The 104,738-nt window shown below is 35.7% G+C and overlaps 11 protein-coding genes, 2 long non-coding RNA genes and 1 pseudogene across 23 annotated transcripts; 8 read left to right on the forward strand and 6 right to left on the reverse strand.

The window, feature by feature from the left end:
• The first annotated feature begins 805 nt into the window (after positions 1 to 805).
• LOC109166219 (exocyst complex component SEC10-like) lies at positions 806 to 12,262 on the forward strand. Of its 4 annotated transcripts, XM_019315124.1 has the most exons (27): positions 808 to 955; positions 1,154 to 1,164; positions 1,706 to 1,711; positions 2,073 to 2,163; positions 2,278 to 2,481; positions 2,565 to 2,639; positions 3,312 to 3,413; positions 3,558 to 3,608; positions 3,767 to 3,872; positions 4,614 to 4,733; positions 5,336 to 5,427; positions 6,011 to 6,176; positions 6,259 to 6,335; positions 6,652 to 6,750; positions 6,871 to 6,961; positions 7,332 to 7,417; positions 7,538 to 7,711; positions 7,967 to 8,020; positions 8,611 to 8,727; positions 8,852 to 8,944; positions 9,047 to 9,193; positions 9,423 to 9,520; positions 9,753 to 9,837; positions 11,309 to 11,367; positions 11,697 to 11,795; positions 11,881 to 11,964; positions 12,039 to 12,262. In XM_019315124.1, the coding sequence occupies exons 4-27, from the start codon at positions 2,077 to 2,079 to the stop codon at positions 12,106 to 12,108; spliced, it is 2,436 nt and encodes an 811-aa protein (XP_019170669.1). In that variant the 5' UTR covers positions 808 to 955; positions 1,154 to 1,164; positions 1,706 to 1,711; positions 2,073 to 2,076; the 3' UTR covers positions 12,109 to 12,262. The 4 variants fall into 4 exon arrangements, 3 of the variants coding, with proteins under 3 accessions (XP_019170670.1, XP_019170669.1, XP_019170668.1); XM_019315123.1 differs by lacking the exons at positions 1,154 to 1,164; positions 1,706 to 1,711 and having other exon boundaries at positions 2,077 to 2,163; XR_002051620.1 differs by lacking the exons at positions 1,154 to 1,164; positions 1,706 to 1,711; positions 9,753 to 9,837 and having other exon boundaries at positions 806 to 955; positions 2,077 to 2,163.
• A 34-nt stretch (positions 12,263 to 12,296) lies between these two features.
• Positions 12,297 to 14,753, reverse strand: LOC109166221 (transmembrane 9 superfamily member 11). Its single transcript, XM_019315126.1, has 2 exons — positions 14,669 to 14,753; positions 12,297 to 14,500 (listed from the first exon to the last, which is right to left on the reverse strand). The coding sequence occupies exon 2, from the start codon at positions 14,465 to 14,467 to the stop codon at positions 12,506 to 12,508; it is 1,962 nt and encodes a 653-aa protein (XP_019170671.1). The 5' UTR covers positions 14,468 to 14,500; positions 14,669 to 14,753; the 3' UTR covers positions 12,297 to 12,505.
• A 4,459-nt stretch (positions 14,754 to 19,212) lies between these two features.
• Positions 19,213 to 19,566, forward strand: LOC109166168. The gene has a single exon (XM_019315066.1). The coding sequence runs from the start codon at positions 19,213 to 19,215 to the stop codon at positions 19,564 to 19,566; it is 354 nt and encodes a 117-aa protein (XP_019170611.1).
• Positions 19,567 to 24,267: 4,701 nt separating this feature from the next.
• On the forward strand, positions 24,268 to 25,754 carry LOC109166224 (peptidyl-prolyl cis-trans isomerase CYP28, chloroplastic). 2 transcript variants are annotated; one of them, XM_019315129.1, is made up of 3 exons: positions 24,268 to 25,047; positions 25,147 to 25,372; positions 25,593 to 25,754. In XM_019315129.1, exons 1-2 carry the CDS (start codon positions 24,357 to 24,359, stop codon positions 25,353 to 25,355), a joined length of 900 nt encoding a protein of 299 aa, XP_019170674.1. In that variant the 5' UTR covers positions 24,268 to 24,356; the 3' UTR covers positions 25,356 to 25,372; positions 25,593 to 25,754. The 2 variants fall into 2 exon arrangements, with proteins under 2 accessions (XP_019170674.1, XP_019170673.1); XM_019315128.1 differs by having other exon boundaries at positions 25,147 to 25,754.
• Positions 25,755 to 27,697: 1,943 nt separating this feature from the next.
• Positions 27,698 to 31,983, reverse strand: LOC109166169 (annotated as a pseudogene).
• Positions 31,984 to 38,217: 6,234 nt separating this feature from the next.
• LOC109166222 (homeobox protein knotted-1-like LET12) lies at positions 38,218 to 40,657 on the forward strand. Its single transcript, XM_019315127.1, has 4 exons — positions 38,218 to 38,846; positions 39,463 to 39,583; positions 39,667 to 40,135; positions 40,217 to 40,657. Exons 1-4 carry the CDS (start codon positions 38,235 to 38,237, stop codon positions 40,251 to 40,253), a joined length of 1,239 nt encoding a protein of 412 aa, XP_019170672.1. The 5' UTR covers positions 38,218 to 38,234; the 3' UTR covers positions 40,254 to 40,657.
• A 391-nt stretch (positions 40,658 to 41,048) lies between these two features.
• LOC109166170 lies at positions 41,049 to 47,232 on the reverse strand. The gene is made up of 10 exons (XM_019315067.1): positions 46,968 to 47,232; positions 43,663 to 46,763; positions 43,376 to 43,569; positions 43,197 to 43,268; positions 42,937 to 43,089; positions 42,686 to 42,849; positions 42,033 to 42,180; positions 41,514 to 41,636; positions 41,347 to 41,434; positions 41,049 to 41,263 (listed from the first exon to the last, which is right to left on the reverse strand). Exons 2-10 carry the CDS (start codon positions 46,607 to 46,609, stop codon positions 41,049 to 41,051), a joined length of 4,104 nt encoding a protein of 1,367 aa, XP_019170612.1. The 5' UTR covers positions 46,610 to 46,763; positions 46,968 to 47,232.
• Positions 47,233 to 48,819: 1,587 nt separating this feature from the next.
• LOC109166398 (probable flavin-containing monooxygenase 1) lies at positions 48,820 to 52,511 on the reverse strand. Its single transcript, XM_019315384.1, has 5 exons — positions 51,828 to 52,511; positions 51,505 to 51,742; positions 49,956 to 50,131; positions 49,515 to 49,876; positions 48,820 to 49,307 (listed from the first exon to the last, which is right to left on the reverse strand). The coding sequence occupies exons 1-5, from the start codon at positions 52,305 to 52,307 to the stop codon at positions 48,950 to 48,952; spliced, it is 1,614 nt and encodes a 537-aa protein (XP_019170929.1). The 5' UTR covers positions 52,308 to 52,511; the 3' UTR covers positions 48,820 to 48,949.
• Positions 52,512 to 55,829: 3,318 nt separating this feature from the next.
• On the forward strand, positions 55,830 to 57,787 carry LOC109166078. Its single transcript, XR_002051610.1, has 3 exons — positions 55,830 to 55,945; positions 57,165 to 57,327; positions 57,417 to 57,787. It is a non-coding gene; the product is annotated as an uncharacterized LOC109166078 (long non-coding RNA).
• Positions 57,788 to 58,477: 690 nt separating this feature from the next.
• LOC109166063 (short-chain dehydrogenase/reductase family 42E member 1) lies at positions 58,478 to 61,870 on the forward strand. The gene is made up of 5 exons (XM_019314952.1): positions 58,478 to 58,797; positions 59,137 to 59,479; positions 60,173 to 60,444; positions 60,640 to 60,836; positions 61,237 to 61,870. The coding sequence occupies exons 1-5, from the start codon at positions 58,608 to 58,610 to the stop codon at positions 61,669 to 61,671; spliced, it is 1,437 nt and encodes a 478-aa protein (XP_019170497.1). The 5' UTR covers positions 58,478 to 58,607; the 3' UTR covers positions 61,672 to 61,870.
• Positions 61,871 to 62,418: 548 nt separating this feature from the next.
• LOC109166378 (psbP domain-containing protein 3, chloroplastic) lies at positions 62,419 to 66,025 on the forward strand. 6 transcript variants are annotated; one of them, XM_019315356.1, is made up of 12 exons: positions 62,419 to 62,643; positions 62,741 to 62,807; positions 62,917 to 63,014; positions 63,110 to 63,178; positions 63,492 to 63,572; positions 63,664 to 63,746; positions 63,897 to 63,972; positions 64,329 to 64,447; positions 64,612 to 64,656; positions 65,196 to 65,336; positions 65,533 to 65,572; positions 65,958 to 66,025. In XM_019315356.1, the coding sequence occupies exons 1-10, from the start codon at positions 62,544 to 62,546 to the stop codon at positions 65,220 to 65,222; spliced, it is 765 nt and encodes a 254-aa protein (XP_019170901.1). In that variant the 5' UTR covers positions 62,419 to 62,543; the 3' UTR covers positions 65,223 to 65,336; positions 65,533 to 65,572; positions 65,958 to 66,025. The 6 variants fall into 6 exon arrangements, with proteins under 6 accessions (XP_019170901.1, XP_019170902.1, XP_019170903.1 ...); XM_019315357.1 differs by lacking the exon at positions 65,958 to 66,025 and having other exon boundaries at positions 65,196 to 65,345; positions 65,533 to 65,738; XM_019315358.1 differs by lacking the exon at positions 65,958 to 66,025 and having other exon boundaries at positions 63,116 to 63,178; positions 65,533 to 65,738.
• Positions 65,830 to 68,627, reverse strand: LOC109166377 (SWI/SNF complex subunit SWI3B). The gene is made up of 6 exons (XM_019315352.1): positions 68,342 to 68,627; positions 67,862 to 68,274; positions 67,358 to 67,711; positions 66,727 to 66,865; positions 66,253 to 66,350; positions 65,830 to 66,154 (listed from the first exon to the last, which is right to left on the reverse strand). The coding sequence occupies exons 1-6, from the start codon at positions 68,523 to 68,525 to the stop codon at positions 65,972 to 65,974; spliced, it is 1,371 nt and encodes a 456-aa protein (XP_019170897.1). The 5' UTR covers positions 68,526 to 68,627; the 3' UTR covers positions 65,830 to 65,971.
• Positions 68,628 to 75,510: 6,883 nt separating this feature from the next.
• Positions 75,511 to 88,414, forward strand: LOC109166379. 2 transcript variants are annotated; one of them, XR_002051646.1, is made up of 3 exons: positions 75,511 to 75,523; positions 82,065 to 82,071; positions 88,338 to 88,414. It is a non-coding gene; the product is annotated as an uncharacterized LOC109166379 (long non-coding RNA). The 2 variants fall into 2 exon arrangements; XR_002051647.1 differs by lacking the exon at positions 75,511 to 75,523 and adding an exon at positions 79,794 to 79,803.
• Positions 88,415 to 95,220: 6,806 nt separating this feature from the next.
• On the reverse strand, positions 95,221 to 97,252 carry LOC109166303 (cinnamoyl-CoA reductase 1-like). Its single transcript, XM_019315253.1, has 6 exons — positions 97,063 to 97,252; positions 96,793 to 96,962; positions 96,449 to 96,634; positions 96,200 to 96,362; positions 95,661 to 95,850; positions 95,221 to 95,541 (listed from the first exon to the last, which is right to left on the reverse strand). Exons 1-6 carry the CDS (start codon positions 97,175 to 97,177, stop codon positions 95,406 to 95,408), a joined length of 960 nt encoding a protein of 319 aa, XP_019170798.1. The 5' UTR covers positions 97,178 to 97,252; the 3' UTR covers positions 95,221 to 95,405.
• Positions 97,253 to 104,738: the final 7,486 nt, after the last annotated feature.

Consider the following 104,738-nt stretch of genomic DNA (forward strand, 5'->3'; position numbering starts at 1 on the left):
GCTTTTTGATAAGCTGATAAATGTAAAAAAATTAAAAAGGACATTTTCATAAAATTTAAATTAGTTTGTTTACATATTAAAATTTAATATTTTATTTTTTTTAAAAAAAAATTAACATTTTGAAATAAAATTATTATCATAATCATGATCTAGCATATCATAATGAAGTATCAATATTATTGCAAATCTCTTAATAATAATAATAATAATAATAATAATAATAATATTTGCCGTAAAAGTTGCGGATAAAGGGGAAGAGAAAATAGTTTTAATTGGAAAGGGTAAATTATGTCATTCTTTAAAATAATAAGGATAAAGATGGGAAAAAAAAAGTTAGGAAGCTATGAACTTATTTTGAAACGATACCTTTAAGGTAGGAGCTTATTTTAGGAACATTACCAAACAGAGCTTATAGCTTATAAGTAGCTTAAAATAAACTATAAGCTCCTAAATAAGTTCTGCCAAACAGAGCCAAAATAACGTCAATCTAAACACGTAAATCAAAATTTATATATCTACATATGTAAAACTTCTCTTAAGTCAATTTTAAGTTACAAAGTATTCTTATTTGAAAAAATATATTTAAAAATATCATTATTTGGGAATAAAGTTATAGGACAAGAACTCTTCTTACGATTGAATGGCGAGGGACAGTTATTATAATCATATGTTCTCAAAGTTGTTACCATTTTATAAAAATCATGAGTTTAAAAAAAAAATGAAAAAGTTGTACTTTTTTTATAGTTTACTATCCTGCCATTACAACTTAAAATGGTCATGGTAGACCAAGTCTTTGTGAATGCCCGCTTTCATATATTTTTGGGCAAACCAGCCATAACTCAGTCCTGCATTTCAGTTGTTATTCTTCCTGAGATTTCATTCCCCTTCCTGATTTGCAGTTGGTTGGATCTTCATCTTCTTCCTTCGTCTCCTGAATCCCTAATAATCATTTCAGGTGCCACCTTCTTTCCCTTTTCACATCGTTCCCAACCACACTCAGTCAACTCGCCTCTTTGTATTCAAATGTTGATTTTCTTGTAAAGATTGAATTCTTTTCTTTCAATTATTGTATAGACAATACGTATAAAATATCAGTAACTCCGGCTGAGTAGTGAGAATTTGATTTCAATTTATTCTTATTTGTTTTCTTGAGTGTCTCTGCATGGCCTAATTTTGGGGGTTAAATAATACTTATCATCAAACCAAATTGAAATTTTATGTTATGATTGTTTTATGAGATTCAACACAGTGGAGGTTTCTTTAATTACCAAGAATTCCGAATGAGTGAATGTGCTCGGTGTTTTGATGATATGCATGTCTTACTCGGAAAATGAGACATGGTTCTAATACTGGATGATTGGTTTATGGTTTTGTTATCAAAATTTAGCAACACAAATTCAAATATTGAACCTGTTTGTCATAAAGATGGTTTTGCTTTGCCTTTAAAATAGATGTCTGCTTATTAAAGAATTGAAAGATTTCTCCTATTATGTGAATTATTGAGTTGGATGGTTATATGTCATCACTTGGAATTGGATGAACTGTAGGTAATTTCTGTTAATTCTACTTAATTTAACTTGAAACTTGAAAGAAAATTGTTGGGCAGAGCCTTGCACATCACCTGAACTTCTACCCACTATTATAGTAAAGAGCTGAAGTTCTTTCATGATTATAAATGAAATCAATCATAACACTTAATTTCCTATTCTCTCTGTTCTGAAATTTTATGTGCCTTTCTGATCAGTAAAATATTGACTCTTGTTGCTAATCTTGGTTGCTTAATATTGACAACATTAATTCCAATGAAACCATCTTGAGGTAAAAAAAAAAATTTTTCTCATTGACCGGCATTTTATATATTTAAAAAAAATTAATGACCCTTATAAATATGATATTGATCATGGTGCTATTTGAATACTCCTAATGGATGATACAAACACCCAATAGAGGGCACTCTCTTATTAGCAGATATGTACTATATTTGCACTACTACCTTCACTTTGATCTTTAAGCAATTCTTTCATGATTTAATATAGATGTAACCTTGAAAATTCTCATGTATTACACATCGATTAGATGAAAGAGACTAGAGATGGAATGAAGGCTGACAGGTTGTCAAAGTCTGACTCTTATCCACTTGTTCTGAACATTGATAACTTTAAGGTAATGCCTTGAACATCTAAGATGAATATGGATTTAAGTTATTTGATTTGCACAGTTAAGTGGCTAGTACATGCCTAATAATTACCAGTAACATGCTTTATTTTCATCATTCAGGGGGAGTTTTCATTTGATGCATTATTTGGAAACTTAGTGAATGGGCTATTGCCTGATGAAGAAAAAGATTCATCTGAAGGGCATGGCATTGTTTCTGGAAGAAAGGCAGTTCAAGGGCAGTTAAATCCCCTGTTCCCGGAAGTTGATGCTTTACTAGATTTATTTAAGAATTCTTGTACGCAATTGATTGATCTCAGAAAGAAGGTAAATGAGGAAACATATTGTTGATTGTCTGACTTCATGTTCTGTCTTACTGTTCTGATGATGCTGCTATGTTTGGTTGAAAGATTGATGGGAAGCTTAACAATCTCAAGAAAGAAGTTTCTGTTCAAGACTCAAAGCACAAGAAAACGCTTTCAGAGGTTATGCCTTGTTATGTTTTTCTCTGGTTGCATACCAGCAAGATGTTTTAACTGTGAGATTCAAGTTTTCTTTGAAGTGTTTTGAATTTACTTGGCTGAAACTTACACTTAGTTCCCTATTACATTTAATTTTTGTATATGTGCAGTCTGCTGTTGAATTAATTATGTTATGGGGAAAAATTGATAGGCCATAAGAGTTAGAAGTTGTTATAAACTAAGATTGCGCTAGGGTCACTCAACTTGGCTAAGGGCTAAGAAGTAGTAATATGGAGTAATTTTAGAGCTAAGAGTTTATAAAGGAAGAGAGAAGGAAAATAATTTCTGCCTTAATCAAAAGGAAGATAGAGCATACAACTTAAATAAGAAAAGATAAGAAAGTCAAGGATTGATTAATCATTTCCTTTATTTCTAGGATATGACTTTCCTAAATTTATTCAAATCTATGGCAATCAAATCCCTCATTTACTGACAATACACAACAACAATACAGAGTGGCAATAATAATAAATTAATAATAACATGTTTGTCTTACTAGATGAAGAATGATTCAGTTGGTGTTCCATTCATATCTTTTATCTGTCTATTAGTTTTTTTTTTTTTTTTTTTTAATCCTTAATTGCTTGGCTTTAGTATGGTGCTGAATATTGGACATTACAATTTGTTATTATTAAGCTAGAGAAAGGTGTAGATGTCTTGTTTGATAGCTTTGCACGTTTGGATTCTCGTATATCTAGTGTGGGTCAAACTGCAGCCAAAATTGGAGATCATCTACAGGTAAACATCAGTCAAACTCAATAATTTTGTTCTTGTTGCCATCTATTAGACTATTACATAACTACTGTCTTTCTTGCTTAAGTATGTTTCTCTTGTAATGTGGGATTCTTATATGTATTTCTTGCATTTTTATTTATGGTTCAGAGTGCAGATACACAGCGAGAAAATGCTAGTCAAACTATAGACCTTGTAAAGGTAACTTTGATTCTTTACAGTAGTTTGTTTCATGGTGCATGTTCTTAAGCTAATCCCTTGCTTATGGACATTCTTCTTCTTCTTCTTCTTCTTCTTTTCTACTTATACATAATGCACTATTGATGATAGATTGATAGATGGTTAATCTTTTGTTATAGTACTTGATGGAGTTTAATGGTAGTCCTGGAGATTTGATGGAACTCTCTCCTTTATTCTCTGATGATAGTCGTGTTGCTGAGGCTGCTTCAATTGCACAGAAATTGAGTAAGATCGCTGTACTTTGTTGATAAACTCATAAACCTTTTTTTTTTTTTTTTTTTTTTTGTTCTTGTTGCATTTATACCACTCTTGATTTGGACAAAAGTTTGAAATTAAGCTTATCTGTAATATTCAACTATTCTGTTTTGTATTAGCATATATGTTTGACACTATTTTGAACTCTTTTTTAACAAGTTGAACTGTTGTCAAACTTGGTCATTATAATTCCTGAGAAAACTAGATTTAGTATACTAACATGAAACAAGACAGATTTTCTGAATACTGGCTGAATATTATAATTATTTTGTTCGGCTATAACTCTTAGGAGTTTGAAATCCTGTTAAAGTGCATAATGTTGTATTGCTATTTTATTGAGAGTGAGCTTAGGAGCAACTTTCTAGTTGCTTTATTGTATATTGTTGGTTATGGCTTCAAGTTGACACAACAGCCACCCCTCTGCAGTTTGTGGGTATGGTTGATTATTCTAGAATGAAATAAAGATATGAGATTATGCTATGTCCTTGACTTTTTTTTTTTTTTTTTTTGACACTTAGCTCTTTTTTTCTCAGTTTTCTTTTGCCCAATCCATTATTTACATTTTTGTTTGTTCCCCTTTATTTGTTTCTTACGCATTTATTCTCTTGTGCTATGTAAGAAGGTATTATTCCTTTATCCTCCACCCCCAGGTTTTCTGTACAGAAAATAACTGTTTCATGAATTGATTGTGCGTATTATAAAAAATATTAGGATCATTTGCTGAGGAAGATATTGGTGGACAAGGTATGGCTGCCTCATCAGTGGCTGGGAATGCAACAGCAAGTAGAGGATTGGAAGTTGCTGTTGCTAACCTCCAAGAATACTGCAATGGTACATCAATGTCTAACCTATTGCTTTAACTATTCTGCTACTAGTAGCAACTTCTTCTAATGTTCCAAAAGATCACATATTGGCATTTAGCCCTGATACCAATTAAAGTGATCCTTTTTCACTCATGTTATACCTGATACTGAGAAAAATCATCCATTGCTAAGGAAAAATCTCAAAATCATCGAAAAAGGCATTGATTTTGTATAGAAATTGTCATCAATACTTGTCCCACTGTAGAATCTAGAATGGTGGAATTGTTCCTAGGTTGAGAAGGCTTGCAAGTGTAAGACATGATGATCTTTGAGAGTAGGTTAGTATGACATAGTTTTGTAGTGGTATGAAATGAATGGATTACTCCTATTCATGTTGGATCTGGGGAAAGAAAATGCATGGAAATTTACCGATATTTTTAGAGAAGAGAGCATATTTCCTGGCCTTGAACCTAACAGGTGTGTGAGAAATGACAATATTTTATGATTATAATGAGCTCTTTTTTTTTTTTTTTTTTTTTTTTTTTTGCAATTTTTTCCCAATTATAGCTCCTATGTTTTATTTATTTTGAAGGAAATTCTAAGTAAATTTTCTATATTATCCCTATGCAGAGTTGGAAAACAGATTGTTATCCCGTTTTGATGCAGCATCTCAACGACGGGAGTTGTCTACAATGGCAGAATGTGCTAAAATTTTGTCAAAGGTAAGTTCTGCACATTTGTATACTACTTCTGCTGTTATAAATTGTTAAGAGTCCCACATTGATAAAATAAGAGAAAGTATATGGGTTTATAAGGTCATGGGTTAGACTAGCTAATTGAGTAATTGGTTGGATTCAATCTTTTAGTGTGGTTTGGCACACCCTAGCCCAATCTTAAATTATTATAACATAATAATAAATAATCTGAGATATCGAATATTAGGTAAAAAAGAGCGTCATACTGCCATAATAACGTGACAAAGGTTGCTTAAAGCAAGTAGGCATTGGTAGGAATAGGATACTGAATACAGGAAAAAAATATATTTTATCCTGAAATTGTCTTCAACAGCAGTTCATTTTACTCTCTTCACTTGTTTTGAACCTTGGGGGATAAGAGTTGTGTTGAACCTGATTGATACAATAAGAGACTTTGAATAAAATTTTAGAGTTCATTGACCTTATTATTTTTCCTGCATAGGTTCCTTTTACATTTTTAAATATTTTATTTTTGCTATCATGTTTTTCAATGAAAGTGATCAGATGATAAAAAGAGAATGATTCATATAACTATTCGTTGGAAATGCAGTTTAACAGGGGTACTAGTGCCATGCAACACTATGTTGGATTGCGTCCAATGTTTGATTTGGCAGTCATGAATGCAGATGCCAAACAAGTTTTTGGTGATCAGGAATCCCAACCTAACCCTACCAATGTTGCCCAGGGTCTTTCTTCAGTGTACAAGCAAATTACAGGTGTCAAATAGAATAATGGATGTAGTGAATGTATTTCTTTTCTTGATTTCTGATCTGTTTACACAGTATGATTTACATTCAGACACTGTGAGAAGAGAAGCAGCCACTATAACGGCAGTATTTCCTTCACCAAATGATGTCATGTCAATATTGGTCCAGGTACATTCTGATGAATGTTCTTTTCTTAGAACTTAGATTAGCCCTGAACATATCTTCTTTTCTTATGATTGTCTCCATTTTCTTTCAAGGCACTAAGTTTCACAAGAAAAGAAACAATCTCCTTTCTTAAAGCTGTTTATGTACATACATAAATACATGCATGCATGCATACATGCACATGCACACGCACACACATACATATATATGTATACAATCTTTTTGAAATGCATTATTTATCACTTAAAGGTTAAATCTTGTACTGTTATGAGTACATACTATTATGGGCATGCATTCAGTGATGAATTTTTATATGCAGCGGGTTTTAGAAGATCGAGTTCCAAATCTTCTAGAGAAACTCTTAATGAAGCCATCCCTTGTTAATCCACCTTCCATAGAGGAAGGTGGACTTGTACTGGTGATTGATTTATTTTATTTTATTTTAAATCTTATATTTATTCATTACATTTTAAATCCCTTTTTACTGATCAAGTAATGGGATCGCTTGTTGACCTTACTGTTCTTATTAATCTTTCAGTATCTCATGTTATTGGCTGTGGCATATGAGAAGACACAGGAGCTTGCTAGAGATTTGCATGGGGTTGGGTGTGGCGACCTGGATGTTGAAGGTACCTACTTAAGGATCAATTATTATGTAAGATATATAGATATCTTTTTTTATCACCCAAATGCTAGTAAACATGAAGGGCATGCAATATATTTCAGTTCACGTAGGGATTTCATTGCAGAGTCAAGAGTTAAGATAAAAGGAAAGGTAAAGGGAAGTCTGAATTTTGATATTTGGTCGGCTAGAAAAGTGGATAGAAAGAGAGAGGAATAGAGTTCATGAATCTCCTTTATAGAAGAGAAACTTGTTTGACCATAGTGAAAGCACAACCTTCTTAGACTGAATGCAAGCATCATTTTTAGAATGTAAACATTTTGCTTTAATACCTTTTGGTATTGATGTTTGTTTACTTTTATACCTTGCTATCATAGGCCTAACAGAATCTCTGTTCCTCCCACACAAGGATGTTTATATCGAGTATGAACAGGCATCTCTCAGACAACTTTACAAAGCTAAGGTTTGAAACATACTTCTTCATTGTTTCTCTAAAAGTTCCTATGCTTTCATTTTCATTCCCCCTCCAGAAACCATGTCAAATCATTAAAATCATTTCTTTGACATTACTTATATCTTGCAGATGGAGGAGCGGCACGCTGAAGGCCAGCAATCTTCTGAGTCATCTGGGACAATTGGACGCTCTAAGGGTGCTTCAATGACATCCTCCCACCAGCAAATATCCGTTACTGTGGTGACAGAGTTTGTGCGATGGAATGAAGAAGCAATATCTAGGTGCACTGTGTTTTCATCACAGGTATATATGCCATGAGGCTGTCTGTTGCATGCTAATCTCATGTGTGAAGAGAGCTGGTGTTAAACTTTGGTGCATTGGTTGTTAGTTTAAAAACACCCCTCGTTTCAGTCTTGCTAGTGCTAGATATAAAATTAGTGTCAAAGCATAGCTCTTTTTTTTCATGTTGGTTATCAAATTGCTCTATACTTCTGATACCTTGGTCTAGCTTTTTGAGTTTCGTTTATGCTCCTACTTATTGATTGACTCTTCTCTCAGCCTTTAGCACTTGCTGCCTATGTTAGAGCTGTTTTCACCTGCCTTTTGGACCAAGTAAGTTTGCTCACCAGCCTTGTCATGCTTCAAGTGTGTTTCTGCTCATAGACTTGAATATTTTCCTAATTTATTCTTCAGATTTTGAAGTTTGTGAACGCATTATGTTAAGAGTCCCACATTGGTAAAATAAGAGAGAGCATATAGGTTTATATGGCTATGGGTTAGATTAGTTAATTGATTGGATTCAATCTACCCGTGGTATTGGTGGCGTCCAAGCTGCTTGTTCAGTCCACTTTGGTGGCGTCCAGGAGTTTGCACAACATTTATTGGCGTCCAAGCTCTTTTATAATACCCGTGGTCTAACATTTATTTTCAGTGTACCTGAGTTTGCACAAGGAGCCATATTTGGTGATTCCACCCTGTAGATCTTTTAAAATCCAAAAAATCTGGCCTTCACTATTTTTTGTAACACCTTAGACCATTGATATCACTGACTGATTGCTCTCCTCTAAGAATTGCTGTCTGATTTAGTTCTGTGTTGGTTTCTCTTATTTCAGAATTATTTCATATTTCCTTTTGTTAGTCTTTATTATCCTTTTGACCCTTCGGTTCTATCTGCTATGCCTTGTTTATTTGTTGTTTTCCAGGTTAGTATATACATTACTGAAGGCCTTGAGAGAGCCAGGAACAGCCTAACTGAAGCTGCAGCTTTAAGGGAAAGATATGTTATAGCAAGTAGCGTTAGTAGAAGAGGTACTTCTAATGTAAGTACTTGTACCTTCTTATTCAGTTTGAAATTTACTCAAGATTGCTTCTAAGAATCTGTCCTATTTAGAGAATATTTTATGCCTAAGCTGGCTGAGTAATGATTTGGTTGGTAATGTGCAGGCAGAATCTGCTGCTGCTGCTGGTGAAAGCAGTTTCAGAACTTTCATGGTGGCTGTTCAATGTTGTGGAAGCAGTGTGGCTATTGTGCAACAAGTATTTTCTTTTTTTATTTCTTCTATTGCTGTTTACTCTTCCCTTGAAGCTGTAAGAAAATACTTGATATTTGTTTCAATTGCAATGGACACTTTTCTGCAGTACTTTGCCAACTCAATATCTCGTCTTTTATTACCCATTGATGGTGCCCATGCTGCTGCCTGTGAAGAAATGGCATCGGCTTTGTCTAGAGCAGAGAGTTGTGCTTATAAGGGGCTTCAACAATGCATTGAAACTGTTATGGCTGAGGTATGTGGTTAAACTTGTACGCAGGGGTTCTCTGTATTATCTCATTCCTAATGTTCTGTTAATATACCCAAAAAATTGTTCATCCTAACTTGAACTCCTGTGTGCTAATATCTGGGTGCTTTCCTCCCTTGGTGGCACATTTTTTTTTTAAATCGTTTTTTTTTTTTTTTTTTTTTTGGGGGGGGCTGTTGAAAAAAGGTGTTAACTATATATTTGAAACACTGCATAGGTGGAACGTTTGCTATCAACGGAACAGAAGGCTACAGATTATAGGTCAGCTGATGATTGCATTATCCCAGATCATCGGCCAACCATTGCCTGTGCAAGGTGCATAACATAATGAAATGAAAATATCATCTTGAGTTTAATGTATTTATTTATTGTAAAAGGATATTTATATACTAAGTTGCACAATGAATCCTCTAATATCTTATAACATAGTATTGGAATATCTGATACATGTCTCTTTTCTTCATCATATTGTATGTTCTTATTTCTACCCAGTATATGCTTCTCTATTTTTATATTATCAAATATTAACAAGGTTTTCCTTTGTCAGAGTTGTTGCTTACTCATCCCGAGTACTTGAATCTGCATTTACTGCACTAGATGGGCTAAATAAACAAGCATTTCTTACTGAAGTGGTATATCCTTTATCTTATTTGCTTTAAAATGTGTTTATATCTTCATTATTTGTTAATATAAGATATTATGTATCTGTAAAATTCATTCCGTTTCCTTGTTTTCTCCATATTTTGATCATGAACCCTTGAACTGTTTCTTCTGTTGTTTTGAGCTGACTTTTAAGTGATTGGGGCTACTGTCATTTTGAAAGGTTTTGTGTTTTTCATATTATGAATGCACGTCATAATTTATAAGTTTGAGGATTAGCCACTCTAATTTTTTATGTATTATAAATTTATTAGAAACATCAAAGCAATTGAGCAGCATGTGTGTGTGTGTGTATTTTAGAGTAAGCTTAGCCTGGCTGAAGCTTTTCAAATGGAATAAATGAGTAGAGAAGTAACAAATAGCACACCTTAAATGCTTTATTCATCAAAGTCTCTTTAGTTCATTAGGTAGTGTCTCTTCAATTTATTGGTCAGTCACTTTAGTTTTCCTTGCCTATTAATATGGGCCTTTCATAATATTGATAGCTTTTAATGATTATTGAAAAAAGATTATGAATTCGCTCCCCTTTTCTCTTCTCTATCCTCTTTGTTTCTCTTTTCTCTTTATTTCCATCGTTTCTATCTCCTCTCAACACTTCCTATCTGCCATCAGAAGTTATTTTTTAAAGTAACAAGTGGAATAAGGTTTTATTATGTTTGCCCAAATGCACATTAAAAGCTCTTTCTTTTCTTTTTATTTTTTATTTTTATTTTTACAATAGACAAAGTGACAAACTCTGGATGATTTAATAGTCAAACTTGTTTCCAAAGGTAGCCAAGGTTACAATAAAGAACATCTATTGGTTTAGTGATGCTTTAGTCTAATTCTGATTAATTGGTATACCATATACATTTGGACAAAAAGGAAATTTTAATAGCTTCATTAAACATGCACCACTTGTCCACCTTGTTGAAGAAAAGGGCTTGAGACTTGTAGATAGGAGTAAAAGCAGCCAGCTTATTTACTTCAGAAAAACCATTTTAGTGTTGTCCAACTTGTAGTTTTTTTTTTAGTATATAAGCCCAAAAGTAGTTTGGGGCAAACCAGCACTTAACATGCATCTTTTTGACATAGCACCTTATGTTGTTATTGCTATAGTGTTATTAATGGCTAGGTGATCAAGTTTATATGATTTTCTTTATGTGTTGTTTAATAATTTGAATTATATTGTTTGTCGAACTGAAGAAGGTAATCTGCTTATGGTGGTTCTTTATGCTGTGAGGCTATGCAATAGTTATGATTGTGTTTTCATCACTTAATAAAAAAGAAGAGATTATTATAGTAGTTACTAATGGCTAGTTTATCAATTTCGTATTGATTATATAGTAATGTGGATATGTAACACAATGGCAGTTGTATTCTCCAAAAGCAGTTTGAAATATATGGAGTTTGTGAGCAATGGTTTGTTCTATATTTGGAATAACATTGTAAAATTGTGTTCAGGGGAATCGTCTCCATAAAGGGTTGCTTAATCACTGGCAGAAGTTTACTTTTAATCCTAGGTAATCACTTTTACCTTTTTAGCTGTGTGTGTGTGTTAAGATTGAAGAACCATCCATCCTCCACAGGCTGTATATTAATATAATAATATTTGAACAGTTGTGCATAAGATTTAGAAGATCTATCTATCTATGCCTTTGAAGCCTTATGCTTCATGTAGAAGTGCATTACACATGTGAAAATCCAATTTTCTCCCTGGAGAGAGATTTTTGAAAATTAGTAATTAAAAATTAGAGAATAAATGAAGATGTTTATCTATATAATATATAAATCCAAATTTGTTGATGAATTAAGTATAAATGTTGTCCCTATATATGGTTGAGTTTTGCAGTGGAGGGTTGCGCATGAAACGTGATATAACAGAGTATGGGGAGTATGTGCGTGGGTTCAATACTCCTCCAGTGGATGAGAAATTTGAAATGCTGGGCATGTGAGTTTGTTATTATAAATAAAGAAAGAAAGAAAGAAAGAAAGAAATGAATTCCCCTCCTAACTTAATGGTGTTTTTATTGTAGCATGGCAAATGTGTTTATTGTTGCTCCTGAAAGCCTGTCCTCTCTAGTTGAGGGAACCCCAAGTATCAGGAAGGACGCACAGAAGTAAGTTTTGTTTCTATTCTTTTCTTTTTGATGATACACATACATCCATTCTCATGTGTTTTTTGATATGATAGGTTTATTCAGCTTCGAGATGACTACAAGAGTGAAAAGCTTGCCTCCAAACTCGCCTCCTTGTTTGCCTAAGACTACTCACAACTCAAACTGTCGCCATTATGTCATAGCTGACTATATTATTATCTCCATAACTGTCACTGTGTAGTTAAGTTAGGCAACACAATTCTGATATCATCCCACACAAGTGGTGGTTTGTTGGAAAGTAATTATTTTTTTTACCTCTATAAAAGAAAGCAGTTTAAGTAATATCCTCCTACTTGCATCTAAGAAACAAATAATAATTTAACAAAGAACAGGTGGGTGATGTTTATTGTTCATCTTCACATCTTCTTACTCCCTATGAAACAAGAATAATAATAATAATAATACAAGAAATATAATATAGTATACTCTCAATGATATTCTGTCCCGTATTCCTCCTAGCTTTAGACTTTAGAGAGAGAGAGCCTGGAAATGTTGTTGTGTTTCAATCCAGTTTCACAGAAGAGAACAAGTAATGCACAAACCAGAAGGAGGATACGAAGCCAACTGTACCGGTTGCAAGCATGATTGCCAGAACCATGAAAAGAGAATACCCTAAGTAAAGGGTAGCAGAAACAGGTCCGCTCAAGCTCTTCAGGTCAAACACCAGATAGTTCACAGAGTATAGGAAAATGTATATGGCAACAGATCCAGAAGCAAAGAAGGACTTCCACCACCACTGCCAGTCCTCCACACAAAGGTGCATGTATGTCAAAACAAGCGACACCTCAGCACACACCACCACCAGTAGGATCATAACAATCAGCAGAAATCCAAACACATAGTATACACGCCCCATCCACAGACTCGACATGATAAAGAATAGCTCAATGAAAAGTGTGCCGAAAGGTAGGGTACCAGCACCAAGGACTAATAGCCAAGATGGATATTTTTGAGCAGGAATTTCACGGGGGATTTGGTTCGTTCTCACTGGATACTCAATGTGAGGTGCCTTTGCCCCAAGGTATCCTCCAACCAGGGTAAGGGGAACGGAGATGCAGAACCATAGCAGAATGAGAACAACAAACAGGGAGAATGGAATGGCTCCTGTACTTTGACTACCCCACAATAAGAAATTTAAAGTAGTGAGTATAAGGAATGAAATACCAGGGAAGAAACAGGCAGCTTTCCATGAAACCGAAACCCAGCCCTTGTGATCACCGCAAAAGATTGTCCTCCAAAGACGAACAGCAACATAGCCAGCTGCAACACCAAGAATCATGTAGATAAACAGCATACCCGTAATCAATGTTCCACGCGAAGCTGGGGACATGAATCCAAGAGCAGCAAACAGAATAGTCACCACTGCCATTCCTAGGATCTGAACTCCATCTCCAACCATCACACACAACAATGCTGGATTACTTGGTGCTCGAAACACATCAGCAACAACAAGTTTCCACCCTGATAACTCCTCATTCATCTGGGCTTGGGCCTCTTTGTCAAGCTCCTCATACCTTGTGAGATCTCGTCTAACAGTCCTCAAGAAGATCACAAGCACAATTCCAGCTAAGAAAGTAATAACCATGAGAGAGTTGAGAATAGAGAACCAGTGCACCTTTGCCCCCTCCATCTTCAAATATGCATCCCACCTCGATGGCCACTTGATATCACTCTCAACAAAGTTGACCTCATACGAAAAGGCCACAGGTTCACTTTCTTTAATAGCCATTCCAACTGTAGTAGGATCACACTTAATTGGAGATGGGTATTTACCATACATCTTCAAGTTCTTCAATGACTCGGCATTGTGCTGGAAACTACAAGGGACAACCTCAAACCCAACAACCATATACCCTGGTGCCTCAGATCCAGTTTTGCCAACTGTAGGGATGACCTCAGCCGCATCCCCAGTACCCATCACCCGAGCCACATTGGTCTCCTCGTACTTATGAACAAGAACAGTAAACCTCAAGTGGTTAAACACATAATATGAATCTTGAACCTTAATCCCAATAGGGTAACCAGTCCACCTCAAGAAAAACCCATCATTAGGAGTATACCTAATTGCAGGCAAATTATCAAGGATCAAGTTCACCTGATACATCTCATCAATCCTCTTCTTCAAGAGCTTAAACTCCTCCCCAGACAATGGCTTTGACTGACACAGGAAAGTCTGAGTTTCGTTTGTGTACATCTTAAACTTATAGGGTGAGTTCTCAATCCTGTCCCCCATAAGGAGCTCACCAAGATTTTCAGCACTGTCCTTAATGCCCTCTTGTGGCTGACAGAAGGGCAAACTATAGTAACTAAAAGGCATCTCAGTGTCAATTGAAGTGAGTGAATTGACCTTCACATTCAACGAATCCCCAACCCCATATATGTGAGGGTAACTGCCCGGCAGATAAAACCCATGACCCAATCCCCACACCAAGCACATAAATAAAACCCAGATCTTAAACCCCATTTTGTATTGGTTGGTTGATCAGATCTGGCTGACCTAGATCAAGAAAACCAAAGTACAATGTCAAGAATTATGCGGTTTCAAAGCACATCAAGATCCAATCAATACAAGGAAGATGTTACGAATGTATTCAGTTGAAAATGGCATTGAATTGAAGGAAAGAAAAATAGAAACATTAAACGGAAAGTTATAGATCTAACTCACCTCCAGGCTCTAGCAGAAGGAAAAAAACGCGGCACTGCTACAGAAGATTTAGAGAGAGAATGAGAAAAACAGAGCAGAGGACTAGAAAGTCATGACGGATACATTATATACCAATTCTTGCCGTGACCGTCGGTGTGAGATCTTCACACTCTCTGAAACATTAAACTCAATGACTATTATGCCCCTGACAAAATCTCTTGCACACTTGAATCCATTTTTGTTTTTTGCTTTGTTTTTTTATAAAGAAAAATCTCTGTAACAGTACAACTGAAGTCAATTTCAATTCCTTTGCGTGAGTCATGAAAAGTGCACTATGAGAGATCTGATTATGAAATCATACTAAGCCTAATATTCATGCGAATTGGGCGAGAGATGCTATAAGCCCAATACTCGGAGGTATTGGATACAACGTGTTTGGAAACTCGAAAAATGATTTCTGAAAATCATTTTTGGGTTTCCAGTGTTTGGCAATGTGGAAAATACTAAAGTCAATGTAAAATGAAGTTTAGTCAATTTTTTTTTTTTTTTTTTTTAGGGGAAGTCATTTTCTGCTTCTACGCACGACCATAGAGAGGCTTCCTTCTTTTTTTGCACGACCACAGAGGCCTTCTTCGCGTCGCTTCGTTCCTCTTCTTTGCACGAGCAAGGAGACCTTCTTCGCGCCACTTCCATCTCGACCACCGGAAATGTATTGATTTCCGGTGATTGGTTTCCTTGTCGAAAACCAAACAAGTGCTCTGGTCTGGTTTCCGGCAACAGAAACCAGTCCACTTTTTTTAAAAAAAATTTTTTAAAATAAATTTATTGTTTGGGGTTTATACATGGGGTTAAAATAAATTTATTGTTAAACTTTTGAAGATTACACAATCCTAGACAAACTAAATCTCTCTTTGCATTATAACAATCAAAATGGTGTAGTATACAATTTTGCTCATTTCTGAAAAACGAACCAAACATACAAAGACAGTTTTCTGTTGTGCAACTAAACACTAAAAAGGAAAATATTTTACGAAAAATGAGTCATTTTCCAGAAAATATTTTTAAGAAGTCATTTTCCTGCTTTTCTAACGGACCCTAAGTCCAATATCATTCATTATTCCATGGACTATGACCCACACATCTGTATGAACTACAAATAAAAAATAAATTAGTTGAGTACTGAAAGTCTGAAATTACATTATTTTGTATACCATCAAATAATGTACATTTGCTAATGACTTTATGGTTTTAGCGGCACGAAATGACTCTCCTAAATAGAAGTCCAATATATTAAAAATGTACATTGTACTCATGGTCCACACAAAAATGTATCGTCTAATATTCAATGTGAATTGGGCCGAAAGAGGTTGTTCTAAGCCCAATACTCACAAGTGTTTGATTCAATAGTTATGCCATGAACCCGTGTTCACCTTGCAAGGTGTACTCATGGTCAAAACGACGTCGTTTTGCTTTAAAACGACGCCGTCTAAATTTAAAAGAAAAATTTACTTCCTTCATTACCGTTTGTCTTCAGAATTTGTTCTTCTATATTCATAATTTTTGAACTCTATATTCATAATTTTAGAACTCTATATTCACAATTTTAGATCTCAATATAGAAAATTACAAAACTCAATACTCACAATTGCAGAACTCTATATTCATAAATTTTTGAACTCTATATTCACAAATACATAACTCTATTTACACAATTACAGAACTCTATATTTATAATTTCATAACTCTATATTCACAATTAAAGAACTCTATATTCATAATTACAGAACTTTATATTCAACAATATAACACAATTTTTGAATCTATATCCACAATTTGTGAACTCTACATTCCTAATATTTGAACTCTATTTTCACACAAAAAATATCATTGGCTGAGGAAACGGCGCCACTAACGACACTGTTATTCCAAACGCGCGTTTTAGACATGGGTCCACCTTGCAAGGTGGACCCGGGTCCATAGCATAATTTTCATGTTTGATTCTAAGTCTAATATTCAATGAAAATTGGGCCAAAAGAGGTGTTCTAAGCCCAACACTCACAAGTGTTTGATTCTAAGTCCAATATTCAATGCTAATTGGGCCGACACATGTCATACTCACAAGTGTTTGATTCTAAGTCCAATATCCAATACGAATTGGGCTGAAAGAGGTATTCTAACCCAAATACTCACGAGTGTTTGATTCTAATTCTAAGTCCAATATGCAATGCGAATTGGGCTGAAAGAGGCACTCTTAGCCCAATACTCACAAGTGTTTGATTCTAAGTCCAATGCCAATTGGGCTGAAAGAGGCACTATAAGCCCAATGCTCACAAGTGTTTGATTCTAAGTCCAATCTCAAATACGAATTGGGCTGAAAGAGGTATTCTAATTTCTAAGCCCAATAGTTACAAGTGTTTGATTCTAATTTCTAAGCCTACATTCAATGCTAATTGGGCTGAAAGATGTATTATAAACCCAATACTTACAAGGGTTTGATTATAAGTCCCTAACTAGCTACAGTTATTATTGTGTGGACCATATTATCAAATAATGTGGATCAGTACACAAATAATGTATTTTTAGTATATTAAAAATGTACATTGTATTAAAAAAAAGTACATTATTTTGTGTAATGTACATTCAGTACACGAATAATATACTTTTAGTATATTCAAAATGTACTTTTTGTTATGGTCAACACAACGATGTGTAGATCATGGTTCACACAATAATTTGCCAACTAGCTAGCTAGCATTTTAACTTGAAGTATTGTTTACAAACTATTACAAGGGATATAAAATTTGTAAATGAGAGAAAAAAAAAATTAAAATTAAAGAGGCTTAGGTACAGTAGGTCAGAAATTGGTGTGATTTGCAAAAATTTGGGATAAAAAGCTCAATCAACAATTTCAACACGTCTGGAAAAAACATCATTCATTATATTCATTATTAACCTCTGCACTCTTTCGTGTAATACAATAATACTTGTAAGTATTGAATTGTTTTTTTTTTTAAAAAAAAAAATTAGGTACAGTTAGCTAATGTTTTTATTTCTTAGATCCCATATGTGAAAACTGAAATTAAAATTATCCTTTTTTTTTTTTTTTTTAACAATTAGAAGGACTCTCTCCCTTATATTTATTATAAGCATATTTTAAACAAGATATACTCTTTATCATTTATAAGTAGCATTATGATACGTTAAGTAAAATTTGACAAATCACCTAACAATAGATCATCATACTTGACAACCAACTAATTAAAAAAAAAAAAAAGAAAGAGTAAATAGAGCTTTACTCACCTTCCGTGAGAATTTGCAAACTTGTATATAAATATCACAATCTCATATTCTAGTGCACAATACACATAATCTTGATTGGAATAATTTGTGTGTTGATTCGCATATTAGTGAATATGAAATATGATTTTGTTTTTAGTATAATGTATGTATGATTTAATACAGGCGTGTGATGTAGAGCGTTTATGATGGTTTTGAGCATTTCCAGCGCAGCGAAAGGCAAAGGGTGTTGAACTGTTGACGGAATATAATTGAATAGTCAAAGTAGTAGCTCAGCTTAAGAATATAAATGGGGACACTCCCAACAAATAACACCTGTCTTTCCATTTCCAAAAAAAATGACTCAATTCTTTTTTAATTATTAAAAATTCATAATCCCTACTTAAAAATATGTTTTAAAACAACTTAGTTAAGAAATTATAAGAAAAAAATAAATTAATATAGTTTGTCAATAACTAATTAGTTCAAACAAATAATACTAATAGATAATTTAGAGGATTCAATACTTATTTTGAATGAATTGAAGGTATTTGTTTTAGAAGATGGGGGAAACCTGTTATCAATATTTGAGGGTATATATTAAGCAATTTTCGTCTTTGTGTGTAATAGTACACAAACTATATGTAAGAGATAAATTACATTAGGGAAATCTTGTACGATGGACTCGATATAGAAGGAATTAATTGACAAATCAAATTTGTGAAGATGTTTTGAACATTATGAATTACGGTGTAATATAAAATGCTAGTTGAAGTTAAATGACAAAAAATTGAAATTTTTTATAAAGTTGATCGAATATTTAAAATGAAAAGAAGGAATCAAAGTCATCCATCATCGTGACTAGCAATATTAGTATAAATTAAGAAATAAAATGCAAAATAAACTAAATTAAGTTATGTATGTATTGGCAATAAATCTGCAGTCAAGATCGAGTAATATATAAACTAGGTAGCGGTAAAAACAGCGGGAATGCCGCGTATGGCGGCGACATATGAGTTAAGAAGCCAATATAAATAGAAGAATACTAGTAGGAGGAGAGGAGTTAGATCAGAGTAGAAAATAACAACCCAACCTTTTTTATTTCTTAGCTTTCTTCCCTAGCTTCAATTCCAGTTTTTATTTATTTCTCCATTTTCTTCTCTCCCATCTCATCTCTCCTCTGCCCTTTTGTTTTTTTTTTTTTTTTCTCCGTTTAACAAAATTCATAATATTCATATAAATCGTGTTGAAGAGCAAGCAAGCGCACGCTCGGCCGGCGCTATACAGAAATGAACGCCGGAGCGGCCGGCGATGGGTTTCTTCGGGGTATGTTCGAGGGGAGCATTTCCGGGCACGACACCGGCATCCAACGCCGCCCCTACCACAAAAACTGCGGCTGCGCGTTGCACAAATCGCGCGGGAATTGCCACCATTCCCTCAAGTACGCGCACGTGTCGTACCCCATCCGCCGATCCTGGAGCGACGGTTGTCTAGCTTTGGCCGCCGCCGCCGTCGATCCCGCCGCATCCCAGTCGCCTTCCCCCTGTTGCTCCCCCACCGCCGCCGTGGCCTCCGCCAATGACAGTATCGCGCGTAAGAGAAATAGCTCCATGATATTCTCGATTGATGAAGAAGACGAGTAGGATCCGGCAAGGTTTGAGCTGATCGAGGCATATATATGTGTAACTTTTTAATTTTCTTGAATTAATTTGTTTCTTTTCCTTTAATTCCAGAATTATTATTTGATTTGGATAATAGCGCAGCGTTCGTTGAATTTAACAAATTAAACAGCTAGCGTTGATTATAATTAATTCTGTTCCATGTTAATTAATCCTAAATCATTATACATCCATATATTTAATTTCCTTAAATTATACTGTATTTTCCCTTGTGAATTGTGAGTCCTGTAGGGACCTGACCTCCAAAATGGGAAGAGAGATCGAATTGAATTAATGAAAAAAAAAAATCATTTGGATTAATCATGTATTTTTATGTAGGAGTAGTATGTATGTATGTATAATTAATTAATTAATTAATTATTAATAATAGAAAACTTTGTAGCTGGATCTTACATTTTTACAGCTAGATGAGAGTGGATGGAATAAAACATGCACATATACATCTGAATTTAGTGGTGGCACATGGGTGGCACTATGTTACCTTAACGTTTTCCTTAATTGGCACACCCACCTACAGCTAGTCCGCCTATCACGTGCATGGTCGGTTCGTTTAATTAACAATTTCGTCATTTTCGCCCAACCAATTTCTACACTCTTACTAATCAAACAGATCCAGCTTTTAACTGTCTGATTAGTTAGTTGAGTATATCTGAATGTAATTAATGTTTTTCCTTGATATCAAACTTTTTGTTGGTACGTTCAGATTACACCTCAACAGGCCATTTATAATAATATAATTTTTAAAAAACATTTTATTTAAAAACATAAAATTGGAGTCCAGTAGAATTTTAACTATGAATATATATATATATATATATATATATATATATATATATATATATAGCAATATAGGTGTCGATCGTGGATTGTAATACAAGGCGGCTAGTATATATGGTAGCTAGCTAGCTAGCAAATTGCAGAAGGAATACATATGCGTTAGATAGTTGGATGGTTTTGTACATTAATTCAGTGAATGCATAACACGTACAACACTAGAAGAAGCTAAGTCGGACCACAATGCACGGAGATCGAAAAGACTATACAATTGTACGTATAATACGTGTACACTTCTTTCCCAATCGTTATGCCTTGGACCCGTGTCCAGCATGCTTGCTGGACACGGGTAACAGTGCCGTTAGGCACTGTTATCTCTTTTTTTTTTTTTTTTTTTTTTTTTAAATTTCAGATCACTTTGTTATAGAAGTATATGTTCATAATTTTATTACTATATGTTAATAACTATACATTCATAACTCTATAACTGTACATTCATAACGTCATAACTGCACATTCATAACTCCATAATTGTACATTCATAATTTTCGACGCTCTATGTTCACAATTTTAGAGCTCTATGTTCATAATTTTATCACTATATGTTCATAATTGTAAGTTCATAATGTTAGAGCTCTTTGTTCATAATTCGATCAATAATTGTACATTCATAATTCCATAACTGTAGATTCATAATCTCATAACTGTAGATTCATAACTCCATAACTGTAGATTCATAACTCTATAACTGTACATTCATAATCTTCGAAGCTCTATATTCACAATTTTAAAGCTCCATGGTCATAATTTTATCACTATATATGTTCATAATTGTAAGTTCATAATGTTAGAGCTCTGTGTTCATAATTTCATAACGGCATAACTGTACATTCATAACGGCATAACTGTACATTCATAATCAAAAAAAAATATAACGCCGTTAACGGCAAAACACGCGCGAAATTTTTTTTTTTTAACTAAATGACGCGTTTTTTAAAAAAACGACGTCGTTTTGGGCCCGTGTCCACAATTCAATGTGGACACGGGTCCAGAGCATAATTTGCCCTTCTTTCCGTAGGGCCGTTGAATTACATTTTTGTTGGGGGGCCGGGCCGGGTTCAGACGTCAGAGATATTTCTAGGCTCCCACATGCATTTTCTCCATTATTCAACTTTGATATTTCTAGAAAACATGCATCCAACCGCGCGCATTACAATTTTTTAAATTAGACCAATTCATATATATATATATATATATATATATATATATATATATATATATAGGGTAGGATTTTAGTGAGAACATGTGCTTAAGTGAGAACGTGAGAACACATTATGTGCATTCATTTAATATTTTTTAATAGTCAAGATTAGATTAAGTGTGTGCGAACGCACATTAAATGTGTGCAAACATACCAAATCGTGTTCGCACACACTTAATCTATTTTAGACCATTAAAAAATATTAAATGAATGCACATAATGTGTTCTCACGTTCTCACCTAAGCACATGTTCTCATATGATCTTAAATATATATATATATATATATATATATATATATATATATATCATTAATTCCAATAAAAAATAATAATCTGTAGAGGTTGGGATTAAAAATTGTCTCTCTATTTGATCACTAAATAACACCATACATTATATATTTATTTAATATCAAAACCACACACAGATTTTTTGAGTAATGAAGAAACCATAAAGCCACTATATAAATGTGCATATTGAATAAACTTTATATTGTGATTTTATCTAAGTGTTTGCTCAAAAATCGTATTGTGTAACTTTAACTAATAAAATATCACAATGAGATAAAACAGTCTAGATTACGTACCTAGCTGACGGGCTCAAACCAAGACAGTCAGAGATCACTCCATTAATGTAAGTTAAATTTGTAACTTTATGATTATTACCAAGTCAACATGTTATATACTTTGTGCTATACCTACATACATATTACATAGGCGGACTAAGGCTTGAAATTTAGATCACTACGTACATACGAAGCTTTTATATTGTACTATTAAAGTATTAATATGTTAATATGTAAATTGTTCATGTAAAGGTACACCATGCATTTTGCGTCGTGATATGTTAATTATATTATGCTAATTGAACCGATATCAATATTGGATTCAACCAACAAAGGCACTAAGGCAATAACTCCAGTTGATAGGAGTTGAGGCTAATTTCTTTTACATGTCTTTTTGGATGATTTATTCTATAAAATGTGTGAATTTTATTAGGACTCTATATTCTATTCTTTTTGATCGAACTATTACTAAAAACTTATTTGATTTTTATTTTGTTTGTGAACAAACGATATCCCATTAGATCAATGAATGAATCCTTTAATTTTAAACCTACGGACCGGCCATTTACATGAGCATAGAGAATCTATATTCGAGCGCTCGATTAGGCCACTAATAGGATAGGTAAGAAAAAACTCTGGATGCATGGAATCTGATTTCTTGGAGGTACAATTTCACCAAGCCGACTAGCATCCATTTCCACACGTACAATACTAGAAGAAGCTAAGTTGGACCATTATGCAAAGACTAGGTTCTGTTTGGTAAAAATAGTAAGTCTATAAGCTAATTCTGACTTATTTGACCATTAATAGCTGTTTAATTTGATTAAATAATTAATATGAGCTTCATCAAAAAAAATAAAAATAATTAATATGAGTTCTTGATTAATTAGTTTTTTGTAACAACTTATTACTTCAAAATGTTAAAATTAAAAAAGTTGCTCAAAGTAGTTTTTTTGATCAACTTTTTGAGAAAGTCATTTTGTATGTAATCAGCTAACAGCTAACAACTAATAATTAATTTACTAAATATTTTTCTACAATCAACTAATACTATCAACTAGTAAAACCCACTAATCCAATCAGCTAACAACTATCAACTAACGGTCATTTACCAAACACCCCTAAATAAAATTATATTGTATAATACGTGTACATTTTTTCCATAGGGTTGAATCAAAATTTTCAAATTTACTATTTATATCCATAACTATTAACTACATGCATGCAATTTTAGTTGGGGGCCAGGATCAGATAGATATTTCTAGGCCCCCACATGCATTTTCTGGATTATTCAACATTCTTCTACTTTGATAATTCTAGAACATGTATGCAACCGAACTACAATTTTAAATATTATTTTAATTACCACGAAAACCTAAATATACCTTAACTGATTCACTTCATATATCATTAATTTCAACTAAAAAAAATTGTCTGGTGTTGAAATTAAAATTTTTCTCTCTATACCTATTCCGTCACTTAGCGACATCATGTACTATATATTTATTTAACACGTATCCATACTTATACTTTGTCCCATACCTACATAATATTACATAGGTGGACTAATGATTAAAATTTATACATATAAAATTTTAGAAAATAGTACAAATAGGTCATTGAATTATTTAGTAATAGCAACTAAGTCATCGAATTTGAATAAGTTCCAAATTGATCTATCAACTAATAAGTTATTAGCTATCTGTTAATTCCAAACACCCCAAATAACTATACTCCAGTTGATAGCTAAGGAGGCAGATTTTTACAGGAAATTATTTTTTGGACTCGAATTCACATTGCGAGGAGAATACGAGTTCAAATGTACACAATTTACATACTAAATGTTCACAGTTTATCAAATAAAAATTTACAAATTCTCAAAATTTAAAAATACAATCTATATTATAGAAGTTCACAATTTTAATACTAAAAATATATAATTTAAGATTAAATTCCACCTTAAAAGGTGGAACTTGGTCCATGATATAAGGACTGGATTTTTACATGCCTTTTTGGATTATTTATTAAAATGTGTGTGGATTTATCCTCGTTAGCTTGTGTGGCGTTGATTCGTTGAAGCAATACGCAATCAAACTCTATCCTCTTTCGATGCTACACGGCGACAGATCCAACCTAAGCATGTCACTCTCAGCTCGATGGTCATGGGAATCTCCGCCACCCTCCTCCCCTCTTCTCTCCTCCTTCCCCACCACCCAAAACAACGCGCCACCCACCTCCACCTCTCCCGCCGTTCCCTCCTCTTCCTCTCCACCACCCTGGGCGGCTTCTCCCTCCCAGCGCCACTCTCCTACTCCTCCCCCTCGCCGTCGCCGGACACCACCATCACCGACAGAGTCTTCCTAGACTTCAGCATCTGCCCGACCTACTTCGTGAACCGAACCCTGGGCGACGACCTGGCCCTCTGCGCCGACGCAGAGGCTGTCGGGCGGGTAGTCCTGGGCCTATACGGCAACCTCGTACCCATCACCGTCTCCAACTTCAAGGCCATGTGTACAGGCTCCTCCGGGTCGAGCTACAAGGGCAGTTTGGTAAATAAAATATTCCCGGGGCAATTCTTCCTGGCGGGAAGGCAAGGGCGGCGGGACAAAGGGGAAGTGAAGGCGCCTACGTCGCTGGTTAGGAACACGGAGACGGTGGAATCAAAGGCGTTCTTGTTGGAACATTCTCGACCGGGGACATTGTCGTTGTGCTTGTCGGAGAATGACGACGACAATGACGTAAAGATGAATCCGGATTATCACAACGTGGAGTTCTTGATCACCACTGGACCTGGACCCTGCCCTCAGCTTGATAGCAAAAACATCGTGTTTGGAACCGTGGTTGAAGGTACCTACCTGATCAATTATATATAATTATTAAAAATATTAATTATGTGTTAAATTAAATAGGGTTGAAATGAAATGAAATGAAATAATGTGCATGCAGGAATGGATGTGGTTGGAAGGATTGCAGGAATTCCGACATATAAGCCGTCAGAAAGAATACAGCAATATAATGGAATAGCAGAATTTCTGGGAGATGGGAGAGCCAAAAACGCGAGGGCAATATGGAACAAACCTCTCAACACTCTGTATATCAGTGATTGCGGACAACTTAAGCTTCCCACTCCTCCCCTTTCTCCCACACTGCCTTAATTAATTACACATTAATATATATATATACATATAATGGTTGATGAGATCGATAATGAGACATAGTATATATACCCATCCATTTCTACTGTACTGTATATCATTCATTTCATTTTAATTTGTTTAGTTTGCATGTGAGCTAGATATATGGATCCAATTGAATTGAAGTCGATCGGTCTTAGGTTGTACGCTACATACGACCTCGCTTTGCGCTACATATATACATGTAGTACGTATTGAATTGGTGGGTATATAGTACGTACAGGTAGTGAACCCAATGCAAGCTAGCTAGCTAAGAATGAATCCACTCCATTTCATTTGAGCGCCGAGTTGCATGCATATATATATGTTAGTCATTGTAATAACATTACAATACCATCTATATAAATAACATTATCGTCACCTGCCTGCCTGTATGCATTATGTATTTCTTCTGATCTCATCTCCGGCCTAGCTTCATTATTTACTTTATATTTTTGTAATTAAATTTAAAGAGTAAAGCATGACTGCACCAACTAATTAATTAATATAATATAATTGTATGCATTCACTCCGATGGATATATATGATAGACCTCACAACGTAACATCAAATGGACCAAGGCCCATATATGATACTTTTTTTAATTTGGGTGTATGTGACCCAGAGTTTCTACTGTTGAGTACTATAATGATTTAATAACACTTCTAAGAGCAACCCACCCCATTTGGGAGATTTTATTACTAGATTTTTGCAGGTGAAGTGTATAGGTGGAGGAAAGAGAAGGAGTGAGTATGTTGCGGGAAGAACTTGGGTTTTTCAGAAACGGTGGGTCCCACAAATTTGCTATGTTTCTCCGCCTAGCCGCGTGCACACGCTCGCTAGAGCGTTTAGAGCCTTGGTTTTAACAGGCAACTGGCCTGAGCCCTGAAACTTGTGGTCCCCTTAATTGTAGGAGACACTTTTAAGCCCATACCATATTCAAACTAATCCTTTTAAACCCATACCATATATATATATATATATATGTCCAAATGTAGTCAATGAAGGTGCCAACTTCAAAGACGTACAAGTAAGATGTAATCAAATCCAACAAGCTATCTACCTAATATATATATATATATATATATATATATATATATATATATATATATATATATATTTTAACAATCAACTATCAGAAGAGACCAAAAGTAAAAAAGTGGATGCAGATAGGGAAACATAAATCAATAAGCTAATTAGCTAGAGAGTCCCTAAGTATTTGAACATATGGAGGGATAGATGGAGGCCAGAGAGACTTTATACGATCTCATCTCATCTGGAAATAAAATTACTTGACATTCATAGAATAGGTATTTTTAATTTTAATCTTAATCAGGATTTATTCATTTAATTAACTCTATCACTTCAAAAATAAAAAATAAAAAATAAAAAATAAAAAGAAATTTAAGTACCTTTTTATATTTTTTTATTTTAGGCCGGGTTTAGTAGTTGAAATATAATGGCCGGTCATATATATATATATATATATATACACTACAAGAAAAATGCACATAGACAACGGTTAATAACCGTTGTCGTAGGGGTATAATTTCTGTTGTTGAAGCCGGTGTTGTTGTAAGTCTCGCGCATAGACAACGGTTTTTTAACCGTTGTCTTTTCTAGAAACAACAACGGTTTTTTAACTGTTGTCTATTAAGTGTTGTTGAAGCCGGTGTTGTTGTAAGTCACGCACATAGACAACGGTTAATAACCGTTGTCTTTTCTAGAAACAACAACGGTTTTTTAACCGTTGTCTATTAAGTGTTGTTGAAGCCGGTGTTGTTGTATGTCACGCACATAGACAACGGTTAATAACCGTTGTCTTTTCTAGAAACAACAACGGTTTTTCAACCGTTGTCTATTAAGTGTTGTTGAAACTGGTGTTGTTGTAAGTCACGCACATAGACAACGGTTAATAACTGTTGTCTTTTCTAGAAACAATAACGGTTTTTTAACCGTTGTCTATTAAGTGTTGTTGAAGCCGGTGTTGTTGTATGTCACGCACATAGACAACGGTTAATAACCGTTGTCTTTTCTAGAAACTACAACGGTTTTTAAACCGTTGTCTATTAAGTGTTGTTAAAACCGGTGTTGTTAAAAGTCACGAACATAGACAACGGTTTTAAACCGTTGTTGTTTCTTCCAAAGACAACGGATTTTGACCCGTTGTCAATTCAATGTTGTTGAAACCGATGTTGTTAAATGGGAAAATACAAAAACTATAATTAACCATTTCCAAAGTAGGGGGCGACGTGGAGAGCCTTAGTCCAAACAATAAAAAGTTAGGTAAAATAAAATACGGCAATGAAATATTAACAAGGCACTTCAAGAATAAAATTGGACAGTTTCATACTTTCATATTAAAGGGGAAAAAGCCACAGAATTAACATTTCGGAGTTTAGTGCAGCAGGCAGAAATGTAAAGGCAAAAATGAATTTGAGCACCAGTGGCACCCTATCATACCATTCTGATGTAGTCTAAAACCTTGAGCTTTTACACTATTAAAGCTATTGTATGCAGTCTTACAAATCACTCAAAACAGAGAAGAGCAGCACATGGCCTTGTATGCGTAGTTAGAAACCAAAACCCGGTTTGTTTGTGCTTACCAAAACAGTCATTGTTCATTTTGCTCTTACCTAATTTCAGAGTACTAAGGGAGGAAAGAATTGACGGCAGTAACCGACTACCTGTTGACTTCAGCTCCGGCAGCAAAAGTGAGCAGTGTTGTTCATAGTTGGAATAGGAGGTGAAGAATGATGGTAAGGTAACATTCCACTAGAGAAATGAGGTAGCCGAGGAGCAGCCGGGGAAGAAGTAAAGGTTGCGTTAGCGAATCCTAATGATGCTGCAGTAGAGAAGAGTGTTGCTGGAGGAGTCCCACCATAAGCTTGAGCCCAGTTTGGTGAGGAATTAATTTCCATGCCCTTCCCTATTGCTGTTCCCTGCATTAAGTGGCAAATTGACCAATGGTGACTAAAAGACCAAATTTTCTTTCAAGTGACTTAATATCCGTAAATCACAAGTAACAATAGCTGCCATAGATAAGATATTTGCCCATAAGAGAGAGTTCATTGGGACCAGTATGATTTTCGCACAGAGGTGAAAGGAAATAACTCACTAAACAATTGGTTCAATATGTATACATTCAAATGATTTTTGCACAGAGTTCAGGTGTTACTAACTCCTTTAAAGATTTCAAAGTAGTGTAGGCCTAGAACATTAGCAGGAGGAGCAAGAAAAGAATGAATTGTCTAGAGAGTAAAAAATAATGACAGACAAATGTATGGAAATCTTGTAGTATGCTTCAAACCATGCTAGACAAGAGGATAGTGGGATACCTTGTAAATGGGAAAGAATTGAGTATTTACTCCATTGCAGATAGGAGGATGCTCAGAAAGCAATTCAAAGCCACGTGGTAGTAGTTCAGATTCCACTGTATTTGAAGCAGAGGTCTGCATACGAAGGAGGACAATTTAAACCGGTTACAACACAGAGAAGAATTTAGTGTTTCAATGCACTATCTAATACAAACCAATTAAAAAATTAAGATGGAAAGGAAAAGAGCAGAAATATGAAAAGAGTTGCATAGAATGAGATAAAGTTTTAAATCAAAGCCCTTCAACTTACCCCCACTCCCCAATGCTTTGGACTGGCTAAACCACTTTGCAACTGGAGGGTTCCCATGCCATCTACAAAACTAGTAGGAGCAATGCCCAAATGCAAATCCAAATCTTGGCTGCCACCTGCATGAAATGCCAGGGTCCTATTAATGGACATGTTCAACAAGGATTACCAATGAGGGATGTTGTAAAGAACCTTTACCTCCAGTATCAACTTCAGAAGTCAACTCTTGTTCATATGCGCTTAGTTCAAAATTCGTCACAGCTTCCCTCCCACTTAATTTTATGGCGGCCTTATCCTATGCCCTGATCAAAATCAAAACCAAATTCCAAGTCAACTAAGTTTAAGAAATGTTATGTTGAGGCTGGATTATATTACATATAGGAGAAAACAGTGAACTTATGATAATAGGACCTTGCAGCTTCTATCTCACTGTCAAACAGTCCAAGGTAGATATACCTGCATCCAAATCTTATATGCTAACCAATATGAACATGTACTCCTCAGTTTATTAACAATGCTATATAATGTAAATGGATATCCATTTTAACCAACAATGAAGCTAATAGAATCTTACTTCTTGCCAAGAAATTGCCCCATTCGAGCTTCCCATCGTCCACATTTGTGTAGGGTAACTCCCCTATACTTTGAACTCCCTCTAGAAAACCCAGTGCTCTGACGACGGAGAATGTGCACAAACTCTTCCTTTGTTAAGTTCTTCATTTGCATAGTATTCACAAAATTTACAATGATAATGTGATGGGATATCAGAACCACCATGAATACTAATAATACTACCCAACCTGCTGGAGATCTTCTTCATAATCGGTGACATTAAAATTAATATTAGCATCTAGTCCACGAAACTTAATTGCAGCACGATCATATGCCCTGATATTAGTAGAGGTTCTTCAAGTTAATTCCATCCTTCCATTACTATAAACTCAGCAAATTTGAACCAGAAGACCAGTATAAAGCAGAACCCAGCTTAAGATATTCATTACCTAGCAGCAGCATGGGCAGTATCAAATCCTCCTATGAACAAATTTAGATTCCAAAGTAAGAATAGATCATCAAAAATATATCAGTAATGTTTCAATATATCAATATAACATGTACTAAAAACATTCGCTTACCCAAGTAAACTTGTTTCCCACAGTCCCTGTAAACAAAAACAAAGCCATCAGAATTGACATTAGTATCGAACAATTTGTGATGGGTAATGAGATAAATCATCTACTATGTTTCTTACTGCATATAGCTATGACCAAAATTACGCAGTGATATTACCTGATCATCAATACTTAAACAAATGTGTTATGGACATCGGTGATGAATTATGTTAATCAGAGATTGTTCAGTATTGCAAACAACTGTTTGAGATTCCTCTAAACTCTCAATACAGTATTATTCCCATTGAGGGATAAATATGAACCCAAGTATAGCAAGTATCGATTTCCAACAGCGATTAGTTGGTGTTAGCTAAGCATTCCCCATGCATTATCCACAGATTATGTCTAATTATATTGTGCAAATTTGACAAAAGCATCGAAGAACATATCCGAAACATAGATATCGTCTATCGTCTATCATATAATAGTGTGAACTTACCAAATGTGAGATTCCCATCTCCCCGTTCTTCGGTAGAATGTGACTCCACGGTACTGAGAGCTGCGGGACCTCGGTCCTCTTCTACTCTTCTTCACCTGCGGCCTCTGAGGCGGCAAAATCATAATCCTCGGATCCGCCACAATGCCATAATTGGCCAAGAGATCCAACCATTGTTGCTGCTGCTGGTTGAACAACGCCGCCTCTCCCCCGCTCAACGGAAACAGCTCCTTTGTCTCAAAGCCACCTCGATTCTCACTCTCCCCGTACTCCTTCTGTGTTGTCGACGGCGACTGCGGAGAGCTTCTGTGTTGTCGACGGCGACTGCGTAGAGCACTCTGACTGCGGTCGGCGGAACCTCTCACTGCCGAGAGTGGCGGTCGGCGGAGTAAGGGGTTCTCTGATCGAGTTGCGTTCTGGACGAGTTACGTTGTCTGATTTGATCGAGGGACAAAAATTTAATTCCCAATTTTGTTTTAGAGGGAAATTTTGTCTTAGAGGGAAATTTTATTTTCACTTAGAGGGAAATTTCATAATAAAATATTCCGTATTAGTTTAATTACCCTGGTCGTTATATCCGGTTAATTAAAATAATATTGGAAATATAGGTACAGAACACGAGATTCATAGATTTCTATAATGTAGATTCATAATTTCTATATAGTATATTTCTAATTTAAATACAGTTGTATAGATTAATAATTTCTATACAGTAAATTTATAATTTCTATACTGCAGATTCATAATTTCTGAATTGATTCATAGCTATAGAATCCAATACCATTCAGTTGTTTGTTATATTACCGAACCAATTGGTTCAGTACGGTTCGATTCGAGAAAACTAAACTGAATTGCCTTCCCCTAAAGTTAATTATTAAAATGGTCCCTTGACTATAGCAAAATTACTAATTTAGTCCCAAGTTAACGGTTGACTAACGGTCAAACAAATGGAAGACCAAATTGGTTAAAATTTTTAAAGTTGAGGGACTTAATTGGTTTTAAAAAATAGTCAAGGACCAAATTGGTTATTTCGCTATAGTCAAAGGACCATTTTGGTAATTAACTCAGTTTGGTAATTATGAACATAGAGCTAATTAAGATCGCGGCAAAAGAAATAGGATATAGCTAACTGTACGGCATCGATCAACTACTCTTTCATATCCATTCTCAACGTGTCCCAGGCATGCCGGAAGGGTCGATTACCAACATATAGCTAACTTTGTTAGTCATGCGCTAGCCGGAAGGGTCGATTACCAACATAGCTAACCATGTTAGTCATGCGCTAATCGGAAGGGTCGATTACCAACATATAGCTAACCTTGTCAGTCATGCTCTAGCCGAAAGGGTCGATTACCAACATATAGCTAACCTTGTCAGTCATTCTCTAGCCGGAAGGGTCGATTACCAACATATAACTAACCTTGTTAGTCATGCGCTAGCCGGAAGAGTCGATTACCAACCCCGGCCCCTATCCTACCACCCTTAACCCCTACACATCATACCGCACCATTATGAACACCACCCCATATTGTTTTTTTTTTTTTATACTTGATAATTATTATTATTTTTTTGAATTCATAGATTGGTCTTAATTGTAATATAATTGAAAATAAAACTTTAATGAATTTACTTTGAAATTTTGTTGAATAATTTTATATTTAAATATGAACGAAAATAGAACTATTAAATTATCTTTTAAATTGTATTCTTTCTTTGTTAAATTATAGGTAAAAGATAATGTGTAACACATTAATACATAAGAGTTGGTGTGGCTTGGTGGATTTAGCTTTATTTGTTATGTTAAAGATCTTGGGTTCTATCCTTCATGGTGGCATTCTTAACTTATTTTATACAATCATTGTCTTGGTTCTCAAAGACAACACATAAGCAAACTATTTTATACAATCATTGTCTTGGTTCTCAAAGACAACACATAAGCAAACTGGTAATATACTAGATGTTGAGTACACAAGTGTTGGTGTAGCTTTGTGGGGGGAATTCTTCAACTATTTTCTAAAATTGTTGTCTTGGTTTTCACAAACAACACAGAAACAACACAGTTATATACCAGATGTTGCACCTTTAAACATAAGAGTTTGTGTTGTTAAGTTGGTTAGATCACTTACTTGTTAAGTTTAAGGTCATAGGTTTGACTCTTATTGATAACATCTTTGATTTTATTTTATATACCTGTTAAATAATGATGCGCAAAGACAACGGTTTTTTAAAACCGTTGTCTTTGTAGTGTTGTGTATTCAAATACGCTTAAAGACAACATACCAAAGACAACGGTTAAATAAAACCGTTGTCTTAAACAAATAAAGAACGTGCAACGACAACGGTTATATAAAACCGTTGTCGTTTTAGTGTTGTGTATTCGAGTGCGCTTAACGACAACACACCAACGACAACGGTTAAATAAAACCGTTGTCTTTAAAATAATAATAAAAAAAAAGAGCGCACAAAGACAACGGTTTTAAACAACCGTTGTCTTTCTAGTGTTGTGTATTCTAGTGCGCTTAAAGACAACACACCAACGACAACAGTTAAAAAAACCGTTGTCTTATTTTTTAAAAAAATGCACATAGACAACGGTTTTAAAAAACCGTTGTCGTTGTGGTGTTGTCTTTCCACAAAATGCACAAAGACAACACACTTATAACAACGGTTAAGTAAAAACCGTTGTCTTTGACAAAAGTGTTGCATCAAAGACAACGGTTTTGGACCAAACTGTTGTCTTTTATATAAAAGACAACACTTTTCTTAAAAACTGTTGTCTTTCTAGTGTTGTCTATGTGCATTTTTCTTGTAGTGATATATATATATATATATATATATATATATATATATAGATATAGATAGATGTGTGTGTGTGTTTGTGTGTTTGTTTTAATATAATGGTTTAGGTAGGTTGATGGAATGGAAAATGCAGTGGGGCAAAAAATAGACTAATGATATGATGGTGTAGTGATAAAAGGATAGGATTTCATAAGTACAAAAAATGGGGACCGCTGTCTAGCTAACACTTGCCCATCATATCCGATTCATGCCAACACATCGTAACTCACTCACTCACTCCTTAATTAATTGGGCGCGAAAATTGTAATTTATGCACCTTCAACAATTATTAATGTTACTTTTGAATTATTTGTGATATAAATATTATTTCTTAATTTTTAAAACGATACATATATTATCCTTCTCGTACCATGAGAAAAATTGAGAGACAATATTTACATTACGAGAAAGGCAATAAATATACCATTTTAAAAATTAAGAAACAATATTTACATCATTAATAATTCAAGAATAACATTAATAATGAAAAATGACATAAATTACAATTTTCTCTTAATTGAGCTGATTGTGGGTCCACCGATCCGCGCGCTAGCTAGCTAGCTGCGCTCCTTAAAAAGACAACCATTTTGAATCTGTCTGGCATTACCACTTAGCATCTTTTGTAATTCGTTCATTCCATATTGATCTATTCATTTGAAGGAAGGACCACCAATAATACTCCAACCAAGCGTGCTTCATCCCAGCTTCCTTCTACATCATACCCGCCCAGGCCACCACTTTCTTCTTTTTCATTCTTTCCTCTTTTATTTTCTATTTTATTTAATTCGATCAATTCACTGTATGTATGTATGTTACTTACACTTCATTTAGCTAGCTAGCTAGCGTGCCAAACACGCATGCCGCACACATTTTCAAATTTTGTACCTATTCGATTCATCTTAACTTGTCCACTTTGACATGTATACTATATATTCATTATATTGAATGTTATTATGTATGTAGTGTCTACTTTTCTAGTCGTCGAAACGTCAATGGTAATAATAATAGTTGGTGTATGCATGTCTCAATCGCCTCAGAACTTATCCACAAACGCGTGCAGTACGTGTATCCACAGATATAAAATCAAAATTTGATTGATGCATGAGAGTTAGGGCATAGCCTATATATGTAGCTAGATTAAAGAGGAGAAGTAAAGAGCTGAGTAATTAATATACATATAATGGGGATGGACCACTTACATATATCTATCTATCTTGTATATTGTATATATATAGATGAGATGTGAATAAGACATATATATGGGTAGAAATCAATATCAATATCAATCAATAATGAATATATGTGTGCTTAATTAAATTAGCAGAGCTTTATTTGAATTGTCATAAAATGTGTGCTGTGACAAGAAATGGGTCACGAAGATTCTTGTCAAGAGATGAGATTAGATGAGGTCGGGTGCAGCTTTTAAAGCTAATAAGTTAGATCAGAGCAATTGAATTGAAGCTATACGTAATACTTATGACTATTAATACACCTATGGTTTGTGATAAGGTGGAATAATGGAATTGCTACCATTTCATCCCATCATCCAAGCAATGAATAACTTAACCACATCAATTTTTGTCCATCTAACTCACTATATATATTCCGATAAGATCACATAATCTCTTTACTTAAAAAAAAAAAAAAAAAAAAAAAAAAAAAGAAAACAATCAATTAGTTCATAATATCACAGCCACAAACTTTAATTTATTATTGTTTTGCTAATAGTTACCATCATCAACTACTCATTATATGAGGTACATTAAAATTGAATTGAACTAGGTTTATTTGTATGGGGTTGCATTGTATTATTATACTATATATTCACAGTATTATTATATATAATAATTAAAAAATTGGTAAATAATTTGTATTAATTAATAATAATTAGTGAGAGTGATAACAGGATTCGATGTTGATGTGATTTCAAAGAAATAACTTTCGGTGAGGGAGGCTGCGTGTCAATCTAAACTACTATACATTTTCTAATATAATAGCAGAAAATATATTTTTTAAAAAATAAATAAATAAAATCGCCAGAAAGGGATTACATACGCACACATATGACATAACGTAACGGGTTTGGAAATCCAAACTAGATTTTTGTCGTGAGAAACATAGGACAGACGACATTATATTATATTGTTGCTAAATGATGCCATCCACGCCTCAACTCATCAACTTTATGCCTATATATGTTCAAATATTTTTTAATTCAAAGTAAGAGTAGGTCTAGAAGATCGATCGATAATGCGCTCATCATCAACTTATTATATATTAAACATTGTTCGACACTCTCCTTTTCTTCCACTAATTTCAATCAAACACTTTTTTTTTTTTTTTTTTTTTTTTGAATACAAGCCCAAGGGAATAAGCTAGATAATACCAAAACAAAACAAAAATTAAATAAATTAATCAAATCAAGTTATATCCACAATGTCTATAAAATGCGTACATAAACTTGTCATTCAAGACGATAAGGGGCAATTAACTAATCATTGAATACATTTGTTTTCCTATGGATATGTCTCATAGAGTATATCTAATCCTTATTTACGAGCTCACATATAATTTTTAAATATGAAAATTGAGATTCCTAACATTTTTATTATTGTACATCTTTTATAGATTAACTCGGGAACGGATAACTTTTCACTTTCACCTTCACCTATATATGATTCTGCCTTGATGTGTTATTTTGTTGAAGGGGTAGTATGTACAATAAGGGACATATATGCTATATTAAATATCTTAATTACAACGTCTGAATAAGTTTAATTGTTTTTAAATGAGTAGGATGGAAGGGAATTGAAATAATTGACTTTTTATTTTCTTTCATTGAATTGGCCTGGTTTATGTATTTTACTATTAGCAATAAGTGATACCAAAGTAAACACGTATAGTACATGCAATAATACATTGGAGTCATCATCTACATGCATCCCTTTATCCCTGCTGGCTAGCTTTATTTATTTTGGCTTTTACTTTTTCCATTAAAAGAAATGAGAGAGTTTGGCACAACAAGTATATATGCATGCACTTTGTTACTATACTATACTTAGCTGCTTGTGTGTGTGTGTGTATCATTATGATGATGGTTTTTGTCCTAGATTATCACAAATTTTTGGTTAATAATACAAAATAAATAGAGAAGATAAGTAGGAATAAGGAGTGAAAATGAGATTACAATAACATACCACTTTGACCTCAAAATTCTTCTTTTAAATGATAAGTGTATATTTTTATGATTATTACAATAATATATTTAAGATATCATGGGCTAACTCTTTTTTTTTTTTTTTTTAAACCCCTCCGATCCATCTTTTTACAAACATGCAACTTATGTAAACAAACATGAGATGCTCTACACTAGCTACCATATGCATGCAATGCCAAGAAAAATGTCATCCTATCTACAATTTTGTGGAAATTGTATGTGTAATTCCCAACTATTCGTACGAAATTAAAATTTGACACAATACTATAGTGAACGTATGATCCCACGACTATGCTACACCACGTGCAATCATGTTATGTTGCATCCTTGCACTTATACCTAAGCACCGGCCTTGACCTCATCATGCAAATACTTACATCTGACATGATCATTCCTCCACCTGCACCTCTAAATTTTGACCCTTAACTTTGAGATATGTCTAACTAATTACTCATTGGATCCTCAAATCTAATGCTTAGTCACATTAAATGTAAATATGAATGCATGCATTATATTATTCTAAATGAATAATATGTAAACCCTAATGAATTATTAATAGGAAATATATAATATAAATATTTAATGTAATAAAATGAAGAAAAAGAAAAAAAGAAGAGAAGAAATGAATTGGAGCATTATGAAGCTAGGTAGAGCTAGCTAGCTAGCGGTCCAAATAATTATTGGAAAGAAGAAAGTATATAGCTTAGCACGCTAGGCTGCCTCCTTGTACACATGTGTGTAACACTGCAATTAAATAATGATACAAAAAAATATATTATAAAATAAAAAAGAAGAAGAAAAGTATATATATATTGACCTAACATACAATGAGCAGTTGATTGACAGGGAGATTGCCGTCCATTTAACGGCAGGGAGACTGTAAGGAGGGACCATTACATAGTTGGTATAGAAGACACGTGACCACCACAAATAAATATGACTTACTTTGTATTTTATATTAGTATACAGTCCTCCTCTAATTACCTTACTTTACACACTGCACTTAGCTTTGATGAATTTTAATTTGTATTTTCATTTGATCCATTTTTATAATTATTGTTGTGTAATGGACCTAATGGTAGTAGCTTAGAATAAGCCAGATAATAAATTAAATAAATGTGGTCCTATTTATTTGATAAATGATTTTTATCTGATAGTTGTTAGTTGACATTAGTTGATTGTAGAAAAGTGTTTGGTAAATTAGTTGTTAGCTAATAGCTGTTTGGTATAATTTCTTTTTTCAAAAAGTTAATTGAAAAATTACTTTGAACAACTTTTTGAATTTTTACATTTTAAAATTATAAAAAACTAATTAATCAAACACTTAATTGATTTTTAATCAAGTCAAACAATTAATAGTGATCAAATAAATTAAAATTAGTTAATAAGCTAACTATATTATCAAACAGTAATATATAAATTAAATAGTCGGATCCCATGATATGAAATGAATCTGCTATAATATATATATATATATATATATATATATATATATATATATATATATATGTATCGTCCTATCCTATAAAGCTAGCATATAGGTATGTATGTATGTATAAATAGTGGGATGAGATGGCATGTGTTTTAAAAAACAAAAACAACTAACTAACGTAGTGTATGGTGGAGTAGAGAGTAGAAGGTGGTGGTGGTGTATTATGTTTGAGGATCAGTTTTCTGAAGAAATGGGCGTCGAGCAGCAGCAAAACGCGGGCGTTTTGCGGTCTATGCTACCGGACCAGCCTTCTCCTTCTCCAAAATCTCCTCCGCCTTCCACCTCCGTCTTCCTCCGCCTGCAGCGCCACCACCACTTCTCCGACTCCCCCAATAATAATTCCAACTTCCTCCACCTCCAAACCTCCAACAACAACAACTCCGACTCCTCCACCAACTGGCTGTCTCCCACCGCCGACGTTAAGAAGCACGGTGAAGGCGAATTCGAAGGCGCAGGAGGGAGCAGTAGTAGTAGTAGTTGGGTGAGGGAGAAGTGCAAGGCCGACCTTCTGAACCACCCTCTCTACGATCAATTGCTGTCGGCTCACGTGTCCTGCCTCAGAATCGCCACGCCCGTTGACCAGCTCCCCAGAATCGACGCCCAGCTTGCTCAGTCCCAAAACGTCGTCGCTAACTACTCCTCCCTTCTCGCCCACCCCCAACCTCCCCTAGACGATAAAGACCTTGATCAATTTATGGTAATTATATATATTCCGCTACCTTATCTGTTTTTTTTTTTTTTTTTTTTTTTTTCTTCAAATTCATTATCGATCGAGCGAGCTTGTCATTTTTACAGACAATCATATCCAATCCTTGGACTTGGGGCTGTTTAATTTCTACGTACTTTCACTGTACTAGTCTTATTATTACAGTTATGATATATAGATGCTGTTTGAATATAATATAATGAAGAAATGAGAGTGGGCGGGCGGGGTGAGAGTTGAGAAGAGTTTTGGGAAATTAATTAAGAACATACATACATGCATGCTTTGCTTTTTGTTTACAAGATATAAAATGTGTGAGTAATATCTGGAATGTCGCATCAAAGAGGAACATTGTAGGCCGGCGTTGATCCGATCCATTAATTATTGGAGTGCTATAGATACAGAATCTCTTTCTTTCTTTCTTGATATTCTTCAATTCATTTTGCTTCTAATCATAAACCATTAATAGTACGTACATACATTTTGTAATCCCTGCAGATTGCTACATGATTATTTATGGATGTTCATCAATTCTTCTGGTTTATTAATTTGCAGCGCAGCTAATAATTTTAAAATTGATTTAATTTGTTGGTTGTGAATTGTGATATAGACACATTATGTTATGTTGCTGTCTTCCTTTAAAGAACAACTACAACAACATGTCCGAGTCCACGCTATGGAAGCTGTGATGGCCTGCTGGGAACTTGAGCAGTCCCTGCAGAGCTTAACAGGTGATCTGATCGACTGCCTTAATTTCTCTATCTGTCTTTAATTTATATTAACAATGAGGGAGGCATTATTATTATATTAACAGGGGTAGCGCCAGGTGAAGGAACGGGTGCAACAATGTCTGATGATGAGGATGATCTGCAGGCGGATAGTGACACCAACAACTTGTTTTTTGATGGAGGAGCAGACACCATGGGCTTTGGACCTCTGGTGCCTACTGAAACTGAGAGGTCACTTATGGAGAGGGTGAGACAAGAACTTAAGCATGACCTCAAACAGGGGTACAAGGAAAAGATAGCAGACATCAGAGAGGAAATTATGCGGAAAAGAAGAGCAGGGAAGCTGCCTGGTGATACTACATCTCTCTTAAAAGCATGGTGGCAATCGCATTCTAAATGGCCTTATCCAACCGAGGAAGACAAAGCAAGATTAGTACAAGAAACTGGCTTGCAACTCAAACAGATTAACAATTGGTTCATCAACCAAAGGAAAAGAAATTGGCATACCAATCCTTCTTCTTCATCTTCTTCTTCTCACAAGACCAAACGCAAGAGGTATGCTACCCAATCACTCAATGCATCATTATATTTCTTATCATCATATATATACTAACCAATCAATTCTTGGAAAAGCAGTGCAGCTGAAAAATCCAGCACCGAGCATTTCATGTGACAACGAGATAGATCCAACAAAACAAAACATATTCCGTCTGTTTTTCTATCCAAAACTACTTAAAGCAGAGCAAAGCAGAGCATACAAGATTCAAGAACCAAGCATTACGCCACTGCTCACTTGTTTTCAGTTCACCAAAGGTTTGGCAAAAGTAAAATTAAACCACAGGTTCATCAATTCTAGTTGACTAGATTATGCTCGTGTCGTGTCCAGAATATATATATAGATTTATGGGGGATTTCACTGGGGTACCATGTTTTTTTGTTAGCACAAGTAGGAGGTGTAGATTATGGTTAGGGGCTCCAGCTAGTTTATATAATAATAATACTACTAATGTACTGCATCAACAATATAAACCTTGCTACTTTATTAAGTTGAGATGAGATGGCACATAAACTGTTTTATATGTGTTCTTTTAATGCTCTGATATATATATATATATATATATAATTCATCCATATCCACCCCAGGCACCATGTATTTTAAGTTTTAACATTCAAACTTACTCCACCAATTTTTGTTTAATATATGTGAAAAAAGAAATTGTATGCCTATCCCATGCATAAACAATTAAGTGAATTGCCAAGTATTAAGTGTGTTTACTGATACTGTGATACACTAAAGCTGTACAGTTTAGGCTATTTATATATACAGAGAAATGAAGGATGCTAACCACACATTCAAACTCAAGAAGTCCTAGGCTAGGCTAGGCTAGGAGTTAATCTCTCAACCACCCATGTATCTCTCTAACACTGAACGAACAAGCGGAAAACAAGAGAACACAATAACTGTGTATTAACATTTACTCCTAACTTGGGTTTGTTTTGAGGGGAATGGCAGCTGTTCTTTTCCAGGAAGCTTAGATAATATTGAGCGCAGCTCATTTGCAATCTCAGTGAAGTTTGGCCTTTCTGATGGTTCTGCTGCCCAGCATCTCTCCATAAGTGATTTCCAATCAGCATCACATGATTCTGGCACAGGAGGCCGCAATGTGTTGCTCACTATACCACCTGTCACCACCACCCAAAAACTAATTCAACTCAAACCCAAAATCACGATTTTTACCATATCTAAAACCCAACCTTTAACTTACCAATTATGGCCCCATAGTGCAAGTCCGCATATGGTTCTTCTCCAGTTAGAAGTTCCCACATTACGATTCCAAATGAGAATACATCAACCTAAAACCAAAACCATTCATGTGCTCAGCCTCACCCCAAAACTAAAAATATCATTTCAGAGGGTAACATCACAAATTACCTTCTCACAGACAAGGCTACTGCTCCCATTAAGAAGCTCTGGTGCCATCCAAGGGAGAGTTCCTCGCACACCCCCTGAGATTAATGTCTGGCATTTCACTTTCGACAGCCCTAAATCACCAACCTAAACAGACCAACAAAATGTAATCCAACAACAAAAAAGAGGGGAAGAGTCAGTGCCAAAATTTCAACATACACAAACTCTTTCTTCCTTCTTCTTTTATATAATTAATTATAAATTTTAATTCTTCCTTTTTCTGCATCACTCCCTTTGTATCATTTATTCTCACTTTTTTTTTTGCCTCCCAAAGCTCAAGTCAACATTCACTAATTTTACAATAAATTCTTTTTTTGTTTCTTTTATATGTCATTTTAATTTTCAAATTTTGAATTATCAATGTAGTCACCTAATTCAAAATTTTGGCAGAAGAAAGGATAAACTACACCATAATGTGCAGTATACACCCATACATTTTTTTTCCTGCAGATATGGAACATAAAGATTAAGATAGTCACTGACCTTGCATATTGGTCTGTGTGGATCACGGAGATTAACCAATAAATTATCACTTTTCAAGTCAAAGTGTACTATATTCTTCCCATGCAAGTACTCCATTCCAAAGGCTACATCCAATGATATCAGGAGACACTTCCACTTAAAAAGGTTCCTGATCACATTTAACAATGCATCAAATTCCATCATGGTTTTAAGAAAGGTATAAGATGTGATCCATGACAGGGAATAAATAGTAAATTTTTATTAAAATTTAATGCAATTAAAAAAGTATAAATGAAAGAGCAAGACTTGGGAAACTCCTTTTTATGAGTCTCAATATCTTTAAAATCACGTGCTCTATGTATCTTTACTTTTTGTTTTCTGCCTCAGTAAGTACATCAACCAAATCATTTTAGAAATAAAACATCTATCATTTTGTTTTCACTCCAAAGGGTTTAGGGACAGACGAGTTAAATGTTTATATTATATAAATCAAGGAGAATTATGAGTATAAAATTTAAGGAACTGTGTAAAGAATCAGAATTAGTTGTGAAGGTGTGCCTAAAAAGCATCGCAGATGCAAGTTGTCTCTTTAAATTGCAGGTGTGATGCACAAAGAGTCTACAGATGACATGAATAGGATCTGATGAAGAAGGCATTATTGTAAACACTGTTACCTCTCACTCTTCTGCAGAGCAATCCTCAAAGAACCATTTACCATGTACTCTGTAACAGTTGCCACAGAACCACCAGGTCCATCAAGCACAACACCATAGAACGCAACAACATTTGGATGATGCAAGTCTGCAAGTTTGATTGCTTCATTCCAGAAGTCACTCCTCTAATTGAAGACACAACAGCAACGTCATTAGTTATGTAGGCAAAATGGAAGGAAAAAAATCATAACTTGCAAATTGAAGATACGAACCATGCGCTCTTGTTCTGAATGTTTTCCAGCAAAACACCTGGCATTGATTCGTTTGATTGCAACATCAGTTCCCCTCCACTTTCCATGATACACAGTGCCAAAAGTACCAGAACCCAACTCTCGAATCTCTTCAAGGTCACTATTCTTTATAATCTAGCAATGAAGAAAAGGAAGCACAGATGGTACAAGTTGGATTAGTAAGTTATTAAGGACCATAAATACAACAATCATTTATTAGAGCAAAACAGAATATCTCAAACCTGTAAGCGCCCAATGTCATCTGAAACTGGAAAGCCGAAATTTTCCCTCACTGGAAATTTTGTTCTTATTTCCTGAATAATATAAATTACAGATATGTTAAACAACCAATATAAGAATATACACAAAATAAATTAACAGGCATGCATATGTATGCAGCTGCTATGGACAGAGAAAAGACCTCAAATTTCTCTCTATATTGCCTTTCTCCTTGAACAATCTGATCTTCGCCACTCCTCTCACCTGTGGATGCAGACTCACTCCTCCCACTTCTAGGTAAATTTTGGTCAGAAGACATAGATGAATGAAGAACAGAAGTAGCTAAACCTTCAGCAACAGCCTGAATTTCCTGCTTGAAAATTTCCTCTGCTGAACCTTCAATAGAAGAGAAGATAGCAAACAAGTAGAAAGTTTAAGAAAATAAGAATGCAAGATCTCAAAGTGTATGCCAAGCACAAATCTGCTTGCCTTTGTTGGAGAGTGTGTGTTCAATTGCAAAGTCCAAATTGCCAGGAAGCTGGGAAATTCCTAGAAAACTCACACCAGAATTATCCTTGAGGACCTTGGCATCCACTGGTTCCTTTCTCACTTGAAGTTTGTTGGGTTGAGGAGGGAAATGAGCATCATGCTGCGTACTCCAAGGATCCTGATTGCTAAATAGTGAATTTGAACTTTCCTGTGCATCTCGAAACTTAAAAGATGGAGATACAGATGTTGTATTTCCATCTGGTGAGATAAGCTCAACACCTCGGGGCTCTGACAAATGTTCATTGAAGAATGGGACTCTCTCTTTTGGATGAGTGGGTTCAAGACCAGAGAAAGGACAGCTGCCAAGAGGAATCTCATCAGGGGCCAAATGATAAACTCCCTGCTTCGAATGCACAAATACATTGGAGTCCCCTAAACGAGAAGGCTGTGGGGCTTCATATGGTTCTTGAGCCCGAATAGTTTGAAAGTGAAAAGGTTCATTTCGGGGACTATGTGGCATTTCATACGGTTTTAGGTGATTTGTATCAAGAACAGTATTTTTGCTAAAAGGGGAATCATTAGATGCCTCCCTACCACCAACCTGTTGACTTCTACTTTCCAAGAATCCATTCTTTCTAAAATTATCAGCTAGTGACTTATTCTGCTCACTGTTGGCTAGTATTTCAGCCCGTTGTATCCTAAGGTTTTCCATCCTACCCTCAATTTGCTTCAGGTGCTCATAAGCATTTGTAGACTCTACATTATCTTCTTTAGGACACATCATAGGAATGTGCCCAGTGTAGCAATTTGGTGATTCAAGGATAAGGTTTTCTGTAGTGGGTAAACGCATCCCAGCAGAAAGGAGGTCATCAGGAACTGCTTTGTTAACCACCACCTCCTGTTTAACCGGGTACTGCATTGGAACAAAAGGTTGCTCAGGAGCATTAACCGAGCTTGACTGAGCAACAGTACCCATAAATGGCCCACACAGATTAGGAACACCAGTAGGTAATCCCATCACACCCAAAGGGACTGCTACTTTAGGATGCTCTGGATTCTCAACACTCTCTAAGACCCCAGTTCCCTCTGCAAGAGTTTGTCCAATTTCACGATCCATATGGCCAATGAATCTTTGTGGAACAGCAGCTCCTTGTTCACTGGTGCACTCCAATATAGGTCCACATGTGACAGCCGTAGGCAGTTCAAGGTTGTGTCCTGAACTCGAATCAGATATGCTGTTCACAGGGCTACCACTTTTGTTTTGTGATGCTGCATCCGAATGGGCATGAGGCAATGATTTTTGACACATGTGACAATCATCAAATCTAGTGGCTACCTCTGGTGCAGTTGTTACTGGATGAGCCGCCCAACCATCAGAAACTGCTACCTGTTGGGGATGAGGAATCTGATGCCAGCCATATGCACCACTAAACATTGTAGCAGGGAGCTGAGGCTGACAGGTGTTGCACCCTTGATCCCGACTAAACTGGACAAACGGCTGCCCCACTGGGCTATCTGAAGGATGTTGTTCTAATCTAGTTTGTTGGGGTTGAAACCTCGGAACCAAATTAGGATTCATACTGACATGAGAAGTCATTGTTGTGTGAACTGCAGGAACAAACTGCGGAGGTGTAGGACCAGCAGTTATATGCTGCTGCGTAAACACTGGCCCAATAGTGCCCATCAGCTGTGTAGGAAAGCTCATCTGAGAAGTGGAGTGTACATAATCTGCATGGCTTAATGCTTCCCTTTGAGGAAAAGTCACGCCTGGTTGTTGTTGCTGCTGCTGTTGCTGCTGTTGCTGCTGCTGCTGCTGCTGCTGTAGTAGAGTAACAGGCACAGATTTCTTGGATGCATGCTCGGGGGCAGCAAATCCAGTCCCCGGAGGACCAGACATGACCATCGGAATGCCAACAGGAGCAGCAGTTGTGTTGGCATAAATTGCAGGAGTAGTATCTGTGTAAACCATTCTAGAAGAAGAGTCAGGAGAAATAGCAGATGCTGATACTGCAGTAGGTGATATTGCATCAGTAGATGGTGATCTTGTGATCTCTGAATGAGCATGGCATGAGAAATCAAGAACCTCACAGCTGCTGCTCAAATCTGAGTTCTGGGTTGAAACAGCACTAGCAGTACTACCAAACCTCGCAATGCCGCCATCAGTAATTCCATTTACTGCATCGACATAACGCTGCCCAGTATCCTGTAGATCACCAAATTGCATCACACAAGGGGAATCCATTTCCGAAGCTGGAAACAGAAACATCCTGAGTTTAGCTGAACCATCAGATGATCTTTCAGCCAACTTTTGATACTCATCCATCATATTATCAAGATCATCAGGACAAGAAATAGACACAAGGGCATCAAGATCCTCATCAGGCAACTGGTACTTGATTGCCACATCTTGGCCATAAGTATCTGTCACCTTCTTTACCAAATCAGGAAAACTCACATCCCTCCTAATGCTGAGGATCCTAGTTTGCCCTCCAACATATCTCAACGCCCCATCACTCGGCCTTGGCAATATTTTGCCACCAAAACTACACAAAAACTTCACTTTCCTACCGGGTGCGGAATCTTCGCCACCTTCCTCACTGGTATGATCACTCCCACAATGTGCCCCAAAATTTGAATTGGGATTGGGATTGAATCCAGGAGTGCCGGGGACTACCCCTGAGGGTGCTGCCGGCACAACCTGTTGGACCCACGTGGCCACACCAGGATGGCCGTGGTTATATCCTAGCCCCACAAATCTGGGATCATTTGCAGGATTCCCAGGAATATAAAGCATGGGTATGGACCCGGGACTGCCATCCCGATGCTGAGTTGCAGTAAAGAACCCCTCCATTGGCCTTGCTGAAGAAATGCGCGGGTCTTCTGGAATCGTCCTACAAATGTTCAATGGCCGCAAATCATTGTGCATTGGATTATGATCAAAAGCCATACCTAATAAATTCTCTTGCCTCCGCTTATACCTATTTATTATTATTATTATTATATATAACAATAACACTAACAATAACAAAACTTTTTTTTATCAATAGAGAGAGAGCAACAAGGGTTTCCCTGTGAACTTAGCCATCATCATAATCAATCAGCTGAAAAACAAAGTAACAAAACAATATGAGGTTCGGAACGTCTAATAGCCCTAGCTATCTTTTACATAACAAACAAATGCGGAGGCTTCTATGCCCTAGGCAACCATGCATTATTCAGAAAATTAAGGATAACAAGCTTATGACGACCCATTTCGCAGGCCACAAAAGAGAAACCGGAGAAAATGAAGAAGAAGAAGAAAGTACCAATCTTAGGTGGCGAGTCTTCAAACAATCTCTCTCTCGTTTCTGTTATATGATCAAATAAAAGATTATTTCTTTCCCGTTTGGGTTTTTGTGAATTTTCTGGTGTTAGAGATTTCCTAAGAATTTTGGTGCAGAGAGATTATATAAAGAAAAAAGATGTCACTTTCGAAAGAAAGAGGATTAAGACATTGTGAATTTCTTGGTGCATGAGATATCCTCTTTCTTCTGGTGATAGATAGATTGAGTACTAAGCTAGGAATGAAAGATCTGTTGGTTTGTAAATTGTGAGTGAAAGGATAGGGTCGAGGATTATACATTTGTATTGGATGGTAGGCACATGAGCCATAAATTTCATTTAGTGGAGACGAAAGATTAATACAAATTGACCTCTATTATAATATACATACATACTTAACCATCTATCTAAGTTACTTTATTTTTAATTAAATCATATTTATATTATTTACTTATTTTTATATATATATAAAAGATGTGAGATTGGGGAGGGGTAGTTGTCCCCACTATCTTCATACTGAAACCGTCGAAGTTGGTAGGTCATGTGTAGTACTTTATGAATATTTAACATTTTAACTAAATTATTTTAATGTATAATATAACCACAAATACTGATTCATTTGAATAATATTTACTTATAGATATATTCATATTAGCTTTTATTGCTTTGGACCAACTCATCACAAGTTTAAAACGGACATTAAAAAAATAAAGAAAAATGATTAAATAAACCCCAATTAAACTCATAAACTTTAAAAAGTGTAATTAAACACTCGAACCTATCAAAACTAATCAAATAAGTTCGATTTAGGTTATTAATAAAATTTTCTCAATTATCATCGCTAACCACTGCTAAATCGGCTTCAATTCGTCAGATAAAGTAACTAGACGATGATCTTCTCCAAAGTGGATAAGGAAACCATCCGATCACTTTCTTCTTCAATAACATTAGCAATCATTCGATGAAATTATTTAATTACACTTTTGATAGAGTTCAATCAATAGCCTATTTTACCATTTTTCTTAAAAATAATAACAAAAGGTACATGTGTGAAAAGTTGAAAACTCTATTATTTAATGCAGTACGTTTTGTTAGTTAGTTGGGTGCCTTTTGTCTACTCTAATACTAGACAGTGCATATGCATGCATGCTGCCAACCCCTCGTTAAAATAGAATATAAAGTTTCCCATAAACGTGCACTGTTGCAAATTTTGGTTTAGGTGGTCACCTAGGCACCTAACTCAACTGATTCAATTGAATTGGTGACGAACTCAACCAAATTCGGATGAGTTAATTTATCCAATTCGGCTGAATTAGCTAAGTTAAATCAATTGACTCAGTCTTGCAAATATATATATATATATATATATATATATATATATATATAGAGAGAGAGAGAGAGTCAGGTTCCTGTGAGAATATATATAGCTTCCCGTGTGGTCGATGTGGTTTACACTATTATGTATGCATAAATGCACCACATAATGTTCGAAAATACACCATTATGATTTATATGTGGTGCATTTTTATTGTGTTTTATGCATTTTGCGGCATTTCATTCTGGTAGATTTTTTAACACTGCGTGATGTATTTATGCATACCTAATGGTGTAAACTGTAAAACTGCACCAACCGCACGGGAAGCACGGTTCTCATTTGAACCAATATATATATATATATATATATATATATATATATATATATATATATATATATATATATAGTTGTGTGTGTGTGTGTGACATACACTCACCCACATGGATTGTTTTTTTTAGTTAGTCGCCTAAGTTGTCTAAATCCTACTCTACCGTCTGACTAGGACCTACTGCAACCACGAATACTAGAATGACAAGTAAATAAATTATTCTTAAGGGTCAACAACAACATGCATGCTTGTAGGCATGACATGGCAATTAATCCCCCTTATTACAGATCCAACAAATTAAATTAAATTAAATTAAACTAAAATTATTTTGGAGTAGTAGCAAATGCAACATAGTCTGGTGGAGCATAGGGGTGTACCAAGTCCAATAGCCACCCCTTGTTTCTTCTTGGGTTGCACCCAACATCTCTGCACAGCTGATCATTATACCATATATGCAGACCCCCAATGCATGGCCCTCTGTAAACCTCCCCTGAGTATTTTCTCATGTATTTTTCCCACTCCTCAACATCCTTCTCCATCTCCTTTATGCTTGGCATCTTCAATTTCTCATCAAGAAAATGTGCCAGCCATTGGCATCTCACATCAAAGGTATAAAGGTTTGCAAAACTCTCTGAATGCCCTATTATTGCTATCCCAGGAATCCGCGGAGGAATCATTTGCCTACAATATCATATGATCGACGAATCCATAATTATAAGATGTGTATGTTCTGTCTCAACTAATAGTACGTATATAATGTGAGAGTATGAACAATAGTACCGTAAAAGCAAATAATAAATAGATTACAGAACATGAAAGCAGGAAATTAAACTAGTTACACCTAAACCACAATAACAAATAATAGACATAAGTCTTAACATATAGTACCTGTATAGAGCAAGTAGTGAGGAAGTGGGGCTGATGATGTAGTTCTGAAAGGTTTTAGAGGTGAAAAGATTTCTGAGCTTTTCTTGGCTTTTATATCCGGTGGCAAGAATGACAAGGTCAGCCTTTATAGGCTCAGATTGATCTGAATCAAGAAGTAGGCCTTGTTTGCAGAAACTGAGGTTGTTGGATTGCTTAAGAATGAGGCTCCCTTCTTCTACTTTTTCATAAAAATTATCAGGAAGCCAGAAGAGCTTACAAGCATATGCTTGCTCCAGCAAGCTGTGTTTTGGTATCATTTTGTACTTGTTTAAGGGATATGTCCATCTAAGATACATCTCCACAAATTTGTTAAGCCCCCATAGCTGCTCATCACCAAAAACATGCATTAATATATGACTATATATGTATGTATAGATGATAAGATGAGATATGTTAATTTACCAGTGGTGTAAGCAGGGTGGCCAAGATGCTTTGTATGAAGCTTTCTCCAGGCTTGTGGACTAACAGCTCTGTAAACCGATTTCCAAACAAGGCAAAGAGACTAACTCCCATGATGTAGGCACCAGGAAGTATCCAGTTAACTGTCCTCTGAATCAAGGTGCATGCCTTTTTTGGACCTAATTAATTAACCAAAAACTAAATTATATATATTATAACCCTGCATCATTACATGCATATATATTATTTAAAAAGCATTATGGTATGATCCAGGTACGGTATTAATTATAGTCATCAACTATAGTGATTTTTTTTCAAAATTTATACTTAATTTAGTATTCGACTATAGTGGTTTTTCTTGTTTTAGCCCTTAATTACTTGTTGTGCTTAATTAGGTTCTCGATTGTTAGAACAAATGACTAAATCAAGAAAAATTATTATAGTCGATGACTAAATTAGGTAAAATCACTATAGTCGAAGATTAATTTGGGTAAAACTACTATAATCGATGACTAAATTAAATATTAATAGAGACAAAATTACTAAACTATCTTAACAGGTGACTCAATTGGGTAAAAACATCAAAGTTGAGGACCTAATTAAACACAAAAGTCATGTATGTACGACTAAATTGAGAAAAATTACTATAGTTGAGGCTAAATTGGGTATTAACTCGTTTTTCTCAATTTAGTCCTAAACGACTTTTTTGTGCATAATTAGGTCATCGACTTTGATGTTTTACCCAATTGAGTCATTGACTATTAGAATCAACGACTAAATCGAGAAAAATCACTATAGTTGATGACGAACTAAATTGAGTAAAACCACTATAATCTAAGACTAACTTGAGTCAAATTACTATAATCGAGAACTAAATTGAATATCAATAGAGGTGAAATTACCAAATTATTTTCATGTGACTCAATTGAGTAAAATAATCAATGAAGCACAAGAAACCATTTAAGACTAAATCCAAAAAAAAACAGTATAGTGGATTATTAAATTCTGTATTGAGTAAAAGACATTTTTGGTCCTAAATTTATAGTGGCTTGGACAATTTTAGTCCTTTATAAAAAAATTTGCCATTTTATGGACAGAGTTATTGACGCGAGGACATTTTTGGTCCTCCGTCTATATTTCTGTTAGATAACCGTCTGTGAGAGGGGTAATTACGTCAATTTAGACTATCTCCTTCTATCTATTATATCTATGTGTGTTTTTTTTCTTCTCGGTCATAATTCGAAGGAGTCGGAGAGTCCAAGTTGCAGTTGTACAAAGAAATTGCCGGAGAATCGAAGCCGCCAAACAGGTTACTAATTGAATATATAGAAGGAGAATCATATAATAGATAGAAGGAGATAGCCTAAATTGACGTAAATGCCCCTCTCTCATACGGTTATCTAACAGAAATATAGACGGAAGACCAAAAATGTCCACGCCACAATAACTCTGTCCATAAAATGGCAAATTTTTTTATAAAGGACTAAAATTGTCCAAGCCACTATAAGTCTAGGATCAAAAATGTCTTTTACTCTTCTTTATTAAGTCATACCATTTGCATTGGCACATTCAGCTGCTATGTCCACTGCAGATTTCTGGGAGCCCACCACTGCAACCTTTTTCCCTTTGATCAATTGTGCAGCACTTTCATTGTCCATTGCACCATACTCCACGGAATGAATCACTTTCCCTTCAAAAACCTCCGGCCCTTTCCCCGGAGGGAACTCTGGGATGTTGCCCAGACCGCTGAATTTCCCCGTACAAATAACAACAAACTCCGCCACATACTCCTGCAGAAGAAAAAAAAAAACATAAACCTTAATCCTTAATCCTTAATCAATTAGCGAGATAACCATGCATATAAAATATATATACCTTTATGTTTGTGTGAGTGGAATCAGTGGATGAAGGATGATGAGGATCAGCTACTGTGTGTTCTACTAAAAGGTTCCATTTCCCTTTTGAACCGAATGCTAGACCGGTGCCGCCCCACAGCTCCCAAGACTGCATCTCTTCCTCAGAAACTCCGACATAGTCCAAGGAAATGACTTTGGACCTCAACTTAATGTACGGCAACAACCCAAAATGTTGAGCATAGGATTCAATGTAGTTGAGTACCTTTGTGTTGTGAGGATAGGTTTCTTGGACAGAGGATGGCCAAGGGAAATCCGGGAATTCATAATACCATCTGGGTGTCTGAAGCTTGGTAGACTCGATTGTTTGAGCCCATAATCCCCCTATCCTTCCTTCACCTTCAAAAACCACTGGATTCAGACCCCTTGCTAATGCGTGTCTGCAGGCCGCCAGCCCGGCTACTCCCGCACCGATGATCGCTATTCGTCTCTCCGTATCCATCTCTATTCTCTACTGCACTGATGATGATATGATATGATTGATGCAAAAGAGCTCCTTTAATTTCTTATATATGCCTGTAGGCTGTAGCTAGCTTTGAACAATTCTATTGGGCAGAGGCAATAAACGACAAGTCTAGCAGGTGTTTATGTTGGGCAGAGGAGCGTAAATGATTGGAAGGACAAGTTCAGTAAGTATAGCTTTTGGCATAATGTATAATAACTTTCATCTCTAATTTGTACATCAATTATTAAAATCGAAAACGTGGGATATTTATTATGTTACTCAATTGAGAGACGATAGAGATATTTTGTGCGCACGGACCCGTGACTCCTCTCATACTATATCGGTATATCAGGTTTCGTGTGATGGAGGTACTATCTGATCTATCCAAAAGGCCGAGGGCGGGTCACCAATCATTAAGAAAAAACAAAAATTAAAACTTAGAATAAAGTCTAAATTGATCACCGAACGTAACTTGAAAATACAATTAGATATTGAACAAAAAAAAGTGTAATTAAACTATTCCAAATGTATGTAATTTCACCTAATAGTAGGTTACCACCTATTTCATCAGGTTGTCTGCTTATGTCGATGAATGTCGGTATAAGATGTTTGTAGAAAAGTGTTTGGTAAATTGATTGTTAATTGTTAACTGATTACATACGAAAAACTAATTGGAAAAGTTACTTTGAGTAACTTTTTGAAGTGTAGCATTTTAAAGCAAAGATTTGTTACAAAAAAAAAAAAGAAAAATTAATTAATCAAATATTTATATTAATTGTTTAACCAAATCAAACAGCTAATAGTGGTCAAATAAGTCAAAATTAGTTAATAAACTAATTATTTTACCAAAGAACACCAATATGATTTGAGCCCCCAATTACTAGTTAGCTGCAACTGCACCCTAAACCACCAAAATAAATCAACTCATTGGTGTTTTTCATGCTATTGTTTAAAATCGTAGCATATTTTTTCATTTAATAATAAATTTTTGTGTGTGTGAAAATTGTAATATTATTATTAATTAACAACTGACTGTTATGTCAACGCCAAACTGCACATAATAATATAGTTGTCAGTTGAATGTTGTTATTAGAGTTCAATTAGACATGGACAGAAGGGCTGAATTCATTAGTTCAATAGATAATATTTGGTTGCAGTATATTTTGACAAATAAATAATTACTCGAAGTATCGAGTTATCGATCATCAGGGAAGCGGGACGTATCAAGACATTCAAACACTAGTTACTAATTTATTCGTGTGAAGTTAATCATAACGAAAATCATGGATGGTTGATTATTAGTTTTTCAAACACTAGTTACTAATTTATTCGTGTGAAGTTAATCATAACGAAAATCATGGATGGTTGATTATTTATAAAACTAATTTAAAGAGTAAAGTAGCAGGTTTATGAAAACAATTAAAGAGAGAGATTCTTGAGATTCAAAACAAGTGCTCATCTAAAATGCAATATTAAATTTGAGTTTAAATAAGTGTGATGTAACACCCTAAATTCTAAATACAGAAAAGTCAAAAAAATACAGAAGCGAATTCAAAACTTTAAACCAATGGTTCCAAAACACTAACAAACACCGTAAAACATTTCAAAACAAGTGTACAACCATATCTTAATGAGGAAACAAGGGAATATGGATTTAAAGTAATAGTTTAATGAACTTAAACCCAACAAATAGATTCAAACTACCAAGAGAAACATGTACGATTAAGCTCACATAAGTATTTGAGAGAAAATATCAAGATTCAAAATTTAACAACGACAGTGAAAGAATTATGCCCAAAGTGAACCTTGTGCGCGCCAGTATTTGGCTCTGTCTACTGAGCCACTGAATTACAGTGATTTATATCAAACATTATTACATGGACCATGATTCATACAACTCTGTGGACCATAAATAAAAGTACATTTTTAATATACTAAAAGTAGTTATTTGTGTACATAAAATACATTATTTGAGTACTAAAAATACATTATTCTATATACTATTAAATAATGTACATTCAGTATAAAAATATTGTATTTTTAATTATTAAAAATGTATTTTATATTCATGGTCCACACAATAATTTGAGGATTTACACGACAAATTATGCCGTGAATTCGGGTCCACTTTGCAAGGTGGATATAAGTCCAAAACGACGCAGTTTGCGGGTGTGAAAATATAGTTATAAAATTGTGAATATAGAGTTAGTTCAAAAATTGTGAATATAAAGTTATGAAATTATGAATATTGAGTTTTGTAATTTTGTATATTGAGATCTAAAATTGTGAATATAAAGTTAAAAAATTGTGAATATAGAGTTTTGCAATTGTGAATATTGAGATCTAAAATTGTAATAGAATTCTAAAATTGTGAATATAGAGTTTTAAAATTATAAATATAAAATTCAAAATTTATGAATATAGAGGAACGAATTCTGAAGACAAATGACAAATTAACGGAAATAAAAAAACAATTTTTTTTTTTTTTTAAATTCAGACAACGTCATTTTGAAGTAAAAGAACGTCGTTTTGAACCTACGAGGTGGACCTGGATCCACCATATAACAATCCGATTTACACCCTCTCACATGGCAATCGTTATGCTGTGCATCCGTATGCACCATGCATGGTGCATACGGATGCCAAAACGACATCGTTTTATTAAAAAACGCGCGTCTCCCCTTTAAAAAATTTTCAGGTTCGATTCCCAGCAACAACATTATATTGTTCATTCATTATGGAATTTTAGTTCATAGATTATGGAATTATAGTTCATTGATTATGGAATTATAGTTCATCGATTCTGAAATTTTAGTTTATAGATTATGGAATTTTAGTTCATTCATTCTGGAATTTTTAGTTCATAGATTAGATTATGGAATTATAGTTCATCAATTATGGAATTATAGTTCATCGATTATGAAAATATAGTTCATCGATTATGATATTTTAGTTCATATTTTGTTGCTGAAAATCGAACCTGATTTTTTTTTTAAGGGGAGACGCGCGTTTTATTAAAACGACGTCGTTTTTGCATCCGTATGCACCATGCATGGTGCATACGGATGCACAACATAATTTGCCCCCACATGGACATCAATCATTATTGTATGGACCATGGTCCACACAAGTTGTGTGGACCATATTGTCTACAGTAAAATAATGTACATTTAGTACAAAAATAATGTACATTCAGTACAAAAATAATGTACATTATATTCAAAGAATGTACATTATTTTTGTTCTGAGTGTACATTATATTGTATAATGTACATTCAGTACAAAAATAATGTACATTTAGTATATTAAAAATATACATTTTATTATGGTCCACATAACATTGTGTGGACCATGGTCCATACAATAATTTGCCCATGGACATGGGCAGAGATATAGAGTAACCCATTAAAAAAATGCAATAGCGATTTGGGCCAACCTAACAAATCATGATGTGATTGTAAAGCTAAAGCCCAAAAGGCCAAAACAGGCTTGAAGTCCATAGAATATTTGTTCGGGGATAGCAGTCGTCAATTTGCATTTGAGGCCCTGACTGATCCGATTCCGATCTCTTCCCGTTGATCGAGTCTACTCTGTTACTACCCCACCGTCTCTCTTCTCCTCTCCTCTGTGTAAATGTAAGCATCAGGTTTATTATATCCATCGTTTTTCAATCAACATGTTACATGCGTGATTGAATCTTGTTGTATGTGGTTTGATCGAATTGCCTTAATAGGGTTTACAATTAGCTTTTTGTGAATTTTAGATTTTTAGTTGATTATCTCTCCTATTAGAGTTTTCTGTATGTTTTGCTCTGAATTGATTCCCTGTTTTCACGTATTTGTGAAGTAATCAGCTTATGCTGTGTAGGAGGCTCAATTGGTTCAGTGTTAGACACTTGAGACTTTTCAGCTTGTTTCAACTCTGTATCATTAATTGAAACTACAAGTCTTTAATGAGTTTAGTTTACAGATTAACTATATAATTGTAGTGCACTTTGTATTGTTTACAAGTCCTCCAAGAATCTGAAAGTATAGAGGACAGTGTCTCAATGGTATGGGGTCAGATAAAGTTTATGAATTATAATTTGATGCATTTGTCTACATATTTCACTTCCATGCTTGTACATTATAGAAAAGCAGCCAGATTTTTTTTTTATTTTTTATTTTCCTTTGTTTCAAGTCTGAAAGGTAGAATTCTCCTTCTCCTTTGATTTTGGATTAAGCAATGAGCTATGTGCTAATATAGTTAAAAACTGTACTCACTTGTTTGGTCTTCCCATCATTGCACCTGATTCTCAGATCAGTACTCTTTGGGGAAGTATTTACTTTTAATTTGAAGGATGTCTAATAATAGACTTACGTTTAATCTTCATCGTACTTTTACTGTATATATTTGATAATAAGGGCATCAGCAATTAAGTGCGACATGTTAGGTAGAGAAAATTTGTATTTTAACAAATATCTGTTGGAAACTTTGGTTTATTCTTAAGAATCCTGGAATTTCTTTCTGGAAATGTAGAGCCATTGAACTGTAATTGGTTTACACCCTGTCGGCCTGTTGGGTGTTATGTCCCTTATATAACTGGTTTGTACTTGAATATTAGCTTCTCTACATGGAAGAAAAATACTTGCAGATATTGCCTTTCCCTCACTATTAATATATCAGCAGTCCATAAAATTTTTAATGGAATTTTTTTTTTTTTTTTTTTTTTTGCTATTTGCTCACATTAAATTTACCTGTAGTTTTTTGTACATTCGTGGATGTGCACATAGTACATATTTGTGGTCAAATTTTGCTAGCTGGTAAGTAAGGTGAGGCTCAAAGTGCAGAATGCATTAAATGTAATTTTTGTAGGATGTCAGAGTCAGAAACCCCCTTCAGGCCCAGAGAGAAGCTTATTGAGAAGCAAAGGTATTACCAGAGCATTCACAAACACACTTATCTGAAGGGTCCTTTTGATAAGGTTACCTCAGTCGCCATTCCACTCGCATTGGCAGTTTCTTCACTTTACATGATTGTGAGTTCCAACCTAGTTGTTGTATTTCATCAAACTCATGCTTAGAAGAATCATTTTTTAATAGATAACTCTGCAAAATGGTGTTTCAGGGACGAGGGATCTACAACATGTCTAATGGTATCGGAAAGAAGGAATGAAGGATGTGGGATTAAAATGATCTCATCAACTGTGGAACTCTTTTCCTAGAAAGAAATGATGAAGACATTGTTTCTTATTTGGAATAATATACTGTTCCTTGCTTATAAGTTGTAGACATATGACTGAATGTGGGTTTTGTGATTCCAGCTTGATACATTTGCTTTTGGATGCATTGTGTTCATGCTCATTTGTTAATGTGATTTCTGTTGTGTTCAAATGTTGAGTTCAATTATAAGTGTAAGCACTGTTAAACTAAATATTTGGAACTCTAATAAGTTGGTTTGAGCTTGATCAATTGATTAATTTTTATTTGTTGTTCTGTCAACTTATGAATAATTTATAATTTTGTTTTAAATTAAGGGTGCGTTTGGAAACTCCGGTTTTCAGTGTTTGGCTAGAGGGAGAAAATAGAAGTCAATGAAAAATAGAGGTGTGGTTAATGAAAAATAGATGGGATTTTTTGAAAAATGACTTAAAAAAGAAGTCATTTTTCATTTATAGTGAAGTAGCCAATCACCCGTTGCCACCACCCCCCACCCCCACTACCCACCACAATTATTGTATATTTTAAATACTTAAAATTAAAAATAATTATGTTCATTTTTCAGAAAATGAACTAAACACATCAAGACTGTTTTCTGTAATGCAAATTAAACATTGAAAAAGAAAATATTTTCTAAAAAATAACTCATTTTCCATACTTTTCAAACATATCCTAAACCAAATCGATTTAACAATATTATGGAATATCTTGCTAAGATTGATTTATCTTCTTCCTAGTAAACACCCCAAAAAAATGCTTTATTTATAAACAAAATAAAATAAATAAATAAATAAGCGCAGTAGTTTTTCCAAATTTTATTATTTATGTGCTATGCAATTATGCACCGGAGATGTCGCAATTTATTTGACTGAATTGATCATAACCAATAATAATTTAAAAATTACTCTGTATTTAATAGTTAAGAATTAAAAAAAAAAAAAAAAAAAAAAAAAAGTAAGTGAAGAGTCAAGCAAGTGAGAGTTGGTCTTCCGTCTTCCATCGAATTGAAAAGCTTGCCTCTGCAAGACCGTCCGTCTTCTGTAAAGCGATTTGCAGAAACACAGCGACTCAGCAAGAGATAGATAGAGAGAGAGAGAGAATGCATATTAGCGAGAACGAGGGGATAGAGAACAAAAGCTTCGTGGTGACGGGTGGGCTGGGCTTCGTCGGCGCCGCCCTCTGCCTGGAGCTGGTTAGAAGAGGTGCTCGTCTTGTCAAGGCCTTTGATCTTCGAACCCAATCCCCCTGGTCAGATCAGCTTCGCCAAAAAGGGGTTCATTGCATCCAAGGTGATCATGCTTCTCCTCCTCACATTTCACCCCTCCCCTCTTTGTTGCTATTCACATTAATTTAGTGAAAGCATGTAAACTGCAGTATAGATACTCAAAACTGAATCAGATTTTCTTTTCCTGAGATGGCCATTTCTTTCTTCTGCTACTCTTTCCAGTTTTTCCTGCAAAAACTGCTTTTACTTGGTAACAGATTATGGAGTTGACTTAGTAAGAGCTATTTAGCTTAAATAAATAAATAATTTTATTGATATGACTAAGAATAGGGGCAGAAAATGATCCAGCTGACGCCCATTGATTGATGTATCTCATTTCTCCAAGTTTCATTTACATTTTTAGGAGATGTTACAAGCAAACAAAGTGTTGAGAGGGCATTACGTGGGGCTGATTGCGTTTTCCATCTTGCTTCATATGGTATGTCTGGAAAAGAAATGCTCCAGTATGGTCGTGTAGATGAGGTTAATATCAATGGAACTTGTCAAATTCTCGATGCTTGTGTTGAACATCATATCAACAGGCTTGTCTATGTGAGTACATATAATGTCATTTTTGGTGGAAAGGAGATTGTTAATGGCAACGAAAGACTACCTTATTTTCCCTTGGATGATCATGTTGATCCATATGGCCGCAGTAAAGCAATTGCTGAACAATTAGTTCTGAAGAACAATGGCCGTTGCTTCGAGTAAGTAATTTGACACTAGAACACCAACACCGAGTTATTTGTTTTTCCAATAAATGTCATATACTGCATTCTTGAATGTAGAAATTTGGCAAAATAATATTCATGTCTACTTATTTTGCTAAACTGTTCTCTATTTCCTTCTCTGACGTCCAAGATTTTGTAACTCAAAATTGACTGCACTAAGCTCTCAGTATGCCTGTAGATGAACGCCTCTTTAAAATGATTTGATACAAATGCATACTATTTTTCTTGTGTATATAGTTAAATGCAGAAGCATAATATCCTGTAGAGGAAAAATTTCCACCTCTGTAAATTAAAGACTGTCTTGGTCCATATTTCCAAATTAAGTAACTAGATTAGAGACAAAAACTAAACCCTTCATGAACTATGTGACTTAATGAAATATGGCAATCTTTAAATTTACATATTATTCAGTGTGAAGTTTCATATTTTTCTGCTCTCTAGCTATATGTTTCTTTTTGTAGATGAGTCTTGCTCTGTACTCTCACTCATTTTTTGGTAATATTTTCTGTTTCTATCATCAAGAAAGTTTAGTTTTTTGGCCTATAATATTTTTTGCCTAGAACTTAACACTCCCCTGTGAACTGTTCTTTACGTAAAAAAGTCTAAAAAGAATTTTTGAATCTTGGCAATGCTTTGCTCAGAATTAATTTTTATTCTTCATTATTACAGTAAAGAGACTAGGAAATCCCTGTATACCTGTGCCATTCGTCCCGCTGCTATCTATGGACCTGGTGAAGAAAGGCACTTCCCAAGGATCATCAAGTTTGCAAAATTAGGCCTGATCCCTTTTAAGATAGGTTCAACAAATGTGAAAACCGATTGGGTTTATGTGGATAATCTTGTATTGGCCCTTCTATTGGCTAGTATTGGACTTCTGGATGACATCCCTGGCCAAGAAGGGCCACCAGTTGCTGCCGGTCAAGCTTACTTCATATCAGATGGTAACTGATCCTTGGCATATTATATATACTTTGTATACACTCTTAAATATCAGGTCGATTGTTTCCATTTTTTATTGCTTTTACTAAAGAGACTTGTTTGAAACATCCAATCTACAAAATGCTCGTCAACACACACTAAATTCAAGCAATTCTTACTTGCGTTATCTTACTCTTTTCTTTATTTATTATTTGCAGGGTCTCCCATCAACAGTTTTGAGTTTCTTCGCCCTTTACTCAAAAGCCTGGATTATGAACTACCAACCATATCACTAGCTGTCCCTCAAGCTCTGCTACTAGGAAACTTCTTTTGGGCTTTATACTCTATCATGTATCCTTGGCTAAGTCGGAGGTGGCTTCCTCAACCCTTCATACTTCCTGCTGAAGTTTACAAGGTTTGTGTTTGATCCACCACCTCCTCCCCCCCACCTCCCCGCTTTTTTTTCTTTTTTTTTTTTCTTTAATCTTCTTGCTGGGTATCTACTGTGTGTCTGACATGCTTAAAGCTATCTGAGAATCAACCCTGCAGATATTTGACTTTGAAAGTAATAATGTGGTTGTATAAGATCATGTGTATGAAAAATAATCTAATCTATATTTGTACTCATTATAGTGTGATCCACATTTGACAACTGTATTTGTGCTCAACACAAATTTCCAACTTAAAAATGATCTTACAATTGATAATGTGAATGTTTGGACGGCAGAGAACAGTATGGATTGCATAGAATTCTATAATTAGTATGGAGTATGTTGCGACTTGGTGAGTTTAATGAGTTTTTCTGGTTGTGCCAGGTAGGTGTGACTCATTACTTTTCGTATTTAAAAGCTAAAGAGGAGCTTGGCTATGTCCCAATGGTGAGCCCTAAAGAGGGAATGGCTGCAACTATCTCATATTGGCAAGAGCAGAAACGAAGAGGCCTAGATGGGCCTAAGATACTTACATGGGTGCTTGTTGTTGTTGGAATGCTTGCTCTGTTTGGTGCTGCTTTCCTGCCGGACTTTGGACCCATTCCCCTTGTTAGAGCGATTGGCCTTCTCTTCTTTCGCTCCATGTGGGGATTAAGGTTGTTGTTTGTTGTATCGGTTGCAGCACACGTTGGCGAGGCTATATATGCATGGCTTCTTGCAAAGAAAGTGGATGCTGCAAATGCCCGCGGTTGGTTCTGGCAGACCCTTGTTTTGGGGATATTTTCTTTGCGTTTCTTGATGAAGAGAGCCAAAGAGTGAGTTCCTTTAGGCTTTGGGCTTTAGCTTCATTCAATGAAGCATGTGAAATGCTCTTTTGCTGTAACACTTAAAAAAGGGATTTTATCAGTCTCTTCTGCCTGAGACGTGAGACCACTATTATTATAGAGGTATATTCTTTGTAACACTTGAAAGGGAAATTCTAACATTCGTCAGGATTACAAAATTAAGGTCTTTTTTTTAGTAATAAGTTGAGCTCCAAGCCCCCCAGCCTACTAATTATGATACAAGGAATAAGGGTCAAATAGGTCACTCAACTACACATCAAAATACAACTAGGTCATCGAACTAAAAAAATAATGTAATTGAGTCCCTAAACAACACAAAATCACCTAAAATAACTTGTTTACCTGAAAATATATTGATGTGGCGGCTTCCAATCTTAAAAATAATATTTTAAAATAATTTTAAATAAAATAATTAATTAAAAAAAATACTAAAACAAACCGGCCGTCGGATGGCTTCGTGGAGCTTTTTTCTTCTTGGTCATGGAGACCAAGGTCTCTTTGTCTCCTCCATGGCCGATGGTCTCTGGCCTCGAGCCTTGGGCTTCAAGCTTAAATGGAGGTAGTATTGACTCGTTTGGCTTTGGTAGGTTGAGAATGTATATTTGAAAAGATACTATATGTAACAGGATTGATAGTATTAAAAAAAAAAAAAAAACACTATGATAGAAACTCTCGTAAAATATAATACAGAATATAAAGAAATGTTGCGTAAAAAAAATGTGGACTTTCCTAAATCTGATCCACTTGTATTTTGTTCTTTGAAAATGAGGTGGAATTCATTGAATAAAATGGAGCAGTGGTTAACAAATTTTAGCTTAGAGAAGAGAAAAGAAAAGAAAAAGGGAAATGGCTACTTCTTCTCTTTCATCGTCTCTGCTGCATTCACAGTGTGGATCCTTCCTTGCCACTGCCGTCTCTCGCTCTGCCACCCGTCTCCACACCAAAAGTCTCAACCTTTTCTTTATCTTTCCTATTTCTATTTCTTCCCGCCGACCGTATGTATGTATGTATGTAATGTAACTCTCTCGCATTCACTTTGTCAGGCCTCAAGAACACTGTAAATTCCTATATTTCCTGCTGCAACAACCCCGGGTCTGAAGGAAATACCAGGTATTTTAATATCCGTTAATTGTTATCTTCCTACTTGATGCATCCACAGTACTCGTTTGTTTGTTTGTTTGTTGTCAATTCATTCTTGTTCGGTTGTGATTATGGATAGAAAGCAATCTTTGAGCAAAAGGAGAGAGCTTTTGCTTCAAGCTGGCCTTGTTGCATTTTCCCTTTCCGCATTTCCTTCAGTTGCATTTGCAGATAATGGTACTCTTACTGTATACCTATTTTTCTCAAAACGAAACTATATTATATTATATTGATGAAATATGATGACCTACTACGAGTGGTATTTTCTCCAGTTGCAGTGAAGGAGTCTCCTCGTGTTTATTCTGATGATGTGAACAAGTTTAAGATATCCATTCCAGCCGGTATGCCCTTTCTTTTCACCTCCTTTCTTCATAATTAATGTTTGGGGATTATTGTTAAAATAGTAGAAATTAAAGGAGTATCTCTATTAGGGAAAGAAGGAAGTTAAGAGGACTTGATAATTGAGTTTCTTTGACTTTAACCATCGATTTCCTTCAGCTTTTGGAATCACTGACTTGCATTTTGAAAATTCAAATTCAATGGAACTATTCATTGCTTCCTTTTAGCTAGGTTGTGTTTTAAAAACTTCCTATACGTAATATTAATATATACACTTCACTGTAAAGATCATAGAAAAGGCATTGTGTCTTGCAGATTGGGAGGTGGGAACTGGAGAAGGTGATGGAGTGAGGTCACTGATTGCCTTCTATCCTCAAGAAGCTTCAAACTCAAATGGTATTTAAGATAGATATTAATGAATAATGATGGATGAAGTTGTTGTTCTATCTCTAATTTTGCGACTTTTCTTACATGTTGGTTGCATCAGTCAGTATAGTGATCACAAGCCTTGGTGCTGACTTCACCAGATTGGAATCTTTTGGAAAAGTTGATGAATTTGCAGAGAATCTGGTGAAATTTTTCTTCTTCTTCTTCTTCTTCTTCTTCTGCATTGGCTAATCTCAAGTCCTAAATCCTTCTCCTTCCAATCTACCCTACCAAATGTTATCCATGGTTTTTTTATTTTTATTTTTTATAATAGCTCAGTGATCATAAAAACAGGTTAGTGGATTGGACCGAAGCTGGAAACGGCCTCCAGGAGTAGCAGCAAAACTCATAAATAGCAAATCTGCTAATGGTAATATACGTTGTTTTTGTTGATTCCATATAAGTATAGGTAGATTCTACTATAATAATAATTAATCATTATAGACTTATCTGAAATTATTTCCAATTTTTGAGGAATAAAGTTCAAAGTCACTAATAAGATTTTAAAGATACTATAAAGCTCATAATTTCACCAGACTGTATATATAATTTCCTAAAATGAGAAAGAAAATACGAGATATAGATGCTTGGGGCAATTAAATTGCTGGTTTCTGCATTGTTGATTTGCTAATAGTATTGTGGTCTGAGTGGGGAATTATATAAGCAAGCTTTATGATATATCGTTGAGATTAAGAATGTTGTTTAATACGTATAGCCTCTCATCAGGGTTGTACTACATTGATTACACACTCCAAAATCCTGGACAAAGTCTCAGGCGCCTATTCACAGTGCTGGGAATAGCAAACAACGGTTATTACAACCGGTTGTATACTATTACTGGACAGGTGAGAGTTTAAAGCTGCTGCAAATGAATAACTTTCTCAAGAGACCAGACCAGACCATCCAATCCATTACAACATATATACATTGTTCTCTTCTTTTAATGTTGTAGAGGAGGGTTTAGGTATACTGCAAATGAATAACTTACACAACTTTCTGTATCATGCAGTTTGTAGAGGAGGAGGCAGAGAAATATGGTGCCGAAGTTGAGAAGGTAAATTTGTTTTGTTTCTTGGATCTTCTTGGAATCATGAAATGTTTATGATAAAACAGACTAGATTATAGGTAGATCCAGTGACAGTTATGATTTATATATATATATAATAATAGAGTTATTACCATCTGAGGTCCTCCGAGTATAGTGGTTTTGCCACGTTTAGTCCTAAACTTTCAAATTGACCATTTGTGGTCCTTCGACTTTCAAATTTAACCATTCGTGGTCCAAGTTAACCACTCATGGTTCTCCAACTTTCAAAATTTAACCAACTATAGTCCTTTCAAGAGGACCACGAGTGATTAAATTTTGAAAGTTGAAGGACCATGGGTGGTTAACTTGGACCACGAATGGTTAAATTGGAAAGTCGAAGGACCACAAATGGTCAATTTGAAAGTTTAGGACTAAACGTGGCAAAACCACTATACTCGGAGGACCCCATGTGGCATTAACTCATAATAATACTAGTAGAGTAGTGAAAGGGCGGGGTGTTTTTTGATGGTTATCTTTGTTGGATTCTGGTGTGGTGTGGTGTGCAGGCTGTTGCGTCTTTCAGGTTCATGTAATTGGCAATGGTGGGCGTGTCTTCCTTCTGGTTTGACATTTTGGTGCGTGCTTGTCAATAATGGGTCAAAGCTAGCTACTGCGGACACACTTGTTCTAGCTAGAATGAATGAATGGTATGTATGGTCGGGAATTTATTAACTATTGTTTGTTGTGCTGTATAATGAACGAATGAATAGGAATAGATTGTTATCAGCAAGTAGACACTAACAAAATTAGTAAGTAGTTGTTGTCAATAAATAACGAAACCAAAATGGATGGAAGTATTTTCCTTTTGTCAATAAATCTACTGTTTAAATGTCAATTTTGCAGGTTGGATGTTTAAATGGCACACATCTCTCATCTGCTGCCTGTATGCTGAGTATAGTATTATTTTGTATTTAGGCTCATTTTCTTTCCAATTCTTTCTCAAGAAGAAATGCCTTTAAATTGTACTGTAGAATGATACTTTGGATTTTGCAGCACAGCACAATTTTCAAATTTCTGTTGGTTTCAGTTTCAGTAAGGGAAATTTTGGTGACATCATGTAGTGGCAAAAGATAAATGATTTTTGTAGGGTCATCTAGCATTGTTCTATAATGGAGTAAAATATAATAATATAAGAAGGGGTTTAGCAGATAGAAATTGTAGGAATGATGTAGTATAATAAATCTCATATAAACAAACTAGTTGAATGCTAATGCTAATTATAGGCACTGCTTGGCAAGCACCTAAAAGCTAACTAATGCTAAATGCAGGAAAACATGATTCATTATTCCGTCTTGATATTGCTTCCCAAATTTGCTCCGCCTTTTTCTGTAGCAGCTTTACTCAGTATCAGGTTAAGCTGATCTGCAAACACCAGATTCTGCAGTTGCTGCAGTTGTTGCCACTCCTTTTCTGTTTGTGATTCGATCTCATCAAACTCACTAATCTTTTCTTCAATCTCTTGTATCTGCACCATTATTTTATGTACGTACATGATGTTATGTGAAACAATACATACATTATATTGATTCTCTCTTATTAGACAGTGTAAGAAGAATATTGTACCTGAACAGCAACTTCAGAGATTGCACTCTCTACCTTCTCTTCTTCACTATCAAGTTGTGATTGTGCTTCAGCAAAAGCCCCTTCAACTGCATGAGATTCTGCATTCACAGTTAGAAACGGCAATTACAAATCTAAAAGAGGAGAAAACTCCCTCAGCCTAAAATTGTATTTCTAACAAAATATATGCAATTCAATTTCCAGTTTTTCTCCTATTCAAAATTTCAACACCAATTCCTAGCTTGGTTTAGCAGCCAGCCCTTGCCCCTTGGATAGTTATTAGCCACAACAAAAGGCCAGGCCCCAGGGAATATCTACTAAACTTTAATAATTCCATAAAGACTTCTGATTATCAAAACGTTACATTCCACTCAAGCATCCTATTGTTTGCAGTTTTTCTAGAGGATCACAAGTGCAAAAATGATTCATTAATATCGGGGAAAAAAAAAAAAAAAAAAAAAAAAAAAAAAAACTTACCCTGCTTGTCTCCACTAGCAGAAATAGATTTGAGATGTCCTTTAAATTTTCCAATACCGAATTCAGATAAAGATTTTAGAGCAGCACGAGCTGCTACTTCTGCAACCTCATTTCCTGCTAAAGCAGAAATGAAAGCAGCCTGTGCAAATTTTCAGAACAAACAATTAGGCATTATCATATATTAACCCATGCCAAATATTGGCAGCTTAAAAGAAATATGAGCCTTAGTTCAGTTCTTTTCAGTTGATAGAACAAGTCTATACCGATCTTATCTAGGCATGGCATTCAACATTAATCAGACACAGTAGTTCCATCTTTAGCCGTGCAAATAATACACTCCCTTCATTGAAATTATAATTAATTGAGTTCACGTGTTCACACAGTAAGAATTATAGCCGAGTGGTCTTCTTATGCAGTAATATTGAATAGAAGCACAATCTTATGCATCCATGGTGATATAACTTTAATTACAATCAATGCTCAAATAATTCCAAACTTCCCAGGTTGGCATTTCATCAAAAATCAAAAGCATTGAACATTAAACTCATACTTCATATGATATATACCAGCAGATGACAGTTGGTTGAATTATCTAGGAACAACTGTTAATTGCCAATATGAACAACCTTACCTGTGCCATGATAGGGTTGCTTGCATCAGCAAGAGGTGTTAGTCGCATCCTTTTGGCAGGAAGTTGTTCACTATCCACTTCAGTAGACTCCGGAGGTCCAGCAAGCTGCTGGGCAAAAGGAAGCTTTATAAAGCGAGACACACACTCTTTCTCACTTCTACCACCAACATGCCCTGCTACCTTCTTCCAGTCATCACCGAAATGCATGACAGCTTCTAGGAGGAGCAAGGTCTCTTTCTCAGTCCAATCTGTCTTCACCTCTTCATTGAGCTCAACTCTTCTAAAATCTGAAGAATTTAGACCCACCCTATAATTACCCCGTACATAGCATCTTGCACAAAGAATCATATCATACTGCATCCATCATAAAACAGAATTACATTGTATGAAATAAGGTACAATGCAATAAGGAGTTAATTGAAACCCCAAATTAAACATAAGAATCTTAGTTTTGTTTAGCAATCCGAAGCTATAACTGAAGAAGGGTTGAGAAAAATTAATTACCTTATCACAAGCAAAACAGGCAATGCTGCAAACGGACTTGCAGCCACTGCACAATCTCTTCCTGGGCACTGGAACATCCACAGAACCTGCATTAGTGTCGCTACTCTGCAAAGAGGCCTTAGTATCTTTGTCTTCCCATTTGAGCTGAGTCTTGGAGGCTGAGGAAGAGTAGTTAATCAAACCCCAGGTCTCTAGAAAATCGAAAACCCTTCGAATCGAACCTACGTCTCCAACTATGGTCTTCCGGACCTCAGTAAAGTTGATTTTTCTGGTGGGGTTTTCTCTAAACGTACGAATTATGGTATTCCTATAATATTTGTAAACCCTAGGGTTTTTCGAAGGGAATTTTCCATCAAAGAATTCTGGAAGGAACCGGACCTCTCCCTGGTGAATGTGGTTCCATGAAAACCACCCTGCAAAAAGGGAAGTGGTTTCAGAGAGAAAAATATAAATAAATAAAAATTAGATAAGGGAACATACTGGAATAGCTGGGTACGTTGATGACGTCAGTTTCCGGGAGGCGAGAAGTGATGGTGGCGGGGGTAGAGGCGGTGGTGATGGAGCGGCTGGGTACGGGGGTGGTTTGATTTGGGGAGGATTCTAGCTGGGGTGCCGGTGGTTGAGATGTGGTGTCGGAGGAGGGTTTGGTGTCGCCGGTGGCCATTCTTGCCGGAGACAATGTTATGCTGAGGCGAGGTGGCAGGCAGCGGCTTTAAGATTCGGCGAGTACACTTCAAATTTGGTCCGAAAACTTTTAATTGGTCTTAATTTACAAGGGTTAATATTATTAAAAATATTACTTCGATTCCAAAAATTCACTCAGAACTTTTATTCTCAAATGTTTAAATTTTATTGGAGAATTTTTCCAAAAAAAAAATATTGGAGAATTGGAACACTCCTCCTATGACTTGTTGCCCATTTTTATTTTTCTTTGCAACTCAGCTTTCATTCTCACTGAAAATATTAATAATAATAATCTAATATTATTCAGATAATATAATGTTACAAAAATTCATTTTAATTTATGATGATACATATACAAACTATTTTTTTTTTTAAAAAACAATTCAAACTCTATTTAGTTTTTAATAAATAAATAAAATTTCAAACTTTTAACAATTTATAAAAATATATTTTTTTAACTTATCTATTTCTGCTCCGTGGGGCGGATGCAAATACGCGTTTCTTTCATAGGTATGCTTCTGCTCGAAAACGTAAGAATACTTTACTGCGCCTTAAGGATGGGTTGGGGAGGTGGGTAGATGGTGATGAGTTGAAACCTGTTGTAATGAATTATTATACTGATATCTTTACTGCTAGTCCGAATGTGGTTGATGGGGCTGATTTCTTTGCCTCGGTCACTCCCCGTGTTACTCAGGCCCATAATGAGTGGCTTAATCAACCCTATGATCCGGGGGAGGTTAATGCTGCTTTGTTTGCTATGTTCCCAGATAAAGCCCCGGGGCCTGATGGTATGAATCTTGACTTTTACCAGCAGTTTTGGGATATTGTTGGGGTGGATGTCACTGAATTTGTCTTAGAATGTTTAAATTCGGGTTCATTGCCGCATGGTCTCAATGAGTCGAATGTTGTGTTGATCCCAAAGAAACAGACCCCGGAGTCAGTAGCTGATTTGCGCCCGATTGCCCTGAGTAATGTAGTGTATAAGATTGTTGCCAAGGTTATTGCAAATCGTATGAAGCCTATGTTGGGTGATATTATATCTGTGTCACAGAGTGCTTTTATTCCGGGTAGGTTAATCACGGATAATATTTTGGTAGCTGCTAAGGTGGGGCACTTTTTGAATAGAAAATAGCTGGGCAGGGTTGGTTGGGGTGCTTTGAAGTTGGATATGGCTAAGGCTTATGACAGGATGGAGTGGTCGTTTCTGAGAAAAATGCTTTGTTGCTCTGGGCTTTGAGATGGGGTGGATAAATTTAATTATGGAATGTGTCACCACTGTATCCTACAATATCATGATTAATGGGGCGTCAGGGAGGCAGATAATTCCTTCTAGGGGCCTCCGGCAGGGTGACCCTTTGTCTCCATACTTGTTTATTATCTGTGCAGAGGGGTTATCTTTGTTGTTACAGCAGGCTCAGGACAAGTACCTGGGCTTGCCAGCCTTTGTAGGAAGGAATAAGAAGGCGGTGTTTGCGTATATTGGTGATAAGGTCAGACGGAGAATTTGCTCCTGGAATAAAAAATTGTTGTCTAAGGCGGGGAAGGAGATTTTGTTAAAGTCCGTGGCCCAGGCTATGCCCATGTTCACTATGAGTGTTTTTTTACTGCCTGACTCGCTGTGTAAGAACCTGGAACGTGTTATGAATAGGTTCTGGTGGCGTAACGGGAAGGATGGTGGGGGAATTCATTGGATGGCATGGGATCGAATGAGTAAGCCAAAGAAGTTTGGTGGGATGGGGTTTAAGGATCTAAGGGCATTTAATATGGCTATGCTAGGCAAGCAGGGATGGAGATTCCTTACTAACCCACACTCTCTGGTTGCTAGAATTTATAAAGCCAGGTACTATCCCAGAACTGATTTTTTGAATGCTACAGTTGGAAATAACCCAAGCTTTTGTTGGATGAGTATAATGGCTACTCATAGCCTAATCAACCGAAATATCAGGCGCAGAATTGAAAATGGTAATGACACGTTAGTATGGGGGACCCATGGTTGATGGGTGACTCCACCCCTAGAGTATTGACAGATAAGCCTCAACATTTGGGAGAAGTCAAGGTCTCTGGGTTAATAGACCCTGTAACCTCCACATGGGATATGCCTTTGCTAAATGAACTTTTTGAGCCAGGCGACATTGACCGGATTATTAAAGTCCCTATAAGCCCAACCTACGAAGATTTATGGTATTGGTATGGGGATCCCAACGGAATCTATACAGTTAAAGGAGCTTACCGTGAATTGATGGGACCCATATCCGTACGTCCTAATGGCTTCTCATCATGAAATAGAATTTGGAACCTGAAAGTGCCCCCAAAGTGGAAATTTTTTTTGTGGAGAGTTGTGAGTGGTGTGCTTCCTACTATGGACAACTTAATAAATAGGAGGGTAGAGGTTCCTATAACATGCCCATTGTGTGGTCTTTGTTCTGAAAATATTTTGCATACTCTAGTATTATGTGATTATTCTAAGTGTGTATGGAATATTTCTGGATTGATGGTGCAGTGTATGGTGGGAGATGATTTTGGTGTGTGGCTCCAAGCCTTGTTCCAGAAAGTTGATGACAAACATTTCTCATCTATGTTGGCTATCATGTACCACCTATGGAGGCAACGCAATGCAGCCGTTTGGGAATATCAGTTGGGGATCCCACGGCGTGTGTATGTTGCGGCGTTGGCTGCCCTCGATGCATGGCGTGCGGCGGTCGTACCCTCGGCTACAGTTCACCCTACGGCGGCAGTGGAGGATGGGGTGCGGCAGTCGGCTGGGGACGGTACACAACCGGACGTGCGGCTCCAATGCTTCTTTGATGCAGGATTCGTTGCCGTAACGGGTCAGGGGACTTTCGGCCTTGTTTTGCAGCATGCGAATGGTGGTTTTGTTGCGGCGAAGAACGCCCTCTACCAACCTGCCAGGGTCCTTTCATGGCGGAAGCTTTCGCATGTAAGGAGGCTCTAGCCTGGCTCATGGATCGGGGCGTTACGGAGGTTATCGTCAAGACAGATTGCATTAATCTGTGTCATGCCCTCACTCAAATTCGTTAGCAACAAACGCCTTTTCACAGGCAGACGTTATGGCATGGGAGGACGTTCCTCCGATGTTTGTTTCTGATTTGATTATTTAATATACGCACTGATAAATTTCAAAAAAAAAAAACTTATCTATTTCTAAATTACGAAATAGGCTAATAATGAAATAAGATTTTATAAAGGGAAAATTGTATCTTTAGTCCCTGAGTTATAACCAAGTTCTGACTCAATCCCTAAGTTATGTTAGTATCCGAGTTTAGTCCCTCAGTTATGAGCAAAGTGGCGAGTTTGGTCCCTAGCGTTAATATTCTGTCTGCAACTAATGGAAAACTTAAAAACAATTTAATAATAGTGGGATAAAATAGGAATTTCAAATTATGATCCCCTTCTTATGCTGAAATCCATTGCGCAAGAGTAATTATTTTCTTCTTATACCTACAATCAAAAGTCTTTTTCTTCCCCAAGCTCTGAAATCTCAAATTCATAAACTTCTAAGCTGCGAAATTCATAGGTAATTTGTTTCTCTAGTTTATATGTTTAAATAAATAATCAATATTCTCTATTTTATATCATTAAAAAAGTAACTTGGATGATATTGATTATCAATAAAAAAGTAATCAATATTCTTTATGAAGTTAGTAAACACCTAGTCCAAGTTACATTTTTCTTGCTCATAAATACAGAGAATATTGATTATTTATTTAAACATATAAAATAGAGAAACAACTTACTTATGAATTTCGCAGCTTGGAAGTGGACGAATTTGAGATATCAAAGCTTGGGAAAGAAAAAGACATTCGATTGTAGGTATAAGAAGAAAAGAATGACTCTGGCGCAATAAGTTTCAACATAAGAAGGAGACTATAATTTGAAATTCATATTTTACCCCTCTATTATTAAATTGTTTTTAAATTTTCCGTTAGCTGCAGACAGAATATTAACGCTATGAATCAAACTCGTCACTTTGCTCATAACTCAGGGACTAAACTCGGATACGGTCATAACTTAGGGACTGAGTCGAAACTTGGTTATAACTCAGGGACTAAAGATGTAATTTTCCCTTTTATAAATTTACTTTATTACTAGTATTTTCACCCGTGCGATGCATGAAATGGAATTGTTGTAATATATTAAGAATATTTAAATCGATATATAATTATTTAGGAGTTAATTTCACCAGAGGTCGCTTATCTTTCCTGACAATTCCAAATTTAATCATAGACTATAGTTATTAATTATTACGATTTATTCTATGTTATAATTGTTCCGTTAATATTCTTACTATTATTATTAACACTTAATTACTTTTAGATATTATTTTTACCACTTATATTATTATTATTATTATTATTATTATTATTATTATTATTATTAGTTTCTTTTCAAGTTTTGTTAGTATATAATGGCCGTGAGGGAAACAATAATAATATAACAATAATTAAATATTCTTGTATTGTATTCCGTGAGTCACAATAATAATATAACAATAATTAAATATTCTTCAATTCTATATTCTTCTAGGATTTTTATTACCATCATTAATTATTCCCGAATTTACCCTAATTAAATAATTTAACCAATTATGCAGAGAGATTATTAAATAATGCACGGGACAATTTTTTAATTAAAAAAATTTAAAAATTCATTAATAAAACATAAGGTTCTCAAAGTTTTTTCTTAGAAACTATTTAATAAAGCATTTTTTTTTAGAAATCGGTGGGCCAAACCGCCTACGGTTGTTTGCGGTGGATAGATCTCGAAAAAATACGCGATTTCAAAAAAACATTAGTCCAAAACGGACAATCGAGTCAAAAGTTATGCCTTGCCGAACTTTTGACATTTCACAACTTTAACCCAGAATTATTGTACGAATGGTAAAGTAGAAATCAATATATTTTATTGGGAAGAGAGATTTTTTAGGAATTGGGCGGGAAGTTAAAATTTCAGGATTTTGTTTTTTTATATATAGTATAGATGTGCAAAGGAAATTGTATTAGACTATTTTATAATTTTAGAATATAATTTTTACCCAGAATTATTGTACGAATGGAAAAGTAGAAATCAATATATTTTATTGGGAAGAGAGATTTTTTAGGAATTGGGCGGAAAGTTAAAATTTCAGGATTTTGTTTTTATATATAGTATAGATAGATAGTATAGATGTGCAAAGGGAATTGTATTACACTATTTTATAATTTTAGAATATAACTTTTACCTAGAATTATTGTACGAATGGGAAAGTAGAAATTAATATATTTTATTGGAAAGAGAGATTTTTTAGGAATTGGGTGGGAAGTTAAAATTTCAGGATTTTGTTTTTATATATAGTATAGAAGTATAATGTGCAAAGGGAATTCTATTACACTATTTTATAATTTTAGAATAGAATTTTTACCCAAAATTATTGTACGAATGAGAAAGTAGAAATTAATATATTTTATTGGGAAGAGAGATTTTTTAGGAATTGGGCGGGAAGTTAAAATTTTAGGATTTTGTTTTTATATATAGTATAGATATTTATGACTTATGAGGCTGAGTTAAGTGTTAGGTTATCCTTCAATCAATCTTTTTTATTTTAACTAGTATGATACCCGTGCGATTCACGGCCTATAAATTTGTAGTAGTTAATGTTTTTTTTTTTTTTTTTTTTTTTACATTGTTAAAGTATATTATGTATATTGTAAATAATGGAATTGACAGTTACATACGTTCATATAGAAATAATTATATAAATAAATATACTACAATTCCGTTAAGAATTTTAAAATGATTTAGCAGAATTGAAGTTATGAAATTTGATGAAATTAATTATTATAATATTAAATTTGGTAAATTGGATCCAATCAGCAATGATAAGATTATCTCATATTTGGAATGATTTTGCTTTTAAAAATATATAAATTTAGTTATCTCATATTTGGAATGATTTTGCTTTTAAAAATGATATAAATTTAGTTATCTCATATTTGGAATGATTTTGCTTTTAAAAATGATATAAATTTAGTTATCTCATATTTGGAATGATTTTCAATAAATATTTGGTTTTATTTTACACCAAGATAAATTCAAATAATTTATAATTATTTTACCGATTTGGCTTATATAAAATATTCAATATTGGTAATATTTGGAATGATTTTGAATAATATTTGATTTTATTTTACATCGTGGTGTTCGCAAAAATTTATAATTGCACTGTTGATGAAATGAGTTAATTGTTACATAAATACAGCAATTTCGTTAAGAATTTTAAAATGATTTGGCAGAATTGAAGTCATGAAATTTGATGAAATTATTTAATTATTATAATATTAAATTTGGTAAATTAGATCCAATACGCAATGATAAGGTTATCTCATATTTAGAATGATTTTGCTTTTAAAAACGATATAAATTTAGTTATCTCATTTTTGGAATGATTTTCAATAAATATTTGATTTTATTTTACATCAAGATAAATTTAAATAATTTATAATTGTTTTACCGATTTGGTTCATATAAAATATTTAATATTGGTCATATTTAGAATGATTTTGAATAAAATTTGATTTTATTTTACATCGTGGTGTTCGCAGAAATTTATAATTGCACTGTTGATGAAATGAGTTAATTGTTACATAAATACTGCAAATTGCAAAGTGTTTTTATTTTTGTTATTTTGTGTTATTAATTGTTAAAAAAACCTCTACTTATCACTATCTTGTGCATGTAGATAGTTTTCATTTTTATTTTATCTTGTGTTTTCTTGATTTTCATATGTTAATTGTGCAGGGATGGATGCACAATTATATACGCAAGGAAATTGTCCTCATTTCATGTATTCTTATAATCTGCAATGTAACCAGTCAATCATATTGTATGTGGAATATGTATGTTATATATTTTTGTTTATTATGTTCGATAGTGTTTGCTTTGCTTTACATAGCTAATTGATTTATAGCTTAAAATAAGGTTGTTAATTGAACTAATTATCCATGTATAATAATTAATAAATCTTAGATTAAAATATAATATATTGGAATAAAAAAATTTAATGCAACATTTAACAATAGAATAAATCATTGTGTATAATACACAAATCTAAACCCAAACATTATTCAACATTATTCATGAACATCAACAAAATAACCCAAATACTTAACCAAAAAAAATAAAAATAAAATATAACTTTAAAAAATTTCTCATAAATAGTCCACCAATTAAACCCAAAACTTATGCAATTTCAAGATTTCTCTAACTTCACTGACGGATATATTATACCCACGACCCGACCCGGGGTAGCAACACGGACCCGGAGCACCACGTTGGAGCCCAAAAGCACCCGGCCCACGGCATCATGGACGTGCCCCGACCAGAGCCGAGGTACATGGGGCTCGGGTTGGGTAGCACGACCCTACCCGAGCTCGGTCCATAGCGAGCTCAGGTAGGGGAGCTCGGCACCCGACCCGACCCGGTCCGCCCGGGTCCCCGGTCAAAGGGCGATCTAACCGCCCCCCTTTTTAGGGGGAGCGGTTGGGGGGTTTGTTGCATATAAAAACCCCTCCACCTTGTCTCTTTAGGACATCTACTCACTGTTCTATACACTTTGTCTTATCAAATCGTTGTAATAGCCAATTCTACGGCATTTAATATAATATATGGTCTCACGGCCTTTTACGACATCATTCTATATTATTTATTTATTATTCATATTATATTCTTATCCGGATTTAGTGATTCGGGTCTACCCCGGGTAATTAAATCCATCATTGGTGCTCTTGTTGAGAGCTGCTATACCAGCTCAAGCGTGTTCTATATTCGATGGTCTACCGCGACCAGCTACGCTTGATGAAAATGAATCATCCAGTTTACGCTTAACGCTGTGATTGGAAGATCCAGATTCAATTATTTCAATTTCAGCATCTTGTTGGGGTTGTTCTTATACTGGTGTGGTGACCTCACCCCCGAAAAATAATTCCTTAAAAAAAAACAAAAAAACAAAAAGTGAACATAATTCTGTATTGACTAATATTTACGAAGCTAGAAGAATAAATATAAAAATAGTTTATTAAATTACAAAGAGAAATTACCTCAACACTGTTAACTTGTCCAAGTTATAATGTGGAAAATGCATCTGAATCCGATAGAATAAAAGTACATATATTATTTACTTTTTATTATTTAAAAGTAATAAACTATAAACTATTAAAATTCAAATAATTGAAATTTTTAGATATTTTCAACCTGGTTCTCTAGCAACATACTATCACGAACTTTTGAAATAAGTCATGGTTCACGACAAAGTTTCATCACGGACAAAGGTTCATACATATTTAATATGTTCTCTGGCTTTACTTGAATCTTAAACAAAACGTGTTGGTCAACTATAGCATCCATTTTAGGTGGGAATGAATTCATTTCGTCCTAAAGAATAAAGAGTATTCAATTAGTACAAAATAAATTAAAAAAATTGTGTGTGTGTGTGTGTGTGTGTGTGTGTGTGTGTAGAAGAAGCATAATATAATACAAAAATTATTTCTAACCTCCACATAAGTTTTTTCAAATTCTGATGCAGATTTTCCAAACAACTCAGTGCATTCACGATCCCATAATTGGAACAATGCATTCCACGGCCATCAGAAACCCTTATGGTAACTTTATATTTAAAGGTACCATTGAGGCAATATTATAAATACACCAAATTTTTAATGATCATATAGTCTCTTTTTTTTTTTTTTTTTTTTTTTTCTTTATGTAATGGTGCATAAAAAAATATATAGATTTTAATAATTTTTTTTCAAAAATATGGTGATATGTTTATTTTTCATACTGTTTGATGGAAAAGTATAAAAAAAAATTAAAGAATTAATATATGTCTTTTAAAGACAGATTTCAATATGCCAATGCATTTACATAATTAAGATATTATTAAGTCAAAAGAATACCAAATGTAAATAACAACATATACCTCCACATTTTCAAGCACAGATTCTAAGGTTGCTACGCGATTATTCTTGACTTCGTAGAGACGAATCAATCGTACTTTTATTGCCCACGCAGCACTATAGGCGTTTATTTTATTCAATAAAACAAAAGTAGGAGCCATTATATTATATGTAGATTATTTTATATGGAGAATATGTAATTGAATCAGTGAGATTCAATGAAATATATGAAATTGGTAGTGGTAATATGTTTCTTGAAATGCTTGATTTATATAGTGGTAGTGGTAGCATAATTGAAGTTATGAAATTTGATAAAATTAATTATTATAATATTATATTTGATAAATTGGCAATGATTTTTGTATAATTGATTTAGCATTTTTGTAATTATGTATTATATATATAATGTATATAAAGTATATGTAAAATAAATTAGCAGAATTGAAAGAATTGAACTAATTTGAATTTTTAGGGTTTTCCAAAAAAATTCTCTCTCTAGATTCTCTCTAGGGTTTTTGCAGATCTACTAGGGTTTTCCTAGGTTTTCAGATAATTTTTGTTCTAATCCTCCCTGAAAGATGGTCGATGATGTTGTTATGGATGGCGAGGACAACCGACGTGATGAGAGGCTGGCCGAGATGGAAGAAGCGCGGGTTAGGGGATTATCGGAAGGTGTTGAAAGGCGCCGGACGATGGATGGAATGCATGATGCAAGGCGAACTGTTAGTGGGGGGCAAGTAGGGAGGGAATACGGAGCCAGTGCTGGGTTGCAGCCGACACAAGGGTTTCGAGAAGGTAGGGAAACGGGGGAACGTGGCGAAGGTTTGGGGCGTGGGGGAGGTGTGTTGGCAGGTGGTTTAGGTGGCTTGCATGGGGGTGGCGTGGGTGGTTTGGGTGGAGTTGATGTAGGCAGTATGGGTAGAGGAGGGAATAGAGGCAGAATGGGTACGGTTCACCATGGGAGGGGAGATGGGGGGTCTACACGGCAGCAAGGGGTAGTGGGGGGTGTGGCGGAGATGACGGATAGATGGGCGGAGATGACGTTGATGGAGGAGGAGGGGGCGGTGTTTATGCCGGAAGGTGGAGATGCGGTGGTAGAGGGAGATGGGGAGGAGGAGGACGAGACTTGGAGGATTGTCGGGCGGTTTTTGACGCAGAAGATGATAAAACTGGACTTTATGAGGCAGGTTCTGGCGTCTGTTTGGCAACCGGTACGTGGAGTGCAGGTAACGGAAATTCAAAGGGGTTTGTTCTTATTTGTTTTTTTCCATAAGACGGATATGGAATACGTGCTGAATGGGGGGCCCTGGGCTTTTGAGAATAATGCTCTTGTGTGTCGAGAGGTGTTGGATGGGGTAAATCCTGTGGATGTAGAGTTGGATATGATTGACATGTGGGTACAGTTGCATGATATGCCAAAGGGATACACGTCGCATACAATTCTGGAACAGGCAGGGAATTTTTTGGGCTCTTTTGTTAAACATGATGACCGATTTGAGGGAGCGCCATGGCTAACGTTTCACCGTATTCGGGTGTTAATCTCGGTTGATAGGCCACTCAGAAGAAGGATGAGGTTGATGAAGAGAGATGGGACTACAGCATGGGTAAATTTTAGGTATGAACGGCTGCATAAGTTTTGCTACTTTTGTGGTTGTATGGGACACTTGCATACTTTCTGTATACACGCTAGAGAGGCTGGAATTCCGGTCGAAAGGTACCTGTACGGCCCGGATATGCGAGCTGGTGGATCCCGGAGCGCTCCTAGAGCGGTTGGGGATAGCTGGCTTGTTCCGGTTGGCGGGAAACCACGACCATTGGGAGTCAAGCTACGTGTGGTAGAGGGGGGACAAGGGAGTGGGGGTGTCACACCCACGAGTATGTCTGAGGATGAGGTGGTGGTGGCTACGGCAAAGCGTCGTAGGCATGGGACGGAGGGGGGAGAAGATAGTGGAAACGATGAGGTAACAAATGCGGCTGGTTCAAAAACCTTGTCCATGGCGGGAGCTGGTGTTCAGCCCCGCCCATCATCATGAGTACTTTGAGTTGGAACTGTCGTGGCTTGGGCAATCCACACACAGTTCGACAGATTGTGGGCCTAGCGTCCAGTAAGAAGCCGGATTTTGTGTTCTTGATGGAGACCAAGGTACCACGGATACATGCAGAACGGATCTGGGTTACGCTTGGGTATGAAGGTTTGTTTTATGTTGATAACGATGGTTTGAGTGGAGGAATGGCGCTTTTATGGAAGAAGAATAATACGGTGAGGCTTTTAAGCTACTCGCAGAGTCATATTGATGTGGAAGTAAGCTTGTTTAATAAGTTATGGCGCATGACATGTATCTATGGTATCCCCGAGCGTGGTAGGCGGGAGGAGACATGGGATTTGCTTGGTACTCTGAAGACTAGATCCTTATTGCCCTGGGTGGTGATAGGAGACTTTAATAATCTTCTATATCAGCATGAGAAGAAGGGGGAAATCCGTATCCTAATAGTCTGTTACGGGGTTTCGGAGATGCTGTGGATGACTGTGGTTTGATGCAAATGCCAATGAGAGGCCACCAATTTACGTGGCAGAAGGGAAAGGGGACGCCGAATTGGATAGAGGAAAGGTTGGACAAGGCTTTAATAACGAATGATTGGGGTCTGCTAAATGAGAATGCATGGTTGGAGAATATTCGAACCCGGGCCTCGGATCACTCGATCCTTTTCCTCAGTATTAATGCGATGTGCATGCCAAGGGGAAGGGGGCCGCGGAGATTCAGGTTTGAAATGGCTTGGCTATTAGATGAGGGGTGCAAAGAAGTAGTAGAAATGACCTGGCAGGAGGGGAAGACGGAGGGATTGCTGCATTGCCAGCAGTTGTGTGGAGAAAAATTAATGCGGTGGGGGGAGACCAGTTTCATAAATTCGGGAAACGAATTAACCAGCTACAGCAGAGGCAGGATTCCATACGAGATAGAAGGGATTTGGTAGCGCTAGTTGAGTACCAACAGATTGAGAATTCCCTTAAACGAATCGAGGCCCAGGAGGATGTGTTCTGGAGGCAGCGAGCTAAGCAGCACTGGCTACGCGGGGCTGATACGAATACAAAATTTTATCATAGGTATGCCTCTGCACATAGGAAAAAGAATTTTATTTCTAGTATTAAATGTCATGCTGGTAACTGGGTGGAGGGGGATGATATGCATGCTGCTATTCAAAGTTATTTTGACAATATTTTTGCCTCTAGTGGATTGAGTTGTGATGATCCACTTTTTGGGGTCCTAGCCCCACGAGTAACGTTAGAACAGAATGTGATGCTTGACCGCCCTTTTGAAACTAATGAGGTTAAACAGGCTCTCTTTTCAATGTATCCGGATAAGGCACCGGGTCCGGATGGGTTAAACCCGGGTTTTTACCAGCAGTTTTGGGCGATAGTGGGAGAAGATGTATCTGGCTTTATAACGAATGCTTTGAATTCCTGTGTATTCCCCGAGGGATTGAATGATACTAACATTGTTTTGGTACCGAAGAAGGAGATGCCTGAGACAGTTGCAGATTTAAGGCCGATTGCGTTGAGTAATGTCATTTACAGAGTTATGGCCAAGATGATAGCAAATAGGATGAAAACACTAATGGGAGGATTAATATCAGAATCCCAGAGTGCTTTTATCCCGGGAAGGCTAATCACTGACAACATTTTAGTAGCAGCAGAGGTGGGGCATTATCTGAATAGAAAGCAATGTGGTAGAGTGGGGTGGAGTGCTTTGAAGTTAGATATGTCAAAAGCCTATGACAGAATGGAGTGGAACTTTCTTGAAAAGATGCTGACTGTTATGGGTTTTAGTGAGAAGTGGATAAAGCTCATTATGTTGTGTGTAACGACTGTTAATTATACTGTAATGGTTAATGGTATAGCAGGAGGGCACGTAAAACCAACCAGGGGACTCAGGCAGGGAGACCCTCTCTCTCCGTATTTATTTATTATTTGTGCAGAAGCTCTATCGATGATATTGCAGTATGAACAGTTGGCAGGCTCAATACATGGGTGCAGAGTTGCAAGGGGGGCACCACCTGTATCGCACCTATTTTTTGCGGATGATAGTCTCCTATTTTTTAAAGCAAATATCCAGGAGGCGGGAGTTATAAGACAGTGCCTTGCAAGGTATGAGAAATTGGCAGGCCAGGTGGTGAATTATAATAAATCTAATATATGTTTTAGCAGAAATACCCAGGAGGTTGACAGGGTGCACATAGCGGATTGTCTGGGGGTGGTGCAAGCACCCAATTTTGGAAAATATTTGGGCCTACCTTCCTTTGTAGGCAGAAATAAGAGAGCTGTTTTTTCGTATGTGGAGGAAAAGATCAGGCAACGAATTGGTTCGTGGAGTAAAAAGTTACTTTCTCAGGCTGGAAAGGAAGTGTTATTGAAAAGTGTAGCGCAATCTATGCCTACCTATTCGATGAGTGTTTTTTTGCTACCTGAGACAGTTTGTCAGTCAATTGAGCGAACTATGAATAAATATTGGTGGGGGAATGGAAGAGAAAGGGGAATACATTGGAAGGCATGGGATAGGTTGTGCATACCAAAGAAGTATGGTGGTATGGGTTTTAAAGAACTAAGGGTTTTTAATCTAGCTATGCTGGGTAAACAGGCATGGCGTTTTTTGACGGACCCAGGATCACTCGTGGCTAGAATTTATAAGGCAAGGTATTATCCCACAACCAGTTTTACAGATGCAACTATTGGTAATTGCCCAAGTTACTGTTGGAGAAGTATAATGGCAGCTCATGCAATGGTAGTCTCAGGGGTGCGAAGGAGAATTGGGAAGGGGCAGACAACTTTAATATGGGGACATCCGTGGTTACGAGATAATCCTAGCCCGTTGATTCAAACAGAAATGCCACAGCAATTGAGAGAGGCACGAGTTGCAGGATTAATTGATTTACAGACTCATACCTGGGATCCACATATTTTGTCTGACTTATTTATTCCTGAAGATGTGGAGCGAATAAATATGATCCCTGTGAGTCCTGAGTATGAGGACTCATGGTATTGGATGAGTGACCCCAAGGGGACATATACAGTAAAGAATGCCTATAGGCATATTGTGGGTGATTATGAGAATAATCCAGCAAATTTTGATAAATGGGTTGCAATGTGGAAAATAAAAGTCCCCCAAATGGAAAACTTTCTTGTGGAGAGCCATATGTGACATTTTGCCAACAACCCTTAACTTGATATTTAAAAGGGTGGAGGTGGACCCAACATGCCCAATGTGTAGTTTAGATCATGAAGATGTGATGCATGCTTTAGTACTCTGTGAATATTCTAGACTTGTTTGGAATATAACACAATTGCCTATTACTAATATTATTGCAGACTCTTTTACAACATGGCTAAAAGGGGCTATGGCGGCCTTAACGGAGGAACAGACCCGGTTAATGGTAGCAATATTATATTATATTTGGAGAGCCCGGAATTCAGCTGTCTGGAAGGGATCAATGATGCGACCTGCCCAATTAGCCAGAGCAGCCACCGTAACACTACAGGCATACGGCGCTGCCCATGTCCGCCGAACCGAGCTGGCAGCGGCAACGGAGCACTTAAACGGTGCAGGAGAGGGCGGTCTACGGTGTTATGTGGACGCGGGTTTCCGGCACGACACGGGCGAGGCTACGTACGGCATGATAATAATAGCGCCAGATGGCTCTTTTGTGGCAGCAAGGAATGGCAAATTACCGATTTGTTTTTCACCACTTATGGCGGAGGCCCAGGCATACAAGGAAGCACTATCCTGGCTACTTGAACGAAACAACACATCAGTAAGTTTACTCACGGATTGCATGGAATTGGCTACAATTATCCGACACCATCACACGCCGATCCATTCGTACGTTGGGGTCACGATTGACCAGTGCAGAACGTTTATGTCTTTATTTAATCGTATTACTTTGGATTACATCTCTAGACAGGTTAATTTACATGCGCATACTTTAGCTACGTTAGCATTTACACAGGATCAAGCTATGTATTGCTATCCCACCTGACGCTATTTCGGCTTTGATTCATTAATACAATCGCAAGATTGACCTTCAAAAAAAAAACTAATTTGAATTTTTGAAATAACAAATACGGAGAAATGAAATTAATTATTACAGAGTATAATATTATATTTGATAAATTGGCAATGCTTTTTTTATAATTGATTTAGCATTTTTGTAATTATGTATATAAAGTATATTTTGTTGTAAGAATATTAGAATAGACAAAGAGAGGAGAGGGAAGGTTATCACTCTCATTCATCATCCCGAATACTTATACAAAGGTATTACAAATATAAGGTAATGAATACATATAAAAGGTAGTAACCTTATCAGTTACAACTGTTACCATATATATAATAATGTCCACATTAATAATATTTATAACACTCCCCCTTGGACATTATTTGACATGATCCTGCCTCTTCAAAACTTGCTAGGAAAACCTTGTGGTAAAAACCAAGACAAAAGAGTATATATATGTATATATTCATGCCTCGTTAAAAACTTCACTAGGAAAACTTCGTGGGAAAAACCTAGTTGAAGAAAAGAGTACATGATTTTTGTAAGAACATTTTTTTTTTTGAAAGCCAAGGAAATCATATTGCATTAAACTGTAGACGAGACAAAGGGCGGAGGATAATTCCTCCAGACCGAACGAGCGTTAGTCGCACTAACATGTTTTGCTAAGGCATGAGCTACCGAATTGGCATCTCTGCGTACAAAATTAATCGAGCAATACTGAAAAGAACGAAACAACTGTAAACATGAGTCTAAAATAACACCTAGATACGAACGGTAGATAGACGTATCGCAGAAGCAAGAAACCAGGACTGCACAATCCGTGAACACCGCAACATTATGAAAGCCGTGATCTTGTAACCATGATAGGGCCTCTCGTATCGCCATTGCTTCAGCTAGTAGTGGATCGTACGGACATATGAGTGGTCCATTAGCAGCCGCGACGAAGTCACCTTGTGCGCTGCGTACATAAAAGCCATAGGTTGGTGTCGCGCCGTCAAAGCCCGCATCAGTGTAGCAGCCCACGCATCCGGACTGGATTTTTGTAAGAACATATATTGTACTGATTGCCTCATTAAAAACCTTAACTTAAGAAAACCCTGTGGGAAAAACTTAGTTAAGGGAAAAAGAGTATAACCAAAACCTTCCGGGCACAATCGACATAATCTTCAGGATTTTGGGGTTTGTCTACTTAAGCAATTATTTTGCAACTTTTTCCCATTTACATTACTATATCATACTCATGTCTCGTTAAAAACCTCACTAGAAAACCCATTGGGAAAAAACTAGTTGAGCAAAAGAGTGCATGATGATGTATGTGTATTCTTTTTAGATTAGCTGCCTCATTAAAAACCTTAGATTTAAGGAAAAACCCCGTGGGGAAAAACTTAACTAAGGAAAAGAGTACAACCGTTAGTCATCTAAGACCCAATCTTCAGGATTGATTCATGTAAAATGATACTCCCCCTCAAGATAACAATCTTTAATTCTCATACATTAAATTTCCAAACTGTATAGAGGGATTTTGTAATAAATATATACAACTGTCATTTGAATAAATATACTCTATAATAATCTCGTGACTCTTCTGGAGTTCACGTGCTATAATATTAATATCATAGTATCTAGTCAAAAGGATTTCATTATATATCCTTTTATTGACCCTCCATGGGGCAATGGGGTAAAAATAGTACAATCAATTTTGAAAGTTGGCATTATGGAGATACAAAAGTAATAGTCAGTACCCAAGTAGCCATTATATATTTGTTTGTCTAAGTATCCAATCAAAATCATATATTGACTAACTGGTGTATAAAAATTTCTTCAAGGAAAAACTCTATCTTCAAGTCGAGATAATACTTAGCTTTCCCAAGCTTTTGTTTCAAAATCTCCATCTTTAGATATAGGCTGACATCATCAAACCCTTTATATATTTCATTGATGTTTTCCACCATCAATATTGACGTAGATAATAAATAATAAATAAGTTAATTATCAACCCTTTATCGAGCACACAATGGTACATATTATTCCTTCAATGGGGATATTAACTCCATTCGCAACCCTTTAAAGAGTAAATATAATGACACTTAAATTCTCATTTCAGAAATTATAAATCCATCAGGAATTTCTCAAAATAAATATTAACTATTTCAAGTCCTATAAAGACCTTAATATTTTAATGTTACTTTTTCTCATTTTGAGAACTTAAAATCCTTCGGGGACTTTTGAATTTAATATTAGTTGCATATCTAATTTATTATTCTGTCAATGATGTATCGGAACTTAATGCCATATATCGTTGGAAAATATGTTTGATTAAAATCAATCAAGGGTATCTGCGTGAACCCATAAGACTACAAACTCGCTTTATATCATATCACCTCATTATTCTTATTTCTCTTTCGTGCACACACCCACTTGTAACCTTCGACGTTAACTCTCAACGATGTATTGTTATAAAGAGAATTATTAATAATTAACGAGTCGAGCTATGCCTTAATTGCTCCTTTATACGTTAAATAGTCATGGCACTTCCAGTGCATAACTCTGGATCCAGATTATCATATAATGGAGCAATTTGTACAGGCTATTGTGTTGTCAACAACTATAATACTTTCATAAATCTCTCCCATATTTATAGTTGTTTATGGCAATATTTAAGTCAACCAGATTCTAGACATTTCCCAGAACTTATTCAGATCACATCTGGTTGTCCCGCATCCCTAGTATTATGTTTGTTTAGTGCACCTATAGATTGACTAGGGTTTTTCGTCATCTGGACGAACGTCTCCAAGACATAATTATTCAAGGTATATCAAGAGTGACAATGTTTATTTACTAGATCTAGTATAATGATTCTTATCTCTTACACCGATAGATCTCCTACACTTCTGGCATCAAGAGGCATCGATAGATATATTTGGTCCAAATTGGGGATGGTATATGGACCTAGTCACTCTTTTATGATCAATAGATGTATTTGGCAGATTATTTGCTAATATCACAAATATATCATTTTCTGAACTTTTAGTTCAGTCTAACTAGTACATGGATTTAAATAATGAAGATATTTTCATTTATGAAATTTCTTGGCATTCTATTAAATTTGAATCTTATCTCCTCCTAATGCCGAGAAACGATCTTCATTAATTAAGTATCCAGTCAGCGTACCTAAGGATATGTATTGGTCTCCTATCATGTGCTCTTGGTATTAATTAATCAAGAGACAGAGGGTTCTTTGGTAGCCTTTTTAGAGGTACGCTGTGGTGGTGATATATTGAAATAGACTGCGCACTATAAATAATAACGCAAATAGGGAAATGTTTATTTTGAAAACATGTACTAGGTATAACAATCCTTGAGGGATTGGATTGTGATATGCCGTAAGTTAGATTTGAATAAAAAAATATTAGGAATTCCCCTTCACAATTTAATTGCTTCAGGCACATGATTGTAGCAAAAATAAGATGTGAGCTCGGGTGTGTAATGTCGTCCTCTGGGGATTGGGAGATATGGCACGCAATATGCAATCACAATAAACTAGGCACTAGCATAAGGAAATCAACAAGAAGCTAAGCAAACTACAAGTTTAAGGAAATGATAAGACTAACACATATACACAAAGATAAACACAAAATAAAGAGATAGGACTCAAGCTAGGGAGCATTATCATCTAGATGCTTTAACAACCTAAGGGATTAGGGAGAACAAGTAACCAAGGAAACAAGCGGGAATGCACGTAGGTATCCTAGTCTACGAACCATTCTCATGATTAATAAACAAGGATTAGAACAAGGAATTGCCCCACTTTCGTGGTGAATCAATTCCAAGTCCATCAAGCACACAAAGCATCTAAAGCCCCCAATTTCCCCTATTTTCGTAGGAAGAAATCGGGTCTATGCAAGGGGTGGCTTGGATTCATCACCCAACTCTCGTTGAGGCAAGGAATCCTCCAAAAACAAGCTAATGAATGTGTACATCAAACATTAACAAGATATAAATACAAAACCTTCACAAACACATGAACCCTAGGTTGGAGTTCTTCCCCTTTTTTGCAATAATCACAAATCAAGCATCAAGATAGATAATACAACCCTAACTCAAGTCCAAAAACTAACTACTCATGATTAAATAGCATAAAGAATACAAGAACACAAGTAATAAACATAAATCTTGCAAAGTAAAGAGATAAAAGGAAAAAGAACTTATGTATTGAAAATGGAAGAACAATCTTGAAATGTTGAAATCCAATCTCCAAATCCAAGATTACAAGCTTCAAAAGTGTTAAGAAACATAAATCTAAGTCTAATCTAACCTAAAAATATGAAAGGAAGTGAAAGGAAATGTCTAGGGTTGGAACAAGGTCCAAAACCGAGTTGAAATGACCCAAAAACGCGCATAAATAGAGCAGAGCACAGTGGGATGGCCTCAGGGATGGGCATACGCCAGGGCGTACCATTTTTGGTGCATTTCCAGTGAACACTGGTTTTGGGCAGAAATATCGTACGCCCTGTGGGATGGGCATACCAGTGGCAGTACGCTACCTGCTTCATTTTTCAAATCTCGGATGGGCTGATGGATGGGCGTACGGGAGGGGGTACGAGGCTGCTGAAAATTCCTAAATGCATTCCAAACTCTTTGATTGATCTCTTGATCCAAAAATTGCTCGTATCTTCCAAAAATCATTGAATTTCTCACTTGTTGTGAATGATTGCACCTTGAAATAAAACCAACATAACTTAGTCACAATTCACACAAGTTTTTAAGTAATTCACAAATAAAATTGGTTCAAGAAGGGGTAAAAATATAGACAAAAACGCACTTATCAACTCCCCAACACTTAAACTTTTGCTTGTCCTCAAGCAAAGACAAGAAATAAATTACCAACCTAGCAATGAAATTGATCATTCTCCCACTTTGCACAACCTATCAAACCACAATCCAACTTGTTACAAAACAACTTGTTTCAAGAATCACCTTAGCTTGGCACACAAGTTCCATTCTCAAGCCAATAACAAAGCACCAAAATTATTTAAGTGTGTGATGATCAAGTGTGCACAAATGCTAAGTTGAGATTATGCAAAACTTGGCTTTGAATGAGATTCCATAGGCTTGTCCTTCATACTCCCACTAGTTCAACTCTAAGATTGCATGCTAAGATCAAATAGGACTTTTATTTGGCTTGTAATGGGGCTAAGGGTGAAAGGTTAACAAAGAAGGGGTAAGGAAAATAAACAAAGGAGAGAACTTCACATCTATTCACAATTGAGGCTAGAAGAGATATGACATCTATAAACTAAGGAGCAATTTACAATGGAACAAAAAGCAACACTCTAAAGAGGTGGGGGTTGAGTACAACTTTGAACACAAACTAGAATCAAGTTTCAAACTTTTATTCTTCTTCCTTTTCTTTTCATTTTTCTCATCTTTTTCAACACTTTTTCTCAATTTACTCAACATCTTTTTTTTTTCTTTTCAAATCAACCAACAAACTTATTCAACGAATCAAGACCCCCACACTTAGACAAAATTATCAAGAGGATTGCTAACAAAACAAGCTCCAATAAAGATATCTTCCAAGAAAAAGAATAAATGTTCTATTCTCTCAAGGGTGGAAGGAAACATTTTGGCTAGGGGTTAAGGGTTAAATGATGAGGGTTAACACAAGGAAAAACAATCACAATGTAGGGACAAGTGCTTAGCACTTATTAAACAAACAAATGGCTCAACGGGGACAACTAGGGATAAAAACATATGTAAGGGTAGGTTTAAAGGCTTGGGCTAAACAAAAATGGCCTAAATCATTTCTAAACACGCAAACCTTAGACTTCACACAAGGAGTAATGAGGCAAGTTCTAGCAAAACAACCATAACCGGAATCTCACATAAGCCTTCACTAGCAATGCACAACACACTAGATCAAGAATTGATTCAATTATTAAGTGGTTAACAAGGCTATTGGCAAGAGAATAGATCAATCATGTATTACCCCTTGGCTCATCAATCACAAGTTAAATTGCAACAAGTTCCACCAAAACAAACCACAAACCAACAAAGAGGGAGTAATCACAACTTCAAGCAAGGAAAAACAATTTACCAAACACTATGCACAATGAGTCATCCAAGCAAAGTTTCAAAAAGTTTCAAAATTTCAAATTTTTTTCAATATTTTGTCCATCCCCCCACACTTAGAAATTACATCGTCCTCGATGTAAAAGAAAATAAAGCACAAGGGGGAAAAGGTAGCACAATAAGCACAAGTGAGAGCATGATATATCAAAAATAAAAGTGTAAAGAAAAATAAAGAAGAAAGTAAAGTGCAATAAAATGAAAGATAACATGGGGTGCCTCCCATGAAGCGCTAAGTTTAACGTCGCTAGCTCGACTCATCCTCTCAAGGTAAACCATCAAAGGATTTGAGAATGAAGATCCCCTTCTTTCCATCGACCTTTTCTTCCAAAAAGCACTTCAAGTGGTAGCCATCAATAAATTCTCTTAAGCTCATCTTCACCACTTCAAAGTTTAAGAAACTATGCTCATCCAAATCAAACTTCAAACATATCCCTTCCTCGAAACCATTTTTAATCCATAAGTCAAACAAGGATTTCTTCCTAAACATTGCTTCTTGGTAGTAGATATGAGATTGACCAATCCCAAAGTCTCCATTCTCATGATTTCCCTTTTCTTGAGCAAGTAATGGAAACCTTGGGTCTCCGTCATGCACTAATAGGAAGTAAGAATCCTTGGATATGAATATAGGCCAATGAGGACCTACACTTTCAAGAATATTGACTCCTCCCGGTTCCCAAATCACTCTAAAGTCCTCATCCAAGGGAGTGTCATCCATTGAAGGGCATTCTTCATGTGTGCCACAAATTTCATCAATTTCATCATTCTTGAGCATTTCTTCAATTGGACCATTTTCAAGTTGTTGTTCCTTATCACCATTTCCTTGCAACTCTATACTCTCTTCCCAACTTGGTGTTTCCATCTCAATGCACTCATCATAAACCTCATCATTTTCATTTTTATCTTCAAGGTCCTCACCTCGCTTTTTATTTTCTTCAACCACATGACCTTCATTTGGCAAGAGCAACTCTTGTAGAACCTCTCCATTGGAAGATAATTCTTGAATGGGTTCTTGAGTTGCCAAACCTTGTCTTTGAGCCATCAAGTTGTCTAGTTGAACTTGTAGCTCATTCATTTGCATAAGCATATTGGCCATCATGGACTTCATCTCGGACTCTTGATCAAATGGTTGACATTCTTGTTGAGGTTCTTGGTAAGGGACTTCTTGAAATTGGTATTGATATTCTTGTTGAGGTTCTTGATGTGGAGGTTCTTGAACTTGGCCTTGATATTGGAAATTAGGATCAAAGATGTAGCATCCTTCGGCTTCATGTGGTCCTCCACATATGGCACACCAAAGAGGTTGTGGCATGAACATTGGTGGTGCACCTCCTTGAAAAGCTTCTTCATTGACATTGACATTATATTCCAAAGCTTGTTGTTGATCATCTTGATGAGGCACTTGGTAAGTGGGAGTCAAAATATGGCAACTTTCCAAAGCATGAGAACCACCACATATAGCACACCATGGAGATTGTGGCTCCAAAGCTTGAAAAGTTTCTTCTTGACTCATGTTGATACCACACTCTTGAGGGAAAGGTTGACAATCTTGAGGTGGTGTTGGGCTTGTGAAGTTTAACTTGTAGCAATTCTCCAATGCATGGGCTTCACCACAATAGGAACACCACTTAGAATAAGAAAGGAATGATTGAAGCGGACCACCTTGAAAGGTCTTTATACCCATTTTGATGAAATCGGGCAATGACATTCGTTGCTATTGGAAATCATACCCCTCCATAATTCAAAGTTCTTGATTGAGTGGTGAAAACTCTTCCTTTTCAATTAAGAGTGAATGCACAAAGAAAAGATCCTTCAACCAAATCTCAATCAAGGTAAGACAATTAGCTCTTTAAACAATAAAAACAAACAAAAAAGAAAGAAAGAAAAAAAAAAGCTTAGTCTCCTAAGATTCCCTAAACTCCAATGCTAGTAAAACAAGCAATCACATAGAACCACCAAATTGCCAATCCCCGGCAACGGCGCCAATTTTTGATGTGTAGCAAAAATAAGATGTGAGCTCGGGTGTGTAATGTCGTCCTCTGGGGATTGGGGGATATGGCACGCAATATGCAATCACAATAAACTAGGCACTAGCATAAGGAAATCAACAAGAAGCTAAGCAAACTACAAGTTTAAGGAAATGATAAGACTAACACATATACACAAAGATAAACACAAAATAAAGAGATAGGACTCAAGCTAGGGAGCATTATCATCTAGATGCTTTAACAACCTAAGGGATTAGGGAGAACAAGTAACCAAGGAAACAAGCGGGAATGCACGTAGGTATCCTAGTCTACGAACCATTCTCATGATTAATAAACAAGGATTAGAACAAGGAATTGCCCCACTTTCGTGGTGAATCAATTCCAAGTCCATCAAGCACACAAAGCATCTAAAGCCCCCAATTTCCCCTATTTTCGTAGGAAGAAATCGGGTCTATGCAAGGGGTGGCTTGGATTCATCACCCAACTCTCGTTGAGGCAAGGAATCCTCCAAAAACAAGCTAATGAATGTGTACATCAAACATTAACAAGATATAAATACAAAACCTTCACAAACACATGAACCCTAGGTTGGAGTTCTTCCCCTTTTTTGCAATAATCACAAATCAAGCATCAAGATAGATAATACAACCCTAACTCAAGTCCAAAAACTAACTACTCATGATTAAATAGCATAAAGAATACAAGAACACAAGTAATAAACATAAATCTTGCAAAGTAAAGAGATAAAAGGAAAAAGAACTTATGTATTGAAAATGGAAGAACAATCTTGAAATGTTGAAATCCAATCTCCAAATCCAAGATTACAAGCTTCAAAAGTGTTAAGAAACATAAATCTAAGTCTAATCTAACCTAAAAATATGAAAGGAAGTGAAAGGAAATGTCTAGGGTTGGAACAAGGTCCAAAACCGAGTTGAAATGACCCAAAAACGCGCATAAATAGAGCAGAGCACAGTGGGATGGCCTCAGGGATGGGCATACGCCAGGGCGTACCATTTTTGGTGCATTTCCAGTGAACACTGGTTTTGGGCAGAAATATCGTACGCCCTGTGGGATGGGCATACCAGTGGCAGTACGCTACCTGCTTCATTTTTCAAATCTCGGATGGGCTGATGGATGGGCGTACGCCACCTGCTTCGTTTTTCAAATCTCGGATGAGCTGATGGATGGGCGTACGGGAGGGGGTACGAGGCTGCTGAAAATTCCTAAATGCATTCCAAACTCTTTGATTGATCTCTTGATCCAAAAATTGCTCGTATCTTCCAAAAATCATTGAATTTCTCACTTGTTGTGAATGATTGCACCTTGAAATAAAACCAACATAACTTAGTCACAATTCACACAAGTTTTTAAGCAATTCACAAATAAAATTGGTTCAAGAAGGGGTAAAAATATAGACAAAAACGCACTTATCAGCACACTAACATAATCTGACTAACTTTATAGTATTATCTCATCGGACGGTGTTTGCACTCGTCCTAACGACCCTTCCAGGGTTTGACAAAAGATTTGGGGATCATTTTTTTTATCAAATAGTTATTGTCAAGGTTTGGTCCAAAAGTTGACATAAGAAATTAGAGCTCTTAGTTCACCTTCGGGTAAATATATATTCAAAAATTAAGAGCTATAAATTTTATATCTCAATATTATATATGAGATAAATTTCAATATTTAGGACTCATGTCCAATATTTTCTATTGCAAAACTAGCACTATATACAGGTTTGACTTTGGACAAATAATTATTGACTTTTGAATTGTATCAAGTCAATTTCACATTAGAGATATATAATTTGTCCGGATATTGTTTTCATATAATTAGTGCTATGAATTCACCTTCCAGGCAAAACTATAGTCGATTATTCATGCTAGATATCACAAAATTTAGACTCATATAATCTAGGGAAAATTGTAAAAAATGTCCCTATATAATATGCCAATTATCAACGTCACCCCTGAATTATGAGTGGTGTAAATGTTGCCCCTCAATTATCAAAATGGTGCACCTATAGTCCATCCTGTAACGGACCTGTGGTTCCTCACCGCTGTCCATCGCTGGTACTTCAAATTGAGGGAGGGAAAAAACAACTAAATTACATATTTACTCCGACTTAACGGTGTCGTACACTAACGGGGAACCACATGTCCGTTACGGGAGGGGCTATATGTGCACCGTTTTGATAATTGAGTAGCAACATTTACACCATTCATAATTCAGGGGTGACATTGATAATTGGCATATTATAGAGGGGCATGTTTTACAATTTTCCCTATAATCTAATTGACATCACAAGATCAAAGTAAGGTTTAGCAACAACAGGTGCAACCTAACAATAAAAAATCATATTGAGAATTCATGCTTTTGTCTCATTTATAAGTTGTGTGATAAATCTCAATAGTTATGGTCTATAGCAAATAATTAATTGCCAACAAGAGAAATAACAAATTCTCTTATATGAGCCTAATCAATAGATTATATGACAAATGTTGTCAATTAAAGAGAAGCATATTCAATATGTGATATAATTGTCCATTATGTCTTGGACACCAAAAACTCAATTAAATCATGCACATCCATTTTAAATAAAGGGTATCATGTTTGATACACACAAGACATGACATGACAAGAGATATTCTATTAATTCATATATTAGAAAATAAAAATGAAAGAAGTACCGTTCGCAGAAGGGTAACGAGCACATGTTCGTTGCTGGGCCCATTCATTCCTATTTCGGGGAGTCAAAAACAACACTTTTCCAAGCAAGCTCTCATTTTATCTCATGTTTTCATACAAGCATGAAAATATCACAAAATAGCAAGATATACAAGCTGAAAACAGCAGAAATTTTCAGAATTTTAATCTGGATTGCAGAATTTTATGGGAAAAAACGATAACACATTTTGACACAAAATTTTGCAGATATGTAGTTCAGCAAGTCTAGAACGTACATAAAAATTTTCATGACAATCCAAGGTTAAATTGTCCAAATTAAAAGTCAGGGACTAATTATGAAAAATCAATATAGTCGGAGGACCATTACTGGAATTAACTCTTAAATCAAATGTTCAATACAACTAAAAATAAAAGGAGACCAACTAGAAACACCCGTATGAAAACGAACATATAATTATTAATAATAATCTAATATTATTCAGATAATATAATGTTACAAAAATTCATTTTAATTTATGATGATACATATCCAAACTCTATTTAGTTTTTATAAATAAATAATAAAATTTCAAACTTTTAACACTTTATAAAATATAATTTTTTAAAATACGAAATAGGCTAATAATGAAATAAGGTTTTATAAATTTATATTATTATATTTATGAGGCTGAGTTAAGTGTTAAGCTACCCAATAGTGTTAGGTTATCCTTCAATCAATTTTTTTTTTTAAAGTATTTGTTTTATGTGAAGCACACAGTTGATTAATATGTTCCTAACTACATAAGATTTGTTTGGACTGCTGAATATATTGTAGGCAAACAAACATTTAACACTATCATTATTTATAATCACCCTTTTTTCCGAGACATACGAAATGATGTTAAGTTTCCAGCCTACTAAAACAACAAAGCAAATATTATTTCTTGTTTTCCTGCTCAGCAGTCAGCACCCAAATCCTGTGGGGCTCAGTGACACAATTATTTCATTTCAAGAATCTGATAGTGAATGCAAATCAGATCCCACAACACACTCACAAATTGGTAAAGGAAGAAGATGCTAATCCAAGATCCCAGCTTGTCTGTAACTTTCTATGGAATCTTTCAGAGTTTCTTCCAGTGGCCGATAAGTCCAGCCCAATCTTTGCAACCTTTCTGAGCTCAGTTTCTCGTCGTCTCCTTCCCATGCAGTAAAGCTACAAGCAGAGAAGCAGATAATTGAGAGAGGAGAGTGAGTTTTGTTGGTTACTTCATCAGAAATAGGGTAGTTCAATCGATCTTATTGTAAACAAAAAATGCATCTAATCCACCCCACCTTTTCGGATAACTATAGTTGGGGTACATTTTCTTCAGCATTTCCACCAAATCCTGACTCTTTATTTCATGAGCCATGCAGATGTATCTACCTTCGGCCTCGGGTCTCTCATAGACTAGCAGCAGCGATTCAGCCACATCACGTACATCTACCAGCAGCCGTCCCTTGTTTTCAAGTGTTTCATATCCTTCTGAATAAAGGAGACAGTCCAAACTTAAAATGCAGCAGCTTCAAGCGAGCAACTAGATGCATTATATTAGTCTTTGCTAGCATGAGTTCAGCATTATACATGCATATATAATACTGTGTTTATAAGTAATGTAACCCCGTTATATGTTTTTTGTTGCCATGAACTTAATTTCCCAAGCTTAAAATCTAACTCACCAGTATTTTGAGAGAAACAAGAAGTAGATAAATTGTGGGACAACATTTACACCACTAATAATTCAGGAGTGACATTGATAATGGCATACATTACAACTTTCCCTTAGCACATGTGACTCACAGTAACAATCACTCACATCAGTGGGGGTACCTACCTTTCAAAAGCTTAACCAGGACTAAGCTACTAGCATTAACCGTCTGCTGTAAGAGAGGGCCCAAAACTAGTGAAGGACAAATGGTGATAACCTGGAGCCCACTTTTTTTGGCATAGTCAAAGGCTTCTTTTTCTGCTACTGTTTTGGAGTAACAATACCAGTTCTGTATAAAGATTGAAACCAACAATCAAATCAAATCAATCTATTGGAAAAGCTATGAAATTAAAAGTTGAAGGAATTGAAGGAGACATTTGTTTTGATGCAATATTCCTGGTCCGACCAACAAGTCTCATCCTTTACTTTATCCTTGGGCCAGTTAGGGATTACGCAAACAGCAGCTACTGAGGATACAATCACTACGCGCTTCACATTTGATTCAGAACAAGCCTTGAGTACATTAAGCGTACCATTCAGAGCAGGCTCAACCAGCTCCTTCTGCAATTAGCCTTTCAGTAATCAATCTAATCTAGACTAGAAGAAGCAAAAATCAAATACCAGTATTTGAAACGATTGAATTGATAGCAGAAATCAAAGAAAAAGAGCGAAATTGTTTCAAAATCAAGAGAAAAAAGCTAGGAAGAATATTATATTGCCTGGGGATTGGGTACAGAAGATGAAGGAACCGGGCAGGCAACATGGAATACTCCGGTGCATCCTGTGATAGCCGCAGTGAGCGAGGCGTAGTCTAGCAAATCGGCTTTGAACAGCTTCAAATTGTGGGGTGCTTTGTCAAGATTATGCAAATGACCATACTTTGCATCTCCTGCAAAGTAGAAATTAGGAACACCCACCCTAATTTTAATTTTTAGAAAGAAGAAAAAAAAAAAGTCAAAATTTAGTTGGGTATTGATGAATAGTGTTACCAGGGTTTCGTACGGTGCCATGAACAGTGTGGCCCTTAGAAAGGAGAAGCTTGACGAGCCAGGATGCGACGTATCCTCCTGCCCCAGTCACGCACAGTTTCTGCTTCTCAGCCATCAAACTCCGCGAGGAAGAAATGTGGAAAGCGTGGGAGGATAGCGTTGAAACTTGAAATGATGGCCTGGCCCTGGCCTTCTTTTATCCTTGCCTGCCCACACAATCAAGCTAATTTTTAATTTACCCATCATTTTTTAGAGTGTCTGATTATCTAGAGTAGTAGAGTTCATCACATCATGTTTTACTTTCTCACTAGATAGTTTTTCTTTGAGAACTCTCTCTCACTACATATTTATATTATATATATATATATATATATATATATATATATATATATATATATATACTCTTAATTCTTACTCTTTTCACTTATATAATTGCCAATAAATTATTTTTTTTCATGTGAATCTAATCTAATAAAAATGTTAGCATCAAGATTTTTTTAAGTATGAGATGAAATTAATAGTTGATAATATACATAAGAGTTTACATAATATTTTTCATAAATTTAATAATATAATTGGCATGAAAATATGAAATATATGGCACGCAACAATTGAGTCATCACCATCGTTTCGTGGTGATTTAAATGACATTATTATTATTATGATATTCAAACTCCAATTGATCATAGAACTAGACTTCAACAATAACTGTTCATTATTTTTACATCTCAAACTGTTTGCAAATAATGCAAACCATATATAGATGATTGTTAAATAATATCATAGTTAGGATATCCATTTATTTATTTTTCAACTCAAATATAATAAGAGTTATCTAAACTTAAATGTGCATTACTCATACCCGTCTAAAACTACTCCTAAGATATGTTTAACACATTTCAAACAAACTTTACCTAAATTTGTGATTTTTTTCTTATCTAAATTCAACCTATGGGACTCATGTTCCTGTGCGGTCGTGCGGATTACACTATTAGGTATGCATAAATACATCACAACGTGTTCAAAATGCACTAAGGTGAAAATGCACAAATACACTAAGTGTAGAATAAATCATAATTAAAATATTATTCATGTAATAGGTACACAATTTCAAGTTCTCCTTCTCCCCATTTTTTTGTTTTTCTTTTTTCATTTCTAATACTATTTTTGGCAAACAGTACGCTAATGGTGTTGATGTTCCTTTATTGAGGTCGTCTCCTTGGACTAGGATGCCACTTAACAGCCGACATCTGCGTTGTTCAAAGATGCTGAAATTGATGTTTCGACACCTAATTTCAATCCTTATATTTCTTGATTTTTGCCTTCCAAAGTTTTCAACCACTTGCTAACTTTCAGTTTCTATTCCTCGAGATCTAACTTTTTTCTATTGATCAGTTCCTTTTTAGAGCTCTCAATTTCACTCAGTATTTTCTTGAAATAGCTAACAATGTCTTTCGGTCCGTAGGATCTTATTTTGGGGTGGTGGTTCTAAGGTCGTTTTGATGTGCTCCCTTTCTCAATTTGATAGATATCACAAAGGGGTTACATTCTGTTTTGTTTTCTCTTTGGTGATCTTTAGGCCTTGTTTGACCAGTAAGTCATGAATCAAGTTTGGGAAGATTAGAGATGCTTTTTGTGATCAATTTTCAAGTAGGTTCATAATTTGCTCATGCACAAATTCTCCAAAGTTGAGCTTTATTCATTTTCCAATCTTGAATAGAAGCTAAGTTCGGTTAAGTTCCACTTGACACTGTTATCGTATAGGGATGGCATCCAGTTAGCCAATGCAATCTTTTATAGAATAGCATATTTGATTGTTAAGCAAGTGACTTTGATATTCTTTTTTCTCAAGAATTACATTGCTTGTTGTAAGTTGTTGAGCCATTTGCTCACTATCTAAAATAACATGTTGTTCTTCATTTCCAGTTCCAAAATGGTCATTAATCATTGTAGGGGCGAAGTTAAGAAATTTACCTCTTTGGTAAACCCTTCCGTACATTGGGCCTAAAGATGTGGATGATTCTGATGTGAGGTTGTAGTAGAACTTCTTGATTTCTTATTTGAAGGGCTCTATGTTGGTGATAATGCCAAAGAGGTTCCCTTCAATGAGTATTTTTGCAATGTGGTTTTTATCTTCTAGTTTCTCCAACACAAGCAATTTTTGCTAATTATTTTCCTGGATATAGTCTTTTTCCAGAGTTTAGAAGCGTACTTGCTTAGGAATTTTTCATTGTAAGGAATAGGCAAATCAGACAAGATATCTGGTGTTGTAACATATGCTTCAACAATACTTTTTCCATTTTCTTTGGCAAATGAAACCCTCCAGTTTTTTTTATTTAATTTCCTTTTGTTGAGGTCTTAGTTTTGGTATAGAGGCAATGTGTGTGCGGCTTCTTCTACTTCTTCATTGATCTCATCCCCGTTCGAATTTTCCTGATACCTAATTTCTTTTTGTTTTCTTTTTGTCAACATTCTATTTGGTGGGGGAATGTCTGGCTTCCTTTTGGGAGGCATGACATATATAGGAAAATCCTCTAGCCTCTTTGCTATTGGATCGGCTCCTTCATATAGATCAAATTTCATCTTCTTCTGTCTTCTAGTTTGTTTTTCATCAATTTTGGCTTATGTAGGAATAAGTGTTTCAACATTTGGTTGATGAGAGTATATCACAATATGTGCATATTTTAAGTCATTCAATTGGGAGGATATTATGACTTTCCCAGACTTTTTGACCTCTATTATCGTTATCTCCATCTTCTTCTTCGGTAAAGGCATGCAATTCTTTCTCAAAACTGTTAAGAGAGTTCTGGGTAGAATCTGTAGTTTTGGTTCCTAGGTTTTTTGTTTTCTCTCTCCCTTTTTCTTATCCTTTCTTTTTTGGATTCTTCATCATATTGGTTATATGATCGGTTTAGGGCACATATTATCCCCTAAAATTCATCATTGGGATCAAGAAATTCATCTTTTCCTATGTTTGAACGTAAGGAAATTGGGGTATTTATAACTTCGAAGGGTACATGAGAAAGATACAGGGTACTTGAGTTCGATGAGGAGTCGGGTTTGGGTTCTGGTGCGGCTTCGGCTTCGCGAATTTCTTCAAAGTGTACTTGCAAGATGAGCATTGGGTCCATGATTATTGTTGAAGAATCACTAGTGTGAGATATAATCGACAGACTTCCTTTTTGAGTCGAACTTCTTCTCCGAGACGAGATTCCTCTTTAGGGGGGGGGGGGGGGCATGGGGTTTAGATTTAATTTGGTTCTTTTGGGAGACTTCATTTTCCCTTGTGTGTATGTGTGTCTATCTTGGGTGAGTTTTTTATTTGTTTTCCCATTGTTTTAATGGTTAGTGGTGTGGGTAATGCCGGTTTTTTGCGATATTGCAAGAGAGTGGAGGATAACGTGGCTGAGTAGGAGTAATGGTGACTGAAGTAGGAACTTGTTGAAGAAAACATGGGCAATATTTATTTGTGGGGCTTTTGGGGGTTGGGCTGGCTCTTTTATGTGGGCTTGAGATTTTTTTTTTTTTTTCTAGGAGAGTTATTTTTATTTAGCTATTTTTTAGCAAGTTTTTTTTTTGGACATCTACTTATTTCTTTACTAGATAGTGCAAAGTCCCAATTCGATTCTTAATTTAGGGTCCACGCGCTTAGTGAGTGCATCAAAAGGTATGAGCTCGCTCTGTCACACTCACACAAGATTTTTTTTTTCTTTGATGAAAACCCACTATTAGCCTCTCTCTTTCTCTCTCTCTCTCTCTCTCTCTCTCCCCCCTCTCTCTCTTTCTCTATTTGGAAAATTTAAAAAAGAAATGAAGAAAACATTACTCTAGTGATTTTGCGAATAACGAATCAGAATGGTGAGTGACAAATCATGCATATTTATGAGTCTGAGTGCGAAAGGTGATGGTGGTCACAAGCGACGGTGACAACCTGTTGATGCCATCGCCAGATCATCGCGAGTTGCCCGAAGGAAGTGGTGATTTGTGAAGGTCGAATTAACTCTCAGGTTTTTCCATTCTTTCTGTGCTTGCCTATTCGATGTTGAGATTTTGTTGATATGCGTTGTGGTAAACCGATTTTAGGGTTATTTCAATTAAAACTGCACCGTTTTGAGTGAAACACCCTAACTTTTTATTTTTAATCAGTGATTTTAGGATTCTTTTGGGATACTTCATTTTTTCTTTTGTGTGTGTGTGTTTCTTGAGTGAGTTTTTCCTTTTGTTTTTCCATGGTTTTAATGGTTAGTGGTGTGGGTATGCTAGGGTTTGGGGATATTGCAAGAGAGTGGAGGATAACATGGCTGAGTAGGAGTAATGGTGACCGAAGTGGGAGCTTGTTGAAGAAAAGTTGGGCAATATTTATTTGTTGGGCTGACTCTTTTAGTTGGGCTTGAGATATCATTTTTTTCTAGCAGGGTCCTTTTTAGCAAGTTTATTTTTTGGACATCTCCTTATTTCTTTGCTAGATAGTGCAAAAAGCCCAGTTCAGTTCTTAATTTAGGGTCTGTTTAAAATTTTGGAAATTGACTTTTAGAAGTCATGTTTAGGTATTCAAGAGTGGCTACCACGCGTTTAGCAGGCTCAATCATAAGGCATGTGCTCGCTCTGTCACACTCACACATTAATTTTTTTTCTTTGAAGAAAATCCACTATTAGTGCCCCCCCCCCCCCCCCTTCTCTCTCTCTCTCTCTCTCTCTCTCTCTCTCTCTCTCTCTCTCTCAAATTCAAAAAAGGAAATGAAGAAAACTTTAGTCTGGTGATTTTTCGAACAACGAATCAGAATGGTGAGTGCCAAATCATGCATATCTATGAGTCTGAGTGTGAAAGGTGATGGTGGCCACAAGCGACGATGGCAACCTATGCCATCACCCGATCATCGCGAGTTGCCCAGAGGAAGTGGTGATTTGTGAAGGTCGACTTGACTCTCAGGTTTTTCCCTTCTTTCTGTGCTCGCCTATTCGATGTTGAGATTTTGTTGATATGCGTTGTGATAAATCGGTTTTAGGGTTATTTCAATCAAAATTGCACCGGTTTGAGTGAAAAACCCTAACTTTTTTAATCAGTGATTGGACCGATTGGTTGACTAGTTGACTGTTGATGAATAAAATGGCAATTATCTTTAAAATCAACTTGGGGGTGATTAGTGATTAATCAACACCTATCGCAATTGAGTTTTACAACATTCTTCCATATTATTCTACACATTATAATTTGTTATGAAGTAAACTTAGAGCTAACTACGATGTAGTTTGATGACATTTTGGTTACCATTCAAAATGGGTGATCATAGGTTGAACTCCGGTGGTGGGGGCTTAGATTCTTTGGATTGAAAATGTTTGAGAAAATATAATACATATATTACTTTGTAAAGAATCATAAGTATTTTTTAAAAAATTAAATAAACTTAGCAAATTAGGGTTCTTGTTTTTTCTAATGATAGTTGCATAAAATTAAATGTCACCCATACTGATATTCTAGAAATATTGAGATGTAAGACAACAAATATGAAAGATTAAACAAAGAGAGTTCATCATTCATGGTGTAGGTACCCAAAAAGGAAAAAGAAAAAAGAAAAAAAAAACACGCCCTCTTACAAGTTGTAACGTACAATAAAATTTTTTTCACGTGGCATATGTATATTCAAACAAGTGTTGTTTGCGTTTGGATGGAATTGAAGGCGAATGCTTGAAATTTGTAACTTATAAATTCTTTTTTAAAAAGTAATTTTTACTTGAATCGAATTTAAAATTTTATAATTTCATCAATTTGATTAGATTGTCCCACTTTAATTGGTTCTAATTCAGTGATAAGCAGTAGGTGTGAATTTTTTATTTATTTCTATTTTTATTTTTGAAGGTAGGTGTGAATTAAATTTGTTAAATTAATAATAGTTCGTGCATTGCTGATCACTGAATTTAACAAATTTAATTCACACCTACCTTCAAAAATAAATAAAAAATAAAAAATAAAAAATAAAAATTCACACCTACTGCTGATCACCGAATTAGAACCAATTAAAGTGGAACAATCTAATCAAATTGATGAAATTATAAAATTTTAAATTTGATTCAAGTAAATATTACTTTTTAAAAATGAATTTATAAGTTACGAATTTCAAGCATTCGCCTTCAATTCCATCCAAATGCAAACAACACTTGTTTGAATATACATATGCCACATGAAAAAAAAAAACTTTATTGTACGTTACAACTTGTAAGATGGGCCATCATGTTTTTTTTCTTTCTTTTTTTAGGGTACCTACACCATGAATGATGAACTCTCTTTGTTTAATCTTTCATATTGGTTGTCTTACATCTCGGTATTTCTAGAATATTAGTATAGGTGACATTTAATTTTATGCAACTATCATTAGAAAAACAAGAACCCTAATTTGCTAAGTTTATTTAAGTTTTTAAAACTACTTATGATTATTTACAAAGTAATATATGTATTATATTTTCTCAACCATTTTCAACTCAAAGAATCCAAGTCCCCACCACCGGAGTTCAACATATGATCACCCATTTTGAATGGTAACCGGAATGTCATCAAACTATATCGTAGTTAGCTCTAAATTTACTTCATAACAAATTATAATGTGTAGAATAATATGGAAGAATGTTATAAAACTCAATTGCGATAGGTGTTGATTAATCACTAATCACCCCCAAGTTGATTTTAAAGATAATTGCCATTTTATTCAACAGTCAACTAGTTCTTTTTAAAAAAGTAATTTTTACTTGAATCGAATTTAAAATTTTAAAATTTCATCAATTTGATTAGATTGTCTCACTTTAATTGGTTCTAATTCGGTGAAATTTTATAATTTCATCAATTTGATTAGATTGTCCCACTTTAATTTGTTCTAATTCGGTGATCAGCAGTAGGTGTGAATTTTTATTTTTTATTTATTTTTATTGAGAAAAGGGTCAAATACACCCTTAAACTTTACCCCAAAGGTCAATTAGACCCCTAAACTTTAGAAAAAGGTCAATTAAACCCTCAAACATGTTAAATTTAGTTAATGAAGCCCAAAAACCGGTAAATGGCCTGTTATTATAGGTCATTTCAATTCCGGCGACGAATTCCGACCACCCGCGACAAAATCCGGAGATCAGCAACAAAATCCGACGACTGGCGACAAAATTCGGCCGTCCGGTCGTCTTCCACAGGAGAAGACGACCGGAAGGCCGCCTTCTCCGGCCAGATCTGGCCGTCTCCTCCGATGGAGAACACAGCCAGATCTGGCCGTCTTCTCCAATGGAGGAGACGACCGTCTAGTCGTCTCCTCCATTGGAGAAGACGGCTGTCTGGCCGTCTCCTCCATTGGAAAAGACGACCGTCTGGTCGTCTTCTCCATTGGAGGAGACAACCAGATCTGGTCGTGTTCTCCATGGGAGGAGACGGCCAGATCTGGCCGTGTTCTCCATGGGAGGAGACAGCCAGATCTGGCCGTGTTCTCCATCGGAGGAGACGGCCGGAGAAGGCGGCCGTCCGGTCGTCTTCTCCTGTGGAAGACGATCGGACGGCCGAATGTTGTCGCCGGTCGCCGGATTTTGTCGCCGGTGGCCGGAATTCGTTGCCGGAATTGAAATGACCTATAATAACAGGTCATTTACCGGTTTTGGGCTTCATTGACTCAATTTAACATGTTTGAGGGTTTAATTGTCCTTTT

This window comes from Ipomoea nil, unplaced genomic scaffold, assembly GCF_001879475.1.
Source record: "Ipomoea nil cultivar Tokyo-kokei standard unplaced genomic scaffold, Asagao_1.1 scaffold3087, whole genome shotgun sequence".
Taxonomy (NCBI): domain Eukaryota; kingdom Viridiplantae; phylum Streptophyta; class Magnoliopsida; order Solanales; family Convolvulaceae; genus Ipomoea; species Ipomoea nil.

Bases quoted from the DNA above. Each gene is read 5' to 3' on its own strand.
- LOC109166378 (XM_019315353.1), top strand. From the start codon at position 62,544: ATGGCTACTTCTTCTCTTTCATCGTCTCTGCTGCATTCACAGTGTGGA. The intron at 62,808-62,916 runs GTATTTTAATAT...GATTATGGATAG, and splicing joins GGGTCTGAAGGAAATACCAG to AAAGCAATCTTTGAGCAAAA. The intron at 64,448-64,611 runs GTGAGAGTTTAA...TGTATCATGCAG, and splicing joins TGTATACTATTACTGGACAG to TTTGTAGAGGAGGAGGCAGA.
- LOC109166063 (XM_019314952.1), top strand. From the start codon at position 58,608: ATGCATATTAGCGAGAACGAGGGGATAGAGAACAAAAGCTTCGTGGTG. The intron at 58,798-59,136 runs GTGATCATGCTT...TTACATTTTTAG, and splicing joins AGGGGTTCATTGCATCCAAG to GAGATGTTACAAGCAAACAA. The intron at 60,445-60,639 runs GTAACTGATCCT...TATTATTTGCAG, and splicing joins AGCTTACTTCATATCAGATG to GGTCTCCCATCAACAGTTTT.
- LOC109166224 (XM_019315128.1), top strand. From the start codon at position 24,357: ATGGTCATGGGAATCTCCGCCACCCTCCTCCCCTCTTCTCTCCTCCTT. The intron at 25,048-25,146 runs GTACCTACCTGA...ATGTGCATGCAG, and splicing joins GTTTGGAACCGTGGTTGAAG to GAATGGATGTGGTTGGAAGG.
- LOC109166222 (XM_019315127.1), top strand. From the start codon at position 38,235: ATGTGTTTTAAAAAACAAAAACAACTAACTAACGTAGTGTATGGTGGA. The intron at 38,847-39,462 runs GTAATTATATAT...ATTGTGATATAG, and splicing joins AAGACCTTGATCAATTTATG to ACACATTATGTTATGTTGCT. The intron at 39,584-39,666 runs GTGATCTGATCG...TTATATTAACAG, and splicing joins GTCCCTGCAGAGCTTAACAG to GGGTAGCGCCAGGTGAAGGA.
- LOC109166398 (XM_019315384.1), bottom strand. From the start codon at position 52,307: ATGGATACGGAGAGACGAATAGCGATCATCGGTGCGGGAGTAGCCGGG. The intron at 49,877-49,955 runs GTAAATTAACAT...GGTGATGAGCAG, and splicing joins CCACCCTGCTTACACCACTG to CTATGGGGGCTTAACAAATT. The intron at 49,308-49,514 runs GTACTATATGTT...ATGATATTGTAG, and splicing joins TCACTACTTGCTCTATACAG to GCAAATGATTCCTCCGCGGA.
- LOC109166219 (XM_019315124.1), top strand. From the start codon at position 2,077: ATGAAAGAGACTAGAGATGGAATGAAGGCTGACAGGTTGTCAAAGTCT. The intron at 6,751-6,870 runs GTGATTGATTTA...TTAATCTTTCAG, and splicing joins AGGAAGGTGGACTTGTACTG to TATCTCATGTTATTGGCTGT. The intron at 9,838-11,308 runs GTATATCCTTTA...AATTGTGTTCAG, and splicing joins AAGCATTTCTTACTGAAGTG to GGGAATCGTCTCCATAAAGG.
- LOC109166377 (XM_019315352.1), bottom strand. From the start codon at position 68,525: ATGGCCACCGGCGACACCAAACCCTCCTCCGACACCACATCTCAACCA. The intron at 66,351-66,726 runs GTAAGTTTTTTT...CTGTGAATGCAG, and splicing joins TGCTAGTGGAGACAAGCAGG to AATCTCATGCAGTTGAAGGG. The intron at 66,155-66,252 runs GTACAATATTCT...ATAATGGTGCAG, and splicing joins TCTCTGAAGTTGCTGTTCAG to ATACAAGAGATTGAAGAAAA.
- LOC109166303 (XM_019315253.1), bottom strand. From the start codon at position 97,177: ATGGCTGAGAAGCAGAAACTGTGCGTGACTGGGGCAGGAGGATACGTC. The intron at 95,851-96,199 runs GTAGGTACCCCC...TCCTTTATTCAG, and splicing joins CCTGGTTAAGCTTTTGAAAG to AAGGATATGAAACACTTGAA. The intron at 95,542-95,660 runs GTGGGGTGGATT...CTCTGCTTGTAG, and splicing joins AACTATAGTTATCCGAAAAG to CTTTACTGCATGGGAAGGAG.
- LOC109166221 (XM_019315126.1), bottom strand. From the start codon at position 14,467: ATGGGGTTTAAGATCTGGGTTTTATTTATGTGCTTGGTGTGGGGATTG.
- LOC109166168 (XM_019315066.1), top strand. From the start codon at position 19,213: ATGAACGCCGGAGCGGCCGGCGATGGGTTTCTTCGGGGTATGTTCGAG.
- LOC109166170 (XM_019315067.1), bottom strand. From the start codon at position 46,609: ATGGCTTTTGATCATAATCCAATGCACAATGATTTGCGGCCATTGAAC. The intron at 42,850-42,936 runs GTTCGTATCTTC...GTCTTCAATTAG, and splicing joins ATTCAGAACAAGAGCGCATG to AGGAGTGACTTCTGGAATGA. The intron at 41,435-41,513 runs GTAATTTGTGAT...TTTTGGTTTTAG, and splicing joins GTAGCCTTGTCTGTGAGAAG to GTTGATGTATTCTCATTTGG.